The 144,179-nt window shown below is 44.2% G+C and overlaps 1 long non-coding RNA gene across 1 annotated transcript; it reads right to left on the bottom strand.

Annotated features, from left to right (window-relative positions):
- Positions 1–39,660: 39,660 nt before the first annotated feature.
- Positions 39,661–107,622, bottom strand: LOC143768900 (uncharacterized). The gene is made up of 4 exons (XR_013214108.1): positions 107,504–107,622; positions 94,400–94,661; positions 80,573–80,640; positions 39,661–39,955 (listed from the first exon to the last, which is right to left on the bottom strand). It is a non-coding gene; the product is annotated as an uncharacterized LOC143768900 (long non-coding RNA).
- Positions 107,623–144,179: the final 36,557 nt, after the last annotated feature.

Here is a 144,179-nt window from a genome sequence, read left to right as displayed (position 1 = left end):
ATACATAATTTTTGAGGAAAGAACAATTATTTTTTATTTTCACGGCTCTGCGTTATTAACTTCTGTGAAGCACTTGGGGGTTGAAAGTGCTCACCACACATCTAGATAAGTTCCTTCGGGGGTCTAGTTTCCAAAATGGGGTCACTTGTGGGGTGTTTCTACTATTTAGGCACATCAGGGGCTCTGCAAATGCAACGTGATGCCCGCAGACCATTCCATCAAAGTCTGCATTTCAAATGTCACTACTTCCCTTCCGAGCCCTGACGTGCGCCCAAACAGTGGTTTACCCCCACATATGGGGTACCAGCGTACTCACAACAAACTGGGCAACAAATATTGGGGCCCAATTTCTCCTGTTACCCTTGTGAAAATAAAAAATTGCTTGCTAAAACATCTTTTTTGAGGAAGGAAAAATGATTTTTTATTTTCACGGCTCTGCGTTGTAAACTTCTGTGAAGCACTTTGGGGTTGAACGTGCTCATCACACATCTAGATAAGTTCCTTGGGGGGTCTAGTCTCCAAAATGGGGTCACTTGTGGGGTGTTTCTACTATTTAGGCACATCAGGGGCTCTGCAAATGCAATGTGACGCCCGCAGACCATTCCATCAAAGTCTGCATTTCAAATGTCACTACTTCCCTTCCGAGCCCTGACGTGTGCCCAAACAGTGGTTTACCCCCACATATGGGGTATCAGCGTACTCACAACAAACTGGGCAACAAATATTGGGTCCAACTTCTCCTGTTACCATTGTGAAAATAAAAAATTGCTTGCTAAAACATCTTTTTTGAGGAAAGAAAAATGATTTTTTATTTTCACGGCTCTGCGTTGTAAACTTCTGTGAAGCTCTTTGGGGTTGAACGTGCTCACCACACATCTAGATAAGTTCCTTGGGGGGTCTAGTTTCCAAAATGGGGTCACTTGTGGGGGGTTTCTACTGTTTAAGCATATCAGGGGCTCTGCAAACGTAACATGATGCCTGCAGACCATTCCATCAAAGTCTGCATTCCAAAACGTCACTACTTCCCTTCCGATCCCCGGCATGTGCCCAAACAGTGGTTTACCCCCACATATGGGGTATCAGCGTACTCAGGAGAAACTGGACAACAACTTTTGTGGTCAAATTTCTCCTGTTACCCTTGCAAAAATAAAAAATTCTGGGCTAAAAAAATATTTTTGAGGAAAGGAAACACATTTATTATTTTCACGGCTCTGCGTTATAAACTTCTGTGAAGCACTTGGGGGTTCAAAGTGCTCACCACACATCTAGATAAGTTCCCTTGGGGGTCTAGTTTCCAAAATGGAGTCACTTGTGGGGAGTTCCTACTGTTTAGGCACATCAGGGGCTCTGCAAATGTAACCTGATGCGCGCAGAGCATTCCATCAAAGTCTGCATTACAAAACATCACTACTTCCCTTCCAAACCCCGACGTGTGCCAAAACAGTGGTTTACCCCCACATATGGGGTATCAGCGTACTCAGGAGAAACTGGACAACAACTTTTAGTGTCCAATTTCTCCTGTTACCCTTGGGAAAATAAAAAATTGTGGGCTAAAAAATCATTTTTGAGAAAAGAAAAATTATTTTTTATTTTCATGGCTCTGCGTTATAAACTTCTGTGAAGCACACAGGGGGTTCAAAGTGCTCACCACACATCTAGATTAGTTCCTTGGGAGGTCTAGTTTCCAAAATGGGGTCACTTGTAGGGGAGCTCAAATGTTTAGGCACACAGGGGCTCTCCAAACGCGACATGGTGTCCGCTAACGATTGGAGCTAATTTTCCATTCAAAAAGTCAAATGGCACGCCTCCCCTTCCGAGCCTTGCCGTGCACCCAAACAGTGGTTTACCCCCACATATGAGGTATCGGCATACTCAGGAGAAATTGCCCAACAAATTTTAGGATCCATTTTATCCTGTTGCCCATGTGAAAATGAAAAAATTGAGGCTAAAAGAAATTTTGTGTGAAAAAAAGTACTTTTTCATTTTTACGGATCAATTTCTGAAGCACCTGAGAGATTAAAGTGCTCACTATGCTTCTAGATAAGTTTCTTGGGGGGTCTAGTTTCCAAAATGGGGTCACTTGTGGGGGAGCTCCAATGTTTAGGCACACAGGGGCTCTCCAAACGTGACATGGTGTCTGCTAGCGATGGAGATAATTTTTCATTCAAAAAGTCAAATGGCGCTCCTTCCCTTCCGAGCCTTACCATGTGCCCAAACAGTGGTTTATCCCCACATGTGAGGTATCGGTGTACTCAGGAGAAATTGTCCAACAAACTTTAGAATCCATTTTATCCTGTTGCCCATGTGAAAATGAAAAAACTGAGGCTAAAATAATTTTTTGTCAAAAAAAAGTACTGTTTTATTTTTACGGATCAATTTGTGAAGCACCTGGGGGTTTAAAGTGCTCACTATGCTTCTAGATAAGTTCCTTGGGGGGTCTAGTTTCCAAAATGGGGTCACTTGTGGGGGAGCTCCAATGTTTAGGCACACGGGGGATCTCCAAACGCGACATGGTGTCCGCTAAAGATTGGAGCCAATTTTTCATTGAAAAAGTCAAATGGCGCTCCTTCCCTTCCGAGCTCTGCCGTGCGCCCAAACAGTGGTTTACCCCCACATATGAGGTATTTGCGTACTCAGGACAAATTGGACAACAACGTTCGTGGTCCAGTTTCTCCTTTTACCCTTGGGAAAATAAAAAAAATGTCGCTAAAAGATCATTTTTGTGACAAAAAAGTTAAATGTTCATTTTTTACTTCCATGTTGCTTCTGCTGCTGTGAAACACCTGAAGGGTTAATAAACTTCTTGAATGTGGTTTTGAGCACCTTGAGGGGTGCAGTTTTTAGAATGGTGTCACTTTTGGGTATTTTCAGCCATATAGAACCCTCAAACTGACTTCAAATGTGAGGTGGTCCCTAAAAAAAATGGTTTTGTAAATTTTGTTGTAAAAATGAGAAATCACTGGTCAAATTTTAACCCTTATAACTTCCTAGCAAAAAAAAAATTTGTTTCCAAAATTGTGCTGATGTAAAGTAGACATGTGGGAAATGTTATTTATTAACTATTTTGTTTCACATAACTCTCTGGTTTAACAGAATAAAAATTCAAAATGTGAAAATTGCAAAATTTTCAAAATTTTTGCCAAATTTCTGTTTTTTTCACAAATAAACTCAGAAATTATCGACCTAAATTTACAACTAACATGAAGCCCAATATGTCACGAAAAAACAAACTCAGAATCGCTAGGATCCGTTGAAGCGTTCCTGAGTTATTACCTCATAAAGGGACACTGGTCAGAATTGCAAAAAACGGCAAGGTCATTAAGGCCAAAATAGGCTGGGTCATGAAGGGGTTAAAGCTCCAGACCCCAATCACATCATAGCATCTAAGTGAACTGCAATTGCCATGGACTACTCATGAGAGACTGTTCCTTATTTGTTCCAAGTTATAATTCCCGTTCCTGCTGAAGTAAAAGCAACTGTTATCCCCGAGACTGGTGTGTGTCATAAATCCTTCTGCTGCGGACTCCCTGTGGGGTGGATAGCAGGGAATTTTCGGCCTAGTCATTACAAGTAACCAGTGTATAAGTAACAAATACTATGACAGCAGTTACTCTCAATAACACTGATTAGGAAAATACGCAGGTACACTTAAACAAAATTAAAAGTTAGATGCGAGCAAAATACAACACAGTTAACTCTTTCTAAGCATACATCAATAAAATGACAGTATTGTGCCAATATTTAGTAATCACCTACTCAGAGCAGTTTTTGAAGTGTCTCTTACAGAAGAGGCTTTTCTCCTAATTGGACCTCTATAAGGCTATTTATATATGCACATATATATTCAGATATAAAATGACACCGGTACGTCCTGAAATAGAAGTAGAAGGGTCCTTGCAGGGCTGAGTCCTGAATAATCAGAAACGCCATTGTAAAGCTCTTAGGGAACTCTGATCTCTCCAACTCAGGGTGTCATGTCGGACGCTGTTCACACTAGGGCATCCGACAGACAGCGGTAATACCTCATTCGTCCACTATATGCTCAGTGGCGCCAGTTAGATTCGATCCAGATTATCCGGGGTTAATCTGGCTGGTACTCGGGTTGAGGGCTGAGTCACGCCCACTGCCTTTAAATAGTTTTGCTGGGCTTTGGGCGTCGCCGATTATAGCTTCTGTCATGTGCTTGGTTATCTCGGTCTGGAGTGGTGGTCTAGGAGAAGGAGTTTCATATCCGGTGGTGTATTACCCTTTGTCATACTTTCTCCTTCCTTTATTTGTATTGTTTTGCCCTGTGCACTTATAGTGTATTCCTGTGTGACTGCGGCGTGGTGCATATTTTCCGTTATCCTTGTCTGTGCTAACTGTGGGTATTGGTGTGTGGTCTATTCACTGGGTGGTGGGTGGTGGTTTCAGCCTAGGGTTGAAACAGGAGACAGGGTGAGGGTGGAGGCCCAGACATGCACACCATCAGTGTAAACTCTGGGAGAAGGGTCAGTCAGGGTTTCCCAGAGTTGAGGGAAATCGCAGGGGCCTGGGTTATTAGCTCTTGCCTACCTAGGCTTCCCGTGACATTATAATCGGCCATATTTTTGTATTCCATGGATCCCATGACTTCCATTACCTGCCAGTTGGAGGCGCTGTCCTTGCAAGTCACTGAGCTGAAGGGGGCAGTTCAGCAAAAGGGTCTAGTAGTATCTAATGTGCAAGCTGAATCTGCAGGCAGAGTTGCTGAGCCAAAATTTCCTTTGCCTGAAAGGTTTGCTGGGGAACGCAGTAAATTTGTTACTTTTCGTGAATCTTGTAAACTGTATTTTTGTATGCGCCCTATCTCCTCAGGTAATGAGGCTCAGCGTGTGGGTCTGGTGTTGTCATTACTGAACGGGGATCCTCAAGCATGGGCGTTTTCTTTACCATCTGATTCTGCTGCATATAACTCAGTGGAGAGTTTTTTTTCTGCTCTTGGACTCATTTATGAGGATCCTGACAGAATGGGTCTAGCAGAATCTAAAATTTGCGCTATTTGTCAGGGGGAGCATTTGGCGGAGGATTACTGTTCTGAATTTCGCTGCTGGGCAGTAGACACAAAGTGGAATGATCCTGCGCTGCGGAGTCAGTTTGTTCATGGGGTTTCAGGATGTATGAGACTCCTGTTTCTCTAGAATCCGCTATGAATCTTGTTATCCGTATTGATCGCCGTCTGCGTCAGGGGGTGCAAGAGACGCCGCCTATGGGAGAGAGCATGGATACACGTGAGGTTGCTGCAGGTGAGCCCACGGAGTCTATGCAGATCGCAGAGGTGTCACATGTGAAGCATCTTGCCCCTTTGCTCAGGAAGCAGAGAGCCTGTTTTTGCTGTGGTAAAACTGGTCATTATGTTGATACTTGTCCTCTGCTATCTAAGAAAAGCGCAATAGTGGAAAAACTACGAAGCTCAGAGGGTGTGGAGGAGGCCGATCTGAGTTTATGCATATCCTCCATAGTGGTTTCTCAATGCATGCTCCCTGCCAAGGTTGTGGTCTCTGGCAGAGAGCTACCTATTACTGTGTTTGTGGATAGTGGTTCGGCCACTAACCTCATTAATGAGGAGTTTGCGTGCACAGCCGGTTTCAGGATCGAAAAACTGCCTCATCCTATCCGGGTGGTCACCATCAATGCCGCTCCTCTCCCACAGGGGGAGATTACTGAGTTTGTGGCTGAGATTAAACTCCACATTGGGGTCCTACATGCTGAGCAAGTTACGTGTAAGGTGCTCAGTAATCTTCCTGCTCAAATGGTTCTGGGTTTTCCATGGTTGGCTGTACACAACCTGGTGATTGACTGGAAAACTCAGGACATAATTCAGTGGAGCTAATTTTGCCAGGAGAATTGCCTGGCCACATGTGTGTCCGCTGTGACTCCTAGCATTCCTGAGTCACTGCAGGACTTCGCGGATGTGTTCTCTGAGAAGGGTTCTTCAGAATTGCCACCACATCGCCCCTATGACTGTACTCTTAGGCTAAAACCAGGGGCCAAATTACCGAAAGCTAGGATGTTTAACATCTCTGGTCCTGAGAGGCAAGCCTTAAAAGACGACATCGCTGAGTGTCTGAGCAAAGGGCACATCAGGCCTTCGTCCTCGCCTGTGGCAGCTGGGTTTTTCTTCGTTAAGAAGAAAGATTGCGGATTACGCCCGTGTCTGGATCTCAGGGAGTTAAACCAGATTACGGTTCGTGACCCATACCCTATGCCACTGATACCTGATCTGTTTAATCAGGTGGCTGGTGCTAGGTGGTTCTCTAAGCTTGACCTCAGGGGGGCGTACAACCTCATAAGAGTCCGTCAAGGTGATGAGTGGAAAACGGCTTTTAATACTCCTGAGGGTCATTTTGAAAATCTGGTGATGCCATTTGGTTTAACAAACGCGCCTGCTGTTTTTCAGCATTTCATAAACGATGTGTTCTCTCATGTCATGGGAAAATTTGTTATTGTGTACCTTGATTACATTCTCATCTATTTATGCGACCATGATACTCATTTAGAGCATGTTAGGCAGGTGTTACAGCTGCTCAGAGTGAATAAGCTCTATGCTAAACTGGAGAAATGTGTATTTTCGGTTCAGGAGTTGCCTTTTTTAGGTTGTATTGTGTCCGCTTCTGGGTTCAAAATGGACACCGCTAAGGTGCAAGCGGTACTGCGTTGGGAACGTCCTGATAACCTAAAAGCGCTCCAGCGGTTCCTGGGGTTTTCTAATTATTATAGAAAGTTTATTAAAAAATTTTCTATCATTGCTAAACCGCTCACTGACATGACAAAGAAAGGTACCGATTTCTCCGCCTGGTCTGAGGCTGCTGTGCGCGCATTCGAGTTTCTGAAAAACAGTTTTGCTTCAGCTCCCATTCTGGTGCAACCGGATGTATCAAAACCATTTACTGTGGAAGTCGATGCATCTGAGGTGGAGTGGGGGCGGTTCTGTCTCAAGGCTCATCCTTGAGCGGCTTGCGTCCATGCGCCTATTTCTCCAAGAAACTGTCGTCCGCCGAATGTAACTACGAAATAGGCAACAGGGAGTTGTTGGCTATCAAGTTGGCTTTTGAGGAATGGCGACACTTTTTGGAGGGGTCGGTTCACCAGGTTACTGTTATTACCGACCATAAGAATCTGCTGTATTTGCAGTCAGCCAAGCGTCTGTCCCCCAGGCAGGCTCGCTGGGCATCTTTTTCACGCGGTTCAACTTTTTTGTCACTTACCGACCTGGGTCTAAAAACACTAAGGCGGAAGCTTTGTCCAGGTGTTTTCCGGGGGGAGAACCTCGGGAAGAACCGGTACCCATCCTCCAAAAGGGTGTAGTGGTCTCGGCTCTCACGACCGAGGTTGAGGCTGAGATTGCCGAGGCTCAGGAGGAGGTACCACCTGAGCTTCCCATTAACAAATCCTTTGTACCGCTCCATCTTCACCTAAAGGTGTTGGGTGAGCATCATGATGCTGTCCTCGCTGGCTATCCAGGGGTTAGGGGTACCTTGGAGTTGGTGTTGCGTCGGTTTTGGTGGCCCAAAATCTGACAGGACGTGGTCTCATACGTGTCAGCATGCACCACGTGCGCTAGGGCAAAGACGCCCCGCTCCCGTCCTGCTGGCACACTACTTCCTCTCGAGGTACCCAGTAGGCCATGGACGGAGTTATCCATGGATTTTATTACAGACTTGCCTTCCTCTGCTGGGAACACGGTCATCTTGGTGATTGTTGATCATTTTTCAAAAATGTTGCACTTTGTGTCTTTGCCTTCATTGCCTAATGCTAAGACTCTGGCTCAGGTAATTGTACAGGAGGTGGTCAGACTTCACTGGGTCCCATCTAACATCGTGTCTGATAGGGGTACTCAGTTTGTGGCAAAATTTTGGAAAGCATTTTGCTCGCGGCTGGGGATCAAGTTGTCGCATTCTTCGGCGTTTCATCCTCAGTCAAATGGTCAGACCGAGCGTATGAACCAAAATTTGGAGCAGTACTTACGCTGTTTTGTTTCTGACAACCAGGAGGAGTGGTCGACGTTCCTTCCTTTGGCTGAGTTTGCCATAAATAATCACCACCAGGAATCTTCTGGGGAGTCTCCGTTCTTTTGTGTTTACGGGCATCATCCTCAATTTTGTACTTTGAGTCAGGAGGGCTCTTCCGGCGTTCCGGAGGAGGACATGTTAGGAGCACAACTGTCATCCGTCTGGAGGAAAGTGAAACAGCGCCTGTTGAGCGTGAGTGCAAGGTACAAACGTGTGGCTGACAGTAGACGTGTGCCAAGTCCGGACCTGAGTGTGGGTGACTGGGTGTGGTTGTCCACAAAAAACATAAGACTTAAAATACCATCCCTTAAATTGGGTCCTAGGTTTATTGGTCCGTTTAGGGTCGCCGCCATCGTTAACCCGGTAGCATACCGATTGGAGCTCCCTACGGTATATAAGATTCACAACGTGTTCCACAGATCGTTATTAAAAAAGGTGGTGGGTTCTGTGGACGCGGTGCCGATGCCTCCTCCAGTCTTGGTGGATGGCAATTTAGAGTTTGAAGTCTCCAAGGTGGTTGACTCTCGTGTGGTGCGCCGCACATTACAGTACTTGGTACACTGGCGTGGTTATGGGCCGGAGGAGAGGTCTTGGGTACCAGCCTCAGACATACATGCGGACCGGCTGGTCAGTTTGTTTCACCGCCGCCATCCGGACAAGCCGGGTCCTATAAGTTGTGAGGGCCCTGGGGTCCCTAGTAGAAGGCGGGGTACTGTCATGTCGAACGCTGTTTACACTAGGGCATCTGACAGGCAGCGGTAATACCTCATTCGTCCACTATATGCTCAGTGGCGCCGGTTAGATTCGATCCAGATTATCCGGGGTTAATCTGGCTGGTACTCGGGTTGAGGGCTGAGTCACGCCCACTGCCTTTAAATAGTTTTGCTGGGCTTTGGGCGTCACCGATTATAGCTTCTGTCGTGTGCTTGGTTATCTCAGTCTGGGGTGGTGGTCTAGGAGAAGGAGTTTCGTATCCGGTGGTGTATTTCCCTTTGTCATATTTTCTCCTTCCTTTATTTGTATTGTTTTGCCCTGTGCACTTATAGTGTATTCCTGTGTGACTGCGGCGTGGTGCATATTTTCCGTTATCCTTGTCTGTGCTAACTGTGGGTATTGGTGTGTGGTCTATTCACTGGGTGGTGGGTGGTGGTTTCAGCCTAGGGTTGAAACAGCAGACAGGGTGAGGGTAGAGGCCCAGACAAGCACACCATCAGTGTAAACACTGGGAGAAGGGTCAGTCAAGGTTTCCCAGAGTTGAGGGAAATCGCAGGGGCCTGGGTTATAAGCTCTTGCCTACCTAGGCTTCCCATGACACAGGGCTTCCCTAACTCCTTAGCTATAGAAACATCATCTTAAAGCTCTTAGGGAATGCTTCCCTTAAGGCTGAGTCACACATAACGATATCGTTAACGATATCGTTGCAACGTCACGCTTTTGGTGATGTAAGCAACGATCCTGCTAACGATCTCGTTATGTGTGACAGCGACCAACGATCAGGCCCCTGCTGGGAGATCGTTGGTCGATGGGAATGATCAGGACCTTTTTTTGTTTGCTGATCACCCGCTGTCATCGCTGGATCGGCGTGTGTGACGCCGATCCAGCGATGTGTTCACTTGTAACCAGGGTAAATATCGGGTTACTGAGCGCAGGGCCGCGCTTAGTAACCCGATATTTACCCTGGTTACCATTGTAAAAGTAAAAAAAAAACCAGTACATACTCACATTCTGATGTCTGTCACGTCCCCCGGCGTCCACAGGGTTGACTGTGTCAGCGCCGGCCGTAAAGCAGAGCACAGCGGTGACGTCACCGCTGTGCTCTGCTTTACGGCCGGCGCTGACACATTCAGTGCAGGGAAGCTCTCAGCAGCAGCGCGTGCATATTAGCAGCGCTCCTGCCGAAAGCAGTTTTAATCCTGTGGACGCTGGGGGACGTGACAGACATCAGAATGTGAGTATGTACTGGGCTTTTTTTTAAAACTTTTGCAATGGTAACCAGGGTAAATATCGGGTTACTAAGCGCAGCCCTGCACTTAGTAACCAGATGTTTACCAAGGTTACCCGGGTGCTGCAGGGGGACTTCGGCATCGTTGAAGACAGTTTCAACAATGCCGAAGTCGTTCCCCTGATCGTAGGTCGCTGGAGAGAGCTGTCTGTGTGACAGCTCCCCAGCGACCAGACAACGACTTACCAGCAATCATGGCCAGGTCGTATCGCTGGTCGTGATCGTTGGTAAGTCGTTTAGTGTAACGGTACCTTTAGTCCTTAGAGATAAGGCCTCATGTAGCCTAACCCAAGGTGCTGTGTACTAGGATGTCCTCACTAAGTCAGCGTATGTCAAGCCAAAAAACGCATCCCAGAGTCACCAACAAAAGATCCAGAGTCACACCGTGCTATCTAGACTTTCTCCAAGAATCTCCAACAAATATCAGAGTTAAATTAATACATTTTATTGACATAAAAGATAAAAAACCTATAAAATATGGAAATGAAAAGCTTGATAGATAGAAAATGAAAAACTGAACAGAAATGTGTCTGGGAATTTAGTCTGTTGACCTATCATGCATCACTGCATATAGAAGAATATTCAACATAAAAAGTGCCTGCACCCCTCTTTTTACAGGAATAAACCATTGACTAAAGTTAGAAGCCATCCATCACGATAGCTATAATGTAATTATTTTTATAGTCATGTACAATGAAGTAAGACAAATAAATTGCATAAATCAAGATACTGAGGTAGAATACTAAAAAAGTTCAGGTTGTAAAGGTGCAATGTGCAACAGAGGGGTCAGCCACAGACTAAATTCCCAGACACATTTCTGTTCAGTTTTTTTCATTTTCTCTGTCAAACTTGACATCTCCATATTTTATGTTTTATCTTTTTGTGTCAATATGTTTTATTCATTTAACTCTGATATTTATTGCAGGACCTTGTTTTTCTCTTTGTCGGTGATTTTGCATTACCAATGGGCCTCTGTTTCATTGCCTAAGGTATCATAGGCTTATATTTCTCAGAGGATCTGCATCTTCACTTCCCAACCACCCACCAACCGCCAAAATTCCCCGTGCTCCAACTCCGGTCTCTCGATGCTGCCATCTAACCCTTACACAGTGGCAAACCCTTTTATGACATGGACCCATATATTTGATTGAGTGCCATATTAAGAATACATACAAAACACGTCTGAAATATGGCCATTTTTTATATTGAAATGTTTTACTCAATAGCGCTGCCTGCGCTACTCGTTGTTAAACAAAACACCCATAGTCAACAATAGCCTGTGGCGTATCGTAATAATTGAAGGTGGTCTGTAGAAAATAAGCAATTCTCTTCTTCTCTATTGTAAGCAAAGTAGAATGAAATATTTGCTTTTATATGATCATTCTTTTGTAGCCTTCAAATTACATTTTTGAGTTGTATTTTTGCAAACAAATTAAATTTATCTACAGAGCTGTATGTATTGGCTTCAGTATAAATAAATACACATTTGATGTAATACATTTTAGTGAATAATACAAAGTAATCTGCCAATTCGATGTCATGTCTATTCTTACACTTTGTATGTACTTATTTCCTCAGACAAAATGAAAAAGTTACATCTCTGTTTATCTATGAAACGACAAAGTTGAATACTGCAAGTTTGGCTTTCACCGAAAGGAATTCATGGTTGAATGAAAGACAAAGTCTTCAGGTTATTTCAAAAACATAAAAAAATTAGGATCCTAAATAAATGTGGATGTAATAGTGTTAAGTGACTCAATATTAACATCTTCAAGAAAGTAACAGAAAAATATTTAACATTTCCTATATGGGTACAAGGCAGAAATCAGAAATCAATCTCAAATGTATGTAAACTGATACATTAAATAAAAGTTACAAGCACAGTACAAACAATTAAAACACTATACACTCGTACATGTGTAATCACTTAAAGGGAATCTGTCAGCAAATTTTTGCTATGTAATCTGTGAGCAGCATAATATAGCACAAGAAAGCCTGATTCCACCGATGTATCACTTACAGGACTGTTTGGTCAGAAAAAATCCGATGTGGTTAAACTTCTTACTTATTATGGTCGCATTGCCTTCAGGATACTTTGATCTCACTAAATGTGTCATAGCCAAAGTCGCCATGTAGCCCTAGCCTAAACCAAACTCTGATATGGTTTACAATACTCAAATGGTTATTGATGTGATGCAAGTATACACAATAATTCACATTAAGGCAGTGGTATGACTTTATAGTATCAGGAATTCAAATGTTAGAATTGACTGTAATATAATTTTTGGTGGAATTTGTAAAAATTAAAATTTGAGTTACATTTTGTCAAAAAAGCTTTGGTCCTAATATATTTGTCTCTTAAATTTTTTTAGGGAGAAAAACTTTTTTTTTTCAAGTTTCATATAAATCAATATGAAATAAATCTGAGGAATATGGTATCTCATGTCTGCAATATATAGAGGAGAAATTGAATCAAAGCAATGACGAAGTGTCATGCACGTGGCTGTGGAACCACTTTGCTACTGTCCTGGGAGAGCATAAAGGGGCTTAACTAAGCAATCATCTGACTCTTCACTAGAGCCCCTTATGGAGTGGTCAGACTAGGTTCCAGATGGACGCCAGCTGCAACTTCAGGATGGATCCACGGAGCCATGGCAGCTGATCCCTAAAGGGAACAGAGAAGCAGAACCAGCCAGGAACTGGTTAGCAAAAGGATATGGCTGGTCGACAGGTGCGATATCTGGCAAAAGCAGGACTGGTACAGGAACACAGGACAGCCAGAGGTATGGGATCACGAGTGCAGGTACACAAATGCAGGATCAAGCATATCAGTAGAAGGAGTAGGCACGGTTAGGATGAATACCTGCTTTAATTCAGCAGGTTGGACTTGAGCAGGTGCAAGCTGGGCGGACAGGATGAGATAAGCAGGACGGACATGATGAGAGAACAAAAGTACAGGGATATAAAAACTAGTTAGCAGGATATACACAGATTAACTAAAGTTGCTAAGACATCACCCAATAGGAGAGAATGCCTTAAATACCAAATGCCTCCCAGTTATTGGCTGGAGACATCTTTATCAGGGACTTTAAGAGGCAGGGAGAGTGTGCCTGCACATGCCCTAAGCACCCTCCCTGGAAACCTGCATATTGTGCACAGTTCCTGGGAGGAAGCAAACATTGGGGGAGCACGGATTGGTAACCCATGCAAGGACTTATGCAAGGGCGCCAGCGCCTCTGTAACATGAAGCAAACTGCTACTCAATTCATATCCATAGAAGGGACAAATACTATTGCAATGCTCTGGTATGTAGACTGGAAAGAGTTCTGCTTATCAACCCCTTCTCATACTGAGTGATTATGTAGGCTGAGAATCGCTGAGAATTAGGGAAAGTGGTCTTCGCATATATGGCCCTCAAAGAAATGACCTTCTGCAGAAGATGCTTCTCTTTGGGCTTAAATTATATTAGTGGCTTTACCGCTAGCAGTTCTCTTATCCCTGCATTACATTTTATATATCTAATACTACATTTCCCCTGCAGCTTCCCTTCAAGCAAAATATGATTGCTCTTTTTCCAATCAAAAACAAAGATAAAGTCATCCCTCAAGTTCCAATGGCCTCAGGTTATATTGTGAACATATAATGTTTTTTCTGAGCCGTTGTCCCTTGTACTTCATCATACAACATCAGACAGTCACAGCTGCTGTACATGTGAGTGGCTGGAAAACCAAGCTACTTAGCCGGGGCATTTAACTGGCAAAACATCTATATTGCAGAAATACAGCTCTGACTGGTTATGCAGTAGCATTTTACTATGTAGCTTTGTTCACATCTTCGTTTATCCTTCCCATTTGTCTCTTCCATTTAGAACAGATATATTGAATTAGCATAGCATACATTCCTATTTCAAATGGAAGCTTTGGAGTTTCATTAAATTATATTTGTTGTTTCTGCTTTTCATTTGTTACCGTATATACTCGAGTATAAGCCGAGATTTTCAGCCCAAATTTTTGGGCTGAAAGTGCCACTCTCGGCTTATACTCGAGTCACGGTCGGCGGTGGGGTCGGCGGGTGAGGGGGAGAGAGCGTGTCGCATACTCACCTAGTCCCGACGCTCCTGGCGCTCCCCCCGCCTGTCACACTGTCTTCGGGTGCCGCAGCTCTTCCCCTGTTCAGCGGTCACGTGGGACCGCTCATTAGAGAAATTAATATGGACTCCACTCCCATAGGGGTGGAGCCGCAAATTCATTTCTCTAATCAGCGGTGCCAGTGACCGCTGACAGAGGAAGAGCTGCGGCACCGGAAGACAGTGTGACAGGCAAAGGGAGCGCCAGGAGCGCCGGGACTAGGTGAGTATTTTATATTCACCTGTTATTGTTCCACCCACCGGGCGCCGCTCTGTCTTCGCGTCCTCTTGTTCTGACTGTTCAGGTCAGAGGGCGCGATGACGCAAATAGTGTGCACGCCGCCCTCTGCCTGATCAGTCAGTGCAGAGAGACGCCGGGACGGGATGCTGAGGAGCTGCAAGCAAGAGAGGTGAGTATGTGTTTTTTTTTTTTTATTGCAGCAGCAGCGTTATATATGGCACAGCTTTATGTGGCACATCTATGGGGCAACGGTGCAGAGCACTATATATGGCACAGATTTATATGGCACATCTATGGGGCAACGATGCAGAGCATTATATATGGCACAGATTTATATGGCACATCTATGGGGCAACGGTGCAGAGCATTATATATGGCACAGATTTATATGGCACATCTATGGGGCAACGGTGCAGAGCATTATATATGGCACAGATTTATATGGCACATCTATGGGGCAACGGTGCAGAGCATTATATATGGCACAGATTTATGTGGAGTATCTGTGGGGCAACGGTGCACAGCATTATATATGGCACAGATTTATATGGCACATCTATGGGGCAACGGTGCAGAGCATTATATATGGCACAGATTTATATGGCACATCTATGGGGCAATGGTGCAGAGCACTATATATGGCACAGATTTATATGGCACATCTATGGGGCAACGGTGCAGAGCACTATATATGGCACAGATTTATATGGCACATCTATGGGGCAACGGTGCAGAGCACTATATATGGCACAGATTTATATGGCACATCTATGGGGCAACGGTGCAGAGCATTATATATGGCACAGATTTATATGGCACATCTATGGGGCAACAATGAACAGTGCAGAGCATATATGGCACAGCTTTATAAGGAGCATCTATGGGGCAATAATGAACAGTGCAGAGCATATAAGGCACTGCTTTATAAGGAGCATCTATGGGGCCATAATGAACAGTGCAGAGCATATATGGCACTGCTTTATATGGAGCATATATGGGGCCATAATGAACGGTGCAGAGCATTGTATATGGGGCATCTATGGGGCTGTAATGAATGATGCAGAGCATTATATATGGCACAGCTTTATAAGGAGCATCTATGGGGCCATAATGAACGGTGCAGAGCATTCTATATGGCACAGCTATATATGGAGCATCTATGGGGCAATAATCAACGGTATGGAGCATTATATATGGCACAGCTTTATATGGAACCTCCTTTGGGGCAATAATGAATGGTATGGAGCACCTATTTTTATTTTTGAAATTCACCGGTAGCTGCTGTATTTTCCACCCTAGGCTTATACTCGAGTCAATAAGTTTTCCCAGTTTTTTGTGGCAAAATTAGGGGGGTCGGCTTATACTCGGGTCGGCTTATACTCGAGTATATACGGTATTTATGTTTAGACTGGAAGAAAAAGTTCTGCATGCAAAAAATAAATGGAAAGGATATATGAATACTATAAATGAACGGAGCTTAAGACAATACATGTTGTGTGCTGCTTCTTACCTCTACAAGGATAAGCTGCTTCTTTGGATATTACGTGGAGTTCATTTTATTTTCTTTATCTGGTTCGCTGTGTAAACCCGTGTTAAAGTGAAAAAAAAGTGATTCACAACATGAAGATTCTTTAATAACTTTATTATGCAAGGACTTACTTTATCTTTATTAGTTGTGTGCCTATTTCGCCTTTAGCTGTCTTTTATTATTTTGGGTTGATATTTTAGGAGCTCCAGAATCAATTCCTAGATTTTAGCTGTTTTAGTTTTAGTATTCAGGTACAATGTCTTTTATTTATTTTGTATCCCAGAACCAATTATTTTAGTAACTTCACTGAAGGGTTGCCAATTTGACTTTTTTTCTCTGCTCACCTAACAATTATTACATTGGAAAATCATAATTAAGATTTCAAGTGATATGTCTACAGCCAAGAGTACTGATATACACTCATACAGTAAATAGCACCCACAGCTAACTGGAATATGTTAATTACATTAACGGGACATTCTACAGCTAAAAAAAATTAAAACTCCATATGCATCAAATTTTGTTCAGTGTATATTTATAGTCAGTTTATGAAAATTGTCTCTTCAGAGAGGAAGAGGACTAGAACTCTAGGGCCAACTATTGGAAGGAGCGATCCTATAAGTAAATATCAATTATTTAATGAGCCTTGTAACTTGACTTAGGATAAAAACCAAATCAGAAGCTCAATTTGCAGGCACAGAGTTTCAGGATGTTGCTCCTCATCAGTGCAAAGTATGAGATCTGGTTTGGCTAGGTGAGACGCTCTGGACTGGGGTTTAAAGGGTAAGGTTTCTTCTTGTGAAGAGTGACAAGCAAAGCCTGCCATGTCCGAATGAGGAGACTTATAAGCCATGCATGATCCTCTGGAAAATTAAATATGCAACTGTCTCGTCAGATAAAAAGAGGTCTAGAAATCTATCATCACCTATTGGAAGCAGCTTTCTAGAGTTCTAATCTTATTCCTCTATGAATATACATATTTAATTAATCCCAAAGCAACATGAATGGCTTATAAGTCTCCTTACTCTGACATGTCAGGCTTACTTGTCACTCTCCACAAGGACAAGTGTTGCTCCTTAGACTATAGTTAGTCTTGGAATATTTAAATGGCTGGCAACACTTCTTGAGAGACCAGTGGAGATGATAGATACAGTAGATGGTTAATGGTTGGGTGAAGCCATTTATTGTCAAACTACTGTGTTATGTAAGCTTTTGAGCACAACTGTAGATAGATAGATAGATAGATAGATAGATAGATAGATAGATAGATAGATAGATAGATAGAATGATGTACATATATTTAACAGTGGAAACAAAGCATTACAGAGTAGGAGGCTGATTTTTGTCTTATTTCCACCTTCCAACAAGTTACAATATGAATATGTGATACCAATACTGATGACAATAAGTCGGTCTAAGCATTACCTTGTCCAGAAATTTCATCTTTTATTGCGTAAACTTAAAGGCAAAGAAGTATAACTCCATAAAGACTGACGAGTTATTAATTATAATCTAATAATAGCGTAATGTGCTCATCGCCTGTCAGGAAACTGAATGCCGTGCAGAAAAGTATGTTGTTTGTTAAGTGAATGAAGGAAGTGGAAAGTAAAAGGAAGCAATGAAGGGAGAAGCTCTGCCTGTAATAAATCAATGTGATTGTTTTGCTTGGAGGGAAAGCATTTGATTGCTGTCACTACAGATGTTCTGTGCTGGTAGGCACACAATGTACTCTTTTAGTGTATGAATTATGTTCAGAATTTCATGTATTGTCAGGACACCTAGTTGTTGATTAAAATTAAGGTTGGGATGGAATTGTGATGTACATTTTAATATTGTATTTCCAAACATTCTGCAAGAGATTCAGCAAAGGCAAAAACTATACACTAACATAGCAATAATTTCCAACCCAAAGTAACACATACAAATCATCTCTCACCCTATGCTTCAGGCAACAATCATTTCTCAAATAAAAGTCCACACACCTATTAACCTCTAACACACAGAACTTGACACCAATAATCTACCATGTATAGAACCAGACACTAGGTTAATCTGTCATAAATACGATCTTGTAAGAATGTGTCAGCAGGATTTTACCTCCAAGCTATTTACAAGTGCATGCAGCTCTTTCAGAGAAAAGTCTATGAATACCTTTACATGGCCAGTCCGTTAATCAATTACTGATAACTAGCATTTAAAGGGAACCTGTCACCACGTTTTTGGAAGATGGGATAAAAATAGCGTTAAATAGGGGCAGAGGTGGGCGTTACATTAGTGTGTGTGTTATGCGTTTATTACCCACCTAAGTTGCCGAAATAACTTTGCAAAGTCTCCGTTTTCGCCTGTCAATCAGGCTGGTCAGGTCGCATGGGCGTTGTCTTCCCCCAGATTTGGCGTAGTTTTCCGTTGGTGGCGTAGTGGTGTGCGCATGCCCAAAGTCCGGAATCCTCTTCCAGGGGATTTAAAATAGCGCGGTGTTCGTTATTGCATTGGTGATCGGTGGGCGCGGCCATCTTCCTTTGGCCGCGCGTGCGCAGAAGCGGCGCTCTGCTGGCCGCGGCTTCAGGAAAATGGCCGCCGCAATATCCATCTGCGCACGCGCGGCATCCCGCGGCCATTTTCCTGAAGCCGCGGCCAGCAGAGCGCCGCTTCTGCGCACGCGCGGCCAAAGGAAGATGGCCGCGCCCACCGATCACCAATGCAATAACGAACACCGCGCTATTTTAAATCCCCTGGAAGAGGATTCCGGACTTTGGGCATGCGCACACCACTACGCCACCAACGGAAAACTACGCCAAATCTGGGTGAAGACACCACGCCCATGTGACCTGACCAGCCTGATTGACAGGCGAAAACGGAGACTTTGCAAAGTTATTTCGGCAACTTAGGTGGGTAATAAACGCATAACACACACACTAATGTAACGCCCACCTCTGCCCCTATTTAACGCTATTTTTATCCCATCTTCCAAAAACGTGGTGACAGGTTCCCTTTAAATTGATATGCAAATGAGGATGAAGGGCTATTGTACATCTGAAGCCTCCGTCACTCCAGATCTATTTCCTACCAAGCACCACCTCCTCCTGTTTGAGTGATCTCCTGAAGTAAAATAGCATAGAGGCCGTCAGTCAAGAAGGAGAAGGAGGAGATGCCGGGCATGGAATAGAGCTAGAATAACAGAGGCTTCAGATGTACAATAGCCCTTCAGCCTCAACTGCACATCAATCACAATGCTGGTTTCTTAGTAATGAAGGAATGAATGGGCCATATAAAGTTATAGCGGACCTTATATTTAAAGAGTTACATGGACATATAAATAATTTGGGGGATGAAGACTGGTTGACAGATTCCCTTTGAGGTGCCACTCCAGTGTTTTTATTATTTTACCATCTATTAGCTATCAGTAATGTATGTTCAATGTTTGAATTAAACTTCTTACTGGTTGTCCTCTCTTGGATCACGTGACCACATTAGTGACCAGCTATGTCACTATAGCATTTCCTTTGTATATCTGAAGACACTTTCTCAAAATACGTTTATAAAACACAGAATGAGGCCCTCATAGACTTACATTAGGACGGAAAGCCTGTCTAAAGTGTGACCCGGCAAGAAAATGCTGAAGATGTAACATGGAGGACAGAACCAGAGCAGTGGTGGGAAAATGAGAAAACATCAACCGGTAAGTACTTTATTACATGCATGGAACATACTTTACTGATAGTTAACAAAGGCTAAAAAACAAAAACAAAATGGAACATTAACAGACCGTGGGCGCTACCTACTATCATGTATCCAACTTTTCACCATTCAACTGATCAACTCGTTTTCTGGCATTTACATTTCCACATACTTCCAATTTATTTTCTAATCTCCTATCACTTCAACATTTCTGTTTTTCTTTTCCTTTACAACCATTCCTTCTCATTCTTGCTCAAAGCAAAGTGAAAAAATCCACTAAAGCGCCGTTTGCACCAACCACAGATACAAAAGTATATTGTCTGATCAGCCATAATGCACATGGTTCTCCAATGAAATTCTGTGATTTCTGTAATGATGACAAAAATCAGCCCTCGTCTCTCAGGTATTCTACTCCTTGTCTATTTATCCTTAGTAGTGTGAAAGTGTGGAAAGAGAAGAAACACCCTCCTGAAATCCCTGTGGTGCTGTTATATTGTTGATTAACAGGGATGGCAACTTAACTTTTTATTTTTCCCATGTAACTTTTTTACAGACACATTGGAAAACCACAATAAATAATTATAACTATAAGTGATACTTGTCTACAGTCCATAATTCTGATATTAAGACTTTAGCTGCATTCACTGTATACTGTAAAATAATGATAATAGCAGTCATAATAATTTGTGGAATTTTCTTTAACTTAAAAAAAAACACAGATCCCTTAAGGGGAGATCTCAAGTGAGCAGTTCATGCTAGACAGCCCAGGTATTCACAGGAACTGTAGGCTTTTTTCCAGGAAGAGTGGGCCACTTTACCTTCTGAGAAAATAAACAACCTTATCCACAGCTACCACAAAAGACTTCAAGCTGTCATTGATGTTAGAGGGGGCAATACGTGGTATTAAGAAATGAGGTATGTGAACTTTTGATCAGGGTCATTTGGATGTTTTGAGTTGTCATTATGAATAGTGATGAGCGAGCACTAAAATGCTCGGCTCCTCGTTGCTCGGGTCGAGCAGATTGGAATACTCAGGTACTCGGCCAGAACAAGGAGCCCAATGTAAGTCTATGGGAGACCCGAGTATTTTTACCGCGATCCCCCCCCCAGGGGTCCTTTTAAGGTCTAAAAACGTCTGAAAATGACAGAAACACTGCTCAAATGACACAGCGACCTCATGGGGATTGCCCCTGGAAGCATTCCTGACTCCTTATTCACAGCTTTAATCAATTTTTTCAAGCAATGTTTCCCGGTGCCACAAAAAACACATTAAAACAAAACCAAAACTGGTTTTGCTGGGAAATATGTCAAGGTACATCATTTACAGGTTAATGACTTGCCTGCAAGGCTACATATTTAACCCCAGACTGAAAATTTTCTCCCCCACTTAGGCTTAGTTCAAACGCTGCGTTTTTGAACCGTTTTTCAACTTTAACATTGCTTTCAACCACTACAAATGCATTCACTGGGAAATGTCATTGTAACATTTAACAACCCTAGCTGGCCATGTGGTGTGTGACACCTACGCAGACCCATCTTGTTTCATTTATGAAGGAGGGACTCTTAAAGTCACAGAGCCTATTTTTACTGGTGCATCAGGTGGCATTAATCTTCTTAAAGGGCCATTATTAAATTGTGGGTCTCCCAAGCTGTTGTAGCCTAGGCTGTGAGTGGATAGGCTGCCAAGAAATACGATGCACCACAAAACCCCTTTCATAAGATGTCCAGGGGGACTCTTGAAAAAGTGTTGCATTGAATTCAAGGCCTGCCCTGCTAGCAATTCATATGCAATAAGCCTTTGAACCCACATACTGGATGGGCCCCTGAAAATGCACTTCACAATATGCATTTTGTACTCCCGTACTCCTTTGTTTTACACATTGGCAGCAAGGCCAGCCCTGTTGCATAGTCATAAGCACCACATTACACCTTGGAACCCACATACAGGATGGGCCCAGGAAAATCCACTTCACAATATGCATTTTGTACTCCTGTACTCCTTTGTTTTACACATTGGCAGCAAGGTCAGCCCTGCTGCATAGTCAGTCATATGCACCTCATTACGCCTTTGAACCCACATACCGGAAGAGCCCATGAAATTCCACTTGCATTTTTTATAAATAAATAAAATGATTACGTATATATGAAGATTAACTACATACAGTATACTTAGATCATCACCAAGATGCTTTTAAACATCATCCGTCTGGAATATCAGAGAAGCAACACCAAGATAGAGAACTCCTGGGAGATTACCTACACTGCATGGGCGTCCCCAATTATGCAGGTGTCAGCACACTGTACACGTACAGGTACCCCAGTTTTGGCATCTGTCTTAGTCATGTTTCTCTGGTCTTATATAGTGATTTACACTATGTAGTAACTCTAGTTTCACCCAGACCTTCAAGTGGCCACTTTTCAAGGTTGGATGAAACTGAGATATCGTGGACTCATCAGACGAGGGGTCATAAACCCGTAGAAAATAAAATCCAAAAGGATTTAGATCAAACCACCACCGGCATAGTTTCAGTAAACCTTAATGTTTTACAATGACAAACAGCAAACATACAGAGGCTTGGAACTGTTTGTGAAGTGAATAAACAAGCATTTATCAAGATTGTGTCACTATAAGCATTGTCTGTCACATCTGTAAATGTTTTTCAAGAAATACAGCTACATGATTGTCTGAATGCATTGGGTATACAGTATTTTAATCTTGGTTACAAATCGCCATTTGTATATTCACCATTTCTACATTTGAGGCAGCCAAAGCTATGGCTCTCACGGAGAGAAACTAATATAGTCGAGAAATAAATAATTGTAATGAACTACTGAGCCAAACTAACAGCATTGCTTAATCAAATATATATGACGTGTATTGTGTCCAATGTGAGCAACCAGGGAACACAAATAGGAGCTTTTTAAGGGAGATTTTTAAGGTACACAAATGTTATCAAGTCTTTGCCAACAAGGATGTGGTTTCACCAATGTGGGGTACCTTTTTTAAAAATATACTAGTGCCATTGCAGGCCCCTTGCCCAAAATTCACCGGCCTATAACAGTACAAAGCACGTTCACCCTGGTAATCTAGTGGCAGTTAAACAAGAGACATTGCAGGAGACAGAGTTAAGAAGTAAGCCCAATGTAGTGGTGTGGGTCACTGAGACTTGTAATGCAGTGCATGAGCTGCCAAACAATTCCCAAATGGGGATATCTTTTTAAAAAATATACTTGTGCCATCACAGCCCCGTTGCCCAAAATGCACTGTACAGAGCACGTTCACCCTGGTGATCTATTGGCAGGTGAAGGACACACTGCAGGAGACAGACTTAAGAAGTAGGCCCAATGTAATGTAATGCCCAATTCCCCAATGTATGGTCCTTTCTTTACAAAATTAAAATAGTGCCATCACAGCTCCCTAGCCCAAAATGCACCGTACAGAGCAAGCTCACCCTGTTGATCTAGTGGCAGGTGAAGGACACACTGCAGGAGACAGACTTAAGAAGTGGGCCCAATGTAATGTAATGCCCAATTCCCCAATGTGTGGTCCTTTGTTTACAGATTAAAATAGTCCCATCACAGCTCCCTTGCCCAAAATGCACCGTACAGAGCACATTCACCCTGGTGATCTAGTGGCAGGTGAAGGACACACTGCAGGAGACAGACTTAAGAAGTAGGCCCAATGTAATGTAATGCCCAATTCCCCAATGTGGGGTCCTGTTTTTACAAAATAAAATAGTGCCTTCACAGCCCCCATGCCCAAAAATTCACTGGCCTATACCAGTACAGAGCACATTCACCCCGGCCATCTAGTGGTTGTGGATGATGAGGTGAGGATAAGGAGGAGGATAACAACAAACAGACCAAACGTGAAAGCGTATACCCATTTGTAGTTGTGAAGAGGTGCATGACAATACACCTACCCAAAAGAGAGAATGTATTTGAGGTTATGTTTCTCTAGTTTCACTTGGTGATGTACAGAAGTCTTTCCCAATCCAGCCCTTGTTCATTTTTATGAGTCAGCTTGTCAGCATTTTCAGTTGACAGGCGGATGTGCTTAACTGTGATAATTCCACCAGCAGCACTAAAAACTCGCTCTGACAGAATGCTAGCAGCAGGGCAGGCCAGGACCTCTAAAATGTAGAGAGCCAGTTCATGCCACTTGTCCAGCTTGGATACCCAATAATTAAAAGGCACAGAGGAATGACGGAGGATGTTTGTACGATCTACAAGGTACTCCCTCAGCATCTTCCCAAACATTGCACTTCTTGTGACAGCACCCCTTGCCTCTATGGCGTCACGATGGGAGGGTCTGAGAAAACTGTCCCAGAACTTTGCCATTGTTCCCCTGAATGAGCAAGATTGTACTTCTGTCTCTCTCGCTTGGACTCCTTGGTTGTACAACAAACTCTGACATCTGCTGCCAGCATTCTCACATGGGAATTTTCTAAGTCATTCTGCTACAAGGGACCTCTGGTACTGCAACATTTTAGTACACCTCTCTGCCTCTGGTAGAAGAGATTGAAAGTTCTCCTTGTAGCTTGAGTCTAGAAGTGTCTCCAACCAGTAATGAGTGTCACCCAAAATTTTTATAATGCGAGGGTCACGTGAAATGCAGCACAATATAAAGTCAGCCTTGCGTATCAGACTGCTAACAGGCAAGATTTCCATGTCCTCACCAACAGGATGACTGACCATGCTGTCCTCCTCATCCTCATCCTCCTCCTCCCTGTCCTCAGGCCATCCCCGCTAAACAGAAGCTAATACAGATGTGTTTGTAGTACCATCTATAGCGCATGAATGTAGCTCCTGTTCTTCCTTCTCATTGACTACCAATCCACGATGAGAAGACATGAGGCTGGGCTGAGTGTAATCCCCCTGTATGGTTCCTTTCTCCATGCCCTTGTGCTCTGCCTGCAATGCATGCTCTTTAATTGTGAGCAGAGAGGGTTTCAGAATGCTGAGAAGCGGGATGGTTAGGCTAATTATGGCGTCATCACCGCTCACAATCTTGGTGCAGTCCTCTAAGTTTTGGAGGATGGACATATGTCGGACATCAATGTCCACTCCTGAGGTCTTATGTGTGGAGTCTGAACTGTATATTGACTTCCTTGTTGATGTTGGTAGTCAACTACTGCCCTCTTCTGCTGACGAAGCCTTTCCAAAAATAAGCAGCGGAGAGTTCCAGCGCGTGGGGACATCACACAACAGCCAGTGAGCTGGAAGCTGCAAATGTTGCTGAAGCATGGCAAGGGCGGCTGAAGCTGTAGCTGACTTTCTAAAATAAGCAGACAAACGGCGTACTTTCACTAGCAGATCCAGCAGCTCCAGGTAGCTTTTCAGTAAAATGTTGAACCACGAGGTTAAGCACATGGGCCAAGCAAGGTACGTGTGTCAGCTCACCTTGCCTCAGAGCCGCCACCAGGTTATGGCCATTGTCACACACGACCATGCCTGGCTTTAGGTTCAGCGGTGTCATCCAAACATCTGACTGCTCTTTCAGCGCTGTCCACAACTATTTTGCATTGTGCGGTTTGGGATTTATGCAGATTAGCTTCTGCAAAGCCTGTTGCTGCTTGGCTGAGGCAGTGCTGCAGTGTTTCCAGCTCCTGACTGATGCATTGATTTCAGACATGGAGGATGAAGATGAGAAGTAGGTGCAGGAGCTGTAGACTGTGGGGGCAACCATGATTGACATAGTGTTAGGGGTCGAGTTCCCGCCTCTGCACAGGGGGAATCTCGAGCCATCTTCGCTGCGGTCTCTCATTCTTCTCCTGCCGCAGTGGAGCCTGCTCAGTGGAGGCATCGGTCCCAGCATCATGCTCAGTCTGACACTGTGCAAAGGGTTACTGCTGCTTTTCCAGCTTCTGCCATTGTAGCCAGTACTGCTCAGCGGCAAGCAGACGTATTTGGGACTAAGTCCTGCTTTTCCCCTTCTGAGCATGCCCAGGGTAAGATCTCTCATTGGAGATCAAGGGTCACATGCTCAGGTACTGCAGCTATTCCCATTGGTACTCTAGGAGGGTCCTGAAGTTGCTCAAGTTCTGTGGCAGCTTCCCATTGGTCATTTTGGGAAGGCCCTGTAGTTGATGCAGCTATCAAAGGTGCGCATGACCGCACGGCCATGCGCTAGTTTCTTTCTGAGTTATGTTCTTTGCGCCAGTGTGGTCATGTGAGATTGTATTCAGGGACCCGGCTGAAATAAGCCCCTAGAATACGGGCACCTCTGGTGAGGAGATTGTGTGCATGCATGACCACTGACTGCTCTCTGATGGGCAGTTAGCCTGTGCTCCTGTGAAGTCTAACAGGGCGCAGTGCTTTCCTTTCACAGCTACTCTGTGAAGTAACAGAGCTGGTCTATACCACCAAATAGTGCCACCATTTACTAGCAGCAGGTTCCCCTGCACGGTGGACCCCGGGCTGCCAATGCATCAATAATAATAAACATCTATATTTACTCGGTGCGTTCCGTTTGCCCTAACAGATAGGGCCAGCAATCCTCGGCATGGGGAAGATGTGTTCCATCCCAAGGTCCGACTGGGTCCCGCCTTCCACTATGTTAACCCAGTGTGCCGTCAGTGAGATCTACCGTCCCTGCCCACAAGCACTTGTCCACGTGTCCGTGGTTAGGTGGACTTTCCCTGTAACAGGATTGTTGAGGGCACGGGTAATGTTGTGGGACACATGCTGGTGTATTGCCGGTAAGGCACACTGGGAGAAATAGTGGAGACTGGGGACCGAGTACCTTGGGACAGCCGCCGCCACCGCCATCAGGTTGTGGAAAGCTTCTGTCTCAACGAGTCTAAAAGGCAGCATTTTTAGCGCAAGCAGAAGTGAAATATTAGAATTTAGTACTGTGGCTTGAGGGGCATTGGCCGGGTATTTCCATTTGCATTCCAAAGACTTAGTTATAGACAATTGAAGGCTGTGCTGGGACAAGGACGTGGACGGGCTTGATGATGGTGCTGCTTGACTGTTGGCCACAACAAGTGCAGGGCCAGAGGCATCTTCACAGGCACGGTGTACTGGGAATTGGCTTCTCTGCCAAACAATGAAAGAAGAAGTGGTGTGACCTGCAGGCAGTGGTCCTGGAGCCTGGGGTTTGGCCCACAAAGTCGGGTGCTTTGCTGCCATGTGTCTGATCATGCTGGTGGTTTTGCTACTCCTGCTGATGCGGGCATGGCAGGTGCTGCAAATGGCCTGTTTGGGGTTATCGGCAGAGTCTTTAAAAAATAGCCAGACTGGGGAATATCCAACAGTTGGAATGGCAACTTCCCTCATGTTGGTGTTACGTGGAATGGATGCATGTCTTCTGTCTGTGGCCACCACACTCCTTTTTTCTGCATGTTGGGGTGATATGCCTCCTTACCCATGTGTTCTGCTGCCCTCGCTCTGCATGTCCTCCTGCCAGGTTGGGTCAGTCACATAGTCATCCACCACCTCGTCTTCCACATCCGCACCCTGCTCCTCCTCCTGACTTTCTGGCAATTGTGTCTCATCATTGTCCTCCTCTTCTGACACTTTCCCACCATAGCCTTTGGATGACCGGGGCTAGTCAAAGCTTTGGGCATCTCTACGTGCGATCTCAGATGTCCCCACTTCAAGTTGACTGGCCTATATTACTGAATCTTGAAATGGAAAACTGAACAGCTATTCAGAGTGTCCAAGTGTGGGATCAGTTGTCTCAGGGCACTCGGCATGGTGGGAGGAAGGAGGATCAGGGTGAGGAATATCCGGGCCACACTCACGGCTACTCCGACTTGACCATGTGGAAGACAAGGTAGTGGTGATGGCTAAGTGACTGGAAGCATTATCCGCTATCCAACCAACAACCATTTCACACTGCTCTGGCTTCAATAGTGGTTTGCTGCGGTCCCCTAGAAATTGAGACAGGAAGGTAGAGTGAGAAGATGTGGGTCTTTGTTTTTGCCCACCTTCACCTTAGCCACGGCCTTGTCCTCTGCATGCACCATCATCATCACGTCCACTTCCCCATCCCTTGCAATTTGCATTGCCCATTTTAAATAAACTACTGCACTATTTCAAATCCTCAAAACAAATATATTTATTAGTAGCAAAATAATATCTGAACAGTATGCCTGCAAATCTACGATTTTTCCAACCCAAACACCAGGCAGGCCTCAACCTGATAGAACAGACTGTATTCGATTTTTGGGGGCTTTTTTGTGAAGTAAATTTATGCTAAATAGTGCTGTATAGAATTACAGTATCAGACAGCAAAAAAAGAGGTACACCGGCCTACAATGGCCAAACTTGGACCACGCAGATATATGACGGCTGTAACGGAAATACCACAATGGCAAATATGTGGCCGTTTTTTATATGCTAAATAGTGCTGTATAGAATTAGAGTATCAGACAGCAAGAAAAGGGGTACACTGGCCTGCAATGAGCAAACTTGGAGCACACAGATATATGACGGCTGTCTCAGAAATACCACACTGGCAAATATGTGGCCTTTTTTTGCAGGATAAGAGACATATGGGGGCCTGTATGGATAGCTGGGGGGCAGGATGGATATCTGGGGCCAGGGCTGCAGATATTGGGGCTAGGCTAGGCAAGGGACATGGAGGGTCAGGCTGGGGCATATTATAAAATAAAGGGTGCCAGGCTGGCTGAGTTTACTAAATAAAAAGGGCCAGGGGGAGGGACTTAATTACTGTTGGGGGCCAGAATGAGGAATATGCTGTATTAGTTTAAGGTGACAAGTGGGGAGCATAATTTACAGTATTGCGGATCCAATTAGGGATATTATTACTACTGTCATATATTTTACTTTTTCTGAAACTGTTTTCCATGGAGGGAGCAAAATGAGGGTCCTGTTACTGTGCAGTGTTAGATCAAGGGGATCAATATCGTCTTGACTATAATAGTCCTCAGAAAAAAACAATTATAAAAATAGGTCAATCTGAGGACAGACGAAAAAAGTGTAGAATATGTAACTTTATTTGATAGTTTCTTCAAAATATAAGCATCTTCAACCAGACAAGCAAAATGCCAACGTTTCGGCCTCAAAGACGGCCTTTTTCACGGCAATTTATCTATAAACATGTCACAAAATCAAATGAATGTCACATTTTCATAACATAATACAAGTATCAAATCCGAAGTACATATCAATTAATATTGCCATTGATATATATATATGTATACAAATAATATTAATCATAACTGGGATAATCTCTTCTGGATATAATAAGTCACTCTCCAATTTTTTCTATTATTAAAGAAAAACAAGATTAAAAAAACAGGAAAAGAAAAAACCTTGACATAGAGATTGTAATAGCAACTTGCATGTGACAATAAATCATATAATGTTCCAAGAAGACCAGTAATACAACTTAAAAGGATCAGAGTACGTCCAGTGAATAAGATAGAAAGGAGATACAGTCCAAGATTTACCTGAATGTCGGTATAGGAAATTGTGCTGTGGAAAATAGAATATATGGCGATAAGTGCTTGAAGCAAAGGAATCCAGTGAAAAGAATACCGGCAGAGCAAAACACATACCTGAAAATAGGAGATAATTGGCATATGGCAACCCGGATACAGCCGGCAAGGTGCGTGGTGTGGTGTGCAGTGTGGCACTATATCTCTTTTTTTACTTCATCTGACATAGTGTAGAAGGCTGGGAAAAAAGTGGTGAAAGTGCTCTGAAAGCAATCAGTTATTGATGACTGTGTGTTATTTTTTGCAAAGACGAGCCCTGGCTGCAAGAAGTGATGGCAGTCTGTGCTCGATGAAGAAGAAAAGCGAAGACGAAGGACTTCAACTACAGACGTCACTGGTGAGTCAGTCTATTACATGTACACGCACACTATACTGTCATGAATCCCAATGGCTAGGGATAGCACAGGACAAGCAAAGTACAAATATATTACGGACGAGCTCTAGGGTGATGGAACCTGGGCTGACCGCTGCCCTACGCCTGACAAACGCAACTAGAGATAGCCAGGGAGCGTGCCTACGTTGGTTCTAGACGCCACGCACCAGCCTAAGAGCTAACTAGCACTGCAGAGAAAATAAAGACCTCACTTGCCTCCAGCGGAATGAACCCCAAAAGATATAGTTGCCCCCCACATGTATTGACGGTGAAATGAGAGGAAGGCACACACATAGAGATGATATATATAGTTTTAGCAAATTGAGGCCCGCTGTAAACTAGAAAGCAGAACGATACAAAAGGGGACTGAGCGGTCAGCAAAAAACCCTAATCAAAAAAACCATCCTGAGATTACAAGAACCCATGTGCCAACTCATGGCACATGGGGAGAACCTCAGTCCACTAGAGCTACCAGCTAGCATAGAGACATAATAAGCAAGCTGGACAAAAAACCAAACAACTGAAAATCAGCACTTAGCTTATCCTGAAAGATCTGGGAGCAGGTAGGCAGGAACCAAACAGAGCACATCTGAATACATTGATAGCCGGCAAGGGAAATGACAGAAAGGCCAGGTAAAATAGGAAACACCCAGCCACTGATGGACAGGTGGAAACCAAAGGCCGCAACCCACCAAAGTCACCCAGTACCAGCAGTAACCACCAGAGGTAGCCCACAAACAGAATCCACAACAGTACCCCCCCCCTTGAGGAGGGGTCACCGAACCCTCACGAGAACCCCCAGGGCGATCAGGGTGAGCTCTATGGAAGGCGCGGACCAAATCAGTCGCATGAACATCGGAGGCGACAACCCAGGAATTATCCTCCTGACCATAACCCTTCCACTTAACCAAATACTGGAGTTTGCGTCTGGAAACACGAGAATCCAAGATCTTCTCAACAACATACTCCAATTCTCCCTCCACCAGCACCGGAGCAGGAGGCTCAACCAAAGGAACAACGGGCACCTCATACCTCCGCAACAACGACCGATGGAACACATTATGAATAGCAAACGATGCTGGGAGATCCAAACGAAAAGATACAGGGTTAAGAATCTCCGAGATCCTATAAGGACCGATGAACCGAGGCTTGAACTTAGGAGAAGAGACCTTCATAGGGACAAAACGAGAAGACAACCACACCAAATCCCCAACAAGAAGTCGGGGACCCACGCGGCGACGGCGATTAGCAAACTGCTGAGTCTTCTCCTGAGATAACTTCAAATTGTCTACCACCTGATTCCAAATCTGATGTAGCCTGTCCACCACCACGTCCACTCCAGGACAATCCGAAGGCTCCACCTGACCAGAGGAAAAACGAGGATGAAACCCCGAATTACAAAAAAAAGGAGAGACCAACGTGGCCGAACTAGCCCGATTATTAAGAGCAAATTCGGCCAGTGGCAAAAAAGCAACCCAGTCATCTTGATCAGCAGAAACAAAACACCTCAAATAAGTTTCCAAGGTCTGATTAGTTCGCTCCGTCTGGCCATTCGTCTGAGGATGGAATGCAGACGAGAAAGACAAATCAATGCCCATCTTGGCACAAAACGTCTGCCAAAATCTAGACACAAACTGGGATCCCCTGTCAGAAACGATATTCTCCGGAATCCCATGCAAACGAACCACGTTCTGAAAAAATAAAGGGACCAACTCAGAGGAGGAAGGCAACTTAGGCAAGGGCACCAAATGAACCATCTTAGAAAAGCGGTCACACACAACCCAGATAACGGACATTTTCTGTGAAACCGGGAGATCAGAAATAAAATCCATGGAAATGTGCGTCCAAGGCCTCTTCGGGATGGGCAAGGATAACAACAATCCACTGGCCCGAGAACAGCAAGGCTTAGCTCCAGCACACACTTCACAAGACTGCACAAAGGTACGCACATCCCTAGACAAGGAAGGCCACCAAAAAGACCTGGCCACCAAGTCTCTAGTACCAAATATTCCAGGATGACCAGCCAACACAGAAGAATGGACCTCGGAGATGACTCTACTGGTCCAATCATCCGGAACAAACAGTCTTTCTGGTGGACAACGATCCGGTTTATCCACCTGAAACTCCTGCAATGCACGTCGCAAGTCTGGGGATACGGCGGACAATATTACCCCATCCCTAAGGATACCAGTAGGCCCAGAGTCTCCAGGAGAGTCAGGCACAAAACTCCTGGAAAGAGCATCTGCCTTCACATTCTTTGAACCTGGCAGGTATGAAACCACGAAATTGAAACGAGAAAAAAACAACGACCAACGAGCCTGTCTAGGATTCAAACGCCTGGCAGACTCAAGGTAAATGAGATTCTTGTGATCAGTCAAGACCACCACACGATGTTTAGCACCCTCAAGCCAATGACGCCACTCCTCAAATGCCCACTTCATGGCCAAAAGCTCCCGATTACCCACATCATAATTGCGCTCGGCGGGCGAGAATTTTCTAGAGAAGAATGCACATGGCTTCATCACCGAGCCATTAGAACTTCTCTGTGACAAAACCGCCCCCGCTCCAATCTCGGAAGCATCAACCTCAACCTGAAAAGGAAGTGAAACATCTGGTTGACACAACACAGGAGCAGAAGAAAACCGGCGCTTAAGTTCCTGAAAGGCCTCCACGGCCGCAGGAGACCAATCAGCAACATCAGCACCCTTTTTAGTCAAATCAGTCAAAGGTTTAACAATACTGGAAAAATTAGCAATGAACCGACGATAAAAATTAGCAAACCCCAAGAACTTCTGAAGGCTCTTAACAGATGTAGGTTGTGTCCAGTCACAAATCGCCTGAACCTTGACGGGATCCATCTCAATAGTAGAAGGAGAAAAAATGTACCCCAAAAAAGAAATCTTCTGGACTCCGAAGAGACACTTTGAGCCCTTCACAAACAGAGAATTGGCCCGCAGAACCTGAAACACCTTCCTGACCTGTAGAACATGAGACTCCCAGTCATCAGAAAACACCAAAATATCATCCAAATACACAATCATAAACTTATCCAGATATTCACGGAAAATATTGTGCATAAAGGACTGAAAGACTGACGGAGCATTGGAGAGTCCAAAAGGCATTACCAAATACTCAAAATGGCCCTCAGGCGTATTAAATGCGGTTTTCCACTCATCACCCTGTTTTATCCGCACCAGATTATACGCACCGCGAAGATCTATCTTAGTGAACCACCTAGCCCCCTTAATGCGAGCAAACAAATCAGTCAATAATGGCAATGGATACTGATACTTGACTGTAATCTTATTCAGAAGGCGATAATCTATACAAGGCCTCAGGGAACCATCTTTTTTTGCCACAAAAAAAAACCTGCTCCCAGAGGGGACGAAGATGGACGAATATGTCCCTTTTCCAAGGACTCCTTAATATAATTCTGCATAGCAGTATGCTCTGGCAGTGACAGATTAAATAAACGACCCTTAGGGAACTTACTGCCAGGAATCAATTCTATAGCACAGTCACAATCTCTATGCGGAGGGAGCGAATTGAGCTTAGGCTCCTCAAAAACATCCCTATAGTCAGACAAAAACGCAGGGATCTCAGAAGGAGTAGATGAAGCGATTGAAATCGGAGGTGCATCATCATGAACCCCCTGACATCCCCAGCTTAACACAGACATTGTTTTCCAGTCCAGGACAGGATTATGAGTTTGTAACCATGGCAGACCAAGCACTAGTACATCATGTAAATTATAAAGTACAAGGAAGCGAATCACCTCCTGATGAACGGGAGTCATGCGCATGGTCACTTGTGTCCAATACTGTGGTTTATTCATAGCCAATAATGTAGAGTCAATTCCCTTCAGAGGAATAGGAACTTCCAGAGGTTCCAGACTAAAACCGCAGCGTTTAGCAAATGACCAATCCATAAGACTCAGGGCAGCGCCCGAATCCACATAGGCATCGACGGAAATGGAAGACAGTGAAAAAATCAGAGTCACAGACAAAATGAACTTAGGCTGCAGAGTACCAATGGCAAAAGATTTATCAACCCTTTTTGTGCGTTTAGAGCATGCTGATATAACATGAGCTGAATCACCACAATAGAAACACAATCCATTTTTCCGCCTATAATTTTGCCGTTTACTTCTGGACTGAATTCTATCACATTGCATAGTCTCAGGTGCCTGTTCAGAAGACACCGCCAACTGGTGCACGGGTTTGCGCTCCCGTAAACGCCGATCAATCTGAATGGCCATAGCCATAGACTCATTCAGACCTGTAGGCGTAGGGAACCCCACCATAACATCCTTAATGGCCTCAGAAAGACCATTTCTGAAGTTTGCAGCCAGGGCGCACTCATTCCACTGAGTAAGCACCGACCATTTCCGAAACTTCTGACAATATATCTCCGCTTCATCATGCCCCTGAGAGAGGGCTAATAAAGCCTTTTCAGCCTGAATCTCCAGGTTAGGTTCCTCATAGAGCAATCCCAATGCCAGAAAAAACGCATCCACACTGAGCAATGCAGGATCCCCTGGTGCCAATGCAAATGCCCAATTCTGAGGGTCGCCCCGCAGGAAAGATATTACAATCTTGACCTGTTGAGCAGGGTCTCCAGAGGAGCGAGATTTTAAAGAAAGAAACAATTTACAATTGTTCCTGAAATTCAGGAAGGTAGATCTATCTCCAGAAAAGAACTCTGGAATAGGAATTCTAGGTTCAGACATGGGAGTGTGAACAACAAAATCCTGTATGTTTTGAACTTTTGCCGCGAGATTACTCAGGCTGGAAGCCAAACTCTGGACATCCATGTTAAACAGCTAAGATCAGAGCCATTCAAGGGTTAAGAGGAGGTAAGAAGCAGCTAGACAGCAATTAAGGGCTAGGCAGCAAAACTCTGAAGGGAAAAAAAAAAAAAAAATTTCCCTTAAACACTTCTCTTTCTCCTGCTTCAGCCCAAACAATTAACACTTTGTGGGCCGGCTATACTGTCATGAATCCCAATGGCTAGGGATAGCACAGGACAAGCAAAGTACAAATATATTACGGACGAGCTCTAGGGTGATGGAACCTGGGCTGACCGCTGCCCTACGCCTGACAAACGCAACTAGAGATAGCCAGGGAGCGTGCCTACGTTGGTTCTAGACGCCACGCACCAGCCTAAGAGCTAACTAGCACTGCAGAGAAAATAAAGACCTCACTTGCCTCCAGCGGAATGAACCCCAAAAGATATAGTTGCCCCCCACATGTATTGACGGTGAAATGAGAGGAAGGCACACACATAGAGATGATATATATAGTTTTAGCAAATTGAGGCCCGCTGTAAACTAGAAAGCAGAACGATACAAAAGGGGACTGAGCGGTCAGCAAAAAACCCTAATCAAAAAAACCATCCTGAGATTACAAGAACCCATGTGCCAACTCATGGCACATGGGGAGAACCTCAGTCCACTAGAGCTACCAGCTAGCATAGAGACATAATAAGCAAGCTGGACAAAAAACCAAACAACTGAAAATCAGCACTTAGCTTATCCTGAAAGATCTGGGAGCAGGTAGGCAGGAACCAAACAGAGCACATCTGAATACATTGATAGCCGGCAAGGGAAATGACAGAAAGGCCAGGTAAAATAGGAAACACCCAGCCACTGATGGACAGGTGGAAACCAAAGGCCGCAACCCAGTACCAGCAGTAACCACCAGAGGGAGCCCACAAACAGAATCCACAACACTATACACTCTATAGAGATCTCCTGTGTACAATATCTCTGGTGATCACTATATTACCTGTACACTGACACTTTATACAGAGTTCCTGTGTATAATGTCATTGGTGATCACTGTATTACCTGTACACTGAGACTATACACATAACTTCTGCGTATAAGGTCAGTTGTGATCACTGTATTACTTGAACATTGACACTATACAATGAGCTCCTGTGTATAATGTCACTGGTGATCACAATATTACCTGTACACTATAAACTGTATACAGAGCTCCTGTGTATAATGTCACCTGTGATCACCCCTTCACCCCGAAGCCTGTTTTCAACTTCCTGACCAGGCCATTTTTTTCCATTCTGACTACTGTCACTTTATGAGGTCATAACTCTGAAACACTTCAATGGATCCTAGTGATTCTGAGAATGTTTTCTCGTGACTAGTGTTGAGCATTCCGATACCGCAAGTATTGGGTATCGGCCGATACTTGCGGGTATCGGAATTCCGATACCGAGATCCGATACTTTTGTGATATCAGGAATCGGTATCGGGATTAATATCAATGTGTAAAAGAAAGAATTAAAATAAAAAATAAGGATATACTCACCTCTCCGACGCAGCCTGCACCTTACCGAGGAAACCGGCAGCCTTCTTTGCTTAAAATGCGCACGTTTACTGCCTTCCGTGACATCACGGCTTCTGATTGGTCGCGTGCCGCCCATGTGACCGTGACGCGACCAATCACAACAAGCCGTGACGTAATTTTCAGGTCCTGAATGCCTAATTCTAGGCATTCAGGACCTGAAAATTACGTCACGGCTTCTGATTGGTCGCGTGCCGCCCATGTGACCGCGACGCGACCAATCACAACAAGCCGTGACGTAATTTTCAGGTCCTGAATGCCTAATTCTAGAATTAGGCATTCAGGAGCTGAAAATTACATCACGGCTTGTTGTGATTGGTCGTGTCGCGGTCACATGGGTGGCACGCGACCAATCAGAAGCCATGACGTCACGGAAGGCAGTAAACGCGCGCATTTTAAGCAAAGAAGGCTGCCGGTTCCCTCGATAAGGTGCAGGCTGCGTCGGAGAGGTGAGTATATCAATATTTTTTATTTTAATTCTTTATTTTACACATTAATATGGATCCCAGGGCCTGAAGGAGAGTTTCCACTCCTTCAGACCCTGGGAACCATCAGGGATACCGTCCGATACTTGAGTCCCATTGACTTGTATTGGTATCGGGTATCGGTATCGGATTAGATCCGATACTTTGCCGGTATCGGCCGATACTTTCCGATACCGATACTTTCAAGTATCGGACAGTATCGCTCAACACTACTCGTGACATATTGTACTCAATGATAGTGGTAACATTTCTTCGATACGACTTATGGTTATTTGTAAAAAAAATGGAAATTTAGCAAAAATTTAGAAAATTTAGCAATTTTTGAACTTTTAATTTTTATGCCCTTAAATCAGAGAGATGTGTCACAAAAATTAGTTCATAAATAACATTTCCCACATGTGTACTATACATGAGCACAATTTTGGAACTAAAATATTTTTTGGTCAGGAAGTTATAAGGGTTAAAAGTTGACCTGCGATTGTTCATTTTTTCAATAAAATTTAGGAAACCATTTTTTTTAGGGACCACCTCACACTTGAAGTTACTTTGAGGGGTCTATATAACAGAAAATACCCAAAAGTGACACCATTCCAAAAATTGCACCCCTCAAGGTACTCAAAACCACATTCAAGAAGTTTTTTAACCCTTCGGGTGTTTCACAGGAGCTGAAGCAATGTGGAAGGAAAAAAATGAACATTTAACTTTTTAGTCACAAAAATGATCATTCGGCAACAATTTGTTTATTTTCAAAAGGGTAAAAGGAGAAAATGATCCACTTAAATTGGTGAGAAATTTCTCCTGAATACACCGATACCTGATATGTGGGGGACAACCACTGTTTTGGCACAGCAGGGAATGGTCTGTGGGCGTCATGTTGCATTTGCAGAGCCCCTGATGTGCCTAAACAGTGGAATTTTCCCAAAAGTGACCCCATTTTGGAAAGTAGACCTCCCAAGGAATTTACTTAGATATGTGGTGAGCACCGTAAACCTCCAAGTGCCTCACAGAAAATTATAACATTGAGTCATGAAAATAAAAAAAATCAAATTTTTTCCACAAAAATGATTTTTAGCCCCAATTTTTTTTATTTTCATAAAGGTAACGGGAGAAAATAAACCACTAAAGTTGTTGCACATTTTCTCCTGAATACTCCGATACCCCATATATTGGGGAAAACCACTGTTTGTTGCACAGCAGGGCTCAGAATGGAAGGAGTGACGTTTTGGATTGCAGACTTTGATGGAATGGTCTGCGGACATCATGTTGCATTTGCAGAGCCCCTGGTGTGCCTTAGCAGTGAAAATCCTCCACAATTGACCCCATTTTGGAAACTACACCTCTGAAGAAATGTATCTAGAGTCATAGTTTTATAGTAATAACTATAATGCTTTTGGTTTTAGTGTATGAATTTATAATGTGGCGGAATGTGTAAGATGTGCTCGGTCAATCAGATTATAGATGAGTTGTGTCAAAAGTGTATAAACTAATTTTTTTAATTTGTTGACATGTGGTTCGCTTTGAAAAAATCCTTAATGCAAAGGCCAGGTTTCTCAGAGCAGGTTTCACAATGGTAAGTTGTGTCCTTTCGGATTCCCCTCTTGGAGCATACTTTGCACTGTTTTTGTGATCAGCCTGTCCTCGCTGCTTGGGAAACCTGTCCTGGGAAATGTTGACCTGGACAATACGGGCACTATCAGATTCAGAATTACTGGGGCCCTCATCCCCCCGACTGCCAAACATTAGGGCCTTGATGACTTCCTCCTGAAACTGAAGGTATTGCCTGCAAATCGGGACAGCACAAAAGCATTGTACAGTGCCATCTGTACAATGTGCACGGGCAATTTTTTGTACCATACTTTGGCTTTACGCATGGCACTGTATCGTTGGAGGACCTGATCTGAAAGATCCACACCCCCCATGTACCGATTGTAATCCAAGATACAATCTGGCTTTCGGACTTGTGTTGTGGTCCCACGAACAGTGACAAGGATGCTGTTGTCACGGTGTATGGTGGTCATGATAAGGACATCCCTTTTATCCTTATACTTGACCACCAGCATGTTGTTGCTGCGTTGGGCTCTTCTTTTCCCTTTTCTCTGCATTTGCCCAATTAGCGGCTTAGGGAGGCCTCGCTGATTTTTTCGCATGGTGCCACATGCAGCTGTACCTCTGGCAGAGAGGGCCTTGAAGAGTGGGATGCTGGTGTAAAAGTTATCAATGTAGATGTGATGATAATCTTTATCCAGCAGTGGGTGCAGCAATTCCCACACAATTCTCCCACTCAGGGGGCATTCAGGGGTGTTAATTTGGGTGTCCTTCCACTCGTAGACCCTAAATCTGTGGGTGTACCCTGAAGTACTCTTGCACAGTTTGTACAGCTTTATTCTGTACCTGGACCTCTTACTGGGCAGGTATTGTTGGAATTTTAGCCTCCCTTTGAAGTGAACGAGAGATCCATCAATAGTGATGTCTCTCTGTGGTATGTACGCCTCAGCAAATTTTCTGCTGAAGTGTTCAACCACCGGCCGAATTTTATATAGATGATCAAAGTTAGGATTGTCTCGGGGAGGACACTGCGCATTATCACTAAGGCTTGCGTCACACTAGCGAGTTTTATGGACGTATGAGCGCAGAAAATACGTCCGTAAAATATGCATTACACACGGCCCAATGAATCTCTATGGGGCTGCTCCTATCAGCCGTATTATACGCATCCGTAATATACGGTCTTGTACGGCCATACAAAATCACAGCATGCTGCATTTGTCACCGTATTGCGCAAAAAATACGCTAATGAAAGTCTATGGGGGCGAGAAAAATACTGAATGCATATGGACCATGCGTGTGACTTGCGAGAAATACGCTACACTCTGGCAGGTGCCAGGAAATGTCCCAAGCCCTCAATCAGGAAGCTGAGACATGCTAATAAGCTCAAAAAGCCAGACAGGGAACCAGGAAGTCTGCTGCACGCCTCCACGGAGTGAGAATCAGCATGGCTACCATCATCAATGTGGACATGCTAATTATTTTGGTGCAAGAAAGGCCAGTCATTTGGGACCAGAGAGATCCCAACTATGCCAACAGGGCCCAAAAAGAGGCAGCATGGAGGAGTATATGTGGGTCCCTATTCCCACATTATGACCAGCAGCCACGTGAGGCACAGAGACAAATAAGTAAGTACACTCATGTTTGTAAATTGTTTTTAATGTGAAACAGCCGTACCTAACTCCTTTGAAGCATTTTTCCTCAAATTGATATTAATTTCATATAGTAATTTATGTAACACCATTAAGTCCATGGTGCGGGACATGAAAAATGGGTAAAATACAGGGTTCTTACACATGTCCCTTACAGTGTTCAGCCTAAAAAATACATACTGTTATAGAGGGTAGCGGACTCTGTCCTTGTGGCCTTACATTCTAATATGTTGTCTTTTTCAAAATAATATTTAATATATTCAACAAATGCAGCTTCCTAGGCTACACTGAAATCTGTGTATTCAATTACACCTTGTGTGACCACTGTGCATAATGGTGTAATACATTTTTTTATTCTATTTTGTTGCAGTGGATGATGTGATGACAAGATGGCGGAGCATCCGAGATCAATATAGGAGGGAGAGGCAGCAGCGTGACAGGAGTGGGTCAGGCGCACCTCCTAAAAAAAAAAAGTACATATATTATGATCAATTGACTTTCTTGAATCCCAGTATGGACCTCAGACCGTAAGTACAAACCTTCACAACACATTACACATATGTTTAGACTGGTCAGACATTTATGTATTTTTTTATTTCCTACATACTTTCATAACAGAACACAGTCTAACCTCACTGAGAGGGAGACAGGGTCGGATTCTGAGGTGGTCATAGACCCAGTTGGGGAAAGAGGAGAGGTGGCTGGTCCATCCTCAGATGTGTCATGCTCAGTCCCTCCAGGATCCTCGTCTACCACCCATCCAGCTCCAGCAGCACCTGGCCAAGATGGTGCCCCACCAACAACATCAGCAGCAGCACAAGCAAGCCAGGATGATCCTGCCAACAGGAGCAGCCCTACTGTTGCACTAGAGCGCTCACCACAGGCTGCAGTGATGTTACAGCGTGCTCATCGCAGAAGAGAGTTCCTCCAAAGAAGGAGAAATGTTGATGCTGGGGTGTTGAACTACCTTGCAAGGGTTACTGAGGATGATGGTGAGGAGGACTTTACGAGGAGCCTGGCCCAGTACTTACGTCCCATAGAGCGTGAGGTGAGACTTCATGTGAGAAGGTGCATTCAAATTCTTATTGATGCATTCACCCCCCCAAATGACTCATATGAGCTTATGGAGTCTATTGAGAGTTGGCAGATGTCATCACATAATCTCCTGCGGCTGCAAAGATGTCAACAGGTGCATGCTCAACAGGGATTTGAAGCACCCTCTCCACGTCAGCCTACACCTCAACCCCTACCCACACCAAACCCACCATGGCAAACTCAGTACCATATGCCAGACTACCATCAACCTTCCCAATATGGCCACTTGTCCAGACCCAGTGCTGGAGGCTGGTCCCAACCTGGGTTTGGACGACATGGCCATATTGGGGTTGGATATGATTCCCGGCCATATTTTACCCAACCTGAGAGACTTGGTCAGATTCCTTATGGCCATTACCCAACTGGCCCACATGAGTCAAGGCCGAATTTTCCTCCGGCCTACACATCATCCACACAGGGTGAAGGACAATTGGGCCAACAAAGGCCACCTGACCAGGACCCAGACCTACCCCCATCTCCACCACCTACTTACCAAAATCTGTGATTTGGTTCTGTTGCTTTTGTGTTTGGTGAACAAAACCATGTGTTATTTATGTTAGTGCTGTCCTAGCATTTTGTTATGCTTTTCAAGTTATCTCCAAAAAATAAGCCAACTTGGATTGGCAGGAAAAACAAAAAAAAGCTTGACCAAAAAAAAAGGCTTTGGCGGTAATTAAAATATATCGTTTAAAGCCTAATTAGGTTTGTGATACAATCATTCTGACATCACACACACACATGTTATGTTCCAAACCATATGTGAATTAAGTAAATACAACACACAAAGTTTATATTCGGTTTTTTTTAGTTTTGTTAAACTTAGAATATATTTTCAAAGGAAAATAATCATACATGCGCAACTGCATAATCTTGCCAGGTAGTGGCACCATGAGGAGATACAAAATAATTTGTGAATACATCCCTAACTTTAAGACCAGAAAGGGGACGGCGCGGAGGAGGGCCATATGGTGTTGGCCGAATCACATTGCTCAACAGGTGTTCACCAATATCAGCTGTGTAACAATCATGTATGCGGGTAAAATTGTGCAACATAACACATGCTTTTATGACTTCATTGACTGTAGCCTCACTGAGCTGAATGGCAGACTGGAGAACACGCCATTTTGCCACCAGAATCCCAAATGCGCGCTCCACCAGTCTCCGCGCCCTGGAAAGCCGCAAATTAAAGACCCTCCGCTGGTGGTCCAGGTTGCGCCGGGGATAAGGCCTCATGATGTGCCTCGTCAGTTGGAATGCCTCATCTCCAACAAGAACAAAAGGCACTGCTTCCGCATTGGAGCCTGGGAGTTTTTGTGGTGGTGGGAGGTCTAACTGGTTGTCACGTAGCGGCCGACCCATAATGGACGAATTGAAGACCCTAGAGTCTCCAGTTCGCCCATAGGCCCCAATGTCTACAATTTTAAACCTGTAGTTACTGTCAACTACAGCTAACAGAACTACAGAGAAAAACTGCTTATAATTGTAGAATTGGGAGCCAGAGTTCGGCGGCTTACGTACCCTGATATGTTTCCCATCCACAGCTCCAATGCAGTTAGGGAAGTCACAAGTGGCCTGGAAGCCACTGGCTATTTTGAGCCAATCCTCCTGTTTTGGCTCAGGCATAACAAGTTCCTGAAGTTTAGCCCATATTTGACTACAGGTTGACCGCACAATGCCCGATATTGTTGAGCGCCCAATCAGAAACTCCAGGTGTAGTCCCGCATACGACAAGCCAGTGGACAGGAAGCTGAAAGGAATACAAAAATTATATTAGGTATGTAACAAGAGTAAAAAAAAAACATGAAGAAGCAGAAGTAGATAGGATATTTTTGGAAGCATTACTAACACTGTAAAATTGAACATTTACATAGGGTACTTTACTATAACATTAAACACAGTTTGGTTGATCTGCTTGTGCCCTAATGTACACATATACTTGAAAAAACCTTCTAGAACACAACACATAAAAAAAATCATCAACATACAGTATGTAAGGAGAAGACCCTTCTCTGCGGATATGGCTTTGCGCATCCTTGTGTCCTGATAGGTGATACCTGGACGTAAGATCTCCAACAAGATATCAAAGGTACTGATGGTCATGCGACAGTACAGATAGAACTTGTCAGGATGTGACCTCAAAGCTGTATAGAGCCTCTCAAAATGTCCTTTATTGAGGCGTTGGGTCAATAGAGGATGCACCCACAATCTTCGTCTCCTCCTTCGCGGATCTACAATCACAGGATATGGCTGGCCAAAGCAACGCAACAACACCCAGTGAAACAACACCCGCTGAGTTGTGCTTAAAGACAGATAGTCAGACATGTTTTGAAGGTAATACCAACACACCCAAAAGAAGCACACCAACTAAATGGCCTGATGGGAGGGTGCCACCTGTTGTAGAGAGCTTAAATAGCGTTGTTGATGATGATTTAAATTCTTTGCAGGCCAGAAAACTGTTAAATGTCCATTTTGTGATGTTGCATGAAAAATATGCATTACGGATCCCATACGGATCCCACACGCAACACTACTTGCGCAAAATACGCGACCACACCTTGGCAACGGATTACCTACGGAACACTATTTCTGGGACTTTTCTGCGTATTACGGCCGTATTACGGCCGTGAAAAACGGACCGTATTGTCTTACGCCTAGTGTGACACCGGCCTAAAATGCAAAAATCTTTGGATCCCTTCAAATCGTGTCCTTTTCATGGCCATGCGGAATACTGGTGTACTGTAGAGAATATCAGTACTCCAGTACTGACGAACCTCTGTTTTTTTTATTAAGCCCACATGCAGCACAATTCCCCAAAATGTCATCATCTCTGCTGCATTTACGGGGGTACATCAGGCGTATGATGACGTGGGATTTTGGGTGATAAATTGCTGTGCATACAGGTTCGTCTGGGCCACAATATGATATATTATTTCCTCACTGAAAAAGAATTTGAAGAGCTCAATTTCAGTGAGGCCAGTGGTGTCAAACTAGATTCCTAAGCTACTGCTGAAATCCGGAATGACGGGCTGAACATTTTTGGGGGTGCAATCCATACGGGATCGATTGCTGCTGGAGTTTCCTGGGTCCTAGGGCGCCTTGTTGGGGGTCCTTCCTCACCAGATAAGGAGGATGAGGAGGAAGAGGAGGAGGAGGAAGAGAGGAATGTGGGATCTTCCTCACTGGCTGAATCCGTGTCGGACGCAAAGATGGCGTAAGCCTCCTCTAGTGACTAGCGCCTTGTTGACAAATGGGCCAGTTTTATTTTTTCCCAAACCCCAGGGATGTGTATGTAAGTGGTGCTTTTACACGTGTAATGTGTGGGGCTTGTGTATAGGGTACTCTTTATTATAACAGAACAGAGAAAAAAGAAGTAGAGAGGTAAAATGTAGAAGAAAAAATGTAAAGAAAAATCAGATTTTAAAAAAAAGTTTGTATAAAAAAAGACATTCACTACACTAATGCCCTCCCTATAAATTCATCCGACGCAAATTCTTTTTTACAAAAGAAAAACGGACATCACCAACAATGTGACGCACTCTCCCCTAATGCACTCACTAAAAAGTTAATCAACGCATCTAATTCTTTTCTTTTACAAAAGAAAAACGGACGTCACCAACAATGTGACGTACGCTCCCCTAATGCACTTTTTATGCAAAAAAAAGCTACCTCCCTACCTATAACACTACTCTGTACTTTTTTTTTTCTAAAACAAGATCGGTCATCACTAACGCTGTGATGCCAGCTGTACTAACACGCTACCACTAAAACTACGCTGTACAATTTTTTTTTCTCTAAAAGAAGATCGGTCGTCACTAACGATGTGACACCGGCTACGCTACCTTGCTATGTCTAAAACTATGCTGTACTAACTACTATTATTTTTTTTCTCAAAAAACTTGGTCGTCGCTTAGTGTAATGATTATAAGGGATAACTCAGGAGACTCTTTGCATGGAACAAGACAACTACAGGACACAGTTTTATAAGTGGTAAAGTCTATATTATCACATGGTGATTCAAACTGGTGCAGAGAGAAACTCAAGTCCACACCACTTAGTGTAAATATTAAATGCAGCTTGACAGTCTATAGGAAACTTCAGAGGAAAATGCAATCACGCAGAAAGTCTATGAAGCACGATTATCCTTGAGGATACTTGACACAAATAAGTCCTTGGTAGTCCAAACACAGATAGATATGCTTATAAGGCAGTTCAAATAATATCTTAGCACAACCAGGGAGGCCTGGGTAAAAGTCTCAGGTTTAAGCAGAGCAGCAACAGCTTACATGTCCAGCAAATGCAGATGGACACAAACACAAGCAGCCAGATGGAGGATTACTGGAAACCGATGTATACAGCAGAAACTCAGAGCAGAGTAACAGGATCTCCACACAGGTTCACAGGAGCAGGTGCAGGTGCAAAGCCAGGGAGTCGTCAGGAGCTGGATGCAAGGCAGAATAGTCTAGCACAGACTGAAGGCTGGGGTGGAGTTTTATAGCAGGAAGACACAGTGCAGATGAGACCAAAGACACCATCTTGGAAAAGGGCAGTAATGCACAAAAGGTAATAAAAATGTTCAGAGTCCTGACATTTAGACTCATTTAGACTGCGATGTCCGCTACACTAACTAACTAAAAAAAGAAAAAGCCCTGTGGCGCAGTCTCTGATCAGCAGCGATACTGATCAAAGTGCTGCGGACACAGGAAGAGCACGAATGCTCTCGGCAGGATGCCGCGCACAGGAAAAAAGCGCAAAAAAGTGCGCAAAAAATCAATTGGAGGGAGGAGAGGGAGGGGGGTACTGGAACAGGGAGGGCGGATGGGAAAGGGGACGTCAAACACTGACGCTGTCTACGGTACTTTGCTGAGCCTGAAACTACACTGTACTTACTACGATTACACAGGTCAACAAAAAAAAAAGAATTTTTCTGGTGTCCAAAATATTTTAATGAATTTGGGGTGTTTTTGGGGTGCTGATTCTGAATATGTCATCAGTTTTGCCAGATTGGCTCAAGTTTTTGAGATTTTTGGTATCTTATTTATAGCACTTGTTATCATGATGACTGTTATTTCTGTGCAGTGCAAGTGCAAGGATTCAATAAGCATAAGAAACGAAAATGGGAGTAACATGGAATCTGCAAGAAGGCCTGTCCCTCATTGTGAAGATGTGCCTGTACCTGTGTTTACCATAAATAACAGTCATCATGATGATTTTTTGGCTCTCTCCACACCATTGGAACACCAAATTTGAAGCTTTTTCTTTGTCCTTTGCTCCATTTTCGTAATAATTCGATACATGCTTTGCACACTATGTGTGGTGCCCAAAACTTGTCTTGGTCCCCAAGCATAACCCTAAAATAGGCAAAATACACTTTTTTTACGAAGTCTGTTATGTTTCTTCTATGTTTTGGCAGTGTGTATTCACCACAAATGTAACAGAATGAGTCTGGATCGTTAAGACAACTTCTTCTTGATGAGTTCATGCTTTTCACTGGAAAACAGACAACAACATAAAGTTAGTGCAAAAATCAAGCTATGAACAAACTTTTAGAACACTAATTAACACAAAACTATATTGAGAACTGCTCAGTTCAAGTACTAATCCAAAAAAAAAAATGAGATGATGCGTCGCATTTACCAACAAGTGCTATAAATAAGATACCAAAAATCTCAAAAACTTGAGCCAATCTGGCAAAACTGATAGCATATTCAGAATCAGCACCCCAAAAATACCCTAAATTCGATGCAATATCTTTGGCACCAAAAATGCTGTTGACCAGTGTTATTATTTTTTCTAAAAAAAAAAATCGGACTTTGCTTAGACTGCGAAGTCCGCTAAACTAACTAGCTAAAAAGAAAAATTCCTGTGGCGCAGTCTCTGATCAGCAGTGTTACTGATCAAAGCGCTGCAGACACAGGAAGAGCACGAATGCTCTGCTCGGGACACCGCGCACAGGAAAAAAAAAGCAAAAAAGGCGCAAAAAATCAATTGGAGGGAGGAGAGGGAGGGGGGTACTGGAACAGGGAGGGGGATGGGAAAGGGGATGTCAAACACTGACGCTGGCTACAGTACTTTGCTGAGCCTGAAACTACACTGTACTAACTACAATTATTTTTTCTAATAAAGCAGCAGCGATACTGATCAAAGCACTGCGGAAACAGGAAGAGCACGAATGCTCTGCGTGGGATGCCGCACACAGGAAAAAAAGCACAAAAAAGCGCACAAAAAAATCAACTGGAGGGAGAAGAGGGAGGGGGAGGGGAGGTACTGGAATAGTGATGGGGATGGGAAAGGGGTGGGGGAGGTGCTGCTGCTGTGATCACAGGAGTCACACAGCAGGCAGATCACAGCACACAGCACAGATCGGAGCAGATCAGCACAGGAGGCAGGAGATCACAGGGACAATCGCACTGGCCACCAATGGAATCCTTTGCTCAGGTGACACAGAGGGGCTTAGACCACCGCTCTGCACACCAAATCTGAGGTAAAGATGGCATGCAGGGCGGTGATCGCTATTTTAAATTAACCCCTTTGGCACTGATTGGCTAGAAGCTATTGTTCATCCAGTCAGCGCCATAGGGGTTAATCAGGTGAGGTGACGTGGTGATCACACCACCTACTGTGACGGCTGTGATTGGTGCTTCATCACACAGTACCAATCACAGCCTGTCACATGCTTTTTTTTTCGACAACTTTATTGTCAGCTTTGCTGTGATTGGCTAGTGAGAGTTCACCAGTCAATCACAGCAATCGCCGATGCGGGGGGGATCAGCCCCTTGTGGTGACGTGCCAGGATGGTCTGCTGTCAGAAACAGCAGCCATCCTCACCCGGTCACCGCGCGGTGCAGCACAGTGACCGGAAATAGCAGCGCTGTACTAGTACTGTGGTTTGGGGGAACGCTTGTCAGAAAGGGGTTAACAGTACACTATACACTTTATAAAGAGCTCCTGTGTAAAATGTCACCTGTGATCACTGTATTAACAGTACACTATACATTAAATACAGAGCTCCTGTGTATAATGTCACTGGTGATCCCTGTATTTCCTGTACACTATACACTATATACAGAGCTCCTGTGTATAGCATCACTGGTGCTCACTGTATTACCCATACACTAAATACTATTTACATAGCTTCTGTGTATAATGTGACTGGTGATCACCGTTCTACCTGTACAATGACACTATATACAGAGCTCCTGTGTATAATGTCACTGATGCTCACTGTATTACCTGTACACTATACACTATATACAGAGCTTCTGTGTATAATGGCACTGATGGTAACAACAGTGTTGTTGGTATTGTGGTTTGTATGCTTGATCAGTATTGTAGTATTCAATCACTGTGTGGTGGTAATTAGTGGTCTGGTAACAGTGTGGCGGTATTTATCCCCTGCATGTGGTATTATTTGGTTACTATGTGGTGGTAATTTGTGGTCTGGTCATGGTGTGGTGGTATTTGTCCCTAGTATGTGGTATTATTCAGTCACTATGTGATCATTTCATGGTGTGGTGACATTTCCCCCCAGTATGTGGTATTATTGGTCTTGGAATAGTGAATTGTGCTGCATAAGGCGGTCATTTGTTCTCTCTCATATTAATTAGGAGAAGATTCTTTCTTTCCATTAGAGATTAGATACTTGGAACACAGCATCAGAGAAGCAACTTTCTGGGGTTCTCCTGTGGAAAAAAGTAATCATCTCTAGACAGGATAAGTGATAACGTATTGATTGGTGGGGTCTGACTGCTGGGACCCAATCGGCAGAATGTGGAACTTTTATCCCAATTAGCCTGGAGTGGCATGTACAACTCGACCATTGATCCATTCGTTCCAAAAGGGGCTGCACTTGTTTTTTATGGAAGCCCCAAAGAGGATGAATGGAGCTGCCGTCAGACATCCCACCTGCCTCTCCATTTTAAAATGGGGATAAGGTTCCTGTCAAGGATGAAACTTTCTCATTCTTCTGATCGGTGCAGTTTTTAATGGTCGGACCTAAGCGATCACCTATCCTGTAGAGCCCATGGATCAGTGATAATGTGCTTTAACAAAATAACCCCTTAAATGTAAACTACTGTGATTGTACATCCCAGTTATCAGTAGATGTACAGGAACCGCCTGTGTTGTACAGTCGATGCTCAACTATAACAGAGATAACGGCTTAGATATTTGCATATAGCTGTAGGGTGAGCCCCTAGGGTCCATTCTCCCTGTGGGCCCCAGTCTGACCCTGTCGACACTGCACATGGATACAGGAATGTAGCCACACTATTTATAGCACAGTCCCTTATTATATAGAGTACTCACTTATTATGTATAGCACAGTCTCTTAGTATATAGTGTACTTTCAAATCATTCTGTATTTCTGCAAAGGCAATGACAAGTTTCATCTAAGCAACTGGACAAAACATATCTGATAAATCTGCAGAATAATAAGATAAGTCTCATCTTTGACAAATTAATTTTATAATCAAATATCCAATACAGCATCAATTGGCTAGTGATGAGTTGATAAAAGGGATGACTCATCTATTACTCACATAATGTTACAATGGGAGAACTGAGAGAATTGAAATGTCTATCTTACAAGACAGAACAGCATTCAAAGCAGCAATTTTCACATTCAAATCAGCCCTCACCTCTGCTAAACACGCTTTTTTTCACAACCATTGTATCTTCTTTATCCCACATCCCCAGTCAGTTATTCCACACCTTTAACTCCTTCTTACATCCTACACTGCCCCCTCTGACCTTTCTCATCTCTGCAGAAAACTTTGACTCATATTTAAAAAATAAGGTCAACCAAACACGGCAAGTTTTTACTGCCCATCCATAACAATCCCTTTATGTAAAAGACCATTACCCCTCCCCGAATAACCTTCCTCCCCACCATCACTGAAAGAGAGCTCATTCATCTCTTTTCCAAATCGCACCTCACCAACCTAAAGATGCACTTAGCCATGATTTAACCCATCTTTTTATTCTATCGCTATCCTCTGGTACCTCAGTAATGTGCTAGGTGATACTCGGGTATCACTCAAGTATCGGAGTGCTCAGCACTCGATGAGCATTGACTGGTGCTCAGATTTCAAATTTGAATCCCCGCCCTGCATTTTTGATACTTGTTACACAGCTAATAAGCATGTGGGGATTGCCTGCCAGTTACTGTAATGTCGTAGCCATCTTGGTAGTGGCATTATTGTTATTGGCTGGCTGCATTACCTCATTAGAGGTTATAAAAAAGGACTGGAGCTGCCACGCTCGGCTTGTTGCAGCCATTTCACAGCTCAGGGACAGTTCTGATTGGAGGGAGAGAGCAGTTATCCAGGCCTGTGTATGCTCAGTTTAACTAACCTAGTTAGAGGGAGGTGGAAGATCCTTAAAAATGATTACAGGGAACTAGGAGAGAAGCTGAAGGCCAGGCCTTCCAAGATGGAGTTTTCAGAAATACTGCTGGTGCCACGAGCGTCACTAGAAAGACAACAGGGGCTTAGCAAGATAAATATGTGGCTTAGAAATTGGTACAGGAAGGAAGGGTTTGAGTTCATGGAGAACTGGGCCAACTTCTCTGTCAGCAACGGGCTCTATGGTAGGGACTAGGGTTGAGCGAAACGGATCGGTCAATTTCATAAGTCGCCGACTTTTGGCAAAGTCGGGTTTCGTGAAACCCGAGCCGATCCCAGTGTGGGATCGGCCATGCGGTCGGCGATCTTCGCGCCAAAGTGGCGTTTCGTATGACGCTTTAACTGCCATTTTTTCAGCCAATGAACGAGTGTGGGCAGCGTGATGACATAGGTCTTGTCTTGCTTTCTGCAGCGTCACAGGATGTAGCGATTTACACAGTCCGAGAAATATAGCAATTTACACTGTCCGAGGAGAGAGAGAGAGAGAGAGAGAGAGAGAGAGAGAGAGAGAAAAAAAAATTCCCCATTGACTTGCATTGGGTTTCGTGTTTTGGTCGGCCCCCCGACTTTTCACAATAATCGGCCGATTTCACACGATCCGACTTTTGAAAAAGTCGGGTTTCACGAAACCCGACTCGATCCTAAAAAAGTAAAAGTCGCTCAACCCTAGTAGGGACCAGTTGCACTTCAATGGGGAGGGTACAGCTGTTCTTGGGGAAAAAATTGTCAGATAGATAGAGAAACTTTTCAACGAGGATCTGGGGGGAGGGTAGATGTGCTAAAAAGTGGATAGATAGAGTAGATCAAGAGAGTGAGACAGTTGAGGTCTAAGAGGATTTAGGGGGATTAAGGGGGTCTGTAAAGGTACCGTCACATTAAGCGACGCTGCAGCGATAGCGACAGCGATGCCGATCGCTGCAGCGTCGCTGTTTGGTCGCTGGAGAGCTGTCACACAGACCGCTCTCCAGCGACCAACGATGCCGAGGTCCCCGGGTAACCAGGGTAAGCATCGGGTTGCTAAGCGCAGGGCCGCGCTTAGTAACCCGATGTTTACCCTGGTTACCAGCGTAAAAGTTAAAAAAACAAACAGTACATACTCACCAGCGCGTCCCCCAGCCTCTGCTTCCTGACACTGACTGAGCTCCGGCCCTAACAGCACAGCGGTGACGTCACCGCTGTGCTTTCACTTTCAGTTTAGGGCCGGCGCTCAGTCAGTGTCAGGAAGCAGAGGCTGGGGGACGCGCTGGTGAGTATGTGCTGTTTGTTTTTTTAACTTTTACGCTGGTAACCAGGGTAAACATCGGGTTACTAAGCGCGGCCCTGCGCTTAGTAACCCGATGTTTACCCTGGTTACCAGTGTAAAATATCGCTGGTATCCTTGCTTTTGCTGTCAAACACGGCGATACACGGCGACCTAGCGACCAAATAAAGTGCAGACCTTCTAGCAGCGACCAGCAATTTCACAGCGGGATCCAGATCGCTGCTGCGTGTCAAATACAGCGATATCGCTATCCAGGTCGCTGCAACGTCACGGATCGCTGGCGATATCGCCTAGTGTGACGGTACCTTAACATGCAAGGAACATATGAAGGTGAGAAGGAGTAATAAATGTGCTAATAGTATTAAGTGTCTACTGAAAAATTCTGGAAGTCTTGCAAACAACATGAATCAACTGAAGACTCTTATGTCAGCCACAGAATACGATGTGGTGGGCATTACGGAGACATGGCTGGCCGAAAGCCATGGCTGGATGACAAGGGTAGAAGGTTACACTACATTTAGAAAGGACAGGGAAGGAAGGAAAATGTGGAAAGGTGTTCTTTTTTATTAAATCTAATTTAAAACCTGTACCAATGATGACATTGGTGGGAGGAGCTGCGAAAGTGATACCGACACCAAGGATTGCTGGCCATTCTTCGATGATAGTTTCCTCCACCTCCTGTAGCAGTTCCTGCACCCCTTTCTGCTCCTCCTCATCCACCATCTATGATTTGGTATCTCATGAGATAATGGCTGTAACGTGATGATGGCTGTGGAGCTTGGCAAGCTCACACACGTACAATACTTGGCCCACGTGCTCAGTTTGATGGTTCAGTGATTTCTGAAAACCTACTCAGATTTGTCAGAACTTCTGGTAAAGTTGCACCACGGGGGCACCCATTTACGCAAGTCAGCTACAGCTGCCGTCACTGGTACTAGTACTGTAGTAGCTCATGCATGTGTCAGATCACCTAGAGGGCTGTGATGTCACCATGCACTGGGACTCCACACTGCACATGCTGGAAGACTTTGTGAGCAGCAGGGTCAAGTTTTCAAATACCAGCTCCATCACCTCCATCAATATTCTGGGCAGCCTCTGCACATGACAACTGAAGAATATGCATGGTTGTCTGTCATTTGTGTTGTTCTCCAAGTGTTTGAGGTCTCCTCAAAGATGGTGAGCAGTGATGACACCATAATCAGCCCGATGATCCCGCTTCTGTGGCTACATGTAGTCCGCTTCATGTGTCACTCTCTCCTATACCAGACTTTTTAGAGATGTGAATACATTTTGGACTTTTAGACTGAACCTGTGAGTGCCATCACTTTTTCTCATTTTTTATTTTGCAAATGTCTTCATCTTGGTTGAGCACACGGTTATAGCTAATGCATGATCAGTTTGATATGTAGTGGATACAACTACATGTTCTATGTTGCTGGTCTTTCTCTTATAATGGTAGAAATTAGGAGGTGGAGACTGAGGAGGAGGATTAGGAGCTGGTTGCTAGCACGACGTAGGCTATTACCCACAAGAGCTTCTTCTCATCTCTCCTATATGTATGGGCTGAGGAAGGGAATGAGGAGGAAGAGATGAGAAGAAGGAGATGGAGAGTAATCATCATGGTGGAGACAAGGAAGTGTTGGTTATAGGGACCATAGCCAACTTTATGAACTGCTGCCTTTCCTGTGACCCTTGCATTACATTCATCTTGGCCAAAATAGAGTACTCGTAGTTCACCCTGCTAGACCCATGCTACAAGTAGAACTTGCATCTCTCCTTCCTGAGACAGAGAAGTCTACTAGAATGGTGCTCTACCAGAAAGGAATTATGGAAAATATGTTGAAAAAATTCCCATCAGACAATGCAGGGGGCAACTAAGGCGAGGGAGACTGATATGGACCTGGTGGTTAGGTGCACCAGGAATGACCTGATAGTTAAACACGGAATCGGGACTAGCTCTGGGGAAATGGGAACTCTGCTGACCGCAAACCCTACTCCTATCAACACAACTAGAAATAGCCGTGGAGCGTGCCTGACTCTGCCTAGACGTCTCTTCACAGCCTAAGAGCTAACTACCCCTAAAGAAAGGAAACAAAGCCTCACTTGCCTCAGAGGTAAAAGGTAAAAGCAGCCCCCCACAAGTATTGACTGTGAGATAAGAGGAAATCACAAACACAGGATGAAATAGGTTTTAGCAAAGAGAGGCCAGTCTAACTAAACAGATTGAGGATAGAAAAGGGATCTTTGCGGTCAACACAAAAAGCTACAAAAACCACGCAGAGTGTGCAAAAAGTACCCCCGCACTGACTCACGATGCGGTGGTGCCACCCTGCACCCCCAGAGCTTCCAGCTAGCCAGGCAGTTTCATGATAGCAAGCTGGACTAGAACTTAGCAAGAAAAACCATATGTAACAAATGAACAAGCAGGAACTTAGCTTGTGCTGGAGTAGACAGGTCCTCAGAAAGATCCAGGAGAGATCTGAACCAGTACTAGAACATTGACAGCTGGCATGGAGTAACGATCTGAGTGGAGTTAAATAGAAAATCCAGCCTAGCCCTAAACGAGGGCAGCTGGAGAAGGAATCTCAGAACCAGCAGCTCCACTCACAGCCACCAGAGGGAGTCCACGGACAGAACTCACCGAAGTACCATTCATGACCACAGGAGGGAGTTCGAGAACGGAATTCACAACAGGAGACACATACCAGGTACAGCAGAGGCAGGAGTCCTGGGCCATCATCATCATCATCAAAAACCTGGGCCAATTTCATGACACTCTCCCAGCATCCTGTCCCTGATGATCGAGTATTTTTGACAAGGAGGGAGAAGTTTTTAAAGATGGGCAAGCAATACTTGGCTGACAAAACCAGCATACTTGCTAATTCCTTTGCGACCTTCAGCTACATATTAGGACTCAAAGCTTGACACCTGGCATAAGCTGTAACACTATGCCTTGGAGGTGTTGTATTGCCCTGCCACTACCATCTTGTCTGAGCGGGTTTTTTAGTGGCACTGGGTGAGGCATTATAGACAGGCGCTTACAGCTGTCCACATAAAATGCTGACAGGCTCACTCTGATAAAAATGAACAATGCCTGAATTCGCCTGACTTTTCCACACCACCAATTGACAGCAGAACATAAAGTGTTTTTAAACTTAAATATTTGAATTAAGCCCACCATTTGTTGCCTTCAAGTGTCTATGGATGACTGAATGACCCTTCTTTTAATTTTTCCTGGCTTTTGGCTTTGTGCAAAGCCTTTTTGACTGTAGGAGTACATCGATCACATTAAGCTAATTTTTTTCTGAGGCACTTCACTGTCTTTAAGGGTGTATGAATGACTCTTGTAATTTTTGGCAGGCTTTGCACTGTGAGCAGAGCATTTATGAGTGTGGGAGTACCACAACTACACTTTGGTCACAACATTTGAATGAGGCACAACAGTTGTTACACTTGGTCTGGTCCCTGTACCTTCGTGGGGTCCCCGTCAGGACTTCCGCTCTGTGCCGGCTCCATGCTGTCCTGACAGAGCCTCTGCTTCCCCTCCCTTCTCTTCTTCATGGCATGCAGTCAGCAGGTCCTCGGGCTGTGTGCTTAGGTCACACGCGCGCTCGCTTCCGGTCTCTTAAAGAGACAGCGCGCATTTTCCAAAAGGTTCTTCTGACCAGTGGCGTGTTAATGATTACTATTTCTAGCCCCTCCACAATAGGGAGGGTTCTGGAGCAACAAGTGTCCTCAGTTGCTAACTTCCGGTTCCTGCTAGCACGTGCTTCTGTTTCTGAAGTCTCTGTCAGTGCTCCGCTTACACTGTTTGTCTCCACAGACTATCTGCTACCCGTTACCTGGCTTTCCTGGATGATCTCCAATCTACTTACTCCAGTTCCGCCTCGTCCCGCCATTCAGTTACCTGAACCTCAGGACAATGTCAGTATTGCTGGAACCAGCTTCTACCTACAACCCCGGTACTCCCCGGTTAGCTCAACGTCACCGTCTAACCCTGCTTGTCAGTCTGTCCCGCTGGGTCAGCTACCACAAGTCCTGGGTCTAACTGGAGGTAGCACCTGTGTCCCCCAGGTATCCCATTCTGACCATGTTCGAGGGGTCTTACCATGGGTGTCTGGGGCTCACGTAGTCACGCCCCCTTCGGAGCCCCCGGGACCGTGGTCCAGAGGTTCCACGTTTAACTACAATAAAAACAATTGTGAACTTTAATATCTGTGCCTCCGTTTCCATTCGTTACAAAAGTTAGTGCATTCAAGGGTATATGGATGATTCGAAGAGTACCACAACATGACAATTTGAACATGTTATGTATGAGGCCTTCCTTTATGTCCAATACCGGGTATATGTGCTTCCCTATTCTATCTTAATTTTTGGCAGTTCTTCCTTCCTTCATAAATTACACTGAAATTTCAACTTTTTTAAAATAAAACATTAATAAAAAATGCATTAAAATTACTAAAAAGAAATAAATTTTGGTTTACTTTAATTATTATTTGTGTATCCTTTTTAAATTTTGTCTGATATACAAGTCATTATACAGGAAAGAAAATTTCTTAACATTTTTTTTCCCTGTAAACTCCAATTTCTCATTGATTTTGAATGTTTTATTGTCAGTCTCTAAAGTGTAGTAAAATGTGACACTATTGTTCTCAGAAAAGATCTGGGTGCCAGAGATGCTTTCAGGAGTCTTCCACATCCCTTTCTCCTTCATTTCGCCACTTTTCCCATCCTTTTCAACATTTTCACTGCCCCCAGACCTTTTTGTAGGGTCTGCTTGGATTTCAGATTCACATGCATTAGGAATTGCTTGGTTTAAGTAAAGAGCATTTTATTGCTTGCTCATCCCTAGCACCTTCTCCTCTGCTTTCAAACATGTTACAATCACACCTATCCAGAAGAAACTATCCCTTGACCTGACTTTTATCTTCAGCTATAACCCTTTATCACTGCTCCCGTTTGCCTCCAAACTACTCGAACAGCATGTCCATGCTGAACTTCCCTTTCATTTGACTCACTCTTTGATGACCTACAATGAAGCTTCTCTATCTACCATTCCATCAAAACAGCCCTGACTAAAACGACTTACTGCCAAAGCTAATAGACCATTCTCTTTACTCCTCCTTCTATACCTTTCTTCTGCCTTCGACTTAAGGTACCGTCACACTAAACGATATCGCTAGCGATCCGTGACGTTGCAGCGTCCTGGCTAGCGATATCGTTGTGTTTGACACGCAGCAGCGATCAGGATCCTGCTGTGATATCGCTGGTCGTTGATTAAAGTTCAGAACTTTATTTGGTCATCAGATCGCCGTGTATCGTTGTGTTTGACAGCAAAAGCAACGATACCAGCGATGTTTTACAATGGTAACCAGGGTAAATATCGGGTTACTAAGCGCAGGGCCGCGCTTAGTAACCCGATATTTACCCTGGTTACCAGTGTAAAATGTAAAAAAACAAACAGTACATACTCACCTTCGCGTCCCTCGCCGTCCGCTTCCTGCACTGACTGAGCGCCGGCCGTAAAGTGAAAGCACAGCACAGCGGTGACGTCACCGCTCTGCTGTTAGGGCCGGCACTCAGTCAGTGCAGGAAGCGGACGCCGGGGGACGCGAAGGTGAGTATGTAGTGTTTGTTTTTTTACATTTTACACTGGTAACCAGGGTAAACATCGGGTTACTAAGTGCGGCCCTGCACTTAGCAACCCGATGTTTACCCTGGTTACCCAGGGACCTCGGCATCGTTGGTCGCTGGAGAGCGGTCTGTGTGACAGCTCTCCAGCGACCAAACAGCGACGCTGCAGCGATCGGCATCGTTGTCTGTATTGCTGCAGCATCGCTTAGTGTGATGGTACCTTTAGTCGACCACTCCCTCCTACTTCAAATCCTTTATTCTTATGGTGTCAAGGACCTTGAACTCTCCTGGATTTCTGGTCTATCTATAACAATAAAGGATATCATGCTTTCCCCTGTACCAAAAGTCTGCTGCCTCGGAGAAAGCCTCAACCCTGTCCTTTTCCTTCAAACCACACATCTAAACTCTTTTCACCTCTTGCCTCATCCAACTCAAAATTATTTTCTGAATCCGTCCTTTCCTCAACCATGAATCTACTAAAATGTTAATGCATTCCTTCATCCACTCCCGTCTCAACTACTTCAGTATCCTCCTCTGTGTCTTCCCTGCTAACACACAGCTCTTGAGTCCGTCCTTAACTCTACTGCACTACTAATCCACCTCTCTCATCGCTATTCCTCTGCTTCTCCCCTCAGCAAATCTTTTCATTGGCTCCCAATTCTCCGATGTATTCAGTTCAAGCTACTAACGGTGACCTACAAAGGCGTCCATAATCTGTCTCCTCCATTTATTTCCAAACTAATCTCCTATTGTCTTCCAACACGTAATCTCAGGTCCCCTAAAGACCTCCTTCTCTCTTCCTCACCAAATCACCTCCAAGAATTTTCGTGAGCATCCCCCATACTCTTGGAGTGCGTACCTCAACATGTCTGATTATCCACTAGTTTCTGAACTTTCAGATGGAACTTGAAAACGCATCACTTCAAGAACGTTTACAGCCTGCAATAACCCCAATGCTACCTCACCACCAGCAAAGCTGCCACAACACTCTGAAACCTACTGCATAGTTCCCCATTATCCGGTAAAATGTAAACCTGCAACGGCAGGGCCCTTTCCCCTCTGTACCAGTCTGTAATTGTTAGTTTGGTTCATTGAAATGTATATTTGAATTCTGAATGTAATCATCTCTCCCAGGTACAGCACAATGGAAACAATTGTGCTCTAAAAATAAATAATAATCAAAGTAAGCAATGTTAGTAAAGTTGGCTCTTCAAAATGATCACTTAATTTGGTTCTCCCCTATTTAAAGTTAATGGGCCCTATGTTGTGTAAGAAATAGAAAGGCTTGGGGCACAATACCTAGTATGGAGGAGTGTTGCTGGTCTGGGAGGTGAGTATAGGTTTTTAAAATATTGTAATGGAAAGAATTTGCGCTCAAAACATCTAGTTAGTAGGAATGCAATAATAATAATAATTATCAAAATAATGGAAACTCGTCACTATAGCAAGGATTTTAAAGAAAATAGCTAATTTTAATGTTGTTTATACAATAGATAATAAACAAATAAAAGTGCTAAGTAATGTTCAGTCTCAATTGATCCACATAAAAAATGAAAGGATATGATAATTGTGGTTACCAATCTGGGGTTGTTTTGTCATAAGAGTGCTGAGTAAATGTCAGTCAATTAAATAGGCAGCATACCCCATTCAGCAATGGGATATCATCCTTCAAGTCCCTAATTAGTCACACAGAGATAAAGTTTTCCCCGGGGGAACAGTACCTTTGTAGATCATGAGGAGGGGAGCCCCTATGTGGAGTCAGTGAGCTTTTTCCCGTTCTTACTGTAGAATGGCGTTCTTCAGTGAGACAGCTGTCTCAGATGTAGGGCAAATCCATGGGAGTTCTGTCCCAGCCGGTGACAGCTACTCCTGCAGAAATCCTTCTGGCAGTCCGCGATAATGCTTCAGCGGTGGGCCAGTCACGCTGCTCAGTCTCATTGGACTGGTACCAGTGCAGGACCTGCGTGACGACAGGGGGCACATGACACCGCCAGGCTGTGGTAGCTACGAGGTGTGGCAAGGACCAAAAAAACTTTCTTTTTTCCTTTCCTAAGGAAGGCTTTTTGGTCCTTGCCGCACCTTGTAGCTACCACAGCCTAGCGGTGTCATGTGCCCCCTGTTGTCATGCAGGTCCTGCACCGGTACCAGTGCAACGAGACTGAGCAGCATGACTGGCTCACATCTGAGACAGCTGTCTCACTGAAGAACGCCATTCTACAGTAAGAACGGGAAAGCTCACTGACTCCATGGAGGGGCTACCCTCCTCATGATTTACAAAGGTACTGTTCCCCAGGGAAAAGTTTATCTCTGTATGACTAATTAGGGACATGAAGGATGATATAACATTGCTGAATGGGGTATGCTGCCTATTTAATTGACTGACATGTACTCAGCACTAGGGTTGAGCGAAACGGATCGGACATTTTCAAAAATCGCCAACTTTCGGCAAAGTCGGGTTTCGTGAAACCCGACCCGATCCTAGTGTGGGATCGGCCATGCTGTCGGCGATCTTCGCGCCAAAGTCACGTTTCGTATGACGCTTTCAGCGCCATTTCTCAGCCAATGAAGGTGGACGCATAGTATGGGCAGCGTGATGACATAGGTCTTGGTCTTAGAGAAGGGCATAACAGTGATTGGCTTGCTTTCTGCGGCATCACAGGGGCTATAAAGGAGTGTGCACGCCGACCGCCATCTTACTTCTGCTGATCTTAGCATAGGGAGAGGTTGCTGCAGCTTCGTCAGAAGCAGGGATATTGTTAGGGAAGGAAGATTAACCCCCAAACCGCTTGTGCTGTAGCGATTTCCACTATCCAACACCACCTTTTCTTTGCAGGGACAGTGGAGGCTAGATTTCTGTGCATCATCTCTGTAGCTTATAAGGCTCCCTGATAGCTGCATTGCTGTTTGTACGCCGCTGTGCAAACCAACTGCTTTTTTAAAAGCAAAAGTCCTGTTGCTCCTTTCTGCAAAGTTCTCTTGTTTATTTGTCCACACTTTTGTGTGCAGCAGTCCTTTTTATTGCTGGCTGCCATACTTGTCCTGAGATCATTGTAGGGAGATTGTTATTGTAGTACCGTCCCTTTTTATATATATATATATATATATCTTCCAGCCACTCTCTGCCACTTATACTGTGTAGAGAATTACAGTGGGCCTGAATTTTGCAGCAGTGTCCCACACATAAAAAGGGAGATTTATATTGCCACTAAGTGCATCTGCGTCAGTTCTGTTTGGCATATATCTGCCAGCCCCTTTCTGCCACTTATACCGTGTAGTGTAATACAGTGGGCCTGAATTTTGCAGTAGTCTCCCACACATAAAAAGGGAGATTTATATCGCCACTAAGTGCATCTGCATCAGTTCTGTTTGGCATATATCTGCCAGCCCCTTTCTGCCACTTATACTGTGTAGTGTAATACAGTGGGCCTGTTTTTTATTTGCAACAGTCCCCCATCACATAAAAAGGGAGATTTATATTGCCACTAAGTGCATCTGCGTCAGTTCTGTTTGGGGTATATCTGCCAGCCACTTTCTGCCACTTATACTGCGTAGTGTAATACAGTGGGCCTGTTTTTTATTTGCAGCAGTGTCCCACACATAAAAAGGGAGATTTATATTGCCACTAAGTGCATCTGGTCCGTTCTGTTTGGCGTATATCTGCCAGCCCCTTTCTGCCACTTATACTGTGCAGTGTAAAACAGTGGGCCTGTTTTTTATTTGCAGCAGTCTCCCACACATAAAAAGGGAGATTTATATTGCCACTAAGTGCATCTGCGTCAGTTCTGTTTGGCGTATATCTGCCAGCCCCTTTCTGCCACTTATACTGTGTAGTGTAATACAGTGGGCCTGAATTTTGCAGCAGTGTCTCACACATAAAAGGGAGATTTATATTGCCACTAAGTGCATCTGCATCCGTTCTGTTTGGCGTATAGCTGCCAGACACTTTCTGCCACGTACACTGTGTAGTGTAATACAGTGGGCCTGATTTTTGCAGCAGTCTCCCACACATATAGAAAGGGAGATTTAAATTCACAACAAGTTTACATACACCTTCTACCTTGTTTTACAGTACCATATAACGGTTGTTAGTTTGGTTACATTTTCCCAAGAATGAGGAAGTCTGGTGGAAGAGGTCGTAGCCATGGGCGGTCATTGCCAGCTGGTAATGATGATGGTGGTGGTGGTGGTGGAGCATCTGGTGGTAGTGGGAAAAGCAAAATAGCACCTAAGGCTCGAGTTGTTGAGCCAGCGTCATCGTCTGGCTACATAAGGCATCTAACGCTCCCTTTTCTGGGAGTAGGAAAACCGCTTTTAAACCTGGAGCAGCAAGAAAAAGTTTTGGCTTTCCTTGCTGACAGCCTCTAGCTCTTTCACCTCCTCTTCAGGAAGTTCAAAATTTAAAAGCAGCGAGTCGTCAGTGGATGCTCCCGGTCAGGAACAAGTCGCTTCCTTGTGTCCTTCACCCAGAACAATAGTGAAGGATGCGTCAGGCGACACAACAGGTTACTCCATGGAGCTCTTTACACATACCGTGCCTGGGTTAGAAAGGGAAATTGTTAACAGGCCTGTTGTGAATTCCGCTCTTGGGCTCCCTCCGGTGGTTGTAAGTGGCATTTTTGCGAGTTCTGCTCTTGGGCTCCCTCCGGTGGTTTTAAGTGGTACTGCTGCTCCTTGGATTTAGTAGTCAGCAGCTGCTTCCACTGATTGTCTTTCTGGCTTGAATATTTAGCCTAGTTCTATCCTTCAGCCTGTGCCAGTTGTCAATGGTTCCTGGTTGGATTCACATCTCTGCTTGGATTTCCCAGATATTCTGACCAGTTCAGCAAAGATAAGTCCTTGCTTGTTCTTTTGCAGTCCACTTGTTGTGGACTTAATCTTTCTGCACTTTCTATGTTTTTTCTAGTCCAGCTTGTCAGTATGGATTTATTCAGTTAAGCTGGAAGCTCTGGGAAGCAGATTTACCCTCCACACCTTTAGTCAGGTGTGGAGATTTTTGTAAACTCTGTGGTGGATTTTTCTAGTTTTTAATACTGACCGCACAGTATTCTTTCCTGTTCTATTTATCTAGTTAGACTGGCCTCCTTTGCTACATCCTGGTTTCGTTCTGCGCATGTCATTTCACTCTCCACTCACAGTCAATATTTGTGGGGGGCTGTCCTATCCTTTGGGGATTTCCTCTGAGGCAAGATAGCTTTCCTGTTTCTATCTTTAGGGGTAGTTAGTCCTCCGGCTGTGACGAGGTGTCTAGGGAGTGACAGGAACATCCCACGGCTACTTCTAGTGTTGTGTTTAGCTCAGGAACTGCAGTCAGTACAGGTACCACCTCATCCAGAGCACGTCCCATGTTGCTCCTAAACCACCAGCTCATAACAGTACAACTGGCCAAAAATGAATTAAATGCATCTCAAAAGAAGGAAAAGGAAGTTCTGAGCCATTTTTTTCTGCAGTCTGTTTTGTCTTTTTTTTCCTCTTAATCTCTGGGAGGTTCAGGATTTTGGCGCTGGCATGGATGTTCAGGGTTTGTTTTCTCGTGTGGATCAACTTGCTGCAAGAGTACAGAGTATCCAAGATTATGTTGTCCAGACTCCGGCTTTAGAGCCTAGAATTCCAACCCCTGATTTGTTTTTTGGGGACAGATCCAAGTTTTTGAACTTTAAAAATAACTGCAAATTGTTTTTTGCCTTGAAACCCGGTTCCTCTGGTGATTCCATTCAGCAGGTTAAAATTGTCATCTCTCTGCTGCGTGGTGACCCTCAGGACTGGGCATTCTCCCTTGAATCAGGGGATCCGGCATTGCTTAATGTAGACGTATTTTTTCAAGCGCTCGGATTATTGTATGACGAACCTAATTCTGTGGATCATGCAGAAAAGACCTTGTTGGCCCTGTGTCAGGGTCAGGAAGCTGACATCTGCAAGGCGCGGGAGCGCCGCATTACAAGTCAACTACCCCAGGTTCCGCACACAGGGCAGCATACCACGACTGGTCATACACCGCCTTATCTGCTAATAGCACCACTTATACCTGTAAGCAAGAAATCCGCTATGTATACCTATCATTGCTTCACTAAGCAATATTATGAGTAAGGCTCAGGAGAGCCGAAACGTCAATTATTACTACGAGTGGTCGCTTATCTTATAATTGTACATTGCTCCCATGTGTCACTAATGTGTTATATTGAATAAACCTTGCACAATTGGCATTAATAACTACTAAGAGTGTGCGGTGTCTTCTAAATTTTACTTATAAAGGGTCAGGAAGCGGCAGAAGTATACTGCCAGAAATTTAGAAAATGGTCTGTGCTCACTAAATGGAATGAGAAGGCTCTGGCAGCAATTTTCAGAAAGGGTCTTTCTGAAGCCCTTAAATATGTTATGGTGTGGTTCCCCACGCCTGCTGGTTTGAGCGAATCTATGTCTCTAGCCATTCAGATTGATCGGCGCCTGCGCGAGCGCAAAGTTGTGCACCATATGGCAGTGTCCTCTGAGCAGAGTCCTGAGCCTATGCAATGTGATAGGATTTTGACTAGAGCAGAACGGCAGGGATTCAGATGCCAGAATAGGCTGTGTTTTTACTGTGGTGATTCTGCTCATGTTATTTCTGATTGCCCTAAGCGTACTAAGAGGGTCGCTAGGTCTGTTACCATCAGTACTGTACAGCCTAAATTTATCTTATCTGTGACCTTGATTTGCTCATTATCGTCCTTTTCTGTCATGGCATTTGTGGATTCAGGCGCTGTCCTGAACTTGATGGACTTGGAATTCGCCAGGCGCTGTGGTTTTTCCTTGCAGCCTTTGCAGAGCCCTATTCCTTTGAGGGGCATTGATGCTACGCCATTGGCCAAGGATAAACCTCAGTATTGGACTCAGCTGACCATGTGCATGGCTCCAGCACATCAGGAAGATTGCCGTTTTCTGGTGTTGCATAATTTGCATGATGTTGTTGTACTGGGTTTTCCATGGTTACAGGGACATAATCCTGTGCTGGATTGGAAATCTATGTCTGTGACTAGTTGGGGTTGTCAAGGGGTACATAGTGACGTTCCTTTGATGTAAATTTCCTCTTCCCCCTCTTCTGAAGTTCCTGAGTTTTTGTCGGATTTCCAGGATGTATTTGATGAGCCCAAGTCCAGTTCCCTTCCTCCACATAGGGACTGTCATTGTGCTATTAACTTGATTCCTGGCTGTAAGTTCCCTAAGGGCCGACTTTTCAATCTGTCTGTGCCAGAGCATGCCGCTATGCGGAGTTATGTTAAGGAGTCTTTAGAGAAGGGGCATATTCGGCCATCTTCTTCACCATTGGGAGCGGGATTCTTTTTTGTTGCCAAGAAGGATGGCTACTTGAGACCCTGTATTGATTATCGCCTTCTTAATAAGATCACAGTCAAATTCCAATACCCTTTACCTTTGCTTTCTGATTTGTTTGCTCGGATCAAGGGGGCTAGTTGGTTTACTAAGATTGACCTTCGAGGGGCATATAATCTTGTTCGTATTAAACAGGGTGACGAATGGAAAACTGCATTTAATACGCCCCAAGGCCATTTTGAATATCTTGTGATGCCTTTCGGGCTCTCTAATGCTCCTTCTGTATTTCAGTCCTTCATGCATGATATTTTCCGCAATTATCTTGATAAATTCATGATTGTGTATTTGGATGATATTTTGATTTTTTCCGATGATTGGGAGTCTCATGTGAAGCAGGTCAGGATGGTATTCCAGATCCTTCGTGATAGTGCTTTATTTGTGAAGGGGTCTAAGTGCCTATTTGGAGTTCAGAAGGTCTCTATTTTGGGTTTTATTTTTTCTCCCTCATCTATAGAAATGGATCCTGTTAAGGGCCAAGCCATTCATGACTGGATTCAACCCACATCTGTGAAGAGTCTTCAGAAATTTTTGGGCTTTGCTAATTTTTATCGCCGTTTCATTGCCAACTTTTCCAGTGTGGTTAAGCCCCTGACCGATTTGACGAAGAAAGGCGCTGATGTGACGAATTGGTCCTCTGCGGCTGTTGAGGCCTTTCAGGAGCTTAAACGCCGATTTACTTCTGCCCCTGTGTTGCGTCAGCCGGATGTTTCTCTTCCTTTTCAGGTTGAGGTTGACGCTTCTGAGATTGGGGCAGGGGCCGTTTTGTCTCAGAGGAGTTCTGATGATTCTTTGATGAAACCGTGTGCCTTTTTTTCCAGAAAGTTTTCGCCTGCGGAGCGCAATTATAATGTTGGCAATCGGGAGTTGTTGGCCATGAAGTGGGCATTTGAGGAGTGGCGACATTGGCTTGAGGGAGCCAAGCACCGCGTTGTGGTCTTGACCGATCATAAGAATATGATTTACCTCGAGTCAGCCAAGCGGCTGAACCCTAGACAGGCTCGATGCTCCCTGTTTTTCTCCCGTTTTGATTTTGTGATCTCGTATCTTCCGGGATCTAAGAATGTTAAGGCTGATGCCCACTCTAGGAGTTTTTTGCCTGATTCTCCTGGAGTCCTTGAGCCGGTTGGCATTCTTAAGGAAGGGGTGATTCTTTCTGCCATCTCCCCTGATTTACGGCGGGTGCTTCAGGAATTTCAGGTTGATAAACCTGACCGCTGTCCTGTGGGGAAGCTGTTTGTTCCTGATAGATGGACAAGTAAGGTAATTTCTGAGGTTCATTGTTCGGTGTTGGCTGGTCATCCTGGGATTTTTGGTACCAGAGATTTGGTTGCTAGGTCCTTTTGGTGGCCTTCCTTGTAGCGGGATGTGCGTTCTTTTGTGCAGTCCTGTGGGACTTGTGCCCGGGCCAAGCCTTGCTGTTCCCGCGCTAGTGGGTTGCTTTTGCCTTTGCCGGTCCCTGAGAGGCCCTGGACGCATATTTCCATGGATTTTATTTCGGATCTTCCTGTTTCCCAGAAGATGTCTGTTATCTGGGTGGTTTGTGACCGGTTCTCTAAAATGGTCCATTTGGTACGTTTGCCTAAAATGCCTTTCACCTCTGACTTGGTTCCATTGTTTTTTCAGCATGTGGTTCGCTTGCATGGCATTCCGGAGAATATTGTGTCTGACAGAGGTTCCCAGTTTGTTTCTAGGTTTTGTTGGGCCTTTTGTGCTAGGATGGGCATTGATTTGTCTTTTTCTTCGGCATTTCATCCTCAGACAAATGGCCAAACTGAGCGAACTAATCACACCTTGGAAACCTATTTGAGATGCTTTGAGTCTGCTGACCAGGATGATTGGGTGGCTTTCTTGCCATTGGCCGAGTTTGCCCTTAATAATCGGGCTAGTTCGGCTACTTTGGTTTCGCCTTTCTTTTGTAATTTTGGTTTTCATCCTTGTTTTTCTTCGGGGCAAGTTGAGCCGTCTGATTGTCCTGGTGTGGATTCTGTAATGGACAGGTTACAGCAGATTTGGACTCATGTGGTAGACAATTTGACGTTGTCTCAGGAAAAGGCTCAACGTTTTGCTAACCGCCGTCGGTGTGTTGGTCCCCGGCTTCGGGTGGGGGATTTAGTCTGGATATCTTCTCGTCATGTTCCTATGAAGGTTTCTTCCCCTAAGTTCAAGCCTCGGTTTATTGGTCCTTATAAGATTTCTGAGATTATCAATCCGGTATCTTTTCGTTTGGCCCTTCCAGCCTCTTTTGCCATCCATAATGTTTTCCATAGATCTTTGTTGCGGAGATATGTGGTGCCCGTTGTTCCCTCTGTTGATCCTCCTGCCCCGGTGTTGGTTGATGGGGAGTTGGAATATGTGGTGGAGAAAATTTTGGATTCTCGTTTTTCGAGGCGGAGGCTTCAGTATCTTGTCAAGTGGAAGGGTTATGGCCAGGAGGATAATTCTTGGGTTGTTGCCTCCGATGTCCATGCCACTGATTTGGTTCGTGCTTTTCACTTGGCTCGTCCTGATCGGCCTGGGGGCTCTGGTGAGGGTTCGGTGACCCCTCCTCAAGGGGGGGGTACTGTTGTGAATTCCGCTCTTGGGCTCCCTCCGGTGGTTGTAAGTGGTACTGCTCCTCCTTGGATTTAGTAGTCAGCAGCTGCTTCCACTGATTGTCTTTCTGGCTCAACTATTTAGCCTGGTTCTATCCTTCAGCCTGTGCCAGTTGTCAATGGTTCCTGGTTGGGTTCACATCTCTGCTTGGATTTCCCAGATATTCTGACCAGTTCAGCAAAGATAAGTCCTTGCTTTTTCTTTTGCAGTCCACTTGTTGTGGACTTAATCTTTCTGCACTTTCTATGTTTTTTCTAGTCCAGCTTGTCAGTATGGATTTATTCAGTTAAGCTGGAAGCTCTGGGAAGCAGATTTACCCTCCACACCTTTAGTCAGGTGTGGAGATTTTTGTAAACTCTGTGGTGGATTTTTCTAGTTTTTAATACTGACCGCACAGTATTCTTTCCTGTTCTATTTATCTAGTTAGACTGGCCTCCTTTGCTACATCCTGGTTTCATTCTGCGTATGTCATTTCCCTCTCCACTCACAGTCAATATTTGTGGGGGGCTGTCCTATCCTTTGGGGATTTCCTCTGAGGCAAGATAGCTTTCCTGTTTCTATCTTTAGGGGTAGTTAGTCCTCCGGCTGTGACGAGGTGTCTAGGGAGTGACAGGAACATCCCACGGCTACTTCTAGTGTTGTGTTTAGCTCAGGAACTGCGGTCAGTACAGGTACCACCTCCTCCAGAGCACGTCCCATGTTGCTCCTAAACCACCAGCTCATAACACAGGCCATTACAAAATGAATCGGACATGGAGTGCACAGATGCACAGCCACAGCTGACCCTGATGAGACTATGGAGCCCCGTCACGAATGCTATAGCACCTTACACGGTGACAGAGGAAGGTGCACAGGACATTGAAGAGGAGGTGATAGATGACACTGTTGTTGACCCCGATTGGCAGCCATTGGGGGAACAGGGTGCTGCTGGCAGTAGCTCAGAAGCGGAGGAGTATGAGCCGCAGGAGGCATCAACATAGCAAAAGCTTTCATCTGGCAGGCCCGTATCTGGCCAAAACCGTGTGTCAAAACCAAAAACAGTTTTAGGACAGCGTGGCCATCCGGTGAAAGTAGCACAGCGTGCAATGCCTGAAAAGGTATTCGATAGTAGGAAGAGTGCAGTCTGGCAATTTTTTAACCAAGATCCGAATGATCAGTGCAAAGTTATCTGTAAGAAATGCTCAAGGACCTTTAGCAGAGGGCAGAATGTCAAAAATTTAAAAACAACGTGCATGCATAGACATTTAACCAGCATGCACTTGCAAGCCTGGACTAACTACCAAACATCCTGTAATGTAGGTGCACCTGCTCTGCATGAAGCTAGTCAGCAACGCTACATTGCTTCCCTCACTGTAAGCCCACCATTTATGACACCACCTGCAGCAAATGTGGAGGTATCATCGCAAGGCCAAAGCAGTCAGGGAATCACCAGGTTGTTGGTAGGAAACACTGTATGTAGGCCAACAGCAAGAATACCCTCACCAATCATCTCTCAATCTGCCATGTCCACCACCACCCCCGCTAGTTCCACCATATGCAGCTCTACAGTCCAGCTCACCCTACAAGAGACTCTCATTAGGAAAACGAAGTACTCATCCTCTCATCCGCATACACAGGGTTTGAACACCCACATTGCTAGACTAATCTCGTTAGAGATGATGCCCTGCCGGTTGGTTGAAAGCGAAGCTTTCAAAGCCCTGATGGCCTATGCAGTACCATGCTATGACCTACCCAGTCGACACTTCTTTGCAAGAAAAGCCATTCCAGCCCTCCACCAGCATGTCAAAGACCGCATTGTCCATGCACTCAGGCAATCAGACAGTAGAAAGGTGCAGCTCACAACAGATGCATGGACCACTAGGCATGGCCAGGGACATTACGTGTCCTTCACGGCACACTGGGTTAATGTGGTGGATGCAGGGTCCACAGGGGACAGCCATAGTGGGACAGTTCTGCCTAGCCCACGGTCTAGGAAACAGTTGGCTGTAGGCGTTCACCACCCCTACTCCTCCTCCTCCAGCAGAAGTGAAAGCTCGTCCACAGAGCGCAGTCGCGCGACCACTTCATCCGCAGCTGCCAGTGTTGCACACGAGGTGTCCCATTATGGAACAGCTAGTGGTAAGCGTCAGCAGGCTGTGCTGGAAATGAAGTGTTTGGGCGACAACAGACACACCGCGGAAGTTCTGGCCGAGTTCTTGCAGCAAGAATCTTATTCATGGCTGGGCAGTGTACATCTTGAGGCAGGTAAGGTAGTCAGTGATAACGGAAGGAATTTTATGGCTGCCATAGCCCTTTCAGAACTGAAACACATACCTTGCTTGGCTCACCTTGAACCTGGTGGTGCAGTGCTTCCTGAAAAATTATCCGGGGATACCAGCCCTGCTCCTGAAGGTGCGAAGACTTTGCTCGCACATCCGCCGGTCGCCCGTACACTCCAGCCGTATGCAGAACCATCAGCGATCGTTGAAGCTTCCCCAGCACCGCCTAATAATCAACATTGCAACAAGGTGGAACTCCACACTGCACATGCTGCAGAGGCTGTGTGAACAGAGGCGTGCTGTAATGTATTTGTGGGAGGATACACATACACGGGCAGGCAGTTGGATGGCAGACATGGAGTTGTCAGGTGTGCAGTGGTCGAAGCTACAAGACCTCTGTCAAGTCCTTCAGTGCTTTGAGGAATGCACATGGCTGGTAAGTGCAGACGACGCCATCATAAGCATAAGCATCCCACTAATACGTCTGCTGATGCAAAGTTTTACGCACATTAAGGAGCAGGCATCTGCAGCCGAGGATGAGGGAAGCCTTCATGACAGTCAGCCATTGTCTGCTCAGGTAACTCTCCTGGACGAGGTGGTGGATGAAGAGGAGGAGGAGGAGGATGATGGGGATGAATATTTATGGGAGGAGGAAGCTTCTCAGGGGGCAATAGAAACTGGTGGCGTTGCAAGGTCAGGTACAGGGTTTTTGCGGGAGACAAGTGATATTGATTTTCCAGGAAGTGTTCCTCAACCCAGCACAAGCAGTGATTTGACACCTGGAACATTGGCCCACATGGCTGATTATGCCTTGCGTATCCTAAAAAGGGACCCCACTTTATCAAAATGATGACCGATGACGATTACTGGTTGGCCTGCCTCCTGGATCCATGCTATAAAGGGAAATTGCTAAATATTATGCCACATGAGAACTAGTGTTGAGCGATACCGTCCGATACTTGAAAGTATCGGTATCGGAAAGTATCGGCCGATACCGGCAAAGTATCAGATCTAATCCGATACCGATACCCGATACCAATACAAGTCAATGGGACACCAAGTATCGGACGGTATCCTGTATGGTTCCCAGGGTCTGAAGGAGAGGAAACTCTCCATCAGGCCCTGGGATCCATATCAATGTGTAAAAGAAAGAATTAAAATAAAATATAGGGATATACTCACCTCTCCGACGCAGCCTGGACTTTACCGCCGTAACCGGGAGCCGTTGTACCTAAGAATGCGGGCTTGAAGGGCCTTAGATTACGTCACATCGCTCTGATTGGTCCGTAGCTGTCACGTGACCGCTACGCGACCAATCACAAAGCAGTGACGTCACCTAAGGTCTTTCAAGCCTCGGTCTTTCAAGTATCGGATCTCGGTATCGGAATTCCGATACCCGCAAGTATCGGCCGATACCCGATACTTGCGGTATCGGAATGCTCAACACTAATGAGAACCTTGAGCAAATATTGGCTACCAAACTCTTGTAGATAGTTTGGTTCATTCCCAGCACACAGCAGCTGTGATGGTTGTCACACGAGCTGCAGGGGGCAACATGGCAGAGGTGTTAGAGGTGCACAAATCAGAAGTGGCATTGGACAGAGGGGTTTTATGACCAGGTTGTGGAGTGATTTTGCAATGACCGCAGACTCGACAGGTACTGCAGCATCAATTCAAAGTGACAGGAGACAACATTTGTCCAGTATGGTTACGAACTATTTTTCCTCCCTTATCAATGTTCTCCCTTACACGTCATTCCCCTTTGATTATTGGGCATCTAAAATAGACACCTGGCCTGAGTTGGCAGAATATGCATTACAGGAGCTCGCTTGCCCAGCTGCTAGTGTGCTATCAGAAAGAGTATTCAGTGCTGCTGGTTCAATACTGACCGAAAAAAGGACTCGTCTGGCTACCCAAAATGTTGATGATCTAACCTTCATTAAAATGAACCAATCATGGATTTCAAATTATTTTACCCCACCTTCCCCTGCTGACACGTAGCTTTCCTGTAAAAAGGTCTTGCTTTTGGCCTCCTCTTACTGACTGCTCCAATTCCTCCATTAGCAGCTGCTGAATGTCCACCATAGGCCATTTTTACACCTCCCTAAATGGGCTGACTCCCCCCACGAGGCCGTGGTCAGCACTTGGCGCAAGCACCCGTGCGAGTGCTGTTTGCCTGGACAGGTGGGTGTGCCCACTTTTGGCCGACGGCACTGGCACAGGGTCCCTCTTAGTACAATGAAGTGTCTCTGGCGGTGGTGGTGCACACCTAACGTCAGACACACCATCGTAATATGAGGGACCCTGTGCCAGTACCGCCGCCCACGAGAGAGTGTTCCCGCCCCGCTCAAACAGTGCTCTACCACTTGCAAAACTTACCTCTCACTGCTCCACCACTGTTTAGTCTGTGCTGTTAAATCCTTCAATGGCACTGCTAATACAAATTTGTTGAAATGATAGATGATAATAAAAATGCCCTCCATTTAGACCTGTAAATACTGTGTGCGAACTACCACTGTCTGCTACTCAGCAGAGGAACCCACCCCTGTACCTAGCTTTGCCACCTGTTTATTTAGGAACATTTTTTTTGCAGACATTTAGCCCAATTTACTATTTTGGCCAACTTACTGTGTCAGCCACTTATTCCAATTGTCCTCCACCGAACAAAGCAGTGCCGCCAGTTTACTCCTGTTACCAGTTTAGAACTGCATTGAGCCTACTTTTTTATTTTAGGCCTACTAAGTCTGTCTGCGCCACTCCTTGCAATCGTCTTCCGCTGACCAAACCAATGCTGCCTGTGTACCTCTGTAACCTATTTTAAACTGCATTGAGCCTACTTTTTTATTTTAGGCCTAGTAAGTCTGCGCCACTCCTTGCAATTGTCCTTCGCTGACCAAACCAATGCTGCCTGTGTACCCCTGCAACCTATTTTAAACTGCATTGAGCCTACTTTTTTATTTTAGGCCTAGTAAGTCTGCACCACTCCTTGCAATCGTCCTCCGCTGACCAAACCAATGCTGCCTGTGTACCCCTGTAACCTATTTTAAACTGCATAGAGCCTACTTTTTTATTTTAGGCCTAGTAAGTCTGCGCCACTCCTTGCAATCGTCCTCCGCTGACCAAACCAGTGCTGCCTGTGTACCCCTGTAACCTATTTTAAACTGCATTGAGCCTACTTTTTTATTTTAGGCTTACTACCTGTGTCTGTCTGCGCCACTCAATACAGCTGTCCTCCACTGAACAAAGCTGAGCTTCAATCTTCAGGCTTTCGGCCTATATTTTGAATATGAAACTGCATTTGGCCTACTAGTTTAGTTGGGCCCTACTAACGGTGTCTGCCGCTCCTTGCTTTTCTCCACCACTTAACAAAGCTGAGCTTCAATTTTCAGGCTTTCAGCCTATATCAGATATTTAACTGCATTTGGCCTACTTGTTTGGTTGGGCCTACTAACGGTGTCTGCTGCTGCTTGTTGTTCTCCTCCACTGAACAAAGCAGTGCCGCCTGTTTACTCATGTTACCAATTTTGAACTGCATTTGGCTCACTTTATTATTTGGCCTTACTAACTGTGCCTGCCACTCATTACAGTTGTCTTCCACTGAACAAAGCAATGCCACCTGTTTAGTCCTGTTACCACATTTGAACTGCATTTAGCCTACTTTATTATTTGGGCCCACTAACTGTGTTTCCTTCTCATCCTGCCCATTGCCCAGCCACTGCTAGATGAGTCTGCTGGTACATTGACCCAGACCACTACATTCCCCTTGCACTCTACACAGCCAGAATCTGACCCTGCTGAAAGTCAGGTTCCCCTTCTCACATACTATACCACCTTACACGGGGACAAAGAGGAAGGTGCAGATGAAAGTGCAGGTTCCTTCATCAGGTAGGGGGGCATACTCGTTGGTGACATCACTGGCACAGGGCCCCTCACAGTACGCAAAAGTGTCTCTGCCGGTGGGAGGCGCCCCCACCGTCCAACACACCGCCAAACTTTGAGGGGCCCTGTGCCAGTGCCAATGCGAATGAGTGTGCCCCCCTGCTTGCTCAGGATCACAGCACTTGCAAAGTTGAAATACTTACCTCTCCCTGCTCCACCACCGTGACTTAGTCCGCGTTTCCTGGGCCCACGGAAAACTTGAGCCAGCCCTACCCCCCCTCCCCACAACTTTAGCCAAATGACCCCCAATTTTCAATGCCTAGCTATTATTATAAGGCAAATTAAAATTGACAAGCTTAAGTAACAAGAATTGATGTTTTTGGCATTAAAATGGGCACTGTAGGTGTTTTCCTGTCCTCCACTCACTGTCGACTTTGCTTCTCCATTGACTTGCATTGGGTTTCGTGTTTCAGTCGGATCCCCGACTTTTCGCAATAATCGGCTGATTTCACCCGACCCGACTTTTGACAAATTCGGGTTTCGCGAAACCCGACTCGATCCTAAAAAAGTAAAAGTCGCTCAACTCTACTCAGCACTCTTATGACAAAAATAACCCCAGATTGGTAACCACGATTATCATATCCTTTTATTTTTTTAAGTGGATCAATTGAGACTGAACATTACTTAGCACTTTTATTTGTTTATTCCCTATTGTATAAACAACATTAAATTAGCTTTTATCTTTAAAATGCTTGCTATAGGGATGAGTTTCTATTATTTTGATAATTATTATTATTGCATTCCTACTAACTAGATATTTTTAGCGCAAATTCTTTCAATTACAATGCTTTGATTACTATTGACAGTTTGGTGGCTGTTGTCTTGTATTTGCTGCTGAAACTCTTGTGCACTTTAGCGCCACTGATTACACTGGTCATCGCAATTTTTCTGGCAAAAGGTTTTAAAACATATTTTAAGTCAATTTTGGCTGCTGATTACGAATATGAACTCTGCTTTTGGCTATCACATCAGGATTTTGAGATATTTTAAATTTTTGATGAAAATTACTCCTAATGTTTTATGATAAAAACACATGATTTTCGGTACTAGGAATAACAAAGATTACACAGTCTATGTACAGCAAATCAAATATACTTACAGAATTAAACTACAAAATATAAAAACACATATATATGGCACACAGATGAATTATAAATGGCAGTTATTTGAACTTTCTTTTCTTGGCTGATCTGTGATGTACAGCTTCTGGGTTGTCTCTCATCAAGCTCCAGCAATAGTCAGCCATCATATGAGAGTCCCACCGGCCTTGATACCATTCTTCCATTGTTTTAATGTTCTGATGAAAACGCTCCCCTTGTTCCTCACTCACATCCCCAAGGTTCTCTGGAAAAAAGTCCAAATGGCTGTGTAAATAGTGAATCTTGATACTCATTCTACATCCAAGATTTCACAGACTCATTAGTAGCTCTTCCACAATCTCTTCATAGTTGTCTGCTTTCTTATTCCCTAGAAAATTCTGCATCACATTACAAAATGCATTCCAAGCTCTTTCTTCTGTCTCATTCATTGATGTGATAAAATTTGGGTCTCTCATAAGTGTTCTTATTCGAGGTCCATCAAATATTCCAGCCTTTTTCTTCTCTTCACTAAGACCAGGAAAAGTTGAACATATATAGTTAAAGCATTCTCCACTGTGATTGAGAGCTTTGACGAACAGCTTCATCAATCCAAGTTTTATGTGTAAGGGAGGAAAGACAATGTTCTTCCTATCCACTAGAGGATCATGGATGACATTCTTATCGCCAGATGCCAAACTCTGTCGCTGAAACCATTCAGTTTTCACCCAATGCTCTGCTGTAGCTCTACTGTCCCAGTAGCACAGAAAACAAGGGTGTTGTGTACCCTCCTTGCAGACCAAAAAAGAAAGTTAACAATTTTCAAACCAACACAAATTAACCACCCAAATTAAACTAAATTTACCTTAGTGAACCGTATAAACCGGCACTTTTCATGCACTACTTATATTTATCATGGAATTCATGAAAATGGGCTATATACCCATAGCGCAAAAACATGATGTGATAGATAAATTATAAGATAAGATTTGAATTCAACACCCTCAAATTAGTCTAAAACTGTTCTTATAGTCCATGACAGATTTTTCTTTTTTGTAGACCAGTGTTATTTACTTTATTGAGTATAGGTTTTTATTGTTTTATTACTTCACCTTGAACCCATGATCAAAACATTTAAAGGAGGGGAAACACTTTTTAAACAAAATTAGCAGAATGCAGTATGGATTTTGATGCATTCTATTCTGCTATTAAGTAATTATTTAGCTTCTCTAGTAGGACATCCACCCCACCCCTGTTTCATTGGTAGCTTATCTTCTCCATTTATCAGCATGTACATTAGAAGAGTATGCCAATGAAATAGTATTTTAAGTGATAGCCAGCTCAGTTTTACCAAATACTGAAGTAGCCAAATCAAATATGTTTGTTTATATGAAGAAATGAATAGGTTCCTGGATAGAGGAGTAGCTATCCATATAGTGTTTCTGTACCTTGCAAATACCTCGCACACTGGCCTAATAAGGCTGTTTTTATTTTTTTCAAATAGCACTATAGCTATACAGTCGATTGCAGCCTATGGAAGATGCTCATTAATTAAAAATTGATATGAACACCTACTTTGAAGCTTTGGGAAGCAGTGCAAAATGCGCGTCGGGGCAGAGGGACGCACAGGTCATTCACGGGCACACCACAGGTAAAATATGCCCAATCATTTTTACATTATATGTATTTGATTTGCTAGTAGTACGGTTCACATTTATACTATCAGCAGTCTTACTGAGTCTACAATGCCCCGGATAGTGAACTGTGTGTTGTCTAAATGCGGCACGTGCCTTCATCACAACCCATCTCAGCATACTCTCCGCCTCCTGTGACTGCCATTTCACTATGCCTGTCTCTACAGTTAGTTGCTTAACTTTGCAAAATTTTCAGGTCATTGTTTACATATTTGCACTTTATACTTTGGGATTTTTTCTCAAGGATTTCTTCTTTCTCGATCTACTATGTATTTTATTGTATTGGGTTTTACTATTTTTTCTTTAAATAGCTTGTGTTATGTTGTACCCCACAGTATCTGATCCCTCTTTTAATGATCTAGCACCTTTCTTTTAACATTTTGTTTTTAAGATTGTCATATTAATAAGTACTTTGGGTTACCATTGCATTAATTTCCTCTTAGTGACAAATTTTGTGATGAATGCATTGCATATGTACATTAAATGAAGATCTGTGCTTGTTGAAGTGTTGATTGTGTCCACTTTTTTTTTTTTTTAAAGTGTGTGTGTGTATGTATATATATAAAACTATATATATATATATATATATATATATATATATATACATAAAACTACATATATACATAAAACTATATATATACAGTATATATATATATATATATATATATATATATATATATATATATATATATATATATATATATATATATATATATATATATATATATAGGGTGGGCCATTTATATATATGGCCCACCCTGTATATTTGTGTAAAATCGAGTGTCATTAAAAATTTAAACTAGTCCCACAAAAAACAAGCCTGCTATGCCTTTGTCAACAGTAAAAAAAAAGTTACAGCTCTTGAATGAAACAGAGGGAAAAATGAAAGAAAAAACAAAAAAATACTCAATGCTTAATGCAGTTGTCTTACCTTGAGATATATAAGTCTGTGACTCAGACTCATGAATCCTAACATCCCGTGCAAAGAGGACTGTGAGGATTCTCCAATGTGGCAGGCGTGTGACCACAAACATGCGATTTGCATACATGGGGTCATGTGCTGTCTAGAAGTGCGCGGCTTCGCTCAATGCTCACCAAAACCGGAGAATCGTCACAGTGAGCAGTGCACGTGATGTGAGGATTCAAAAGTCTGCAGTCATATAAAGGGACTGCAAACTTGTAGCTTAAGACTGACCCCTTTAGTAAGTTAATTGATTATGCTCTTTTTATTAAATTTTTTTTATGATTTCCAATTGCCTACTCTTATTTGTGACTTGGCTACTTTCACTTTTTTTGCAGATCAGTTTGATTTGCTTGTAGCAGTGTAATACCATTTCATTTGCATTTTCTTTAAAAAAAAAGATAAAATATTATATATCTTTAATCCTTGTACTATAAAAATTATGCAGAAGTATAAAAAAACATTAAAAGCTGCGAATTATAGGAGCATTGTTATTTTCACAGTACATTCTGTATTACATGTTATGGGAAATATAGTATTATAAAACAAGCTGACATTTTACTAAGAATAATGTTATTTTAATGAAGCCTAACCAGTGTATGTATCTACTTTATTGCACAGAAGCTAAAAAGTCTGGATGAATCAATGCCCTTTGCCAGTGTCACAGCCACAAGATTGTACTGCTTCATTTTTCATTTTAGATGCTTATAATTGAGGAGCGGAAATTGCCCAGCAAACGTCCAGTCAACCTTAATATATCTCAATACATTGTCATATATCATTTTGCTCACAATGCCAAGCCATATTTCATCCTTAGACAATGTTTAGAGAGCATTCATGTGACATCTCACTTAAAGTGCCTATTTTTTTATTGCTATGAAGCTCCCAGACTCTTGTCTTAATGATACCTTCAAACAACCAGAAATGCAAAATTGCTACACTCCAACTTGCCATTCTGTCAGCCACTTATTTCTGCTTTATTGAACATTTCCCAAAGTTCCTCTGTGTCACTTAGTGCCACTTTCAAATTTAAGATAGGATTTTTTTTTCACAATTGCTGCAGCAGCTGGAGCTTGTAGAAACAAATCGAAGCATCTTCATTTTTAAGAGAAATGATCCGTTCAGCCAGCTGCCCTATTTCCATCATTCCATCAAAAAATCTCTGACAGATGGCGATGTTCACAGACACTGCTTCAAATGTTAGTGTTTTCTATCTAATCCATGGCTTGAGTGCCAAATGCTCTTACAGTGTTACTTGTTTGTAGATCATTTCACAAAGTGTTCGAGTCCACCCTAGTTTATGATTCTCTGGAAGGACAATCAATCAGAGAGTAATAGAAAGAACATCATCATGAATGCTATCTTTTTGTTTCTTTTATTTCCTGTCAGTAGTTCTAGTGTAAATCTGCTCTTTGGCTTCTGGCAAAAATGAAACAACAGCTGTTTTTTATCAATTAGCAATGCAGGATACAACCTGAAAAAACTCTGCCCAGTTCCAGTGCCAGAGTGCGATGACTGAACACACACAGCTAGGAAGAGTTTTTCTTAGTCCTGTGCCAGGCTTTGTTTTTACACTAAATCATTTAATGGTTATTAATGTAACACAATTTCCCATCGTTGCCATTTTCTCAATCACTCAGAAGTTAAGAATAGCAGTAGATTGCATAAAAACTGTTTTCAATATTAGACAGAAGTGCACTATATGGACAAAAGAACCGAGGCACATCGCTAAATCATTGAATTCAGATTTTGCATTCAGTCCCATTTTCACATGTCTATATAGTCAAGCAGTCTGCTTTTATAGACATTTGAGAAATAACTGGTTAGGTTAAAGAGCTCACTCAATTTTACCAAGCTACTGTAATAGGATTTCACCATTTCAACCAGTCAGTTTATGAAATGTCTTCCCTCCTAAATGTTCAGTGATCAATAGTTCCAAAAAGTGGGAGCTTTGGACTCTGGAGCAGTGGAAACATGTTTTGTTGGGTGACGAATCACAGTTTCTATTTGGCAACCTGATAGATGAGTTTGGGATTTGTGAATGCAAGAAGAACGTTACTTACCCGACTGCATTGGGCCACCTGTGAAGTTTGGTGAAGAAGGGATAATATAATGCTATAGGTTGCTTTTCAAGTGTTGACACAGACCTCCTAGTTCCAGTGAAGCAACATATTAATGCTTCAGCATGCAAAAACATTTTAGACAATTTTAACAACTTAGTGGGAACTGTTTAAGGAAGGCCCTGTTCTGTTTGATCATGGCTGTGATCCAGTGTGCAAAGCAAAATCCATAAAGTCATGGTTAGGTGAGTTTAGTGTGGAAGTACTTGACTGGCAACAAAAAACCCTAATCTCAACCCCATCCAAACCTTTGAATTGAATTATAAAGGAAATTGCAAGCCAGTCCCTATTCTCCAATATAAGTGTCTAACCTAATAAATGCTCTTCTCAATGAGTGAACAAAAATTCTGACAGACTCACTCCAAAGTCTTGTGGAAAGCCTTCATACAAGAGTGGTATCTATTTCAACATTAAATGAAGGACCAACTCCATATAAGGCCCTCGTCACACGTCCAAGTTTCCGGCATGTGTGGCATCCATTCTCATATGTACTGGAGAAACGTACACACGCACACCCATTATATTCTGTGGTCTGAATCACATGTGTCTGTGTGACCCACATGTAGACATGTCCATTTTTTTACAGCACCACAGATGACAATACGTACCGCACACATGCAGACATGCATCCTTGTGACATGTACCAGAATAAAATACAGAATAGAAATTACAGGTGTGTAAGTGTTAAAGATGTGAAAAACTAGAGATGGATAGATGATAGATAGATAGATAGATAGATAGATAGATAGATAGATAGATAGATAGATAGATAGATAGCTCTTGTGTGGTGGCAATAGGAGTAATGGGGCTTCTGATTGATATCAAGATGCAAGATCTCAGACACAGATAGCATATTACACCAACATCCTAGACTTGCCCATACCCAGTGGAGCTCCCCACTTAAATTGAATACTCCAAAGAGAATGGACCTTACAACCACCAATCACATCATAATAATAAAAAATATGTTAATAGAAAATATTTAAAAAAGACCATCAGTCACATATTTTACAAAGCAATTATAAGAACAAAGAAATTTGAATATGGTTACAGGTACACCCAAAAACAGGTGTCACATCACAAACACCTAAGCATGGGACAGAATACTCATAAATAAAGTAGAACCCTTTAAAGAAGAATTTTTTTTTACAAAGTGTCAGTGCACAAGGTTATTACAACCATAATGAAAGGTATTGGAAACTCCCCATTGACTCAGGTAAAATAAAATAAGTTTTTAAGGGTCTGTGACCACTAGAACAATCAATGTTTTCCATTAGGAGTTATTACCCATGTCTATGTCCATGATGTGCCCCATGCGCATTACACTAACAGCTTCCTCGGGGGGCCGGTGTCCTTGACCTGTAACCATATTCAAATGTCTCTGCTCTTATAATTGCTTTGTGAAATATGTGACTGATTGTCTGTTTTAAAACTTTTTCTATTAAAATATTTTTTATTAATATGATGTGATTGGTGGTTGTAAGCTCCATTCTCTTTTGTGTATTCAATTCTGGTTGATATCAGTTTTGAATTGATTTGTCAAAAATCACAGCTGGCATCATGCTCTGGAGTTAGTAATGGAGATGAATCTATCAGACACGCCTACTACTAGCCCAGTAATAAAAAACACTCAACAAATAGTTTACATACTGAATAAAAACTCCCCACACTTTTCCTGGCTCACCAATCCATTTAAAAAAAATGCAGGTCCGATGTAGTCCAGAAAATCCGATGTAGTCCACAAATGAAAACCTGAAAAATATAAAAAGAGAGGAGTAAAAACAAGACGCTGTCCCCAATTCACAAATTTATAAAAAAAAAGTTCCCATGCAGCTCCGATAAAGTCCAGTGAAGTCTGCAACATTTCCCGAATCAGGCCCAGGCGATGGTGAACAGCAGTAACGTTACTGACATCACCGCTCTTCACAGTTGCCGAGTACTGTCATCACCACTCATCATTTGGGGAGCAGCGTAGGAATTGTTGGACTATGTTGGACCTGCGTGGGAACTTTTTTCTTAATATATTTTTTTCATTTTGCATGGGGGTAACTACAGCAATTCAGAAGGGGTTGTAAAATACTATAATTTAATTTGCTCATTAAGTTCTGCACCTGTTCCTGAGAAACCATGATGATGTGACTTCCAGATCCTAAGTTACTGCTAAAGTAAGTTCAAAGCACAGAGTAAAGAGATTTCTCATCTGCTGTTCAGCTGTGCAGTGAGCACTAAATAGTTTTGTCATTGGCACCGCCTGTGATCCTCGGCAAGTTGGCAGTAACTGTAGAGATGCGCAGGGAGAGGGAAAAGAAGGGAGTGGACATTGCAAACTCCACTCAGAACAAGTAGTCTTATTTGCTGGTGGTTATAGCCAGAGGGGATGGACAGGCCTTCAAGAGTTCTGGATTACTCCCTTACAGTACACTGAGCCTCTGAGGAGCCAATGCCAGTACATAGAACATTATTGACTGCAGGGGAGTTTCAGGATAGCACATACTAGGCGAAGTGGGAAGAATGTTAGGAAGTGGAAATGGTGTGTGCAGTAACTTAGCCATCTTGGGATTGTGATGATGCTCTGTAGATGGAGTAGGTGGGCATAGACTGTGTGAGTGTGTGAGCTGTGGACAGATACAGCTCTGCCTTCTGGGACAAGTAGTGTAGAAACACAGAGGGAGAGCTGGCAAGAAGTTCAGGATATAAGCAAAACAAACAATGAGGATGGCTTCAATGCCGCTAAAGGGGAGTTAAAAAATAAATAACAGAAGTTATTTTGGGACTCATTACATGGACAACAGATCATTTTTCTGCCTGGAAACCCCTTCAAAGCTAGCAGAATACATGAATACATATTGTTAACCATCGTAGAGCAAATGAACAGGATGCAATATGCTAATTATGTAATATATACAGTAGATCATGCTGTTCTCAAACCCTTTCTTTAGATCCCATCAACTGTATGGTAAAGCCTTTACATTTCTATTGCTTAAAACTTCACTTTATGTTGATTTTATCAATCTAGAAATATTTCTCTATGTAAGTTTATAAGTCACTGTTTCAAATTGTTGTTGACCCTGATGCTGGGCATAATATGCATTGTTTTACACACAATTGGACATTTTTTATTTGTTAAAAATTGTGCTCTTGATTTGTATCTAGCGCTGAATGCACAAGGCCCATCTGGTTGTAATGTGCTGCTGCAGTGCAGTATAGTGCAACCTCCACCAGGGGGTGCTGGTGAGTGAAGAGAGGTTGCGCACACAGCATAGCAACACTGAGCAGCAGCACAGGTGTCACATTGCATTAGGGATCTGCAACGACGGAGGCAAGCACAAGCGAAAGGCCACAGGATTAACCACCTCTAAAAATTTCATAAGGGACAATAAACTTGGGACCCAACTTAGCAGAGGGAATCCTCAATCTAGCATTCTTAGTGGATAACCATACCTTATCCCCCCACCTGGTAAATCAGCCCGACAGAACGCCGTTTATCAACAAAATATGTATACTTGCCCTGAGCCTCCCCAATGTTTCTCTAAACCTCCATCCATATCTCCCCAACCAAAGAAAGGCCAAATCAGCCCCTGGACACTCTGAATCCAGCCAGGAAAACTCACCAAAGTGAGGGTGAAACCCATAGTAGCAGAAGAACGGGGACGTACCAGTGGACTGATTGACACGATTATTGAAAGCAAATTTCGCTATGGGTACTGCAGAGCACCAATCATCCTATCTGGATGTAGCAAGACATAGCAATATCTGCTCCAAAGACTGATTAGTCCTTTCAGTCTGACCATTGGTCTCAGGATGGTATGCCTATGAAAAGGTCAGACTGATACCCAGCCTTTTACAAAAGGCCCTCCAGAATTTTGCCACAAATTCACACACCACACTGACAGGCACACCATGCAATCGGACCACATGCTCAATGAATAGTTGTGATAGAGTCTCAACATTAGGGAGGCCGGCCAAAGGTACAAAATGTACCTGTTTACTGAACCTATCAATAACTACCAGATCATGGTTTTGCCATTAGAGGGGGAAGATCGGTGATAAAATCCATGGACAGATGAGTCCACGGTCTATCTGGAATTGGCAGTGGCACCAATTCCCCAGCCGACTGGTTAAGGGAGGTTTTAGCTCAAGCACAAGTTTCACAGGAAGACACAAAAAACAATGACATCAGAAGCAAGCAAAGGCTACCAAAACTGCCTAGTGATGGCTTTACAAATGGATGAGATTCCAGGATGCCCACTCAGAGCTGAGTCATGGAACACCTGAAGCACCCTTAACTGATACTGGACAGGAACAAAGAACTTATTATCAGGTATGGACAAAGGAGCTAGAGATTGGGCCTCATGAATCTCTTGTTCCAATGCCGAGGACACTACAGCCACCATCACTGCGCGCTGAAGAATGGAGGAAGGAGGTTCAGGAGGTGAAACTGTATCCAGGCTACGAGATAAAGCATCAGGTTTCACATTCTTGGACCCTGGTCTGAAAGTAATAGAAAACTGAAATTGGGAAAAAAAGTGACCCCCTTGCCTATCTCTGGTCAAACGTTTGGAAGATTCGATGCAAGACAGATTCTTGTGATCCATAATGACAGTGATATGATGGGCAGCCCCCTCCAGAAAATGCCTCCATTCTTCAAATGTCAATTTAATAGCCAATAACGTCCAGTTACCCACATTACAATTCCTCTCAGCAGAGGAAAATTTTCTCGAAAAGAAGGCACAAGGTCTTAAGTTAGTCAATGTGGTGGGCCCCTGGGACAACAAAGCCCCCACTCCCACCTCCGAGGCATCCACCTCTACAATAAATGGTTTAGACAAATCAGGTTGAACCAGTACAGGAGCAGTCCTGAAACAGTTCTTCAAAGAAGAAAATGCCGCCAAAGCTGAAGCTGACCAGTTTTTGAGATCAGCCCCCTAATGAGTTAAATCCGTGAGGGGTTTGACCACCTGAGAAAACCCCTTAATGAATTTTCTATAATAATTGGCGAAACCCAAAAAAAGCTGAAGTACCTTGAGGTCTCTGGGTTGCACCCAATCCACAATAGCCTGTACCTTCCTAGTGTCCATACGAAACCCCTTAGCGGACAAAATGACCCCTAAAAAGGACAATTCCTGAGCAAAAAATGAACACTTCTCTTGTTTTGCAAACAGTGAGTTCTCCCTGAGCCTCAGAAGAACTGCACAGAGGTGGCCCAAGTGATTCTGTTTGTCAGAAGAATATATGAGGATGTCATCCAAATAAATAACCATGAAATGCCCAATAAAATCTGAGAAAACATAGTTCATGAATTTCTGAAATACTGCTGGCACGTTAGTCAGGCCAAAGGGCATATCCAAATTCTCATACAGACCCTCAGAGGTGAGAAATGCAGTTTTCCACTCATCCCCCTCCCACATACGGATGAGATTATGTGCCCCCCTGAGGTCCAATTTAGAGGACCACCTGGCCCCTGACACTTTATTGTACAAATCGGATATAAGTGGGAGGGGATAAATGTTTCTTTTGGTGATTTTATTAAGTTCTTGAAAATCGAGGCATGGGCTTAAACCACCATCCTTTTTCTTCACAAGAAAAAAGAACCCCACAGCCACAGGAGAGAAAGATGGCCAAATGTGCCCTTTACGGAGGCTATCAGAGATATACTCCTTCATAGCGGCTCACTCAGGGGTAGAGAGATTATACAGACAGGCTTTGGGCAATTTGGCACCGGGAACAAGATAAACAGCACAATCGAATGGGAGGTGTGGTGGCAGAACCTTAGCTTCCTTTTCGGAGAACACATCTTCAAAGTCCTTCAGGTACTCCGGAATACCCTCCAGACTGGTGGATGACACAGATACAGTAACAAGACATCTCTTAGAACGATTGGAACACCATTTAACAATGTCCCGAGATTCCCAGTTTATCACAGGATTATGTAATTGCAATCAGGGGAACCCCAACACCAGTCCCGCAGGCAGATTGTCCATAACAAAACGTGAAATGCATTCCTGGTGCAAGGAACTCACTTTAAAGAGAAACTCCTCTGAAACCATTTTGATGACATTCTTAGCCAGTGGTATTTTGTCAATGGCAACAACATGAATACGAGTCTCCAGCCTAACTTTCCCTAACTTACACCTGGACACCAAGTCAGAGTTAATAACGTTCATGGACGACCCACAATCCAAGAAGGCAGAAATGGACACAAAGCCACTCCCACAGCAAAGTTCCACGTTCAACAAAATTTTTGAAAATGAAAAAAGGTACCTGAGAGTCTGGGTGACTATCACGACAATCACCCAGACTCAGCCGCTTGTTGGTTAGTGGACAGGAGGAGCAGTCTTTTTTCCAATGTCCGGGATCTCTGCAGAAGAAACACAACTTTGCTTCATGCCGTTGTCTCCTCTCCTTCTCCTCAAGATTGGCGGCACCCACTTCCATAGGTTTAGACAGAGGCAAAACGACAGGACCAGCAGAGAGCAATGGAACCTCTCTCTGTGCAACACCTCTCTCCCATAGCGTCCATTCCATGTGGATAGCCTGAGTCATAGCTTCCTCCAATGATCTGGGAGATGTATGGAAAGCCAGAGCATCCTTCAGGTAATCCGCCAGTCCACACCTGAACAGACATCTCAGGACACTTCAGTAGACCATTGACTGAACTCGGAGCTGTACCACTCGGCTGAATGCTTCTCCTGAACCAGACCCATAATAGTGTCCTCTGCCAATCTGACAAAGTCCAATTCATCTTAGATAAGTAATGGGCCTCAAAGAACCTATCTACTGACATCCGCTCAGGAGCAGTGGTGGCAGGGAAAAAGCTCAAGATTGGTGACCCTCCCTAAGTAAGGATATAATTATTCCTACCCGCTGAGTCTCATTCCCAGACGCTCAAGGTCTAAGGGAAAACAATTACTTACAACTCTCCCTGAATGTACAAAATGTATCTTTTCCACTAGAAAAGGTGTCAGGAAGCTTAACCAAGGGTTAGGGAGAGTGCAAAATAACATCTTCTGACTTACCAGGTCGGCTAACAGCATGGGAGGTGGATCCTGCATGGTCTTAACAGTCTCCATCAGTTTTTTTTGTGAGTGTGAGACGTGACAAGGGCCCAATGTTTCACTGAAAAATCCAACCCATCTTTGTCAAACTGGACACTTGATCCACCAGGTTACAAAGTGTATCCATGCCTAGAGAAAAAAAAGCAAAAATCCCCTTTAAATGTGTGGTCAGCTATAATGAAATGTGCTGCTGCAGTGCAGCATACTGCAACCTCCACCAGGGGGTGCTGGTGAGGGAAGAGAGGTTGTGCACAGAGCGCAGCCACACTGAGCAACATCACAGGTGTAACAGGTAGCAAAAGAGTAGTCAGACAAGCCGAATTCAAAACTGTCAGGAGCCAAAGTACCAAAGATAACAGCAAAGCACGTAGTCAGGGACAAGCAAGAAGTCAGAGCCTACTGGGAACGTGGTAACAAAAACATGATATGTAAGATGAAGTCGGGGTACAAGCCAGTCGGGGAGTGTGGTATCAGAGACGAAAAACAAGGGGCGGAGTCCAGAGATCAGGTCAAGTCATACACAAGTACAGACAGTCTGAGGCATAAGGAGCACTAAGGTATACAGGTCAGGGACTCTAGCCAGGAAGCATGAACTATAGCTGACACTGACCAGCAGGCTACAGAGGACTGAAATACCCCAGCCAGCTTCAAAAGGAGGCAGAGAGGATTGACTCCCGCATAGCCAGTCCAGAGAAAAGACAGCTGAAAGCAAACTCAGGACAGGATCAAGACACTGGTCACATTGGTTATTTTTTATTCTGTCCAAGGAATTTTCTTAATATATAACCCCAATGTAAACTTCTGACATATGGCATTGTAAAGGCATACAGCTGTTCATTTGTGATATTGGCTCATTGCAAAAAAAAAACTTATCAAAGTTATGTATTGTATTTTTCGAATTATAAGACGCTCCAGATTATAAGACACACCCCAAATTTTAAGGAGAAAAATAAGAAAAAAAATGTTTTAATAAAATGGTGGTGCTTCTAATAATCCATGCATCTTGTTGCTTACTGGGGTGGTGGGTGTGGTGAAGCGGGGTTCCAGGGTCGCTGCTGGAGAAGGCAGGAGTGGGGTGATGCTGCAGGCCACAGGCTAGGATGAAGGGGAGCTCCAATGTGTGGCGCGCTGGTGCGGGTGTCTTGTGCTGGTGCATGTCCTGTGCTGGTGCATGTCCGAGCTGCTGCCGGGTGTCTCCGGGTGCCCGTCGGTTGCTGGCCGGTGCTGCGGGTGTCTCTGGATCCCAGCCATGCTGGGTGGGTGTTTGACGCTGCCTGGGTCTCTGCCAACATTTTACGACAGGCCACAGCCCTGGTAATTCCACAGTTCCCTGTGCATGTGCGGTGGACTCCAGGAATATGACCGCCACCGGGGATGGCGCATGAGCAGATGTGTTATGGACCTGGTGGTTAGGAGCACCCGGAATGACCTGATGAGTAAATTCAAAATCGGGACTAGCTCTGGGTAAGTGGGAACTCTGCTGACCGCAAACCCTACTCCTATCACACACACACTAGAAATAGCCGTGGAGCGTGTTGTGAACTCTATTTCTGGGCTCCCTCTTGTGGTCACAAGTGGTACTGTGTGAGTGCTGTCTTTCTGCAGGTTTGTGAATGGCATCAGCTGTCTCATTATCTGTGGGCTGGTTTTCTATTTAAGCTCACTTGGACTCTCAGTCTATGCCTGCTGTCTTTGTATTCAGTGCTATTCTGATTGCTCCTGTCTACATCCGTAATCAGTCTCTCCGTGAGAAGCTAAGTTCTGTTTGCTTATTCTTGCTCATCTATGTTCAATATGTTTCCTAGAATATTATGAGTTTTGTCCAGCTTGCTAATATGTGATTTCTCTGCTTGCTGGTAGCTCTGGGGTGCTGAGTTGCTCCCCCCACATCGTTAGTTGGTGTGGGGGTTCTCGCATTCTCTGCGTGGATATTTTTGGATAGGGTTTTTTACTGACCGCACAGATCCCTTGCTGTTTTCTGCTATCTAGTGTTAGCGGGCCTCATTTGCTTAACCTGTTTCATCTCTGCGTTTGTCTTTTCCTCTTAACTCACCGTTATTATTTGTGGGGGTCTTGATGAGGGTTCGGTGACCCCTCCTCAAGGGGGGGGGTACTGTTTTCCATTCATCCCCCTGCTTAATACGCACAAGGTTATACGCACCACGAAGATCTATCTTGGTGAACCAACTGGACCCCTTAATCCGAGCAAACAGATCAGATAATAATGGCAAAGGATACTGAAATTTGACCGTGATTTTATTTAGAAGATGATAATCTATACAAGGTCTCAGAGAACCATCCTTCTTGGCCACAAAAAAGAATCCTGCACCAAGAGGGGAGGAGGACGGGCGAATATGTCCCTTCTCTAAAGACTCCTTTATATAACTCCGCATTGAGGCATGTTCTCGTATAGACAAATTAAAAAGTCGTCCCTTAGGGAACTTACTACCAGGAATCAAATTTATAGCACAATCACAATCCCTGTGAGGAGGCAGGGCACCGGATCTGGGCTCATCAAATACATCCTGGTAGTCCGACAAAAACTCAGGGATCTCAGAAGGAGTGGAATTGACACCAAAGGAGCATCGCCATGAATCCCCTGGCAACCCCAACTTGAAACAGACATAGCATTCCAATCCAGAACTGGATTATGGGCCTGCAGCCATGGCAGACCCAAAACGACAACATCATGCAGATTATGCAGCACAAGAAAGCGAATCACCTCCTGATGCACAGGAGTCATGTACATGGTCACTTTAGTCCAATACTGAGGCTTATTCTCAGCCAATGGTGTAGCATCAATACCCCTCAGTGGAATAGGGAATTCCAAAGGCTCCAGGACAAAACCACAGCGCCTGGCAAACGACAAATCCATCAGGTTCAGGGCAGCACCTGAATCCACAAAAGCCATAACCGAGTAGGATGACAAAGAACAAATTAAAGTAACAGACAAAATTAATTTAGGCTGTATAGTACCAACGGTGACAGATTTAGCGATCTTTTTTACGCGCTTAGAGCATGCTGAGATAACATGAGCTGAATCACCACAGTAAAAGCACAACCCATTTTGACGTCTATGATTTTGCCGCTCAATTCTGGTCTGAATTCGGTCACATTGCATAGACTCAGGTCTCTGTTCAGAAAACACCGCCAGATGGTGCGCAGATTTGCGCTCCAGCAAACGCCGATCAATCTGAATGGCCAAAGCCATTGAGTAAGCACCGACCATTTCAGAAATTTTTGACAATACACCTCAGCTTCATCCTGGCCCTGAGAGAGAGCCAGCAAGGCCTACTGTTGTGAACTCTATTTCTGGGCTCCCTCTTGTGGTCACAAGTGGTACTGTGTGAGTGCTGTCTTTCTGCAGGTTTGTGACTGGCATCAGCTGTCTCGTTATCTGTGGGCTGGTTTTCTATTTAAGCTCACTTGGACTCTCAGTCTATGCCTGCTGTCTTTGTATTCAGTGCTATTCTGATTGCTTCTGTCTACATCCGTAATCAGTCTCTCCGTGAGAAGCTAAGTTCTGTTTGCTTATTCTTGCTCATCTATGTTCAATATGTTTCCTAGAATATTATGAGTTTTGTCCAGCTTGCTAATATGTGATTTCTCTGCTTGCTGGTAGCTCTGGGGTGCTGAGTTGCTCCCCCCACATCGTTAGTTGGTGTGGGGGTTCTCGCATTCTCTGCGTGGATATTTTTGGATAGGGTTTTTTACTGACCGCACAGATCCCTTGCTATTTTCTGCTATCTAGTGTTAGCGGGCCTCATTTGCTTAACCTGTTTCATCTCTGCGTTTGTCTTTTCCTCTTAACTCACCGTTATTATTTGTGAGAGTCTTGATGAGGGTTCGGTGACCCCTCCTCAAGGGGGTTATTTGGGGTTATTTCTCTGAGGCAAGTGAGGTCTTACTTTATCTCTAGGGGTAGTCAGTTTCTCAGGCCGTGAAGAGACATCTAGGATTTCAGGAAACGTTCCACGGCTACCTTTAGTGTGTTTGGTTAGGATCAGGTTTTGCGGTCAGTCCAGTTACCACATCCCCAGAGCTTGTCCTATTTTCTCTGACTTAGCTGGTTAGATTTGTGATCCTAAGCCACTGGAATCATAACAGGAGCGTACCTAACTCTCCCTAGATGCCTCTTCACAGCCTAAGAGCTAACTACACCTAAAGATAGAAATAGAAGCCTTACCTTGCCTCAGAGAAATTCCCCAAAGGTAAAGGCAGACCCCCACATATATTGACTGTGAGTTAAGAGGAAAGTCACAAACACAGGAATGAAACAGGTTTTAGCAAAGGAGGCCAGATTTCACTAAATAGTCAGAGGATAGAAAAGGGAACTATGCGGTCAGCACAAAAGACTACAAAAAAACACGCAGAGTAAGCAAAAAGACTCCCCACACCGACTCACGGTGTGGAGGTGCCACTCTGCACCCCAGAGCTTCCAGCTAGCAAGGGAATATCATGATAGCAAGCTGGAGTAGAAATTAGCAGTAACAACAAATGAACTAGCAAAGACTTAGCTTCTGCTGGAGTAGACAGGTCCTCAGAGAAGTCCAAGAGAGATCTGAACCAATACTGAAACAATGACAGCTGGCATGAAGTAACGATCTGAGTGGAGTTAAATAGGGAAGCAGCATAGCAATAAACGAGAGCAGCTGATAAAGCCAACCTCAGTGACCAGCAGTTCCGCTCGAAGCCACCAGAGGGAGTCCAAGAGCAGAACCAACCAAAGTACCATTCATGACCACAGGAGGGAGTCCGAGAACGGAATTCACAACACAGATGGTGATCTCGGGACCAAGATCTCAAGAGATGAGATATTAGCGTTGAAATCTCATCTCTCGAGATCTTGGTCCCGATATCACCATCTGTGCATGTGCCGCCCCCGGCGGTGGCCATATTTCTGGAGTCCACCACACAAACACAGAGAACCGTGGAATTATCGGAGCTCTGGCCTGTCGCAAAATGTCGGCAGAGCTCTGGGCAGCGCCGGACACCCACGCAGCACCGCTGGGCACCGGAGTCACCCGCAGCACTGGCCAGCACCCGGAGACACCCGGACTGTTATGACCCCAATGGCGAGGGTCTCAGAGGAACAAGTAAGTCTGCGAAGTACAAAAATCCAGCTCATAGGGCAGTGGTAACTGGGTTGACCATATATCTACTCCTAACGCCAACACTAGAAGTAGCCGGGGAACATGCCTACGTTGGTCGCTAGATGTCTCGCGCCAGCCGGAGGACTAACTACCCCTAGAAGAGGAAAACAAAGACCTCTCTTGCCTCCAGATAATAGACCCCAAAAGTTGGATACAAGCCCCCCACAAATAATAACGGTGAGGTAAGAGGAAATGACAAACACAGAGATGAACTAGGTTTAGCAAAGAGAGGCCCACTTACTAATAGCAGAATGTAGTAAGATAACTTATATGGTCAACAAAAACCCTATCAAAATTCCACACTGGAAATTCAAGAACCCCCGAACCGTCTAACGGCCCGGGGGGAGAACTCCAGCCTCCCTAGAGCTTCCAGCAAGTTTAGGATACAGATTATGTACAAGCTGGACAAAAATGCAAACAAAAACAAATAGCAAAAAGCAAGAAAGCAGACTTAGCTTAATGTAGCAGGAACCAGGATCAGTAGACAAGAGCACAACAGATTAGCTCTGATTACAACGTTGCCAGGCATTGAACTGAAGGTCCAGGGAGCTTATATAGCAACACCCCTGAACTAACGGCCCAGGTGAGCATACAAGGGATGACTGACAACCCAGAGTCAAATCACTAGTAACCACTAGAGGGAGCCAAAAAGCAAATTCACAACACCGGACACCCCCTCATCCCAGCCTGTGGCCTACACCCACAGTATCAGTAAGGCATATCCGCTTTGTAAGACGCATCCCCCATTTCCCCCCCAACTTTGGGGGAAAAAAAGTGCTTCTTACAAAGTGAAAAATATGGTATTACAAATATAACAGCAAATTAATACCCTTGCACTCTGGTCACTTGGTACAATGGAGTCTTTGGATACATTTACCATATGTACTCTGAAAAATCTTCAGGTGTATAAAGCAAACATAAGAAAACACACTGAGTCTGAACTGATCCTATGAAATCTGAGTCATACAATATAAGTGTGTCATGCACATCTCCAACATTTCTTGTGGCAGCACTGTCCCTAGGTAATATAATTTCATACTATACATTTCCATGCTGTACTTTTCACAGCGTTCCAATTTGATTAGATCAACAACATAATTGGATTAGAATTTCTCTCTTTCATTAATAAATGAATTCCAACAATGGGTTAGTTGGTCAGTTTGGCTTGCTCAGCCTTAACTACATAGGGTTTACTCTTCATAATACTGCATATGACAACATCCTAATATGGAAAAAGGAATAGAAGAATATTTTTTGCATTTTGTATATGGAAATATTGACCCTGAACACATAATAGCTGTTGTTTAGATGAAATATTTGTGTTTTATGTTTTTATCAGATTTCCCATCATGGGTAAGACTAGTGACCTGACAGATGTCAAGAAGGCCATCATTGACACCCTCAAGCAAGAGGGTAAGACCCAGAAAGAAATTTCTCAACAAATAGGCTGTTCCCAGAGTGCTGTATCAAGGCACCTCAATGGTAAGTCTGTTGGAAGGAAACAATGTGGCAGAAAACGCTGTACAACGAGAAGAGGTGACCAGACCCTGAGGAAGATTGTGGAGAAGGACCGATTCCAGACCTTGGGGAACCTGAGGAAGCAGTGGACTGAGTCTGGTGTGGAAACATCCAGAGCCACCGTGCACAGGCGTGTGCAGGAAATGGGCTACAGGTGCCGCATTCCCCAGGTAAAGCCACTTTTGAACCAGAAACAGCGGCAGAAGCGCCTGACCTGGGCTACAGAGAAGCAGCACTGGACTGTTGCTAAGTGGTCCCAAGTACTTTTTTCTGATGAAAGCAAATTTTGCATGTCATTCGGAAATCAAGGTGCCAGAGTCTGGAGGAAGACTGGGGAGAAGGAAATGCCAAAATGCCTGAAGTCCAGTGTCAAGTACCCAGTCAGTGATGGTGTGGGGTGCCATGTCAGCTGCTGGTGTTGGTCCACTGTGTTTCATCAAGGGCAGGGTCAATGCAGCTAGCTATCAGGAGATTTTGGAGCACTTCATGCTTCCTGGCACCTGCTCACAGTGCCAAAACCACTGGTAAATGGTTTACTGACCATGGTATTACTGTGCTCAATTGGCCTGCCAACTCTCCTGACCTGAACCCCATAGAGAATCTGTGGGATATTGTGAAGAGAAAGTTGAGAGACGCAAGACCCAACACTCTGGATGAGCTTAAGGCCGCTATTGAAGCATCCTGGGCCTCCATAACATCTCAGCAGTGTCACAGGCTGATTGCCTCCATGCCACGCCGCATTGAAGCAGTCATTTCTGCCAAAGGATTCCCGACTAAGTATTGAGTGCATAATTGAACATTATTATTTGATGGTTTTTTTGTTTGTTATTAAAAAACACTTTTATTTGATTGGACGGTTGAAATATGCTAATTTATTGAGACAGGTTTTTTGGGTTATCAGGAGTTGTAGGCCAAAATCATCAGTTTTAAAACAATAAAAGACCTGACAAATTTCAGTTGGTGGATAACGAATCTATAATATATGAAAGTTTAATTGTAATCATTACATTATGGTAAATAATGAAATTTAACACTATATGCTAATTTTTTGAGAAGGACCTGTATATATATATATATATATATATATATATATATATATATATATATATATATATATATATGTATATATATATATATATATATATATATATATATATATATATATATATATATATATATATATATATAATAAAAACAAAAATAATTGGGTCTACATAAGGAAACATCCATACATCATGGCCTAATGTGCCACAAAATCAGGCATCATGTTAAATCCTCTGATCACAGTATGCCACATATGCAGCACCATTGGGTAAATAGATTGCAAATACAAAAATGGTCCGCATGAAATACATCTCTGTACAAAGTCAAAGAATATATCACAACGTTGTAATTTACTGTCTATAGTTGACCCTGAGCCAATAATAATGATAATTTAAGATCATATAGAGTCTAAATCCTTGTCCCCAAAACCATGAGTGCAACTGATCTAACAGAAAAGCAAAAAGGAAAATAAAAAGGAATGCTTACCAAATTGTGTAGTTAACAAGTGACTCACCCAAAATATAAGTAAGACTCCTTAAGAGTTCTATGAAAAGGAAAAAAAAGGAAAAAAAACCCTTATGATTCCAAGAAAAAAGTAAATTTAGGAAATGGAGTGTTCCAAAGGAACCAGCTTACCATAAGTGTATAAAGTCCTGGGTGAAAATGTAGCTAAGGACCGCAAGTAGCGGCTAGGGGTAATGGCGCTCGCTATCCTGTGTTTGTTTCATCTATAAATAGTACCTGACCCGGAAGTTACGTTGAATCCATGCATGGAATGCTAAGTGGAACGCACAGTGTCTCGGCGTACCGGAAGGGCGTCACTCGAGAGTCCTGAGACCGGATGTGCTCAGTGGAACGCAGTTGTGAGCCGCAAACCCGGAAATGTGAAGTGATATGACGTGAATGGATTTCAGTTCACGGTGAATGAAGAGACTCAATCGATGGAACATGTGGATCAGGTAAGTATAGTGAAGGAGAACCAAGGACCTAATCAATTGGCTGCCTGAAAAAAACATCAGAAAAATACACATTAATAAAGAATATCCCATCAGTATCTTTTGTAAAAATATATTACTCCATTATATCACACGGAATATGATTACTATGTCAAAAGAAGCATATGTTAATACTAAACATCTTGTTAAAAACATCTTATATGTATATTTTATAAGAATGAAAATCCCCATTGTATCCCTCAGTGACAGTGACTACAAAGATTAACATTAATATGTCTCAAGCGAATGTATTCAAAACACTGAACGCATCATACATATACTAGATCATAGATCCATTCTAAAAAAGACCTTTGAGGTTGTGCTCTCTATTCAACCATTTGGCTCCAGGCTCTGTAGGTAATGAATCCAATAGGCCTCTGTGTAAAAGTTTTCTAATCATGTTACCCCCTCTTCTATTCGTGAGTACCTGCTCCAACACCGAGAACCATAATTGTGTAACAGAATGGCCCACTGTTAGGGTTGGTGGAACGCACCGAATATATTTATTAGGTGAGATAGGTGCGTTCGCAACCCGGGATCCACCAGGCAGGAAAGAACCTGCTGCTAAGTAAGGCGGTGAAGTAAATTAGTATAAACGAACTCTGTTACTTCACAGAGCCTGTAGTAAAGAAAACGCTGTGCCCTGTTTAGGTCACGGGGACACAGCTACTGAGTAGAGCCTACTGTGGTCATGCAGTCCAAACCAAACACGCAGCTCCTCTCTGGTGGAGCCGGAATTCTAATGGCTATTAGCCAGCCCTGAATTCACTCATAAGAAACTCCTCACCAGAGGTGCCAGCATTCTAGGGGCTTATTTCAGCCGGGTCCCTGACTACATACATACAAAACTCCTTGCCGGAGGTGCCAGCATTCTAGGGGCTTATTTCAGCCGGGTCCCTGACCACACACACGACCACACTGGGGCTGAGCTCATACATAAATTGACAATAGCGCATGGCCGTGCGGTCATGAGAACCTTTTATAGCTGCAGCAACTTCAGGACCTTCCCAGAAGGACCAATGGAAGGCTGCCACAGAACTTGATCAGGTTCAGGGCATTCCTGGAGGACCAATTGAAGTTGCTGCAGTACCTGAGCATGTGACCCTTGATCTCCACTGAGAGATCTTACCCTGGGCATGCTCAGTGTGTGCAAAGCAGGACTTAGTCCCAGAAAAGCCTGCTCGCCGCAGACCAGTGCAGGGTACAATAGCAGAGACTGGAGAGGCAGCAGTAACCCTTTGCACAGTATCAGATTCAGTGAGACGCTGGGACCGACGTCTCCACTGAGCAGGCTCCACTGCGGCCGATGCAGAATGGGAGACCGCAGCAGACATGGTTTGATTCCCCCTGTGCAGCGGCGGGAACTCGACTCCTAACACCCGCTTCATGAAAATGGTGCGGAATGGGAAGATGATGTCTCCCACAACGTATGTCCGATTTGTGGTGTGATATGCGGTCTTTAATGGCCTGAGTGGTCTCACCTACGCAAATTTTACCACAGGGGCATTTTATGGCATATACTACTGATTTCGAATCGCAAGTGTAGAAACCCTGAATAGGTATATCAGTTCCAGTTAAAGAGTGTGACATTTTTTACCCCTTCAATACATTTGTGCATTGTGCGCATTGTAAACACGGAAAAGTACCCTTTCGTTGTGACTGTATAAATGTCTGTCTAGGTATACTGGACACAGAGCCAATGTCTGCTCTAACAATTTTATTTTTTAGATTACTCGGTCGCCTAAAACAAGGAAGAAAGGGTACTTGAAATTCCGGTACTTCTGCAAAACTCTCCTGTAATAAATGCCAGTGTTTAAGAATTTTATTATGAAGTGTGTACATGTAAGAGTGAAAGGTATGGACGAAAGGGATTCTAGAGGAGGATATAAATTCCTTGTCGTACCAATATTATTACGGCATTGCCCCTATGTGGAAACTTTTCCTCCATTTCGTCCAGTCTCTGGGAACATTGATCAGGGTCACTTACAATCCTTCGCACTCTTTCAAACTGACAACGGGGGATCCATATTTTAACAGCTCTAGGATGACAACTCTGATAAAGTAACAGATTATTACGATCAGAATCCTTCACGAAAAGATCTATCATTAGATTACCATCAAGTCTCTGTTTAATCTTAAAAAAACACAAAAATTGAGCTTAACTTGAGTTGGTACACATGCAAAGGTTAAATGCATGTTCACATTGGCCACAAAACATTAAAACCTATAAGAGAAAAAAAGTAAGCAAAAACCCTGATGTTACTAAGTAAAAAAGCGAAAGTGCTTTTAACCCCTTCCCGACATTTGACGTACTATCCCGTCGAGGTGGGGTGGGCCCGTATGACCGCCGACGGGATAGTACGTCATCACCGATCAGCGGCGCTCACGGGGGGAGCGCGGCCGATCGCGGCCGGGTGTCAGCTGCATATCGCAGCTGACATCCGGCACTATGTGCCAGGAGTGGTCATGGACCGCCCCCGGCACATTAACCCCCGGCACACCGCGATCAAACATGATCGCAGTGTACCGGCGGTATAGGGAAGCATCGCGCAGGGAGGGGGCTCCCTGCGGGCTTCCCTGAGACCCCCGGAGCAACGCGATGTGATCGCGTTGCTGCGAGGGTCTCCTACCTCCTTCCTGGCTGCAGGTCCCGGATCCAAGATGGCCGCGGCATCCGGGTCCTGCAGGGAGGGAGGTGGCTTACCGAGTGTCTGCTCAGAGCAGACACTTGGTAAGCCTGCAGCCCTGCACAGCAGATCGCAGATCTGGCAGAGTGCTGTGCACACTGCCAGATCAATGATCTGTGATGTCCCCCCCTGGGACAAAGTAAAAAAGTAAAAAAAAAAATTTTCCACATGTGTAAAAAAAAAAAAAAAAAATTCCTAAATAAATAATAAAAAAATATATATATTATTCCCATAAATACATTTCTTTATCTAAATAAAAAAAACAAAACAATAAAAGTACACATATTTAGTATCGCCGTGTCCGTAACGACCCGACCTATAAAACTGCCCCACTAGTTAACCCCTTCAGTAAACACCGTAAGAAAAAAAAAAAAAAAACGAGGCAAAAAAACAACGCTTTATTACCATACCGCCGAACAAAAAGTGGAATAACACGCGATCAAAAAGACTGATATAAATATCCATGGTACCGCTGAAAACATCATCTTGTCCCGCAAAAAAAAAGCCGCCATACAGCATCATCAGCAAAAAAATAAAAAAGTTATAGTCCTGAGAATAAAGCGATACCAAAATAATTATATTTTCTATATTTTAGTTTTTATCGTATAAAAGCGCCAAAACATAAAAAAATGATATAAATGAGATATCGCTGTAATCGTACTGACCCGAAGAATAAAACTGCTTTATCAATTTTACCAAACGCGGAACGGTATAAACGCCTCCCCCAAAAGAAATTCATGAATAGCTGGTTTTTGGTCATTCTGCCTCACAAAAATCGGAATAAAAAGCGATCAAAAACGGTCACGTGTCCGAAAATGTTACCAATAAAAACGTCAACTCGTCCCGCAAAAAACAAGACCTCACATGACTCTGTGGAGCAAAATGTGGAAAAATTATAGGTCTCAAAATGTGGAGACGCAAAAACTTTTTTGCTATAAAAAGCGTCGCTGGTTTCACACTTGCGTTTTTGTCTGCAGCGTTTTTTGCACAAAAAAACGCATGCGTTTTTTCCCTATATTTAACATTGAAAACGCATGCGGTTTTTTTGTACGCGTTTGGTCGCATTTTCAAACGCATGCGTTTTTTTTCTGCATGCGTTCATTTTCAGAAATACAACCTGCAGTATTTTCTTGCGTTTTTAAGCACATGCGTTTGTTTGCGTTAAAAACGCATGCATTTTTTCGAAAAAAAACTGAAAACACACTGAAAAGCCACCCACCACCATCAACGTGATAAAGGGATCCAAACCCTAACCCTAACTCTACCCCTAACCTTACCCCTAACCGTTTAATGAACATTTTCTGACAGTCATAGTGCCACGTATTTCAGTGCCACGTATTTCAGTGCCACGTATTTCAGTGCCACGTATTTCAGTGCCACGTGTTTCAGTGCCATGTATTTCAGTGCCACGTATTTCAGTGCCACGTATCACGTATTTCAGTGCCACGTATCACGTATTTCAGTGCCACGTATCACGTATTTCAGTGCCACATATTTTAGTACCACGTATTTCAGTTGCACGTATTTCAGTGCCACGTATTTCAGTGCCACGTATTTCAGTGCCACGTATTTCAGTGCCACGTATTTCAGTGCCACGTATCACGTATTTCAGTGCCACGTATTTCAGTGCCACGTATTTCAGTGCCACGTATTTCAGTGCCACGTATCACATATTTCAGTGCCACGTGTTTAAGTGCCACGTATTTCAGTGCCACGTATTTCAGTGCCACGTATTTCAGTGCCACGTATCACGTATTTCAGTGCCACGTGTTTCAGTGCCACGTATTTAAGTGCCACGTATCACGTATTTCAGTGCCACATATTTCAGTGCCACGTATTTCAGTGCCACGTATTTCAGTGCCACGTATTTCAGTGCCACGTATTTCAGTCACGTTTAGGGTTAGGGGTAGGGTTAGGGTTAGGGTTAGGGCTAGGGTTGGAGGTAAAGTTAGGGTTGGGGCTAAAGTTAGGGTTAGGGTTTGGATTACATTTACGTTTGGATTAGGGTTGGGATTAGAATTATGGGTGTGTCAGGGCTAGGGGTGTGGTTAGGGTTACCGTTGGGATTAGGGTTAGGGGTGTGTTTGGGTTAGGGTTTCAGGTAGAATTGGGGAGTTTCCACTGTCCAGGCACATCAGGGGCTCTCCAAGCGCGACATGGCGTCCAATCTCAATTCCAGCCAATTCTGCATTGAAAAAGTAAAACAGTGCTCCTTCCCTTCCGAGCTCTCCCGTGCGCCCAAAAAGGGGTTTACCCCAACATATGTGTTATCAGCGTACTCGAGACAAATTGAACAACAACTTCTGGGGTCCAAGTTCTCTTGTTATCCTTAGGAAAATAAAAATTTGGGGGGCTAAAAATCATTTTTGTGGGAAAAAAAAATGTTTTATTTTCACGGCTCTGCGTTATAAACTGTAGTGAAACACTTGGGGGTTCAAAGTTCTCACAACACATCTAGATAAGTTCCTTGGGAGGTCTAGTTTCCAATATGGGGTCACTTGTGGGGGGTTTGTACTGTTTGGGTACATCAGGGGCTCTGCAAATGCAACGTGACGCCTGCAGACCAATCCATTTAAGGCTGCATTCCAAATGGCGCTCCTTCCCTTCCGAGCTCTGTCATGCACCCAAACAGTGGTTCCCGTCCACATATGGGGTATCAGCGTACTCAGGACAAATTGGACAACAACTTTTGGGGTCTAATTTATCCTGTTACCCTTGTGAAAATACAAAACTGGGGGCTAAAAAATCATTTTTGTGAAAAAAAAAAAGAATTTTTATTTTCACGGCTTTGCGCTATAAACTTTAGTGAAACACTTGGGGGTTCAAAGTTCTCAAAACACATCTAGATAAGTTCCTTGGGAGGTCTAGTTTCCAATATGGGGTCACTTGTGGGGGGTTTGTACTGTTTGGGTACATCAGGGGCTCTGCAAATGCAACGTGACGGCTGCTGACCAATCCATTTAAGTCTGCATTCCAAATGGCGCTCCTTCCCTTCCGAGCTCTGTCATGCGCCCAAACAGTGGTTCCCCCCCCACATATGGGGTATCAGCGTACTCAGGACAAATTGGAAAACAAATTTTGGGGTCCAATTTATTCTGTTACCCTTGTAAAAATACAAAGCTGGGTGCTAAAAAATCATTTTTGAGAAAAAAAATAAAAATTATTTTCACGGCTCTGCGTTATAATCTGTAGTGAAGCACTTGGTGGGTCAAAGTGCTCACCACACATCTAGATAAGTTCCTTAGGGGGTCTACTTTCCAAAATGGTGTCACTTGTAGGGAGTTTCAATGTTTAGGCACATCAGGGGCTCTCCAAACGCAACATGGCGTCCCATCTCAATTCCAGTCAATTTTGCATTGAAAAGTCAAATGGCGCTCCTTCCCTTCCAAGCTCTGCCATGCGCCCAAACAATGGTTTACACCCACATATGGGGTATCAGCGTAATCAGGACAAATTGCACAACATTTTTTGGGGTCCAATTTCTTCTCTTACCCTTGGGAAAATAAAAAATTGGGGGCAAAAAGATAATTTTTGTGAAAAAATATTATTTTTTATTTTTACGGCTCTGCATTATAAACTTCTGTGAAGCACTTGGTGGGTCAAAGTGCTCACCACACATCTAGATAAGTTCCTTAGGGGGTCTACTTTCCAAAATGGTGTCACTTGTAGGGAGTTTCAATGTTTAGGCACATCAGGGGCTCTCCAAACGCAACATGGCGTCCCATCTCAATTCCAGTCAATTTTGCATTGAAAAGTCAAATGGCGCTCCTTCCCTTCCAAGCTCTGCCATGCGCCCAAACAATGGTTTACACCCACATATGGGGTATCAGCGTACTCAGGACAAATTGCACAACATTTTTTGGGGTCCAATTTCTTCTCTTACCCTTGGGAAAATAAAAAATTGGGGGCGAAAAGATCATTTTTGTGAAAAAATATGATTTTTTATTTTTACGGCTCTGCATTATAAACTTCTGTGAAGCACTTGGTGGGTCAAAGTGCTCACCACACATCAAGATAAGTTCCTTAGGGGGTCTACTTTCCAAAATGGTGTCACTTGTAGGGGGTTTCAGTGTTTAGGCACATCAGGGGCTCTCCAAACGCAACATGGCGTCCCATCTCAATTCCAGTCAATTTTGCATTGAAAAGTCAAATGGCGCTCCTTTCCTTCAGAGCTCTGCCATACGCCCAAACAGTGGTTTACCCTCACATATGGGGTATCAGCGTACTCAGGACAAATTGTACAACAACTTTGGGGGTCCATTTTCTCCTGTTACCCTTGGTAAAATAAAACAAATTGGAGCTGAAATAAATTGTGTGTGAAAAAAAGTTAAATGTTCATTTTTATTTAAACATTCCAAAAATTCCTGTGAAACACCTGAAGGGTTAATAAACTTCTTGAATGTGGTTTTGAGCACCTTGAGGGGTGCAGTTTTTAGAATGGTGTCACACTTGAGTATTTTCTATCATATAGACCCCTCAAAATGACTTCAAATGAGATGTGGTCCCTAAAAAAAAATGGTGTTGTAAAAATGAGAAATTGCTGGTCAACTTTTAACCCTTATAACTCCGTCACAAAAAAAATTTTGGTTCCAAAATTGTACTGATGTAAAGTAGACATGTGGGAAATGTTACTTATTAAGTATTTTGCGTGACATATGTCTGTGATTTAAGGGCATAAAAATTCAAAGTTGGAAAATTGCAAAATTTTCAAAATTTTCACCAAATTTCCATTTTTTTCACAAATAAACGCAAGTTATATCGAATAAATTTTACCACTAACATGAAGTACAATATGTCACGAGAAAACAATGTCAGAATCGCCAAGATCCGTTAAAGCGTTCCAGAGTTATAGCCTCATAAAGGGACAGTGGTCAGAATTGTAAAAATTGGCCCGGTCATTAACGTGCAAACCACCCTTGGGGGTGAAGGGGTTAAATAACACAGAATTTTTAGTAATACTGTTTTTTGATCAAAAAATAGCACAAAAGCCATCCCACCTCGTCAAGGTAACTCTGATAGGGTCAGTCCTACACTGTCTAATATTTCGTCCACTCTCTGGGAACATTGATCAGGGTCACTTACAATCCTTCGCACTCTTTCAAACTGAGAACGGGGGATCCATTTTTTAACAGCTCTAGGATAACAGCTCTGATAAAGTAACAGATTATTACGATCAGTATCCGTCACGAAAAGATCTATCATTAGATTACCATCAGGTCTCTGTATAATCTTAGTATCTAAAAAGTTTATCTCTGTTGAATGGTAATTCAATATAAATGAAAGTTCAGTCCAAATCTGATTGATTTGATCAAAGAATATATGTAAGCTCTCACATGAACCTCTCCATAAACAAAAAATATCATCAATTTATCTGTGCCACAGTATACAATGAGATTGGTATAATTCATTACTGTAAACATACTCTGACTCAAAAGTGGACATAAAGCAATTTGCATAGGGTGGGGCAGCGTCGGACTGGAGCACCTTGGGCCCACCAGAGAAATCATTCTTGGGGCCCACTATGTAGCTACATAGAAATAAATACAAGACCACCAATTGTGTAGTAAAACAAGCTACTATCAGGGTATAATATAAGTTAATACACATGTCTTAATTATGTAGCAGGAGTTGGGGTAGGCCCCCTCATAAAACATAAAGTAGCCCCCTCATAGAATATAATGTAGCCCCCCATAGAATATAAGGCAGCCCTTGTATAGTATAATGCAGCCCCCCACAGAATATAATGTAGCCCCCTCAGAGTATAAAGCAACCCCCTCATAAGGTACAATGCAGCCCCCTCATATAGTATACTGTAACCCCCACTCACAGAATATAATGTAGCCCCCGCAGAATATAATGCTGACCTCCTCATAGGGAATAATACAGCCCCCCTCATAGGATACAATGCAGCCTCCCTCATAGTGTACAATGCAGCCCACCTCATGAGGTACAATGCAGCCAGCATCATAGGGTACAATGCAGCCCACCTCATGAGGTACAATGCAGCCAGCATCATAGGGTACAATGCAGCCCCCCTCATAGGGTACAATGCAGCCCGCCTCATAGGGTACAATGCAGCCCCCCTCATAGGGTACAATGCACAACCCCTCATAGGGTACAATGTAGCCTCCCCCTTATAGGGTACAATGCTCCCCCCTCATAGGGTATAATGGAACCAGAACTCACTAATATATATATTAGTGATGAGCGAGCATACTCATTGCTCGGGTGGTCTCCGAGTATTTGTGACTGCTCGGAGATTTCATTTCTGGTGACACAGCTGCATGATTTACGGCTGTTAGCCAGCCTGAGTACATGTGGGGGTTGCCTGGTTGCTAGGGAATCCCCACATGTATTCAGCCTGTCTAGCAGCCGTAAATCATGCAGCTGCGTCAACAAAAACTAAATCTCCGAGCACTCACAAGTACTCACAGACCAACAGAGCATGATTGGGATCAACGAGTATACACACTCATCACTAATATACTATATATATATATATATATATATATATATATATATATATATATATATATATATATATATATATATACACAATACTTTCCTCTCGTTCCCATGCTGATTCCGGCTCTTCTCCGGTGTCAGGAGCTGCGCTGCCGTCTGCCTGGCACACAGCGGGTATGCTATTAAGTGACATCATCACGCACTTGCTGTGTCAGCGTCAGAGGGGAATAATGGGAGGGGGAGCATCATCTGACACTCTCTCCTCCTTTATTGCTTTCAATTGTATTGGCATCTATGATGCCGATACAGTTGAATGCGGCACCCACTGGGGGGCGGCGCTGGTACCGGGCATCCCTGACTTACTGCTCCATAGTGGCCACGCGGGCTGGGGGCCCCTGGGAGAGTGGGGGCCTTGGTCTGCGGACCCTGATAGCTAGCAGTGTTAGCTGGCTGCTGATAACAATGCCCGCTATTATAGTGAAATTAATATTCACCCCTCTCCACACCCATGGGGCGTGGGGAATATTCATTTCTTTTTAGCAGCGGGGCCGCAACAGCTGGCTTCTGCCTCCTGTCACCCGCCGTTGCACCACTGGCACCGGGGGCCCCCATAGCAGCTGCGTGGTGTGCCGCTATTAGCGACAAGCCACTGGCTGGGGGCCCTAGGCAGCTGCTGTCCCTGTATGCCAGCAGGTGTCAGTGCCAGGTGTCAGTCACACGGTGCAGAGATGAGTTCACCGCAGTAAAATTCTCCCGGTGAAATTCTCCCGGTGAACTTGCCTCTTCACCTTGCGACTTTCTCATGGTGCTAGCGGGGATCTCATCGAGGTCATCGCAGTTCATCCCAGCTGGGAAACGAGCCTCAGTGATGTCACCGCTAGTCACTGAGGCTGCGCTTATAGCAGCTCATTCACCAGTGGTTTTCAGCGTGGACGGCTGCATCTGGGCACCGTCCAGGTTCAAAACTAATTATCCCCCAGACATGGATTATGGCGTGGGACACAACGACGGAGAGGTGAGGGATAGAGTTCTTTTATTATTTTTGGTTTATTACAGGAGAAAGAGAGCTTTGGTGGAATTAGGCGAGGTCGTAAGTATGGTTTAATTGAGATAATTAAAGGAATCTGTGTCATTCTTTCAATTAAAGGACTTTATTCTTGCTGCCTGTGTTTTCTTACAAATTGACAATGGGGTTAGTAATGGGGGTGTCTTATTGACGTCTCTCCATTACTAACCTTGGGGCTTGATGTCACTGGACAATACAAAGGTTACATCAACCCCACAAATATGAACCCCACTTGCCACTGTTACAGGGCAAGTGGAAAGAGCCGGGCAAAGCACAATAATTGGCAAATCTAATAGATGCGCCTTTTCTGGACATCTGCAGGTTTCTATTTTGAGGCTGGGGGGGCCATATCCATGGCCCCTTACCAGCCCCCAGGTGTCTGCTTTAGCTAGGCTGGTTGCCAAAAATGGGGGGGACCCCACACCATTTTTTTAAATTATTTATTTAAATAATTAAAAAATACAGCTTGGGGACCCCTCTATTCTTGGTAACTAGCCTTGATGAAGCTGACAGCTGAGGGTTGCAGGCCCCAGCTGTGAGCTATGCCTGGCTGGTATCAAAAATAGGGGGGAACCCACGCAGGTTTTTTTTTTTTATTATTTATTTACAGCACAGGAGTGGCAGATGAAGACTCCCATCATCCACTCCTGCTCTCACTGTTATTAGCGGAAGCAGGCGTCGGATGATGGGATCAGTTGTCCCATCAGCTGACACGAGTGACCGGAGGTAAACTTTATACCCCCAATCACAGCTGAGCTCTCCCGCTGTTTTTTGGCAGCGTGGGAACCGTGGCTCTCGGACCGGCGGGGAGGATTTCACTGCCGATCAGAAGCAGTGTTTTCCGTGCTGTCATGCATATGACAGCGTGTTAAACCCTGTATTGTCTGGCCCCCCATTCAAGTGAATGGGGTTCGGGTCCACTCTGCTGGATGACAGGCTGCATGGACGCACCATGCAGCCTGCCATCTAGATGTAGCAGAGCCGAGTGTGAGGACACATCCAGCTCTCCTTGACGTTTCTGCAGCAAATACGCTGCAAGAAAATTCATTTGCAGTGCTTTTTCACCATCCATTCAAGTCAATGGGTGAAAAACGCTGAAAAAAGTGACATGCTCTATGTAAAAAAAAACGATGCAAAGCACAAAATCCTGATGACAAACAAAACCAATGTGTGTGCATGAGATTTTTGAAATCTCATAGGCTTTGCTGGTACTGAAAAAAATCAGCTGAAAATTAGCATTAAAAAAAACACAGCAAAAAAATGCATCAAAAACGCCCAGTGTGAACCTACCCTAGTAGTGTTTTTTACCTATTGAAAGCAATATGTAGTGCAAACAAAAACACTGCAAAAATGCAGTAAAAACGCAATGTGTGAACTTACGGTGTTTACTGATCGAGTTAACAGTTTTTAGTTAACAGAGTTGACTTTTTACATTTTTTAAACATCTTTATTTTCAATGGCATATAAGGGGGATGATTTGAACTTTAAGGTAGTTTTAAAAACTTTTTTTACTTTTCACTGTAAGGCTGGGTTCACATTGCGCTAGAGGCATATGTTAGACGGACTATGCTACACCGCGGCATAACGTGGTGTAACGCAGTTCGTTAACGCCGCCATTAAGTCCAATGTCAGACGCATCGCTAGCGCACGCCCACAATGGGCGTGCGCTAGCTATGTGCCGTCATTGAGTGACGGACCCTGGGACGCGGGCTGCAGCGTTTCCGGGTCTGTCACTGCTAGCGCAGATAGAGCATCTGCTAGCTCTATCTGCGCTAGCGCGCTGACATACCGGCACTTGTGTTAACAGCAGCCCGTTAACGCATGTGTTGAACGGGATACTGTTAACGCAATGTGAACCTGGCCTTAGTTATTGCCGTTAGGAGACTTAAAGATGCGATTGTCTGATCGCCCATGCTATATACAGTGATGCCAAAGCATCGCTGTATATTGCAGAAATCACAGTCTCCTGTGGGGTTTCACAGGTTCTCCATGACAGGCACAGGGGTCATCAGCTGAATCCTTGCTGTCATGGCAACCCATCGACAACCCGTGATCACATAACAACGGGTGCTCTAATAGGCAAAAGAATAATGCGCACGCATGTCAGTGCCACATGTTAAATGCCGCTGTCAAAGATTGACAGTGGCATTTAACATGTGCCATATATGTAAGGCGGATGTCGTGAAGGCATCAAATACCTCAGGGCCCCCTTCCCCACTGTGTCACCTAACTTTCTGAGGGCCCTCTTCCACACTAAGTCACCTAATTTCGCAAGGGCCCCGTTCCCCACTGTCAGCTAATTTCCTGAGGGCCCCATTCCCCACTGTCAGCTAATTTCCTGAGGGCCCCATTCCCCACTGTCAGCTAATTTCCTGAGGGCCCCCTTTTCCAGAGGTGAAACGGTGGGAGAGGGGGCCCACAGTAAACTAAAAGTGAAACAGTGAAACAGTGGGGTCCACAGGAAATTAGGTGACACAGTGGTGGAGGGGGCCCTCAGCAAATTAGAAATTTTCCATGGGGGATCCCCACCTTGTGTCACCTCTAGATTGCATGGGAGCCCCATCCCCTAACTGCCTGAGTGGCTGGAGGACTATGCTGCAGGCTGCCTGCAGGCATAATAGAGTTTACTTACAATCACACTGCTGCACTCATCAGAAGTATCCCTCAGCTCCTCTATGATATTGCTGTGTGGCTTAGGAACTTGGACAGCCAACCAATCGCAGCACAGCTCATTGCCTAAGCTGTGCTGTGAGGTCACACAAAGAAAACTAATGCTGATTGGCTGCATGTCAGCCAATCAGCATTACACCACCTCGGTCCACAGTTTTGAAGAAGAGCCGGAGACACAGGCAAGAAACAGATGCCAGTGAGTGCGTGTGTGCAGCTGTGCCTCTGACTGTGCTGGCTGAAGTCAGGACGGCACTCTGCACACGCACACACGCTGCACACCGCTGTTTGCACATCTTCAATAGAAGCCGGCAGTGGTAGCAGGTGATGTGAAAGAGCTGCAGCGCAGCTGCCTGCATTTCACATCATTTGTACAGCCTGCTGCCTACTTGCCAGTGCCGGCTATAGAATAAAGTGTGCAGGGTAGTGCAGGCACGAATAACTGAGGCAGGAGCTGGGGTTGGGGGCGGGGCCCACCGGAGGATTCTCCGGTGTCCCGGTGCCCCAGTCCGACCCTGGGGTGGGGCCACATTGGACACCATTGCCGAGCCCTGTATTTGAACATAAAAATTATCTTCATAGATAAAAAAAATTCTCAGTCAGGACAAGTTTCAACAGATCTATTATAAAGGAAATTACTTTAGGGTCCTTTTGGGATCTCCAGTAGTCGTTCCGTGGCCCTAATACCTTTCGTATGTTGAATAGATCTATATAGATTATTTACATCAAAAGTAAAAAGTTAAGTGCCCTTCGGTAATCTGCCCAGATCATGAATAGTTTGTAAAAATGCCCCTGTATCTAACAGAAAGGCAGGTGTATCCTTAATAAGGGGTGTGAGAACTTTTTCAAGTAGTATTGATAGTGGCGATAAAATCGAATCCATGGAAGCCACTATCAGCCTTTCTTGGGGGTCTATCTAAACTCTTATGGATCTTTGGCAATATATAAAAAACAGGTATTATCAGATGTTCATTTGTCAAAAAATCCTTAGTTTTTTTTTATCTATGATATGTAGGGATAATGCCTTTTCTACAGTTGTTGCTATCTTTTCTTTAATTGATGGTGTAGGGTTATTAGAAAGGGGTAGATACTAGTGTTGAGCATTCCGATGCTGCAAGTATCGGGTATCGGCCGATACTTGCTGTATCGGAATTCCGATACCGGGATTCCGATACTCTTGTGGTATCGGGTATCGGGTATCGCAACAACATTAATGTTAAAATGTGTAAAAGAGAGAATTAAAATAAAAAATATCGCTATACTCACCTGTCCGACGCAGCCGGGACTTCAGCGAGGGAACCGGCAGCGTTGTTTGTTTAAAATTCGCGCTATTACTTGGTTACGTGAATTCCCGGCTTGTGATTGGTCAGGTCGGCCACGTTGCCGGGACGCGGACCAATCACAGCAAGCCGTGACGAAATTACGTCACGGCTTGCTGTGATTGGTCCGCGTCCCGGCAATATGGCCGCCCTGACCAATCACAAGCCGTGACGTCACGGGAGGCTGGACACGCGCCCATTTTAAAATGAGCGCGTCCAGCCTCCCGGCTTGTGATTGGTTGACCGCGGCGCAACCAATCACAAGCCGTGACGTCACGGGAGGCTGGACACGCGCCAATTTTAAAATGAGCGCGTCCAGCCTCCCGGCTTGTGATTGGTTGACCGCGGCGCAACTAATCACAAGCCGTGACGTCACGGGAGGCTGGACACGCGCCCATTTTAAAATGAGCGCGTCCAGCCTCCCGGCTTGTGATTGGTTGACCGCGGCGCAACCAATCACAAGCCGTGACGTCACGGGAGGCTGGACACGCGCCCATTTTAAAATGAGCGCGTGTCCAGCCTCCCGTGACGTCACGGCTTGTGATTGGTCAGGGCGGCCATATTGCCGGGACGCGGACCAATCACAGCAAGCCGTGACGTAATTTCGTCACGGCTTGCTGTGATTGGTCCGCGTCCCGGCAACATGGCCGACCTGACCAATCACAAGCCGGGAATTCACGTAACCAAGTAATAGCGCGAATTTTAAACAAACAACGCTGCCGGTTCCCTCGCTGAAGTCCCGGCTGCGTCGGACAGGTGAGTATAGCGATATTTTTTATTTTAATTCTTTCTTTTACACATTTATTTGGTTCCCAGGGCCTGAAGGAGAGTTTCCTCTCCTTCAGACCCTGGGAACCATCAGGAATACCGTCCGATACATGAGTCCCATTGACTTGTATTGGTATCGGGTATCGGTATCGGATTGGATCCGATATTTTGCCGGTATCGGCCGATACTTTCCGATACCGATACTTTCAAGTATCGGACGGTATCGCTCAACACTAGTAGATACACTATTCTATTAGCCAATTGCGACAAGATCTTAGAACGATAGAACGAGCGATCCATAACCACAATGGCACCCCCCTTTGTCTGCTGGTTTTATTATAACATCCTTGTCACTAATGAGTGCTTGTAGAGCAATACGTTCAGCTTGATCAAGATTAGGTCGAAGAGTTACTTCTCCTCTAGTAATCAATTTTGAATAATTAGAAACCTCTCTTTCGATTGATGAGTAGTGTTGAGCATTCCGATACCGCAAGTATTGGGTATCGGCCGATATTTGCGGTATCAGAATTCCGATACCGAGTTCCGACATTTTTGCGATATCGGGAATCGGGAACGGGATCCATATTCATGTAAAAAATAAAGAATAAAAATAAAAAATATGGATATACTCACCCACCAACGGCCCCTGGCTCGCAGCAGTGCAACCGGCAGCCTCCATTCCTAAGAATGCAGTGAGTGTAGGACCTGCGATGACGTCGCGGTCTTGTGATTGGTCGCGTGACCGCTCATGTGACCGCTCACATGACCAAGACGTCATCGAAGGTCCTTCGCTCTCTTCATTCTTAGGAACGGAGGCAGACGCTTGCAGCGGTGACAGCCAGGGCTCGTCCGAGGGTGAGTATATCCATATTTTTTTATTTTTATTCTTTATTTTTTACATGAATATGGATCCCAGGGCCTGAAGGAGAGTTTCCTCTCCTTCAGACCCTGGGAACCATCCAGGATCACTTCCGATATTTGTGTCCTATTGACTTGTATTGGTATCGGGTATCGGTATCGGTGATATCCAATATTTTTTGGATTTCGGCCGATTCAATCCGATACCGATACTTTCAAATATCGGAAGGTATCGCTCAACACTATTGATGAGATAAATGTCTCAATAGGTGGACTGTTTCTAGGAGGAGTAAAGGTACTACGCAATCTTAGGCCTAAATCTGTCAAATTAATAGGTGTGTTCCGAGTACCTAATGAATGTGGAGCAACAGATGTTTGGTTACTAAAGTGAGCTTTCAGTCGTAAATTTCTATAAACTCTGTAGATCAATATCTAATTGGAAGGAGTTGAACTTATATGTCGGACAAAACGATAAACCTTTCTGTAATAAACGTAACTGAGAAGAGTTCAGAGATTTCTATGAGATATTAACAACTAAATTAGATTGGTTACCTGAGATCTGGTGCTCAATACATGACAATTTATTTCTGTAACATTGGCCCCCCCTCCTCATCCTTTTCTTGGATTGAACCTCCAGCTGGAGCCTAAAAAACACGATCTGTGGGATTACATAGTGACGTGTCATGCTACAGCAATTCTGAGCAAGCAGTGCAACCAATAACATTTCTGCAACTAATCTGCAACTTGCTATCAATCGGCTGTTTTAAAGCTGCAAGTGGTTTGAGCAACTTGCAACCAGTAACAGAAAATTCAATACTTTCGGAAATATTTTCAACTCTGTGCTGCAGTCATAGTACACTCCCTGACAGAAGTTATGTCGCTTACCCATGTTATGTAAATAAAAGCTTATAACCTGACATTAAATTGATCCATTGGTTATATAAATTATTCTTTTGAAAGCTGAAACCCTTCAAAATGTGGTTTAGGTTAAGTAAATAAATTCACATCAATGCAGAAATATTAATCAGTTAATGGACACAGAATGGTCAGATTTTGGCAAGACAAAAGTTTTATCGCCCACAGAAAGTAATGTGATATTCAAACAAGTAATTAACTTAAAATGCAAATATATGTTGCATAACATTGGTGAATGAAGTTGTGGTGCTATTAGAGTCATATTTAATATTTTGTGTGACTTCCATGAGCTTGAAGTACTGCATCCATGCGATTCAACAATGATTCATACAATATATTAATGAAGTCATCAGATATAGCAAAGAATGCATTATCATAGAAGTAGCTGGCCAACAGCACACGAATAGAAGGATGCACGTCCTAATTCCACTGGGCCCCCATGGAAAATATACATACCAAATAAAAAATGAAGGACAGCATCCAATCCAGGTGAAAGTGTTCACAAACGAAATCCTTTATTTGCCAAAGTGCAACGTTTCGACCCGCATGGGTCTTTATCAAGCATAGAACACATGGATAATGGTGGATTCTTATAGGATCCAATCCCCACAAAGTATCCACCCACATCATAAATATCTCTTAAAATTACACAACAGTAAAATTACATATATCCCATGTAACACCCAGAGTGCACTAAGCCCCATACCAGCCAACCAGATCAGGTTAATTAGCAATATTTACTAACACCAGTTGCACATGGATGTGCAACCCGGGACTTATATAGTTAAAAGCCTGAGGTTCGGCGCTCATGTGTAGTGGTGCGGCGGTGGGCGTGGACTGCTTCCCTCACTATGCGGCGTCATTGGTGGCGTCGCTGGTGTGGGTGGAGCTGTGTGGGTCCGCATGCCGGCACACAGATTTGGAGCGCCGTTCATGTACGTTAGAGGCACATTGACTGATTGTAGAAGACGTACATACAGCGTGGGTGAGCAGCTCATCGATTGGTGTACTGGTGTTTGTAAATATTGCTAATTAACCTGATCTGGTTGGCTGGTATGGGGCTTAGTGCACTCTGGGTGTTACATGGGATTGGTGCAATACAACAACAATATGGATTGGTGGATAGCGTTGAGCGATACCGTCCGATACTTGAAAGTATCGGTATCGGAAAGTATCGGCCAATACCGGCAAAGTATCAGATCTAATCCGATACCGATACCCCGATACCAATACAAGTCAATGGGACTCAAGTATCGGACGGTATTCCTGATGGTTCCCAGGGTCTGAAGGAGAGGAAACTCTCCTTCAGGCCCTGGGATCCATATTAATGTGTAAAATAAAGAATTAAAATAAAAAATATTGCTATACTCACCTCTCCGACGCAGCCTGGACCTCACCGAGGGAACCGGCAGCGTTCTTTGCTTAAAATGCGCGCGTTTACTTCCTCCCGTGGCGTCACGGCTTGTGATTGGTCGCGTGCTGCCCATGTGGCCGCGTCGCGACCAATCACAGCAAGCCGTGACGTAATTTTCAGGTCCTGAATGCCTAATTCTAGGCATTCAGGATTTTAAAATTACGTTCCGGCTTGTGATTGGTCGCGTCGCGGTCACATGGGCGACGCGACAAATCACAAGCCGTGAAGTCACGGGAGGCAGGAAACGCACGCATTTTAAAATTACGTCACGGCTTGTGATTGGTTGTGTGCCGCCCATGTGACCGCGACGTGACCAATCACAGCAAGCCGTGACGTAATTTCAGGTCCTGAATGCAGAAATAGGCATTCAGGACCTGAAAATTACATCACGGCTTGCTGTGATTGGTCGCGTCGCGGCCACATAAGCGGCACGCGACCAATCACAAGCCGTGACATCACGGGAGGCAGGAAACGCGCGCATTTTAAGCAAAGAACGCTGCCGGTTCCCTCGGTGAGGTCCAGGCTGCGTCGGAGAGGTGAGTATAGCAATATTTTTTATTTTAATTCTTTATTTTACACATTAATGTTGTTTCGATACCGATACCCGATACCACAAAAGTATCAGATCTCGGTATCGGAATTCCGATACCCGAAAGTATCGGCCGATACCCGATACTTGCGGTATCGGAATGCTCAACACTATTCGTGGACCCTATACATATGACCAGTTAGACTGGTTAGTTGGACCTAATAGGTGGGAAATTTATGGAGTGGATGTTATGCTTGTGGCCATTGGTTTATGGTTACTATAGATAAAGGTATAGTTCCCTAAATAAGTAACTATGTAGGTTCTACTGCTAATTATAAGATGACTTTTTGTATCTTGTCCTGGAATCTGCCATATATTCAAGATGTGATATATGGATTTTTACTGTTGTGTAATTTTAAGAGATATTTATGATGTGGGTGGATACTTTGTGGGGATTGGTGTATGGTAATCCATCCCCTATAAGAATCCACCATTATCCATGTATTCTATGCTTGATAAAGACCCATGCGGGTCGAAACGTTGCACTTTGGCAAATAAAGGATTTCGTTTGTGAACACTTTCACCTGGATTGGATGCTGTCCTTCATTTTTTATTTGGTATAGCAAAGAATGCAGTCTTACATGCCTCCCAGTGTTCATCTAGATTCTTTGGTTTTGTCTTCCAAGCTTCCTCTTTCATTCTACCACAAACATGCTCAATGATGTTCATGTCTGGTGACTGGGCTGGCCAGTCCTTGAGCACCTTGATCTTTTTTGCCTGGAGGAACTTTGTTGTCGAGATGGATGTATGAGATGGAGCACCATCCTGCTGCAGAATTTGACCCCTTTTATGATTTGGAATATAAGAGGTAGCTAATACTTCTTGATATTTAAGGCTATTGATATTGCCTTCCACCTTGCAAATGTTTTGCTCACCCCATACTGAATGTAACCCCAGACCATGATCTTTCCACCACCAAATTAAACTGTTTTCTGGGTGTATTTTGGATCCATACGGACTCCAGTAGGTCTCCTGCAGTATTTGCAGTGGCTGTGGTGTAATTCTACTGAAGATTCATCAGAGAAATCCACTTTCTGCCACTTTTCCAGCATCTATCTGTTTAGCAGGCTGTGGGACTTTGCAAATGCCACACATTTTTTATTTGCCTTTTGTTTAGTGCTGCCTTCTGGGCACTGATTCAACCATGGAGGTCATTTGGAGACAGAATCCTACAAACTGTTCTAGTTGACACAGGGACTTGAGGTGACCAGGCCTGTTAGAGCTCTGCTGCAGTGGAAGAGGGGCTTGCTTTGGATTTTCTAACCAACAAACGTTCCTCCTGAACAGTTGTCTTGCGGGGTCTGCCAGACCTGGGCTTATCAAACACATCTCTAGTCTCTTCAAATCTTTTTTTAATTCTTTGTTCTTGATGCTGAGACACATTAAAGGTTCCAGCCACCTCTGCAGTGGATCTTGTCTTCACCCTCTTGATAATCCAGGCTTTGGTCGCAGGGTGTTTTTTTGGCATATTGTCGGAGCTCAAGTTGTAGCTCAAGTGAAGGTCTGGGGTGCTGGGTTTCTTTTTATACACACATGGTAATTAACCGATCATTTACTGAGCACAGGTGAGGATGTAAACTAAGATTAGGTGCATTATATGATCAGGCGACAAAACTTTTGTCTTGCCAAAATCTGACCATTCTGTATCCATTAACTGATCATTATTTCTGCATTGATGTCAATTTATTTTCTTAACCTAAACCACATTTCGGAGGGTTTCAGCTTTCAAAAGAATAATTTATACAACCAATGGATGAATTTAACATCAGGTTATAAGATTTTATTTACATAACATGGATAAGCAACATAACTTCTGTGAGGGAGTGTAGGTCGACAGATGTCTTAGCCACAGGTGTCTTAATTGCAACAGGTCCATTACCCCTCCACAGAGAGAGAGAATGTTAGTCTAAGAAGAGGTTTTCACAGGTACCCATTCACATGGAGACGTTTATTCTCAGCGAGGAAAGGAAAGCGTAGGACCTGGTATAATAGAGATGCCCTAAAGTGGCTACCAGGTACACATATAATTGGCCATTTTTATGAGCTAAACGCTCTCATTTTTCATATTTATAGTGCAGTAATGCAGTTCAGTTTTCATGTTTCATGTTTGCATGTTTCAGCGCTGCAGTGTGCTGCCTTATTTGCTTGACTGTATACGAGTTGGTGACTCTAGGTTCAGCACCTGGTCACACTTAGTCTATGTTTGGATGTGACGGTCAGTTTTTTGAAATATATTCTTAAGCCTTCTGACCGAGCACTCCGCCTCTTAGCCACAGGTGTCTTAATTGCAACAGATCCATTACCCCTCCACAGAGAGAGAGAATGCTAGTCTAAGAAGAGGTTTTCACAGGTGCCCATTCACATGGAGATGTTTATTCTCAGCGAGGAAAGGAAAGCGTAGGACCTGGTATAAGAGAGATGCCCTAAAGTGGCTACCAGGTACACATAAAATTGGCCATTTTTATGCGCTAAACGCTCTCATTCTTCATATTTCTAGTGCAGTAATGCAGTTCAGTTTTCACATTTCACGTTTGCATGTTTCAGCGCTGCAGTGTGCTGCCTTATTTGCTTGACTGTTTACGAGTTGGTGACTCTAGGTTCAGCACCTGTTCACACTTAGTCTGTTTGGATGTGACGGTCAGTTTTTTGAGACAGATGTAATGAACACCTTAAGAAATCATTTGATGTAATGCCAAACAGATCTCAATGTTGTGTGACACATGCCGTCATATATTCCTACCATTGTAATGCATCACCTAAGGATTTACATTTACATTATACAGGATTTAACTTACAAATATTATTTAAAAATATTGACCAAAATAGCATCATGAGAAATTCACCTTAAAGTGATTGTATAACGCCGTCATATATTCATTCCCTTGTAATGGATCACCTAAGGATTAACATTTATATTATACAGGATTTAACTTACAAATATTATTTAACAATATTGACCAAAATAGCATCAAGAGAAATTCACCTTAAAGTGATTGAATAACGTTATGATATTTGTCACAAACGCCGCCCATACACTGCACATGTGTACAGAGTACTCCGCTTTTCACACTTACTCATTCACTCAACTATCACAATAGGCTAACAGTGAAAGATCCTTACAAAGGAGACATATCAAGAATTTGGAGAGATCTACAATCTTTGTTATTTCACCTGGATCTGATCATGGGTGTTTTTGGATGAGATATTAAAAAAAGGTCTCATCCTCATATTTCTTCCTGGTGAGAAGAGGATGGCTATTTATATGCAAGGAAAGACAGTTGCAGGTGTGAGGCAGTGACCAAAGTCACATGTGCGAGTCGCTATTTATCCCACCCAGGATGAGCACAGAGGCATACTGAGGTCTTGGGAGTGCATTGCAGTCACAGGCATAGCTGTGATTGCAATGCAAGATAAAAGTAAGTGTTGGTCTTGGACAAGTATTTGTCCTAGGCAGGTTTAAAAATACCTGCTGGGCTTTTATTTTTGTAACGAACTACAGGATGGTAGTGGGGCAGTCCATTTCCTTCCTGGCTGGGTTTTCTATGTTGCCTATGGCCACAGGTTCCTTGTTAAAACCCCTGAAGCAGAGGGTTGGGTGTGTCAGTGTGGTTTTGCAAGAGTGCAGAGCAGAAGGCTCTGCAGAGCTTCAGCGGTGTGAGGCAACACAGGCAAGTTGAGCCAAAAGGCCAAGTGGAGCTGAAAGGCCTGGCATCCACAGTGTATACGATGGTGCAGTCACCCACGGCAACAGTTCTCGGAGGTGGACTGGCAAGTTTACCGGCAGCGATACAGAGGATATGTTTACCGGCTGCGATCCGGAGGATATTGCGTGCTGTGTATTTCTGTGAGTTGGACATTAAAACACGTTTGAACTTGCTGTGTCACTGCCTCATCACTTCACAGTGTGAAGTGCACTACACAGGACATACTGTAAATCTCATTTATGTCATATTTTCCCATAGGGCCCTCCTAGTGGAACAATATGACCACCATGTTTCTGAGCTTATTTTTACCCTCATTGAAATGCCATACACGACTATGATTTATCCATAATTCAGGTTGGCATTATATTTCTGAGATTTTCCAAGGCTGATAATGCTGGTGCTTGAAACCACATATACAGTTATGTCACCAAATTAACAACTATACTGTATCTGTGGATTGTTTTGACATATATAATATCTAATATTATAATAGAAGTAGAAAAAGAACCAGGCACTCAAATTCAAGGTGGGCATATTTATCTCATAATATAGCAATATAGCAATTCCATTGTGACTTATGTTGTCCTCGATATGGGCTGCAGACAACCAGTCTACATTAGGAGCAATCATCTTCACCTGTATGGTTTTAGAACCTCATTGATGATAATGTGGTATCCCACAAAGTGGCCATTTCTATGGGATACCGAATATATGGCATTGTACCACATAAATGCTGTGAATTTTTATGTGGACTGTCCATTTTAAATTCACTGTGAGACCTGCTGACAGGCAGCACAAAAAGGGTTAATCTTCTCCTCACAGGCTTGATAAGGTGACCCAGCTCTGTTTTAATATGCAGAAGGTTCTGGAAAAACGCCTCAGGGCAGTCAGCCAATGACTGCAGCTCTACAGTTATATAGAAGGGGGAGGCGCCAAGTCCTGGGAGATAATTTTAATTTGAAATGGCAGTTGGTGGTCGGACATCTTGAGAAGAGGTAATTATTTTGTAGGTGAAGGAATTACCTACCTTCTCCCTGCCTACGTTGCTTAATAGGGGGACTGACACGATAGGGGGAGTTAATACTGTAGTCTTCATAAGAGGAAGACAACCATTGCACCTCTAGGAGGAAGAATTACCTCAGGGCAGAAACAGAGCATGGTGCTGATGAAGAAATATTCAGACTTAATAAAACCAGAGGTTACTAAGATCTGCCTGTCTGCAGGTACACAGCAATCATCAACTGTGAGTGAAAACCTGTATCTCAGTTTCCTGCTGTTTGTAAATAATATTTTGCCCCATTACCTTCAGTAAAAAGACTTCTGTTTTCAATTCTTATGGCTGATAGGAGTCGAGTTCCCGCTGCTGCAGAGGGGGAATCTCGAGCCGTGTCCGCTGCTGTCTCCCATTCTGCATCGGCCGCAGTGGAGCCTGCTCAGTGGAGATGTCGGTCACAGCGTCTCACTGAGTCTGATACTGTGCAAAGGGTTACTGCTGTCTCTCCAGGCTCTGCTATTGTACGCTGCACTGATCTGTGGTGATCAGGCTTTTCTGGGACTAAGTCCTGCTTTGCACACACTGAGCATGCCCAGGGTAAGATCTCTCAGTGGAGATCAAGGGTCACATGCTCAGGTACTGCAGCAACTTCCATTGGTCCTCCAGGAAGGTCCTGTACCTGATCAAGTTCTGTGGCAGCCTTCCATTGGTCCTTCTTGGAAGGTCCTGTAGGTGCTGCAGCTATATAAGGTTCTCATGACCACACGGCCATGCACTAGTGTTAAATATGTATGAGCTCAGCGCCAGTGTGGTCGTGTGTGTGTGGTCAGGGACCCGGCTGAAATAAGCCCCTAGAATGCTGGCACCTCTGGCGAGGAGTTAATGTGTGAATTCAGGGCTGGCTAATAGCCGATAGAATTCTGGCCCACTCGTTGGCACTGGCACAGGGCCCCTCATAGTACGGCAGTGTGTTTGACGGTGGGTGACGCCTCCCACTGGCAGAGACACTTTTGCGTACTATGAGGGGCCCTGTGCCAGTGACGTCGCCAACAAGTATGCCACCTACCTGATGAAGGAACCTGCACTTTCATCTGCACCTTCCTCTTTGTCCCCGTGTAAGGTGGTATAGTATGTGGGAAAGGGAACCTGACTTTCAGCAGGGTCAGATTCTGGCTGTGTAGAGTGCAAGGGGAATGTAGTGGTCTGGGTCAATGTACCAGCAGACTCATCTAGCAATGGCTGGGCAATGGGCAGGATGAGGAGGAAACACAGATATAGGCCCAAATAATAAAGTAGGCTAAATGCAGTTCAAAATTGCTAACAGGACTAAACAGGCGGCATTGCTTTGTTCAGTGGAGGAAAACTGTAATGAGTGGCAGACACAGTTGGTAGGCCCAAATAATAAAGTAGGCTAAATGCAGTTCAAATGTCATAACAGGACTAAACAGGCGGCATTGCTTTGTTCAGTGGAGGAAAACTGTAATGAGTGGCAGACACAGTTAGTAGGCCCAAATAATAAAGTAGGCTAAATGAAGTTCAAATGTAGTAACAGGACTAAACATGCGGCATTGCTTTGTTCAGTGGAGGAAAACTGTAATGAGTGGCAGACACAGTAGGCCCAAATAAAAAAGGAGGCTAAATGCAGTTCAAATGTGGTAACAGGACTAAACAGGCGGCAATGCGTTGTTCAGTGCAGGAAAACTGTAATGAGTGGCAGACACAGTTAGTAGGCCCAAATAATAAAGTAGGCTAAATGCAGTTTAAATGTGGTAACAGGACTAAACAGGCGGCGTTGCTTTGTTCACTGGAGGAAAACTGTAATGAGTGGCAGACACAGTTAGTAGGCCCGAATAATAAAGTAGGCTAAATGCAGTTCAAATGTTATAACAGGACTAAACAGGCGGCATTGCTTTGTTCAGTGGAGGAAAACTGTAATGACTGGCAGACACAGTTAGTAGGCCCAAATAATAAAGTAGGCTAAATGCAGTTCAAATGTGGTAACAGGACTAAACAGGTGGCAATGCTTTGTTCAGTGGAGGAAAACTGTAATGAGTGGCAGACACAGTAGGCCCAAATAAAAAAGGAGGCTAAATGCAGTTCAAATGTGGTAACAGGACTAAACAGGCGGCAATGCGTTGTTCAGTGCAGGAAAACTGTAATGAGTGGCAGACACAGTTAGTAGGCCCAAGTAATAAAGTGGGCTAAATGTCTGCCAAAAAATTGTTCATAAATAAACAGACGACATTGCTTTTCTCAGTGTCGGAAAATTGTAATGAGTAGCAGACTAAGTTAGTAGGCCCAAATAATAAAGTGGGCCAAATGTCTGCCAAAAAATTGTTCATAAACAGGTGGCATAGTTAGGTACAGTGGTGCGTTCCTCTGCTGAGTAGCAGACAGTGGTAGTAGGCGCAAAGTATTAACTGGTCTAAAAGAAGGCCAGGGCCGCTGTATATTTATTTTAACTATCATCTATCATTTCAACAAATTTGTATTGGCAGTGCCATTGAAGGATTTAACAGCACAGACTACACAGTGGTGGATTAGGGAGAGGTAAGTATTGCAAGTGGTAGAGCACTGTTCGAGCTGGGGGGGAACACTCTCTCATGGGCGGCGGTACTGGCACAGGGCCCCTCATATTACGATGGTGTGTCTGACGTTGGTTGTGCACCACCAACGTCAGAGACACTTCATTGTACTATGAGGGACCCTGTGCCAATGCCGTCGCCCAAGAGTGGGCCCACCCACCTGTCCAGGCAAATGGCACTTGCACGGGTGCTTGCGCCAGGTGGTGACCACGGCCCTGTGGGGTGAGTCAGCTCATATAGGGAGGTATAAAAATGGCCTATGGTGGATATTCAGTAGCTGCAAATGGAGGAATTGGAGCAGTCAGTAAGAGGAGGCCAAAAGCAAGAAATTTTTCAGGCAAGCTACGTGTCAGCAGGGGAAGGTGGGGCAAAATAATTTGAAATCCATGATTGGTTCATTTTAATGAAGGTTAGATCATTAACATTTTGGGTAGCCAGACGTGTCCTTTTTTCGGTCAGTATTGAACCAGCAGCACTGAAGACTCTTTCTGATAGCACACTAACAGCAGGGCAAGCAAGCTCCTGTAATGCATATTCTGCCAATTCAGGCCAGGTGTCTATTTTAGATGCCCAGCAATCAAAGGGGAATGACCTGTGAGGGAGAACATCGATAAGGGAGGAAAAGTAGTTCGTAACCATACAGGACAAATGCTGTCTCCTGTCACCTTGAATCGATGCAGCAGTACCTGTCGTGTCAGCGGTCATTGCGAAATCACTCCACAACCTGGTCATAAAACCCCTCTGTGCAACGCCACTTCGCGTTTGTGCACCTCTAACACCTCTGCCATGTTGCCCCCTATGGCTCGTGTGAGAACCATCACCGCCGCTGTGTGCTGGGAATGCCTGAACCAAACAGTCTACAAGAGTTGCTTGTTTGGTAGCCAATATTTGCTCAAGGTTCTCATGTGGCATGATATTTTGTAGTTTTCCCTTATATTGTGGATCCAGAAGGCAGGCCAACCAGTAATCATCATCGGTCATCATTTTGATAATGCGGGGGTCCCGTTTTAGGATACGCAAGGCATACTCAGCCATGTGGGCCAATGTTTCAGGTGTTAATTCACTGCTTGTGCTGGGTTGAGGAGCACTTTCTTGCAAATCAACATCACTTGTGTCCCACAAAAAACCTGTACCTGACCTTGCAACGCCACGAGTTTCTATTGCACCCTGAGAAGCATCCTCCTCCCATAAATATTCATCCCCATCATCCTCCTCCTCCTCCTCTTCGTCCGCCACCTCATCCAGGAGAGTTCCCTGAGCAGACAATGGCTGACTGTCATCAAGGCTTCCCTCCTCCTCGGCTGCAGACGCCTGCTCCTTAATGTGCGTCAAACTTTGCATCAGCAGATGCATTAGTGGGATGCTCATGCTTATGATGGCGTCGTCTGCACTTACCAGCCGTGTGCATTCCTCAAAACACTGATGGACTTGACAGAGGTCTTGTAGCTTCGAACACTGCACACCAGACAACTCCATGTCTGCCACCCAAGTGCCTGCCCATATATGTGTATCCTGCCACAAATTAATTACAGCACGCCTCTGTTCGCACAGCCTCTGAATCATGTGCAGTGTGGAGTTCCACCTTGTTGCAACGTCGATTATTAGGCAGTGCTGGGGAAGATTCAGCGATCGCTGATGGTTCAGCATACGGCTGGAGTGTACGGGCGAACGGCGGATGTGCGATCTAAGTCTTCGCACCTCCAGGAGCAGGGATGGTAACTCCGGATAATTTTTGAGGAAGCACAGCACCACCAGGTTCAAGGTGTGAGCCAGGCAAGGTATGTGTTTCAGTTCTGAAAGGGCTATGGCAGCCATAAAATTCCTTCCGTTATCACTGACTACCTTGCCTGCCTCAAGATGTACACTGCCCAGCCATGACTGAGTTTGTTGCTGCAAGTACTAGGCAGGTACTTCCGCGGTGTGTCTGTTGTCGCTCAAACACTTCATTTGTAACACAGCCTGCTGACGCTTACCACTATCGTGTGCAACACTGGCAGCTGCGGATGGAGTGGTCGTGCGACTGCGCTCTGTGGACGAGCGTTTGCTTCTGGAGGAGGAAGAGGAGGAGGAGGAGGGGTGGCGAACGCCAACAGCCAATTGTTTCCTAGACCGTGGGCTAGGCAGAACTGTCCCACTATGGCTGTCCCCTGTGGACCCTGCATCCACCACATTAACCCAGTGCGCCGTGATGGACACGTAACATCCCTGGCCATGCCTACTGGTCCATGCATCTATTGTGATGTGCACCTTTCTACTGACTGATTGCCTCAGTGCATGGACAATGCGGTCTTTGACATGCTGGTGGAGGGCTAGGATGGCTTTTCTCGCAAAGCACATGAGCGGTCACGCGACCAATCACAAGCCGCGACGTCATCGAAGGTCCTAAACTCCTCATTCTTAGGAACGGAGGCTGCCGTTTACATTCGGTAAGGTCCAGGGGCCGCCGGACGGGTGAATATATCCATATTTTTTATTTTAAATTATTTATTTTTTACATGAATATGGATCCCAGGGCCTGAAGGAGAGTTTCCTCTCCTTCAGACCCTGGGAACCATCCAGGATAGCTTCCGATACTTATGTCCCATTGACTTGCATTGGTATCGGGTATCGGTATTGGCGATATCCGATATTTTTCGGATATCGGCCGATACCATCCGATACCGATACCTTTGAGTATCGTAAGGTATCGCTCAACACTATTGATGATCTAACCTTCATTAAAATGAACCAATCATGGATTTCAAATTATTTTGCCCCACCTTCCCCAGCTGACACGTAGCTTGTCTGAAAAATGTCTTGCTTTTGGCCTCCTCTTACTGACTGCTCCAATTCCTCCATTTGCAGCTGCTGAATATCCACCATAGGCCATTTTTATACCTCCCTAAATGGGCTGACTCCCACAGGGCCGTGGTCACCACTTGGTGCAAGCAGCCGTGCGAGTGCTGTTTGCCTGGAAAGGTGGGTGTGCCCACTCTTGGGCGACGGCACTGGCACAGGGTCCCTCATAGTACAATGAACTGTCTCTGACGGTGGTGGTGCAGAACCAATGTCAGACACACCATCATAACATGAGGAGTAGTGTTGAGCATTCCGATACCGCAAGTATCGGGTATTGGCCGATACTTGCGGTATCGGAATTCCGATACCGAGTTCCGATATTTTTGTGATATCGGAAATCGGAATCGGAAGTTCCCAGTGTATGGTTCCCAGGGTCTGGAGGAGAGGAGACTCTCCTTCAGGCCCTGGGATCCATATTAATGTAAAAAATAAAGAATTAAAATAATAAATATGGATATACTCACCCGTCCGGCGGCCCCTGGACCTTACCGCTGTTAACTGGCAGCCTCCGTTCCTAAGAATGAGGAGTTTAGGACCTGCAATGACGTCGCGGCTTGTGATTGGTCGCGTGAGCGGTCACGCGACCAATTACAAGCCACGACGTCAGCCGCGACATCATCGAAGGTCCTAAACTCCTCATTCTTAGGAACAGAGGCTGCCGGTTAACAGCGGTAAGGTCCAGGGGCCGCCGGACGGGTGAGTATATCCATATTTATTATTTTAATTCTTTATTATTTACATTAATATGGATCCCAGGGCCTGAAGGAGAGTTTCCTCTCCTTCAGACACTGGGAACCATCCAGGATACCTTCCGATACTTGAGTCCCATTGACTTGTATTGGTTTCGGGTATCGGTATTGAACATATCCGATATTTTCTGGGTATCGGCCGATACTATCCGATACCGATACTTTCAAGTATCGGAAGGTATCGCTCAACACTAATGAGGAGTCCTCTGCCAGTACCGCCGCCAACAAGAGAGTGTTACCCCCAGCTCGAACAGTGCTCTACCACTTGCAAAACTTACCTCTCCCTGCTCCACCACTGTGTAGTCTGTGCAGTTAAATCCTTCAATGGCACTGCCAATACAAATTTGTTGAAATGATAGATGAAAGTAAAAATATACAGGGGCCCTGGCCTCCATTTAGACCAGTTAATAATTTGTGCCAACTACCTCTGTCTGCTACACAGCAGAGGAGCCCACCCCTGTACCTAGATATGCCACCTGTTTATTTATGAACATTTTTTGGCAGACATTTAGCCTACTTACTTATTTGGGCCTAGTAACTGTGTCAGCCAGTCCTTACAGTTGTCCTCCACTGAACAAAGCTATGCCGCCTGTGTGCTCCTGTTACCAATTTTGAACTGCATTTAGCCTACTTACTTATTTGGGCCTAGTAACTGTGTTAGCCAGTCCTTACAGTTTTCCTCCACTGAACAAAGCTATGCTGCCTGTGTACTCCTGTTACCAATTTTGAACTGCATTTAGCCTACCTTTTTTATTTTAGGCCTACTACCTGTGTCCGTCTGTGCCAGTCCTTACAGTTGTCCTCCACTGAACAAAGCTATGCTGCCTGTGTACTCCTGTTACCAATTTTGAATTGCATTTAGCCAACTTATTTATTTGGGCCTAGTAACTGTGTCAGCCAGTCCTTACAGTAGTCCTCCACTGAACAAAGTTATGCCGCCTGTGTACTCCTGTTACCAATTTTGAACTGCATTTAGCCTTCTTTTTTATTTTAGGCCTACTACATGTGTCTGTCTGCACCAGTCCTTACAGTTATCCTCCACTGAACAAAGCTATGCTGCCTGTGTAATCCTGTTACCAATTTTGAACTGCATTTAGCCTACTTACTTATTTGGGCCTAGTAACTGTGTCAGCCAGTCCTTACAGTTTTCCTCCACTGAACAAAGCTATGCCGCCAGTGTACTCCTGTTACCAATTTTGAACTGCATTTAGCCTACATTTTTATTTTAGGCCTACTACCTGTGGCTGTCTGCGCCAGTCCTTACAGTTGTTCTCCACTGAACAAAGCTATGCCGCCTGTGTACTCCTGTTACCAATTTTGAACTGCATTTAGCCTACTTACTTATTTGGGCCTAGTAACTGTGTCAGCCAGTCCTTACAGTTTTCCTCCACTGAACAACGCTATGCCGCCTGTGTACTCCTGTTACCAATTTTGAACTGCATTTTGCCTACTTTTTATTTTAGGCCTACTACCTGTGTCTGTCTGCGCCAGTCCTTACAGTTGTTCTCCACTGAACAAAGCTATGCCGCCTGTGTACTCCTGTTACCAATTTTGAACTGCATTTAGCCTTCTTTTTTATTTTAGGCCCACTACCTGTGTCTGTCTGCGCCAGTCCTTACAGTTGTCCTCCACTGAACAAAGCTATGCCGCCTGTGTACTCCTGTTACCAATTTTGAACTGCATTTAGCCTTCTTTTTTATTTTAGGCCCACTACCTGTGTCTGTCTGCGCCAGTCCTTACAGTTGTCCTCCACTGAACAAAGCTATGCCACCTGTGTACTCCTGTTACCAATTTTGAACTGCATTTAGCCTGCTTACTTATTTGGGCCTAGTATCTGTGTCAGTCAGTCCTTACAGTTGTCCTCCACTGAACAAAGCTATGCCACCTGTGTACTCCTGTTACCAATTTTGAACTGCTTTTAGCCTACTTTTTTTATTTTGGGCCTATATCTGTGTTTCCTCCTCATCCTGCCCATTGCCCAGCCACTGCTAGATGAGTCTGCTGGTACATTGACCCAGACCACTACATTCCCCTTGCACTCTACAGAGCCAGAATCTGACCCTGCTGAAAGTCAGGTTCCCCTTCCCGCATACTATACCACCTTACACAGGGACAAAGTGGAAGGTGCAGATGAAAGTGCAGGTTCTTTCATCTGGTGGGGGGCATACTCGTTGGCACTGGCACAGGGCCCCTCATAGTACGCAAAAGTGTCTCTGGCAGTGGGAGGCACTGCCCGCCGTCAAACACACCGCCGTACTATGAGGGGCCCTGTGCCAGTGCCAGCTAGTGGGCCCCCCTGCTTTCTGCTTTCTCAGGATCACAGCACTTGCAAAGTTGAAATACTTACCTCTCCCTGCTCCACCGCCGTGACGTATTCCGTGTTTCCTGGGCCCAAGAAAATCTTGAGCCAGCCCTACCCCCCAACAACTTGAGCCAAATGACCCCCTGTTTTCAATGCGTAACTATTATTATAAAGTAAATTAAGATTGACAAGCTTAAGTAATAAGACTTGATGTTTTTGGCATTAAAATGAGCACTGTAGGTGTTTTCCTGTCCTCCTCTCACTGCCTACTTTGATTCCCCATTGACTTGCATTGGGTTTCGTGTTTCAGTCGGCCCCCGACTTTTCGCAATAATCGGCCAATTTCACCCGACCCAACTTTTAAGAAAGTTGGGTTTCGCGAAACCCGACTCGATCCTAAAAAAGTAAAAGTCGCTCAACTCTACTCGTGTGCAATACTGGCAGCTGCGGATGGAGTGGTTGTGCGACTGCGCTCTGTGGACGAGCTTTTGCTTCTGAAGGAGGAGGAGGAGGAGGGGTGGCGAACGCCTACAGCCAACTGATTCCTAGACCGTGGGCTAGGCAGAACTGTTCCACTATGGCTGTCCCCTGTGGACCCTGCATCCACCACATTAACCCAGTGCACCGTGATGGACACGTAATGTCCCTGGCCATGCCTACTGGTCCATGCATCTGTTGTGAGGTGCACCTTTCCACTGACTGATTGCCTCAGTGCATGGACAATGCGGTCTTTGACATGCTGTTGGAGGGCTGGGATGGCTTTTCTCGCAAAGAAGTGCCGACTGGGTTGGTCATAGCATGGTACTGCGTAGGCCATCAGATCTTTGAAAGCTTAGCTTTCAATCAACCGGTAGGGCATCATCTCTAATGAGATTAGTATAGCAATGTGGGCGTTCAAACCCTGTGCACGTGGATGAGAGGATGAGTACTTTCTTTTCCTAATGAGAGTCTCTTGTAGGGTGAGCTGGACAGGAGAGCTGCATATGGTGGAACTAGCAGTGGTGGTGGTGGACATGGCGGATTGAGAGAGGGTTGATGATGGTATTCTTGATGTTGGCCTACATACAGTGTTTCCTACCAATAACCTTGTGATTCCCTGACTGCTTTGGCCTTGCGACGATACCTCCACATTTGCTGCTAGTGGTGTCCTAACCAGTGGGCTTACAGTGAGGGAAGCAATGTAGCATTACTGACTACCTTCATTCTGAGCAGGTGCACCAATGGTACGGGACATTTGGTAGTTAGTCCAGGCTTGCAAGTGCATGCTGTTTAAATGTCTAAGCATTCACGTTGTATTTAAATTTTGAAGATTCTTCCCTCTGCTAAAGGTCTTTGAGCATTTCTTACAGATAACTTTTGACTGATCATTCGGATATTGGTTAATAAATTGCCACACTACACTCTTCCTACTATGGAATACCTTTTCAGGCATTGCCCGCTGTGCTACTTTCACCGGATGGCCACGCTGTCCTAAAACTGTTTTTGTTTTTGACAAACGTTTTTGGCCTGATACGGGCCTGCCAGATGACAGCTGATGTAGATGGCTGCTGCGGATCATCCTCCTCCGCTTCTGAGCTACTGGCAGAGGCACCCTCTTCCCCCAATGGCTGCCAATCTGGGTCAACAACTGGGTCATCTATCACCTCCTCTTCAATGTCATGTGCACCTTCCTCTGTGTCACCGTGTAAGGTGCTATAGCGTTCGGGACGGGGCACCATAGTCTCATCAGGGTCAGATTCTGGCTCAGGGCAAAGTAGTGATCTTAGTCCATGGAACAGCATAATAATCTAGCTGTGGCTGTGCATCATTGCACTTCATGTCCGATTCATCTTGTAATGGGCAGTTAACAATTTCCCTTTCTAACCCATGCATGGTATGTGTAAACAGCTCCATGGAGTAACCTGTAGTGTCACGTGACGCATCCTTCACTTTTGGTTTGGGTGAAGGACACAAGGAAACATCTTGTTCCTGACCGGGAGCATCCACTGACGACTCGCTGCTTTTATATTTCAAACTTACTGAAGAGGAGGCGAAAGAGCTAGAGGCTGAGTCAGCAAGGAAAGCCAAAACTTTTTCCTGCTGCTCCGGCTTTAAAAGCTGTTTTCCTACTCCCAGATAAGGGAGCCTTCGAGGCCTTGTGTAGCCAGACAATGACGATGGCTCAACACCTCCAGCCTTAGGTGCTATTGTGTTTTTGCCACTACCATCAGATGCACCACCACCACCATCAGTACCAGCTGGCAACCACCTCCCACGGGTTCTTCCACCAGACTTCCTCATTTTTTTGAAAATCTAACCAAAATAACATCCGTTATATGGTACTGTAAAACAAGGTAGAAGGTGTATATAAACTTGCTGAGAATTTAAATCCCACATTTTTTTGGGGAGACTGAACCCAAACTCAGGCCCAGTATATATAACAACGCAGTCTAAGTGGCAGAAAGTGGCTGGTTGACATACGACAAACTAACAGGACTGAAGTATATCCACTTTGTGAGAATTTGAATCTCACTTTTTTTTTGGAGACTGAACCAAAACTCAGGCCCAGTGTATAAAACAACACAATGTATGTGGCAGAAAGTGGCTGGAATATATATAAAAAAATATAAGGACTGTAGTACAATTTCAATCTCCCTACAATGATCTCAGGACAAGTATGGCAGCAATAAAAAGGACTGCTGCACACAAAAGTGTAGACAAATAAACAAGATAACTGTGCAGAAAGGAGCAACAGGATTTTTGCTTTTAACCCCTTACTGACCTCGGACGGGATAGTACGTCCGAGGTCAGAAGCCCCTCTTTGATGCGGGCTCCGGCGGTGAGCCCGCATCAAAGCCGGGACATGTCAGCTGTTTTGAACAGCTGACATGTGCCCGCAATAGCGGCGGGTGAAATCACGATTCACTCGCCGCTATTAACTAGTTAAATGCCGCTGTCAAACGCAGACAGCGGCATTTAACTACCGCATCCGGCCGGGCAGCCGGAAATGAGCACATCGCCGACCCCCGTCACATGATCGGAGGTCGTCGATGCTTCTCCATTGTAACCATAGAGGTCCTTGAGACCTCTATGGTTACTGATCGCCGGTAGTTATGAGTGCCACCCTGTGGTCGGCGCTCACAGCACACCTGCAATTCTGCTACATAGCAGCGAACATCAGATCGCTGCTATGTAGCAGAGGCGATCATGCTGTGCCTGCTTCTAGCCTCCTATGGAGGCTATTGAAGCATGGAAAAAGTGAAAAAAAAGTGAAAAAAAAGTGAAAAAATAAAAAAAAATATAAAAGTTTAAATCACCCCCCTTTCGCCCCAATCAAAATAAATCAATAAAAAAAATCAAACCTACACATATTTGGTATTGCCACATTCAGAATCGCCCGATCTATCAATAAAAAAAAGCATTAACCTGATCGCTAAACGGCGTAACGAGAAAAAAAATAGAAACGCCAGAATTAAGTTTTTTTGGTCGCCGTGACATTGCATTAAAATGCGATTTGGAATAATTAAAAACGCCAGCTCGGCATGCAAAAATAAGCTCTCAACCGACCCCAGATCATGAAAATTGAAGACGCTACGAGTATCGGAAAATGGCGCAATTTTATTATTTTTTTTAGCAAAGTTTGGAATTTTTTTTCACCACTTAGGTACAAAATAACGTAGTCAAGTTAGGTGTCTATGAACTCATACTGACCTGAAGAATCATAATGGCAGGTCAGTTTTAGCATTTAGTGAACCTAGCAAAAAAGCCAAGCAAAAAACAAGTGTGAGATTGCACTTTTTTTGCAATTTTACCGCACTTGGAATTTTTTTCCCATTTTCTAGTAAATGACATGGTAAAACCAATGATGTTTTTCAAAATTACAACTCGTCCCGCAAAAAATAAGCCTTCACATGGCCAAATTGATTGAAAAATAAAAAAGTTATGGCTCTGGGAAGGAGGGGAGTGAAAAACGAACACGGAAAAATGAAATTCCAAGGTCATGAAGGGGTTAAAAAAGCAGTTGGTTTGCACAGCACCGTGCAAACAGCAATGCAGCTATCAGGGAGCCTTATAAGGCAGCCTTATAAGCTTCAGAGCTGATGCACAAAAATCTAGCCTCCACTGTCCCTGCAAAAAAAAAGGTGGTGTTGGACAGTGGAAATCGCTACAGCACAAGCAGTTTGGGGGTTAATATTCCCTCCCTAACTATATCCCTTCTTCTGATGAAGCTGCAGCAACCTCTCCCTATGCTAAGATCGGCAGAAGTAAGATGGCGGTTGGCGTGCACACCCTTTTATAGCCCCTGTGACGCCACAGAAAGCAAGCCAATCACTGTCATGCCCTTCTCTAAGGTGGCAGGGACCAAGACCTATGTCATCACGCTGCCCACACTCTGCGTCCTCCTTCATTGGCTGAAAAATGGCACTGAAAGCATCATATGAAACGCGACTTTTGTGCGCAGATCGGCGACCTCATGGCCGATCCCACTCTAGGATCAGGTCGGGTTTCATGAAACCCGACTTTGCCGAAAGTTGGCGATTTTTGAATTTGTCCGATCTGTTTCACTCAATCCTAGCAGTGACTATTTGGAGAGATCTGCAACTCAGATCCTATTGAATTGAATAGCTTCTAAGCTGCAGTTTTCTGTAATGTCCACTGCACAGTGAAGAGTTATGTACTGTTCTCATTTCTCTGTCGTCAGAGCTAAAAACAACTGATCGGTGTTGGCCAGACCCTTACCAATCCAATATGGATGACCCTTCCTGAGAACAGGTTATCATTGTCAATAGGACAAACATCCTTTTTTAAAATGTAAAATATATTGAAAGATATAACAGAGAACTGACACAAGTTATTCATTCTAAGTACAGTCATTCTAAGACTTTCTAAATCACATATCTTTCTTCTGTATCTGATATGCACTTGTTCTTGCAAAATTCCTATAAAATTCTTGGCTGTTCATAATTTCCATGAGTTGAAGAGAAATTAAAAAAAAGAAGGCTGACAACCCTGTTACATAAATCCAGCTCTGCAGTTAATATGATAGGCTTAAAATAGTATAATTTGTTTTTCTCGTCTTCACCAAGAAAAATGTCTGCGCTAAAAAAACTGTAACTCAACTTAACCTGCCCATTTGGACTTGGCCATAGATTTAGCTCACTAAGATTGATCCTTTCATGTTGAAAAGACAGAAGAATGTCTCAAAAATCCAACAGCCAAATTATCATTTGTTATGTTGTCTCTGTTTTCAGAAAATTGTAAAGTACCAACTCTTTATCCAGCTCTCCTAAAAAGTTTGAAAATACAAAGTTATTTTTAAAGTGAATCGGTCATCGGGTTTTTGCTATCTCATTTGAGAGCAACATAATGTAGGAAAAGAGACCTTGATTCCAGCGATGTAACACTTAGTGTACTGGGTGCAACCATTGTGACACAATCAGAGTTTTTATTTTGTAGCTTGAAACAGAGCTCAGAAAGCTGTCCCCACTCCCAAATACAGCTCTCTGTGTACATTGTCTAATGAGAGTTAGCTGATTATCACAGGGCACGTTCGAACCATGGCTCGTGTGCACTGTGGTCCGGACAGTGATAATCTTCTGATGATAAAACCTTCATTGTATAGAAACATCAGCACCTAATAGGTGACCCATTCCCTGAAATCTGTGTCTCAGCTGCAACATTATGATGTCTTCAGTTTACATAGCAAGAACCTGCTGACAAATTCTTTTTAGGTAAATCCACTTTAAAAACACTTTCAAAGTCACTCAATCTTGCTTGAAAGACTCATCCTATTCATTTTCGTTAAATTCTGTTCTAAGACCATTTTGCTGTTCATACATTCAGTCCTTTGAGATTTTTTCTTCATAGTGAAAAAAAGGAAAACATATTTCACTTCTTTGAGGTGTGTTCATAGTGATACTTTTTGCAGAGTTTTTGGAGCAAAAACTTAAAGTTTGGAGCAGTTTGAGTAGGATTTTTGAAAAGTGTGTGCTAAAGAAACTAAGCAAAAAGAACATATTCTTGAAGCGACTAATAACGTAATCCAATCCAAAATAAAAAAAAAAGGCTTAAAAAGAAAGCCACTTCAGGAAAAAAATACTCTTCCAAAGTACTTCAAAAACTTTCCAAAACTGCTTAAGGAAATATTGTTCTTTGGTGAGTATTTTGATTAGTTTTTCATTTCCTTAAGTGGTTTCTATTGAAAAGTTTATGGTTTTGACCACCTCAAAAAGATCTCCAACCATAAGTGCAGAAAGACTCTCCTCTACTGTACAAACTTGATGCTACTCTGAATTTTATGACATTAATAATGTATGGAGATGTCTGACTCTATCTCTTTATGTTCATGTACATAGGACTTAAGCATTGAATTTGGAAATGTACCCTATAGTTACAGCCACTTTCACCAATGTAACCAATGAAGCTGTAATCTTTTTTGACAGCGAAGCCTTGGTGAAAATGATAATCAAAGGTCACTCCTCCTCCCTCTTCATACTGCTGTCACGATTCCTCAAAGATAATGTTATCTTCCACTAAATACAATTTTCATGTCACCATGCTCTAGCAGATGCATTATATTCTTCTTTCTTCAATCATTATGGATTAGACATTTTCTTATTCTAGCATTCAAAGTATTGATTATGACATAAGGTAATCCTCTACTATACCGATCAATTATTTTTAGGCATCATGCCTATTCCATTCAATGACAATGAATATCAATTTCTCAGTTGTCTCACTATTTATCATAATCCTATTAGAACTTTAACCTTCTTTTTTTTTTCTTTTCTGAACTGTCCATTTGTCATGTGTTTATACTCAATGTGAAGGGATTGGACTTCATAAACATTGTGTTCATGTAGGATACCATTTTTTAATACATCTATGTCAGATTGCAAGTATAATTACATTGATAAAGGTTTTTGTACAATAAAGTCAAATTAAACTAGATGATATCTGTTCATTCAACAATAGGGACTGTCAATGCAAGTAAGTTCATGATTAAATTATAAAACTAATATCATGTTTTAAAAAGAAATTGATAGTTTCTCATTTTTATATAGAAAAAAAAGTTATTAGTTTTGGTCATTATATTGCCTTCTACATGAATACATAATTTCTAAGAAATGATGATCAAACACTATACAAAATGTACATAATTAGCTCACAAGTTAACTAGTAGTTACCAAGACATGAATTTTAAGCTGTGTAAGCAATTTTGCTTTAAAACACAGCCATTTTATTCATTACTTAATGAATTTAAAAAAAATGACAGAACAACTAAAAATAAAAATGATGCTCAGAGAATGCTTAGTAGTTTTAAAAGAACAGGCGTCTCCCAACTGTAGACAGGGATTAGGGCTGTGCAGTCCATTGCCAAATATATGTTATTTTTGGGGGGGAGGGGGTGGCTGAAAATGTTTTATATATTTTGATCCAGCATGTATTAGATGCTTTGTGTTACTTTTTTGAGCTATATAACACTTCAAAAAGTCATGAAAAAATGTATAAGATTAATTTCCTATCCATGTGTTCAAAGATATTTTTATTAATATGCATAACACTCCAAAAAAGCATTTACAAATTTATTTTGAAGGGTTAAATTTGTCATCCATACAGCGTTACGTGATCTGGGGTGCATTTATTTGATCTAGAAAAACTGAAAAAAAGTGTTAACATTTTCTTGCAGGCTTACATTTCTCAGCCATACAGTTGAACACAGTCTGGGGTACATTTTTGTGATCTCTAACACCCCAAAAAAGAGCTAAAAAAATTACTTGGTAACAGTTTCCACCCACACACTATTCTCTGCTCTGGGGTACATTTCTGTGATATTATAAAACACTACAAAAAAGCATTAAAAAACTTGACTGGATTGCAATGCTCACCCATACACTATTATGTTGTCTGTGTTACATTTCTGTGATCTATAAAATTGGAAAAAATCATATCAAAATTTTGCAGGCTTAAATTTGCTAGCCATTCAATTTCACGTGTTCTTCACCACACCTGAAGCCAGAGCAGTGTGAACAGGTGATAGGTGGGATAGCAGATAATGCTTCCAGCAGGCTTGACAGCACTGCCCAGTCTTTCACATGGTCCAGTCTCACCAGCCTACAGTCTGGATCATTTAATTTTCACCCTGATCTTCTTTCCTCCCACCATGTTGAGTCCCAGAAGACTAGCGATCCCACACTCATTTCTTGATTGTAGCTAGGGTTGAGCGAAACGGGTCGTTCATTTTCAAAAGTCGCCGACTTTTGGCTAAGTCGGCGTCTCATGAAACCCGATCCGACCCCTGTGCTTGTCGGCCATGCGGTACGCGACTTTCGCGCCAAAGTCGCGTTTCAATGGCGCGAAAAGCGCCATTTCTCAGCCAATGAAGGTGAACGCAGAGTGTGGGCAGCGTGATGACATAGGTCCTGGTCCCCACCATCTTAGAGAAGGGCATTGCAGTGAATGGCTTGCTGTCTGCGGCGTCACAGGGGCTATAAAGGGGCGTTCCCGCCGACCGCCATCTCACTGCTGCTGATCTGAGCTTAGGGAGAGGTTGCTGCCTCTTTGTCACAAGCAGGGAGAGCGTTAGGCAGGGTCCATAAACCACCAAACCGCTTGTGCTGTAGCGATTTCCACTGTCCAACACCACCTTCGGTGTGCAGGGACAGTGGAAGCTAATTTTTTTTTTTTTCTCTCAGCGCTGTAGCTCATTGGGCTGCCCTAGAAGGCTCCATGATAGCTGTATTGCTGTGTGTACGCCACTGTGGAAACCAACTGCTTTTTTCAAAGCACATATCCTCTTGTTCCTTCCTTTCTGCACAGCTATCTTTTTTGTTTGTCCACACTTTTTATTTAATTTGTGCATCAGTCCACTCCTATTGCTGCCTGCCATACCTGGCTGAGATTACTGCAGGGAGATAGTAATTGTAGGACAGTCCCTGTTTTTTTTTTTTTTTTTGTGGGAGATTAAGATTGGCATTTCTGCTAGAGTGCCATCCCTGTGTGTGCCATCTCTCACTCAGTGGGCCATAGAAAGCCTATTTATTTTTTTCCTTGATTTGGGTTTTAAAATCTACCTTAACAAAAAAACACTACATCAATCAGTGGGAGAAAAATATTGGCCTCAGTCAGGGCTTGTGTGCCACTCCTGTGTGTGCCATCTCTCATTCAGTGGGCTATAGAAAGCCTTTTTTTATTTTATTTTATTAATTGGTTTCTAAAGTCTCCCTGAAAAAAAAAATAAAAAAAAAAACAGTGGGAGATTAATATTGCCCTTTCAGCTTGTGTGCCAGTCTTGACTCCTGGGTGTGCCACCTCTCTCTCTCAAATTGTGGGCCATAGAAAGCCTATTTATTTTTTGCTTGATTTGGGTTCTAAAATCTACCTTTAAAAAAATCACTACATCAATCAGTGGGAGAAAAATATTGGCCTCAGTCAGGGCTTGTGTGCCACTCCTGTGTGTGCCATCTCTCATTCAGTGGGCCATAGAAAGCCTTTTTTTTTATTTTATTTTATTATTTGGTTTCTAAAGTCTCCCTGAAAAAAAAAAAATTAAAAAAAAACAGTGGGAGATTAATATTGCCCTTTCAGCTTGTGTGCCAGTCTTGACTCCTTGGTGTGCCACCTCTCTCTCTCAAATTGTGGGCCATAGAAAGCCTATTTATTTTTTCCTTGATTTGGGTTCGAAAATCTACCTTAAAAAAAAAAAACTCCATCAATCAGTGGGAGAGAAATATTGGCCTCAGTCAGGGCTTGTGTGCCACTCCTGACTCCTGTGTGTGCCATCTCTCACTCAGTGGGCCATAGAAAGCCTATTTATTTTTTTGCTTGATTTGGGTTCTAAAATCTACCTTTAAAAAAAACACTACATCAATCAGTGGGAGAAAAATATTGGCCCCAGTCAGGGCTTGTGTGCCACTCCTGTGTGTGCCATCTCTCATTCAGTGGGCCATAGAAAGCCTATTTCTTTTTTTGCTTGATTTGGGTTCTAAAATCTACCTTTAAAAAAACACTACATCAATCAGTGGGAGAAAAATATTGGCCTCAGTCAGGGCTTGTGTGCCACTCCTGTGTGTGCCATCTCTCACTCAGTGGGCCATAGAAAGCCTTTTTTTTTTAATTATTATTATTTGGTTTCTAAAGTCTCCCTGAAAAAAACATTTTATCTTATTTGGTTTCTAAAGTCTCCCTGAGAAAAAAAAAAAAAAATAGGTGGGAGATTAATATTGACATTTGTGCTTGAGTGACAGTCCTGCGTGTGTGTCATCTCTGTGATTTGGTGCCACAGAAAACAGAGTGTGTAACATTGTGCCTGATTTTCCTTGTGGTCTCACCAACCTGTTAAGGGATATTGAAATCATACTGAAGATATAGCTCAACGTGTAAGTTGTTTGACAGCAACAAATAAAGTTAATTTGGTTAAGTTTTTCAAACAATGAGGAAGTCTGGTGCAAGAGGTCGTGGCCATGGGCGTTCATTGTCAGCTGGTAATGATGGTAGTGGTAGTGGAGCATCAGGTGGTCGTGGGGATAAAAATATTCCACCTAAGTCTGGAGCTGTGGAGGCTGTTTCGTCATCTGGCTACACAAGGCCTCGAAAGCTTTCTTTTCTGGGAGTAGGAAAACCTCTTTTAAAGCCGGAGCAGCAACAGCAAGTTTTGGCTTACATTGCAGACTCAGCCTCTAGCTCTTTTGCCTCCTCTTCTGAAACTGGTAAATGTAAAAGCAGTGCGTCGCTTGTGGATGTTCACGGTCAGGGACAAGTCGCTTCCTTGTCCTCCTCAGCAAAAACAAGAACAAGAGAGAAGGATGCAGCAGGCGACATAACGGGTTACTCCATGGAGCTCTTTACACATACCGTCCCTGGCTTAGAAAGTGAAACACTTAACAGGCCATGCCCATTACAAGTAGATTCTGACATGGAGTGCACTGATGCACAGCCACAGCCAGAGTACTATTCTGCTCCTTTGACTGAGACCACAACATTGCCCTCTCAGGGTACTGATCCGCAATCAGACCCTGATGAGACTATGTTGCCCCGCCACGAACGTTATACCACCGACCGACACAGTGACACAGACGAAGTTGCACACGAGCTCGAAGAGGAGGTAATAGATGACCCAGTTGTTGACCCCGATTGGCAGCCATTGGGGGAACAGGGTGCAGGCGGCAGTAGTTCAGAAGCGGAGGTGGAGGAGGGGCCGCAGCAGGCATCAACATCGCAACAGGTTCCATCTGCCGGGCCCGTATCTGGCCCAAAACGCGTGTCAAAGCCAAAACCTGTTGGAGGACAGCGTGGCCATCCGGTTAAAGCTCAGTCTGCAATCCCTGAAAAGGGATCCGATGCTAGGAAGAGTGCATTCTGGCATTTTTTTAAACAACATCCAATTGATCAGCGCAAAGTCATCTGTCAAAAATGTTCAACTAGCTTAAGCAGAGCCAGAAACACATGGGCCACTTGCACATTGAACAAGTCTTTTTTTACAACAGAGTATTTTTGACCTCACTGTGCTCTTTTGTGTCTTCAAGTTTTCTGGTGGTGTGAACAGGTTCCTACAGACTTGCTCAATGTGCAAGTGGCCCATGTGTTTCTGGTTCTATAATTGTTCTCTTGTTTCTACAAGACTGGGGAGTCCACCACTCCTCTGTGGGTCATTAGCATTTAAGCTGTTCCATCCTGCATGTCCACATGGATAGTCCTTCTCTGAACTCTGCTTATACAGGTACTATACAGATGATCAGGTTTTAAATACATCAGATAGGGATTCTATACATTAGTTAGGACTGCTCTATAAGGGTATACCTTGACGATTTGGTGGAGCAGCTTAGTATACATTTTTTTGCAAAAAAACGTATCAACTAAATACCCTGTTTTCTTTACATCTTTTGACTAGCACTTGCTGATTACTGTGATTTTTTTACAACAGAGTATTTTTGACCTCACTGTGCTCTTTTGTGTCTTCTAGCTTAAGCAGAGGTCAGAATCTGAAAAGTCTCAATACTAGTTGCATGCATAGACACTTAACCACCATGCATTTTCAAGCCTGGACTAACTACCAAACGTCCCTTAAGGTTGTAGCACCCTCGGCCAATGAAGCTAGTCAGCAACGCAACATCCCTTCCGTCACTGTAAGGCCACCATTTTCCGCACCACCGGCAGTATCTGTGCAGGTTTCTTTGACAGCCAAAAGCAGTCAGGGTCAGGGAATCACCAGTTTTGTAGGAGGAAATATTGCATCTAGGGCACCGGCGGAAACAATACCGTCTCCAACCGTCTCTCAGTCTGCCAGGTCCACCGGCACACCCGCAAGTTCCACGATCTCCATCTCTCCAGTTCAGCTCACACTACATGAGACTCTGGTTAGAAAAAGGAAGTACTTATCCTCGCATCCGCGTACACAGGGTTTTAACGCCCACATAGCTAGACTAATCTCGTTAGAGATGATGCCCTACCGGTTAGTTGAAAGCGAAGCTTTCAAAGCCCTGATGGAGTACGCTGAACCACGATACGAGCTACCCAGTTGACACTTTTTTTCAAGAAAAGCCATCCCAGCCCTGCACCAGCACGTTAAACAGCGCATCGTCCATGCACTCAGGCAATCTGTCAGTACAAAGGTGCACCTGACTACAGATGCATGGACCAGTAGGCATGGCCAGGGACGTTATGTGTCCATCATGGCACACTGGGTGAATGTGGTGGATGCAGGGTCCACAGGGGACATCAATTTCGGGACAGTTGTGCCTAGCCCACGGTCTAGGAAACAGTTGGCTGTAGGCGTTCGCACCCCCTCCTCCTCCTCCTCCTCGTCCTCCTGCAGAAGCTACAGCTCTTCCACAGACCGCAGTCGGCCAACCACTCCATCGGCAGATGACACTGTTGCACACCAGTTGTCCCATTATGGGCCAGCTACTGGCAAGCGTCAGCAGGCTGTATTGGCTATGAAGTGTTTGGGCGACAAAAGACACACCGCGGAAGTTCTGTCCGAGTTCTTGCAACAAGAAACGCAGTCGTGGCTGGGCACAGTAGATCTTGAGGCAGGCAAGGTAGTGAGTGATAACGGAAGGAATTTCATGGCTGCCATCTCCCTTTCCCAACTGAAACACATTCCTTGCCTGGCTCACACCTTAAACCTGGTGGTGCAGTGCTTATTGAAAACTTATCCTGGGTTCTCCGACCTGCTCCTCAAAGTGCATGGACTTTGCTCACATATCCGACGTTCGCCTGTACACGCCAGCCGTATGCAGACCTACCAGCGGTCTTTGAACCTTCCCCAGCATCGCCTAATCATCGACGTTGCCACAAGGTGGAACTCCACACTGCACATGCTTCAGAGACTGTGCGAACAGAGGCGTGCTGTTATGTTTTTGTGGGAGGATACACATACACGGTCAGGCAGTTGGATGGCAGACATGGAGTTGTCAGGTGTGCAGTGGTCGAAGCTACAAGACCTGTGTCAAGTCCTTCAGTGTTTTGAGGAATGCACACGGCTGGTTAGTGCAGACAACGCCGTAATAAGCATGAGCATCCCCCTAATGCGTCTGCTGATGCAAAGTTTGACGCACATAAAGGAGCAGGCGTCTGCACCAGAGGAAGAGGAAAGCCTTGATGACAGTCAGCCATTGTCTGGTCAGGGCAGTGTACAGGAAGAGGTAGCGAACGAAGAGGAGGTGGAGGACGAGGAGGATGATGGGGATGAGTATATTTGTAATGCGGAAGCTTTCCCGGGGGCACTGGAAATTGGTTGCGTGGCAAGGCCGGGTTTTGGTTTTTTGAGGGACACAAGTGACGTAGATTTGCCTGAAACTGCCCCTCAACCAATCACAACTGGAGATTTGACAACTGGAACTTTGGCCCACATGGCGGATTATGCCTTACGTATCCTAAAAAGGGACACACGCATTACGAAAATGATGAACGATGACGATTACTGGTTGGCCTGCCTCCTTGATCCACGCTATAAAGGCAAATTGCAAAATATTATGCCACATGAGAACTTGGAACTAATATTAGCAACCAAACAATCAACTCTTGTTGACCGTTTGCTTCAGGCATTCCCAGCACACAGCGCACGTGATCGTTCTCACACGAGCTCCAGGGGGCAGCAGACTAGGAGTGTTAGGGGTACACACATCAGAAGTGGCGTTGGACAGAGGGGTTTTCTGACCAGGTTGTGGAGTGATTTTGCTATGACCGCAGACAGGACAGGTACTGCTGCATCAATTGAAAGTGACAGGAGACAACATTTGTCCAGTATGGTTACTAACTATTTTTCATCCCTTATCGATGTTCTCCCTCAACCGTCATTCCCATTTGATTACTGGGCATCAAAATTAGACACCTGGCCAGAATTGGCAGAATATGCATTGCAGGAGCTTGCTTGCCCGGCAGCAAGTGTTCTATCAGAAAGAGTATTCAGTGCTGCAGGTTCAATATTAACCGAAAAAAGGACTCGTCTGGCTACCCAAAATGTTGACGATCTAACATTCATTAAAATGAACCACAACTGGATTTCGAAATCTTTTGCCCCACCTTGCCCGGCCGACACCTAGCTTTCCTATGAAAAGCTCTTGCCTGTGAATTACTTTTCTAATGTCTAATTTGCTGCAGCTGATTGTACAGCATACGACATTTTTACACCTCCCTAAATGGCCAAACTCCCCAAACGGGGCCGTGGTATCGCGACTTGGCGCAAGCACCCGTGAGACTGCTGTTTGTCTGAAGAGGTGGGTGTGCTCGCTTTTGGTTGACGGCATTGCTACTGGATCCCTCATAGTACTATGTAGTGTCTCTGGCGGTGGCGGTGCGCACCCAACGTCAGACACACCGTTGTAACATGAGGGGCCCTGGGGCGGTCCCGCCGGCCTCAAGAGAGTTCCCCCCTCCCCCAGCTCAAACTGTGCTCTACCACGTGCAAAATTATGTCGCACAGCTCCACCAATCTTTAGTCTATTCGCTGACATCATTCAATGTCTGGCACTGACAATACAAATTTGTAGACATCTATGATGCAACTTAAAGTAGTCTGTGTCTGTGTCCTATATTGGCACCATTAAATAGTTACTGCCAAATTACTATGTCAGAAACTCAGCAAATGAGCCCACCCCTGTACCTAAGTATGCCACCTTTTTTTTTTTTGGTTGTTTTGCGAGACGTTAACATCTATTTATATTTTGGGAGTACTGGGACAGACACTCCTTGCAATACTCCTCCACTGACCACAATGCTGCCTGTGTATCCATGTAACCGATGTAAAACTGCCATGAGCCTATTGTTTGTTATTTTAGGCCTTTGATAGCCTGTCTGCGGTCCCTACTTTAAATACTCCTCCACTGACCACCAAGCTGCCTGCCCGTGTATCCATGTAACCGATGTAAAACAGCCATGAGCCTATTGTTTGTTATTTTAGGCCTTTGATAGCCTGTCTGCGGTCCCTACTTTAAATACTCCTCCACTGACCACCAAGCTGCCAGCCCGTGTATCCATGTAACCGATGTAAAACAGCCATGAGCCTATTGTTTGTTATTTTAGGCCTTTGATAGCCTGTCTGCGGTCCCTACTTTAAATACTCCTCCACTGACCACCAAGCTGCCTGCCCGTGTATCCATGTAACCGATGTAAAACAGCCATGAGCCTATTGTTTGTTATTTTAGGCCTTTGATAGCCTGTCTGCGGTCCCTACTTTAAATACTCCTCCACTGACCACCAAGCTGCCAGCCCGTGTATCCATGTAACCGATGTAAAACAGCCATGAGCCTATTGTTTGTTATTTTAGGCCTTTGATAGCCTGTCTGCGGTCCCTACTTTAAATACTCCTCCACTGACCACCAAGCTGCCTGCCCGTGTATCCATGTAACCGATGTAAAACAGCCATGAGCCTATTGTTTGTTATTTTAGGCCTTTGATAGCCTGTCTGCAGTCCCTACTTTAAATACTCCTCCACTGACCACCAAGCTGCCTGCCTGTGTATCCATGTAACCGATGTATAACAGCCATGAGCCTATTGTTTGTTATTTTAGGCCTTTGATAGCCTGTCTGCGGTCCCTACTTTAAATACTCCTCCACTGACCACCAAGCTGCCTGCCCGTGTATCCATGTAACCGATGTAAAACAGCCATGAGCCTATTGTTTGTTATTTTAGGCCTTTGATAGCCTGTCTGCGGTCCCTACTTTAAATACTCCTCCACTGACCACCAAGCTGCCTGCCCGTGTATCCATGTAACCGATGTAAAACAGCCATGAGCCTATTGTTTGTTATTTTAGGCCTTTGATAGCCTGTCTGCGGTCCCTACTTTAAATACTCCTCCACTGACCACCAAGCTGCCTGCCCGTGTATCCATGTAACCGATGTAAAACAGCCATGAGCCTATTGTTTGTTATTTTAGGCCTTTGATAGCCTGTCTGCGGTCCCTACTTTAAATACTCCTCCACTGACCACCAAGCTGCCTGCCCGTGTATCCATGTAACCGATGTAAAACAGCCATGAGCCTATTGTTTGTTATTTTAGGCCTTTGATAGCCTGTCTGCGGTCCCTACTTTAAATACTCCTCCAATGACCACCAAGCTGCCTGCCCGTGTATCCATGTAACCGATGTAAAACAGCCATGAGCCTATTGTTTGTTATTTTAGGCCTTTGATAGCCTGTCTGCGGTCCCTACTTTAAATACTCCTCCACTGACCACCAAGCTGCCTGCCCGTGTATCCATGTAACCGATGTAAAACTGCCATGAGCCTATTGTTTGTTATTTTAGGCCTTTGATAGCCTGTCTGCGGTCCCTACTTTAAATACTCCTCCACTGACCACCAAGCTGCCTGCCCGTGTATCCATGTAACCGATGTAAAACAGCCATGAGCCTATTGTTTGTTATTTTAGGCCTTTGATAGCCTGTCTGCGGTCCCTACTTTAAATACTCCTCCACTGACCACCAAGCTGCCTGCCCGTGTATCCATGTAACCGATGTAAAACAGCCATGAGCCTATTGTTTGTTATTTTAGGCCTTTGATAGCCTGTCTGCGGTCCCTACTTTAAATACTCCTCCACTGACCACCAAGCTGCCTGCCCGTGTATCCATGTAACCGATGTAAAACAGCCATGAGCCTATTGTTTGTTATTTTAGGCCTTTGATAGCCTGTCTGCGGTCCCTACTTTAAATACTCCTCCACTGACCACCAAGCTGCCTGCCCGTGTATCCATGTAACCGATGTAAAACAGCCATGAGCCTATTGTTTGTTATTTTAGGCCTTTGATAGCCTGTCTGCGGTCCCTACTTTAAATACTCCTCCACTGACCACCAAGCTGCCTGCCCGTGTATCCATGTAACCGATGTAAAACAGCCATGAGCCTATTGTTTGTTATTTTAGGCCTTTGATAGCCTGTCTGCGGTCCCTACTTTAAATACTCCTCCACTGACCACCAAGCTGCCTGCCCGTGTATCCATGTAACCGATGTAAAACAGCCATGAGCCTATTGTTTGTTATTTTAGGCCTTTGATAGCCTGTCTGCGGTCCCTACTTTAAATACTCCTCCACTGACCACCAAGCTGCCTGCCCGTGTATCCATGTAACCGATGTAAAACAGCCATGAGCCTATTGTTTGTTATTTTAGGCCTTTGATAGCCTGTCTGCGGTCCCTA

The sequence above is a fragment of the Ranitomeya variabilis genome, chromosome 4 (genome assembly GCF_051348905.1).
Source record: "Ranitomeya variabilis isolate aRanVar5 chromosome 4, aRanVar5.hap1, whole genome shotgun sequence".
NCBI classification, from domain to species: domain Eukaryota; kingdom Metazoa; phylum Chordata; class Amphibia; order Anura; family Dendrobatidae; genus Ranitomeya; species Ranitomeya variabilis.
This window is presented reverse-complemented; position numbering and strand designations above follow the sequence as displayed.